The sequence below is a fragment of the Suncus etruscus genome, chromosome 18, assembly GCF_024139225.1.
Source record: "Suncus etruscus isolate mSunEtr1 chromosome 18, mSunEtr1.pri.cur, whole genome shotgun sequence".
Lineage (NCBI taxonomy): Eukaryota > Metazoa > Chordata > Mammalia > Eulipotyphla > Soricidae > Suncus > Suncus etruscus.
The window spans coordinates 60760789-60904967 of NC_064865.1; the positions used below are offsets into that span (position 1 = coordinate 60760789).

Here is a 144179-nt window from a genome sequence, read left to right on the forward strand (position 1 = left end):
GTGGAAACTTCTTTCTCCCACCAAAACTAAAAGTTATTGAAATTTAAACACATTTTTTGAGAAAGCTAGATAGTTTTTTGGAATTTGAGGGGTAAGTCTGCTTCATGAGTAACACTGGGCCAGTCACTCACATTTTAGTAAGTAAAGCCCATCCTGGACTTCCCTGAGACCTGAGAACTGCAGTAGGTGAGGCCAGTGCTAAGCTCCATTTCTCTGTTTCCTGGAAATGTTGCTGGGTGTGGACCATAGTCATAGGCCTACCTTGGGTGCTTGTCACAAGTATAAGAGCTGTAATATGCCAGACCCAGATGCCGACATCTTCTTGGCTCTCATTCCAATCATCAGGGCAGAAGCTGAGGCATGTCCTAGACACCCACATGCTGATTCAGGAAGCCACCAGGCATGACATTGAATACCTTTACCTCCCTCAAAATCCCTCTCTCAGCTGTTGCTTAACTTTTTCCCATATGGAGATTTTCAAGAAAACAGGGAGGGGAGTAAAGTGGGGAGAAGAATTAGTTCATACCCTCAACTACTGCAAACTCAGGGAAAATTTCACACACTGGTATTTTAACCAGTTCCACAAGAAAAATCCCCAAATATTTATGGCTTTGAGCCATAATACAGTGGGGAGGGCATTTGTCTTGTGAATGTGGCTGACCTGGGTTTGATCCCCCACATCCCATCTAGTCCCCTGAGTACCACCAAGAGTGATTCCTGAGCGCAGAGACAGGACTGATTCCTGAGTAGCAGTCATGGCCCCACATAAACAAACAGGACATTTTCTTTCTTTATAATTCCCCTATGGCCGTTCTGTTTTCTCATTCCATTGGGGGACAGAGGAGGCTGTGTTTTGGTGTGGAGGTGGAGGGTCACTAACCTTTTATTATCTATTGGTTCTAATCCAGGAGTTTGAGGGAGGGCTCAAGAGCAGTGATAAGGCCCGGGTTGATTTGAAAACAATTTTATTTGATCTAGTCCCCAAATTGCCCCTGTGCCCATGAGCACCCTGCCACCAACACAAACACTACACAAAGATTTATTGTTGAATGGTAGGTTGTGCATTCCAAATTCCCAGAGGGAAAGAGGGAATTCCATGCCCCCTATCCAAGTAGGACAAGAGACATTGGTCTGATAGCAATTCCCCAAAATAAATAATCCACACAGTTAGGAAGGTTTAGCAGGCAAGAAACTCACACTGCAAGCTTTTCACCCACAAGCCAGTTGCTCCACCAAGTGGAATCACAAGCCTAGATGGCAGCTCACAACTCAGGCCTTCTGACTACTAGCCTTTATTGAGATCAAATACAAAGCCCCAAAGGGGGAAAAGCCAGATGAAAAGGCAATGGGGAAACAAAACCAAAGGAAATCTATCGAGATGCATATAGGACTAATTCAAAGGTCTCTATCTACAACTACAATTTATATATCAGAACACAGTTAAGGACCAGAGCCATAGCTCAGTGGTGAGGACACTTGCTTGGCATGCTGCTAACCTAGGTTGGATCTCCAGCATCCCAGCTGGTGCCTTTATTACTGCCAGAAACAATTCCTGAGAGCAGAGCCAGGAGTAACACTCAAGCACCACAGGGTTTAGTTCCCAAACAAAATAAAATAAGAACGTACTTCTCAAGAAAAGCTGTTTGCCGCCTTAAGAAATATGGCAGGTGTGTGTCAGAGTCAAGAGAAGTTAATAGGAGAGGTAATCCCCAGCTCCAGAGAAGTGAGAGACACAAGCTGGAAGAGTGCCTTGAGCTGGGTGCCCTGAGAGCTCAGGGAAGGAGACATAAAGAGGTTGTGCAGGTTGCTGGGTGTGCCTGCAACTCCTCTCCCTATCTCCACACCCTGCCAGGGCATCAGCACTTTGCAGAAAGTCCTGGTAGGGGTGGCAGAGCCTTGGGCAGCCCTGGTTCCTCTCTGCAGCTAGAACAAGGGTGCAATGCTCTCAGACTTCACCATCCACGCTTCACTCCAGAGAGCAGGTAAAGAGAGACCTGGGGCTATGGCACTGGGGCGGGAGGGAAGGGGCATCCCCGAGTCTTTGCTACCCCTCTCCAGCCCCATGCCACCTCCCTGCTAAGCCTGAATGCAATGGAAACTCCACTGCAGGGCTCACAACTCCGTGACTTACTCCATCTATTGCTCACCAGGCAAGCTTGGACTCTGCATTAGAGCAGTGCTTCTCAAATAGTGAGGCCCCCCCCACCCGGGGGACGAAGCTCCGTAAAGGGGGGACACATTTGACCTCATAACAAGCTAAGCCCCGTGTTTATGTCTCTGTATGTCTCTGGAGCTGAGAGTTGCTGTGTCCTGCTTCAAACCCCGCTTCGAAAAACAATGCCTTGCAAAACATGCTTATTGTAGTCATTAATCCAGACATCACCTAGGATTTAAAAAAATCAGCTCAAATTATTTTATGTATTTTTGTTTTTAAGGTTAAAGCTTTTTTAAATAAAGATACTATTTACAGTCGTGCGGGGGGGGGGCGTGAAAAATATTTTCTTCTTCCTGGGAGGCATGACAGAAAATAATTGAGAAGCACTGCCTTAGGGCCATGGGAATCCCTGGTGGGGCCCACTCTGTGGCACAACTGCTGTTGGCGAGATTTGTTGTGCTGGCTGTGTTTCTTTCCAGGATTCTCCCTCCCAGGCTGGCAACATGGAGCCTGGCTCTGGCCTGTGTGTCACTCTGCAGGAGTGAAAGCAGTGGCACACAAGCTTTGGAGCCAGGACTAGACTCTTGGGGGCTGGCCTCTAGCACAGGGCCACCAACCCTGCTATCTGGGGGAAACTGGGGCTAAGGAAAGGACACAGGTTCTTGATAGGATGTTGTAAGGGCTGTCAGCATGAAGGCCAATTCAGCTATCCAGAATCCCCTGATCAGGGCTGATAGACCTTTCATCCGTGACACTGAAGTCTTCCTTCACCCTGATGAAACCAGTCTGGCTGGTTATGTTGGGTTTAGGCCAGAACAGGAAGCGAGGGCCCGGAGAAGACCCTGCACCCTCCTTGGCTGGGTGGGCAACTGAGTCTGTCTGTCTGTCTGTCCCCAGCCTGGTGACCATGGACCCCCTGACCAAAGCCAACACAACCTTTGCACTGGAGCTGTTCAGTGCCCTGAGCCATGAGGACCCCACGGCCAACCTGTTTTTCTTACCCTTCAGCGTGTCCTCAGCACTGGCCATGGTCCTCCTGGGCACATGTGGCAGCACCAAGACACAGCTGGCCAAGGTCAGAGGCCCAAAGCACAGGGCAACCTTCTTCTGCTCACAATGTCTGGAGATCTGGAGGTGCAAGGAATAGAGGATTTTTCCAGAAAGAGATTGGCCCTGAGTGCTAGCTGGTCACAGGTTTAGTCTCTGCAGGGGTGAGGCGGGAAATGAAGGTAGTGGCAGACCCCTGGACTATGTCTACACATAACAGGTCTGGGACAGCTTTGGAGAGTCTAGAACCTTCTTCAGGGACTAGGATTTCTGGGTTTTGTTTTCATGTGATGGTTGTACTTGCTCTCCGTGGTAGGAGGTGACAGAGAGACTGTCCCTGCAGGGAGGTCCCAGCCCAGTTTTTGGTCCTACTGACCTCTGTGCATTTCTTAGTCCAGTGCCTTCACCTGGTATCAGGGTCTAGGCAGTGATGGGCCACTCTGGATAACAGTTAAGCTGGACAGTCCCATAGTAGGAGGGAAAGGTGGGCCAGACTCAGCTTCCTTAGGTCCTGACTATGTTCACTATACAGTAACACTTTGCTAAGTGCTCAGGACTCATAACTCTGAGCACCGAGCTGGGAGTAAAGCCTGAGCACCACCAGGTCTGGCCCCCCAACAAACAAGCAAAAAAAAAATATGTTTTACTGGGAATCATCCTTACATTTATTTCAATGAAAGCCAAATGCAAGGCATCTTATCATTAAAAACAATTAATCCAGGAGCCAGAGCCATAGCAAAAGCAGGAAGTGCATTTGCCTTGCAGGCAGACAACCTGGGCTCAATCTCTGGCAGCAGGTAGGCTCCCCCAAGCCAACCAGGAGTAATTCCTCAGTGCAGTCAGGAATAATCCCTGAGCTCTCCTGGGTGTGGCCCCAATACTAATAATATATTTAAAATGGGTTCAGAAATAACATGTTCTTTTATCTAGACTCTTCACTTCGACACAGTGGAGGAGATTCATCCAAGATTCCAGACCCTGAACACCAATATCAATAAACGTGGCACTTCCTACATCCTGAAGGTCGCCAACAGGCTATATGGGGAGAAGACCTACAGGTTTCTCCCTGTGAGTACTTCAACATGTGTTCAAGAAATCACTAGAAAATACCAAGCTTGGCCCTGCACTCTGAAGCTGTAAATATCAATTGAAGTTCTTATACGTTTTCAGCACAATGATGTGGATTTTAGATGCTGCCCATAAGCCAGAGTCCCTGAAGGGCTTTTATTCCATGATCCTGGATGGGTGAAATGAACCTAGTTCATGCTCCAAAAGCAACAGTGGTTCCTTGCTCCCTCAATTCAGCCAGTATTTGGGTGTTGATGAAAACATTAGGTGGAGTTTAGGGACAAATTGGTCCATTTTATGCAACAGTGGAGCTGTGTGTGCTGAAAGCAGGCAGTGGGTATGTATGCTCGTGTGCTTGAATGTGTATATTTGACCCTAATAAATAAGTGCTAGAATATAATGGGTGACACTGAAATTTATGATTCTTACAGCAATTTCTGTTGTTTTTAAGAGGTTCCAGAAAACAGCTTCTGTTCATCTCATTTCATTTAGTCAGGGCATTTTTTTCTTTCTTTCTCTTTTGCTAAATAGGATTTCTTAGATTCAACTCAAAAAATGTACTGTGCTGAGCTGGCCCAAGTGGACATTCAGCATTCATCAGAAGAGGCCAGGCAGGTGATCAATGAGTGGGTCAGAGAGCAGACAGAAGGTAAGGCCTGAGCAGAATGTCACGCAGCAGATTTGCTCCTGCTCCTCCAGCCTTTCAACAGATTTCCCAGGAAGATGCTGCAGCTGCTGTGGCCAGAGTAGTCGTACACCAGTGAAGGTGTTTGTTTTGCAAGCAGATGATCCATGTTTGATACCCAGGATCCCATGGAATCCACAAACCTAATCAGGTTTTAATTCTTAGCACATACACAGGAATAACACCTGAGCTCCATTGAGTGTGACCCCAAAACCACACACAGACACACACAGACACACAGACACAGACACAGACACACACACACACACACAAAGAAACTGTTGTTGAAAATTCAACATGATGCCCTTGAAGACACTATTTCCAACATTATGTGTTCCTCAAAACTAGGTTTTAACATTTGTGCAAATATTGAGTGTAAAAGAAAAGATCACTGTGGACTTTTTGCATCTGAGTTGACAGTCTCTGGTAACAAGTTTTTCGTTCTGCAACACTATATTTCAAAAACTAGAACTGCTGTGTGTTGGGGCTCATTTTATTGGATATGAACTAGTTCAGGAATGACTCTTTGTCCACAATTTGTATCTTTCTGGTTTCAGGAAAAATCCCAGAATTGTTGGCCGAAGGGATTGTGGACAGCATGACTAAATTGGTGCTGGTGAATGCCATCTATTTCAAAGGAAAATGGCAGGAGGAATTCTCCAAAGAGGACACCCAGGAAGCTCAGTTCAGGATGAATAAGGTGAAAATCCACAACATGCACATGCTGCCTCACACTTGCTGTGCCTTGAAGCTGCACATCCTCTAATGGCAACTGGTTTCCTCCTGTTCAGAAAGACACCAAGAAGGTGATGATGATGTATCAGAAGAACAAATGGCCCCTGGGATACATCGAGGACCTCAAATGCCAAGTGCTGGAGCTTCCCTATCAGGACAAGGAGCTCAGCATGGTCATTCTGCTGCCTGACGACATCGAGGATGGGACCAGAGGACTCCAGAAGGTACTTGCGTCCTTGCAGGCCTCTTAATGCTCCAAATTTTGCTTCCTGTGAGCCTATGCTGCTGGCCCTGGTGGGTTTAATGATAGGACTATACTTTCCTATTCTCAGTCTTCCCAATTTGTTTTTTGGGGGGCCACACACCTGATGATACTCAGGGGTTACTCTTGGCTATGTGCTCAGAAATTGCTCCTGGCTTGGGGGACCATATGGGATGCCAGGTGATCGAATTGCAGTCCATTCTAGGCTAGTGAGCATAAGGCAGATGCCTTATGGCTCATGCAATCTCTCTGGTCCCAGTCTTCCCAATTCTAATCTTAAAAATAAAGTCTTTGGCTCAACTTTCAATGGCTTTCAGGGGACACTTTGGAAGGATGGTGGGATGAGCTGTGCAATATTTTATCTGGTTAGTAGCTGGTCGTGCCCATGCTCTTCCAAGGTCTTGATATGAAGGTTGGTAGGTAGCAAAAGCAGTTGTAGAATGTAGTATCATACTAGATAATTAGATGCTATTATTAAACATTTCTCATCCCAGTTCTTCAGGAGGTCGACTGTGACTTGCATTTTCCTTCTTTTTTCTTTTTGTTTTGTTTTGTTTTGGGGCCACTCCTATTGACGCTTAGGGGTTATTCCTGGCTATGTGCCCAGAAATCGCTCCTGGCTTGGGAAACCCAAATAGGACCTCAGGGGATCTAACTGAGGTCTGTCCTATTTTAGCTCATGCAAGGCAAATGCCCTACCACTTGCACCACTGCTCAGACCCCTGTGACTTGCATTTTTCAATATATACAGCCCAGAAATAGACCTATGAGCCAGAATACAATTTGTGAATGAGCAATAATTTTGTATATTTGAGGATATTCATTATTTAAAAAATTTTCAATTATTTTTACATAAAGAAATTCACTTAGTAAAGAGATACACATTATTTTTAAAATTACTTGAAAAATTATCCCTATTATTTAAAATAACAGGTTAGATCACCATTATTTAAAAAATGGCTAAGTGCCCACTAGGTTTGAGATTGAACCTTTTTTTCATAGTATTAAGCTTGCCCAACATGCCTTTTTCAAGTCATTTGAAAGCCGTGATGCCATTTCTTACCAGGTTGGTATCAGCCTGATATCAAACTGGAACATTGTTAGGGTCTCTTTCTCTATGTGGTTTTCCTATACCTCTCTTCTGCTGAAACACTCAGCTGAAAATGGGCTTCCATGAATCATTTGTGTGTAGAGAGAAGGAAATTGAATCTGCATGTTTCCTCTTACCAGTGTTTCCTTTCTCTTCTCTTTCCTGGTCACATTAAAAAGTCTCAAACAGGGGCCGGGCAGTGGCGCTGGAGGTAAGGTGCCTGCCTTGCCTGCGCTAGCCTAGGACGGACCGCGGTTCGATCCCCCGGCGTCCCATATGGTCCCCCAAGAAGCCTTGAGCAACTTCTGAGCGCATAGCCAGGAGTAACCCCTGAGCGTCACAGGGTGTGGCCCAAAAACCAAAAAAAAAAAAAAAGTCTCAAACAATAAAGAGCCAGGATCCATAAAGTGGGAAGCTGCTCTAAATAGCTGCACTCACAATGGTAAGGGACATAGTCCTTTAAATAGGCCCATGAGCCACCCCAATCCTCAGTAGCAATTACAATAAATATTTATTTTACAGTTCCCCCTTGTACACTGAGCTCATTACCCAATGTGCCAAAGTAGCCAGCTGGTAATGGTCAACTTCCATTCCCAATGCATTAAGGTATTGAAAACATTCTCCCACTTAATGACCAGGAAAGAGCAGGTCTCAATCTGATGACCAGAGACCCTTTCTTCTACTCCACCATGTTTATAGAGAAGAAGTGGAACAGGGATACAAGCAAAACATAACAGAAGGATAACCAGGAACAATTGAGACACCAGAGAGAAGCAAAGCATGAACACTGGGATTTAGAATTTTATGAGGCAATACAGTGTTGTAGGGATTAACTCTTCTTTAACCAGAGCAATCAATGAGGAAAGATAAATGAGCTGGAGTCAAGCCCTATAAGAAACAACTGATCATGAGGGAATAGTGCCCCTCTTTGTCTGTCCTTCCCAATCTCTGGAGCATCTCTAGAAGCTTTTATCTCAAGGAGAATTCTGGAACAGTTGCTCTATGAAGACTCCAGAAAAATATTTCTACAGGGGTTCTGTTTGCCAGGTGGCTAAATAATAGCATCAAAGAGGAGACTCCAGCAGCCCAATATGTGCTATAGTGATTCTGACCTTTCACTATGACCAGCAAACTTTAATGGGGTGGGTGAGTGTATTACTAAAGAAAAGGATAGATGGATGATTGGTGGTAGATTCTATGAATCAACCCTGGACTCGGACGCAGGAAACTTGGTGCACAGCTCTGTTTCATTATCAGTACTTGAAGGATTATATAGCCATGAGACATGAAGGAAACTAACTAGCAAGGAATTTCATGGGTCCATGCAATTAAGTAAGACTTAACCTCTTCCCCATCATCTTTAACTACAGAAACCATCTTCAACTCTTTTTCTTTTCCTGTTCAAATTGCAGATAGAGAAGAATATAAATTTGGAGACCCTGACCAAGTGGACAAAACTGGAGAACATGTCAATCATCAAGGTCAAAGTCTACCTGCCCAGATTCAAGCTGGAGGAGAATTACACCCTCAACTCCCCCCTCGCTCACTTGGGCCTAACCGAGCTCTTTGATCCCGGACAGGCTAACCTTTCTGGCATGTCAGGGGCCAAAGATCTTTTTATTTCCAAAATTGTGCACAAATCCTTCGTGGAGGTAAATGAGGAGGGCACAGAAGCAGCAGCTTCCACAGGGGGTACTTTAAGCACAACCAGTATGGAGCCAGAGGTAGAGTTCAAGTGTGACCGCCCCTTCCTCTTCTTCATCCGTCACAATGCCTCCAGCACCATCCTATTTCTAGGCAGGTTTACTTCCCCATGATTGACTCAGAAATTAAGGGCTCACCTGACTTGGCTCAATGTCCATTAAGGGTGGCTAGTTAATCATATCTTAAACAATAAACTATTTGAACCTTATTATTGGTTTTGACTGTACAGTGCCTTGTTTTGGTACAAGAACCAATTTCATCTTGGTTTTTATGGGAAATGAATTAGTGATGGAATTAAATGGCCTCAAGTTGATGAAAATGATGATGAGAGAAACCATATTCTTTTTTATTAGTTTATTTGTATGCCATGGACACAACGGTTGTTCATAGCAAAGTTGTTTTTTATTTCTACAGATACAATGATGTTCATGATTGTGTTTCAGTTATGCCATTTCCAACGCCGTTCACCATGGCATGTTTCCTGCCACCAAGACAACAGATTCTTGTCACTATAGGTTTTAGTGGAATGACTGTTTACTTTGAACACAAAATTGTAATATTATTTTAGAGAGATAAGTTGAGAAACCAGGAAAACCATGTTGAAGGGAGTCTGGAAAAGAACTGTTAGATTGAAAGACAACCCAATACCGCAAACCAGGCCAGGCAGCTTGGAAATGATTCCTAACCAATGTTCCCACATTCTATCATTCCCTCTCCCTTTCAATTATTTATTATTAATTATTATTATTATTATTATTATTAATTGCCACCGTTTTTGCCACTGTCAGTGCTATACAGGAGTTACCCTTAGCTCTGCACTAAGATGTTACATCTGGCAGTCCAAGGGACATAGGAATGCTGAAAATGGATGCCTAGTTGGCTGTATACAAGGCAAATGCCTTGTGATAGCAAATGCTATCACTCTGATCCTTACCTTTCAGTTATTATTCTCCCTTTATCATAAGATAGCTTAGAGGGGCTCCCATCTTGAAGCCTCCTGGAAAGCCTCACAGGAAGTCAGACTGAGAAGCAGAGCCAAGGTAAAGATCTCTCCCACCATTTCTCCCTCCTTTCCTGAAAAAGCTCTTGAATCATCATATACACCACATGAAATCAGTTGATTTGACATGAAAACAGTGATGAGAAAGGGACCAAGATTGATATAACCTAAAACATTTACATTCAAGTAAGCATAACTAACAAAGGGTTATTCTCAATGAGCTTGGCTAAATCACACAAGATCTCCCCTATTGGATCTTGAGATCTCATCAACACAGGAGCCAAGCAAGAGAGAAAATACAACTTAAAGATACCACCTCACATTATGTACTAGTGTGAGTCAGAAGGACAGTTCCCTGTTTCTGGGAATGTCTGTAAAGTCTACCACTGACTGTAGTACACTATGATTCCCAGAGTGGGTGAACCTTTCCTGCTAGTCAACAACTAGAAAATCCTTCACAAACTGGGCCCTTCTCAGCCATCTGAGTCTCAGCTAGGTCATAGTTTTCTGCCAGTACTGTACTTTGGCCTGCTTTGGAGTAGCAAAGGGCTTACCTGTGCCCCCATAATGACCTTGAAGACTCCCCAAGAAAAACAAATAAGAACCCAAATTATCAGTTCAAATCCAGCCTGCAAACAAATACTTTGAGTTTGTAAACAGAAGTTCTTTTTAAAGTTCTAACTTCAGGATTTTTTTGTTGATTTTTTTGTTTTGGTTGGTTTTTTGTTTGTTTGTTTGTTTGAATAGGCATAGGAAAACAGGAAGGAGAAACCTTTGGGCTAAAAACAGAGAGACCTTACCCATAAAGCATCCTGCCATAAGACCAACTACAAGATATAGGCATACTAAGTTGTCTAACCCCTAATTCTGTCTATGTGATCCCAGTAAAAGTTCACAATCACATTGTTGTGGTCAGGTTTCTGTAGTTTGAGATCCTGGTTTTTGTCCAGATCCTATCTCGAGGTCAGGGTAACAGGGAGAGCCTCTAGTTACACCTCACCATTAGGTTGCATTGCAGAGAATCCTGCCCTACAAGCAGGCTGTTGCTGTTACCAAGTCATCGGGGTGTTCTATGAACCCACTCTGGAGCAAGTTGATGCTAATACAGTATTAGGGCCTTCCCTGGAAGAAGTTTGATTCCTGGTGCTGTTGTAGAAAACCGTGTTGCTTCTATAGATAAGATTCAAGGTTAAGGGATGAATAACCAATGTCAAATCTTCTGGATCCTTAGCCAAGACACTATGACAAGTTTCAGGGTTTAAGTCTCTACTAAAATATATAATTTATGTGTACCTATCCCTATTAGATAAGAACTTATTTTTAGATATAAGATTTCCCCATTTTAATATGCCTATATGAAAGGAACAATGCCACACTTTATTTTAAATTTTATTTTATTTTTGTTTTTTAATAAATAAAGTATTTAATTGAATCATCATGAGATACACAGTTAAAAAGTTATTCATGAGCGAGCTTCAGTCATACAGTGTCCAACACCCTTCACCAGTGCACATTTCCTGCCACCAATGTCCCCAGTTTCCTTCCACCCTCCTCCCTGCTCTTGCTCCACCTGCCTCAGTGGCAGACATTTTTCTTCTTGTTCTCTCTCTTTTTATACTTTTAGAAACTGTGGTATGCAATAATGTTACTAAGGAGCTATCATGTATATTATTTTATTGCTTTTTAGTTCTGGTTCAGATTGATCATTTTCTTTTTTTTTGTTTTGTTTTGTTTTGGTTTTTGGTTTTTCGGGCCACACCCTTTTGAAGATCAGGGGTTACTCCTGGATAAGCGCTCAGAAATTGCCCCTGGCTTGGGGGGACCATATGGGACACCAGCAAATCCAACTGAGATCTTTCCCTGGCTAGCGCTTGCAAGGCAGACACCTTACCTCTAGCGTCACCTCGCCGGCCCCCAGATTGATAATTTTCAACTGTTATTGTCAGAGTATTCCCTTCTCTGTCCTAACTGTTTACTTTTGCTATTTGTAGCAAACTTCCTACTATGGATTTGTCCTCCTACTCCTCCCTTTTACTATCTTTGAATATTATTACCTTGCTATCTTCTCTTTTAATATCCCACAAATGACTGTGATCATTCTGTCTATTCCTCTTCCTCTAACTTATTTTGATCAGTGTAATACTCTCTATATCCATCCACGTATAAGCAAACTTCATGAATTTGCAGGAAGAAAGGGACTCTCACTGCTGGTGGTAAAGTTGACTGGCCCATTCTTTCTGGCAAACAATATATATATATATATATATATATATATATATATATATATATATATATATATATATACATACATATATATATTCCTTGAATAGAAATTTAGCTTCCATATGATCCAGCAACACCATTCATAGGAATATACACTACTAACTCAAAAACATGATGCAGAAAAGCCCTCTGCACTCCATTGTACATTCAAAATAGCCAGATTATGACCTGCAGAAATTATCTAGACCTTTGCTTTGTTTCTTTATACTCAACATGTGATCAACAGCATCTGACTCTTAACTTTTCCTTCTGACTTAGTATGATCACCATTCCATCCAGACTGCAGCAAAAAAGATTCCATCTGTGTTATAGCTGAATAGTATTCTATCATATATATGTTACACAATTTTTGGATTATCCATTTATTTTGCCCAATGGGATTAATTTTGGACCTGAAAGTTGTAAACAGTGCTGTGTTGAAGAGTAGATGTATATATTGCAAATGAATGGTTTAGAGTTCTTGAGGTTGATGCCCAGGATGTGAATCATTTCACAGTATAAAATTTCTGTTCTTAATTTAAATTTTATTTTATAGTATTTTTATCTCTTATCTTTTAAATCAGGCCTTCTGCCAAGTTTATAGAACCATGGGACATGGATTACTCTGTTATACAACATATTCTCTCATTTTTCTCTAAAGTTAAGAAGAAAGTAATAAGGAAAGTCTGGGGGCCAGGGGCCAAGTTGTCTCAGCTAAATTGGCAGCAAAATAAATAAGGTCAGAACTAAATATCCAAGTCAAAGTCAGTGATAATAGAATCAAGGGATCTAAATTTTAACAATATAAGCTTAAAGGAGCCTGCTATACTGGCAGTCAAGGGGCAAAGCATGGTGGTATAGGGTGAGCTCTGGGTCCATTGGGAATTGAGGTTGACAATACTGGTGGGAAGGAACTTAACACATAGTATGTCTGAAATTCATCTATGAAGAGCTCTGTAGATCACAATTGTTTCAATAAAATAAAATAAAGTTCAACATTAATATTTTGGTTTATAGGACACAAGATGTAGCCAGTTTGGGCTTCATAAGACTTATGACTTTTCATAAAATAATAAAATTATTTCATGGAATATAACTTATTAATCACCAGCAAGACACAGAAACACTTACATACACTACTATACAATCCCAAGTGTAGGACTTCTCATACAAAAACATAAAAGTACCATCTTCTCTGGTTGGAGAGTGGGTAAGATGCATACTTTTTATGGATGGGCTGATTCTATTTCAATATAGTCCCCCAGCACTTCCAGAAGTGATTTCTGAGCTTAAGGCAAGGAGTAATTCTCTATCATATCTAAGTGCGGCCCCCAAATTAAATCACCCCAGATGCTTTCAGCGTTATGACCATGGCATTGAACACATGACTTCTCTCTGGGGCTATGTCTTCCACAAATCCCAGTCATGGTGGCTGTGGACAATGTGTTGGTCAAAAACAAGTCCCTAAGATGTGTCAATTCTCCTGCAGGGGCTAAAATGTCAGACAAGCGACCCAGGACAAGCTCCGTTTCAGGAAAAGTTGTTGCTAGCAATCTGCTAATAGCATTGGCTTCAAGAAGGGGGACAGATGTCTAAGTAGAGTGCTTAGAAGAGTTCAACAGTTTTGGGGGGAACTTGACCCTGCTGTGCCTTTAGAGTAAGCAGACTTTGCCCAGTGGTTGACTGGTAGGTCCTGGGTCCCTCATGTTAAGTCTAATGCGGGAAAATGTGGTCTGATGCTAGTGACCCATGTGATCTGATACTAGTAACCCAGAAGTGATATACAGAATACATAGGTTAGAGGGCACATGAGAACCTGGAGCTTGGCTTTCTGGCTTTCTTCAAGTTTCTGCAAGTCCACTGGGCAAGCCTCGACTCATGCCTCTGTCTCCTCTTTTCCTCACCTGTCCACTAAGGCCCATATTCTGGGCATCAGGAGCCACTTGGGGTAAAGTCCTTGCCCTCACTTCAGTGTCTCAGGAGCATCAAAGCAACAAAGGCACTTTTCTCCCTTCTGGCTTTGTTCTTTCTTGCATATTTCTTTGATTTTTACTTTTACTATGGTGCCATACAAGGCAGTGCTCAGGAATCACTCCTGACAGGCATTGGCAGACCCTATGGGATAAGAGGGATCAAACCCAGGTTGGCTTCCTGCAAGGCAAATGCCTTCCCCATTGTGCTCTGGCTCTAGTTCCTTTGCATCTTTTCTTTTCTTTTTTTTTTAATAATAATTTTTATTTTGACCAAAGTGAATTTCATATCTTTCACAGTAATATTTTAGGTACATATTGACATTGAATTAGGGGAATTCCCACCACCAAAGTTGTCCTCCCTCCAGCCCTGTTCCCAGCTTGCATCCCAAATCTCTCTCCCTTACCCCCCGGGCTGCTAGTATAAGTGGTCCCCTCTGTGTATAACTTGTTGTAGACCGGGTATGGATTCTTTTGTCATTGGCTTTGGATTTGGTGTTAAAGTCAGATCATTTTTATTACTACTTAGTGATCATACAACTACTTGGTCTTGGTACCCTCCATTATTTCCCCCTCAGTTTGAGAGGTGGAGCAAGATGGTTCAAGTTATGTGATTCATCTGAAGAGAAGAAATGCTACAAAATGTGGTAACAATCAAGCAAGCCAAAAATGGGCGAAATCCTTAGAGGCTTTCAACATCAGTTTGAGAGAGGAAAGGGAGAAAGAAAGAGACACACCACAGCAATACAAAAAGAAAAATCAAACCAAAAATCCAATGAGCACTCCAGCAATAAAGGCAAGCACCACATAATAACCACAGTCCTAAAATAAAAACAAAACAAAGTGCAAAAGAAAAAATGAAAACGACAACAACAATAACAAAACCAAAGACCAAAAAACAAGTAAATAAAATGAATAAAATAAAAAAAAATGTATTTTGTGCTGCTGCTTTTTTTTTCTTCATAGACACAGTAAATAATGGGGAAATTAGAGGGGGGAGTTCCCTCGGCCTAAGAGATACAGAGTTTCTCTGCCCTTGAAGTATACTGTCATGGGAATAACTACAGACTCCTTGCATGTTCATTTAGTCTCCTCTAGGTCCTTTTGTGGTGTATGGAAGACATCTGCTACGTTATGTTTGATAAAATCAGACCTCTGTATTTAAAGATATTGGTATCTGCACAGGTCAAGGAATGGAGCTTATAAAGAAGCCTTTCTTTATGGTTCTAGAAGTTCTGGGTTTTTTTTCACTGTTGTTTTAATCAGTCTTCTGTAGTTGGTGGTCTTGGTCATTACGCTGATCCTAGGATGAAGCCTGGGGTGTTAGCATCTTTCATTATGTTTCCAGAAGACCCGTTCAGTTGCAGTTGTCTCAGTCTGACCTTTGAAATTAGAGATCTTGGTAGTTGTACAGATTTTAGGTCCAACCCTAGACTAGGGCTTTTTTTTATTGGACCCAGGATACGTTCTGCCCAGTCATGGTTGGCACAGTTAGTCATCTGTAGATAGTGATATTGGCTTTTGCACAGATAAAAGGATGACAAGTCTCCTGATTTTGTCTTATCATTAGATAGTGAGGTAAGACAACCTGCTCTTAGATCAAGTTGTTGCCATTTCCTCATTGTTAGGATATCATATGAAAACTGGCATATGTTGGTGCCAGAGCAGTATTATGGATGTCCTGGGAGAGGGGGGTGTTGGTTCCTGGAGCTGTTGTGGGGATCTGTGTCGTTTCTGTGTCTGGGATTCAGGGATCAAGGTTGGACGGTTGCTTTCTAATCACATAAAGTTTAAGTTGGGTCCACATGACATATGCTCAAGGTGGGAGGTGCCCCTGTATTGTAAAAAAGTGTGAGTTCTTATTCCTAGTACATAAGAGCTTGTTTTTATACATACAATTTCCCCCTTTTTTAGTATTCCTTTGCAGGAAAAAATGGTGCTACATTATATTTCTGGTGCATTTTGGGGTGAGAAGAGAAGAAACTGAAACAGGACAAATATTAAAATATATATACTCACATATATAAAGAAGAAAGAATTTTTAAAATGAATTTTAAAAAGTAATTAAAGGAACAAAGTGATGCAGGGGACTATCTTACATTTGGGGAAAAAACGGAATAAGAGATAGTATACTGCACAAGGATGGCACGCAAATTCGTGAAACATTCCGTATTTAAAAAAAAAGGGGGGGTAGCATTATATAAGCCTTCAGCTAATAGGGAAGTATAGGCTTCCTCATTGTCTTTTGAGACTTTCTTCTGGGGTGTGGTATCCAGGGCACATTTTCATCACACACCCTGATCTTCTTGAGATTGAAAAGAGATTTGTGGCAGAAAGGTCTTGGGATGAGCTCTTGCATTGGGGATCCTTTTGGAGCTGAGTCTGATATCAAACAACAGTCCACGTTAGGAAGAGGTGAGAAGGGGGCCACACAATATGAATCAGCAGGGGTGTTGTTTGTAGTTTCTTGCCATGGATGAGGTGTAGGTCTGAGTGAGTGTCCCCTCACTTGGGTGCTGGGCAATGGTTTATTGGCTAGGAGGTCGGTCTTGATGCCTAATAGATTAAGAACTGAGGGTAAAGAGTTTTAATATGTGAGAAATCAGGCTGGAATTGGGGGGTGAAGAAATAGTTGGATTTCTAAAGGGGGGGAGAGAGGAGAGTTTATGGAAGGGGCTATATACACTATAGACATGAATTAAAGTTTGACTCTCATGGAGAAGTTTTATCTCTATAGACTCTTGCCCACATAGAAACATACAGTAGTTAGCTTACATATAGCTTAAGAAAAAGTGCAGGGGAGAGTGAGAGATAAAATGAGAACAAAAAAATAGATAAATATAGTACAAGTAAGGTAAAGAATCAACTAAGAGAGAGATTGAGCCGGTGTGTCAAAGTTGAGAGATTTTCCCAATTTCTAGAGATTTTGTTAGTGATGGGGTTGGGCCTCTCTGAATGAGGGTTTTGGGATTAGATGATGACTGGAACAATTTTGGATACACAAAAGTTTCGCATCTCGAGTTCTAAACAATGTGTTAGTGAGGTCTATTAATGGTCCTCAAACTATGGCCCGTGGGCCGCATATTGTATTTGTATCTGTTTTGTTTCTTTATTGCAAAATAAAATATATGCAGTGTGCATAAGAATTCGTTCATAAGTTTTGTTTTTACTATAGTCAGATCCTCCAATGGTCTGAGGGCCAGTTCACTGTCCTTCAGACTGTTGGAGGGCCAGATTATAGTAAAAACAAAAATTATGAGCAAATTTCTATGCACACTGCATATATCTTATTTAGAAGTGAAGAAACAAAATGGTAATAAATACAATATGTGGCCCGTGGGCCGTAGTTTGAAGACCCCTGAGTGGTTACCCTATGTAGTATTGTCTGCAGCACCTTATGTATTGAATTTCCTTTCCTAAAGGGGAAGTAATGGTGTAGTTTTTATTTGAAATGGATTGAATTGACAATAATGAGGAATGAAAGGTAGAAGAAGAAAGGTGAGAAAGAAAGGAGTAGTGAGAAGAGAGAAGAAAAGAGAAAGGGAATGTTAGTTTGCTTAAATGAGTTTGATGAGTAGACCCTATACTGTAAGTCCATGGGTTCCAGTTTCCTGCTTTAGTGGTCTGGCTGGTCACATGCTTCAGGTCCTAATAGAGGGAATAACCTAGAGATATAGGGTATGTTAAAGTGTTTTATCAAGACATTTTCATAATGCAAACTGAGTATGGTAACTAGTGTGACTGGGCACCGAGGTGTCAACTTAGATTGTCCACCCTTTGTATCCAAGAACCCCTGTGAACAGAGAAGCTGAGGGGTTATTTGATATATAGTAAGATCAAGACATTAAAACATACTGTTGGGGTCGGCGAGGTGGTGCTAGAGGTAAGGTGTGTGCCTTGCAAGTGCTAGCCAAGGAAGGATTGTGGTTTAAACCCCCAGCGTCCCATATGGTCCCCCCAAGCCAGGGGCAATTTCTGAGCACTTAGCTTAGCTCAGAAATTAGGAGTAGCCCCTGAGCATCAAACAGGTGTGGCCCAAAAAAACAAAAAAATTATAAAGAAAAGAATATTGTTATGATTCGTTTCCACTGTAATCACTGACTTCCCATTGTAATCTTTACCTATAATCCTGTATAAGATCCCTAAGACATTATTATTTGTAGTAAAAGGCTGATTACATACCTGTTCTCTCTATGCTGTTGTTTCTGCTGCTGCTGCAGGTTTATTTATGGTATAATGTGTAGTCAAGGCTTTGTGTTGTTCCTCTTCCACTTGTTTTGGACCCTACTTACCCTCAGTAAATGTTGATAATTACAGTGTTTGAAGTTTCTACCCTGTTAAACCATTGTATTTGTTCATGGACTGTTACAAGTGTATGTGGTGTATATTCTAGGTACTTCAGAATAGTGCTATCATTCTGTATTTATCTTTCATCTTCTGGCTTACTTCATTTAATATAATATTTTGTAGATCCATCCACGTTGCTGCAAAGTCTGTGATTCTATCATTTCTAACTCCTATGTAGCACTCCATTGTGTATAAATACCACATTTTCATGACCCAATCGTCTATTGTTGGACATCGAGGTTGGTTTCAAATGTTGGCTATTGTACTGAGTGCTGCAATAAATAGTGGAGTGCACACATACTTTGGGATGAATGTCCTTCTGACTTGGGGATAGTTATCTAGGAGAGCAATTGGTGGGTCATATGGCAGCTCAATTCTGAATTTACTGAGCATTCTCCAAACTGTTTTTCATAGGGGTTGAACTAGGGGGCATTCCCCCCAGCAGTGGATGAGAGTTCCTTTCATACCGCATCCCTGCCAATGGAGGTTGTTCCCATTATTTGTTTGTTTGTTTGTTTGGTTTTGGTTTTTGGGTCACACTCAGCAGTGCTCAGGGGTTACTCCTGACTCTATGCTCAAAAATCGCTCCTGGCACACTAAGGGAACCATATGGGATGCCAGGATATGAACCACCATTCTTCTGCATGCAATGGAAACACCCTACCTTCATGCTATGTCTCCAGTCCCTGTTTCCTTAATTTTTTTATGTGAGCCATCCTCACTGGTGTAAGGTGGCACCTTATTGTTGTCTTGATTTAGATTTCCCTAATGATGAGTGAAGGTGAGTGTGTTTTCATGTGTCTGTTGGCCATCTTTCGGTCTTCCTAGGAGAAGTGTCTATTAATTTCTTCTCCCCATTTTTCTATGGCTTTATTAGATCTTTTGGGGCTCAGCTTTCTGAGTGCTTTGTATATTCTAGATATCAGCCCTTTATCTGATGTGTTGAGTGCAAAGATTTTTCCCATTCAGTTACCTGTCTTCTAGCATTAAGTAGGATTTCTTTCACCATGCAGAAACTTTTTAGTTTGATGTAGTCCCATTTGTTTAGGTTTGATGCTAAAGTTCTTGTCATTGGTGTTCTATCCTCAAAGACTTTTTTGATATATAGGTCTTTGAGTGTTCTGCCTATTTTTCTTCAATAAACGATATAGATTTGATTCTGATTTCAAGGTCTTTAATCCATTTTGAGTTGACTTTTGTGTAAGAATTGGGGTATGGGTCAATTTTCAGTTTCTTACAGGGGGTTCTCCAATTGTACCAACACCATTTGTTGAAGAGACTTTCTTTGTTACATTTCAAGTTCTTGGCTATTTTGTGAAATATTAGTTGACTTTATATCTGGGGGTTTATCTCTGGAAATTCTGTTCTAACCCACTTGTCTGAGGCTCTGTTCTAGTACCATGCTGTTTTGATCACTATTGCTTTATAGTATAGCTTCAGGTTATGTAAAGAGATGCCACACAGCTTCTTATTTTTCAGTATGTATTTAGCTATCCTGGGTCTTTTGTGGTTCCAGATGAATTTTATGATTGATTGTTCTAAGTCTTTAAAAAATGATTTCTGAATTTGGATAGGAATTGCATTAAATCTATATAGAAGTTTAGGTAAGATAGTCATTTTGACTATGTTGATTCTACCTACCCAAGAGCATAGAATGTTCTTCCATTTCCTTAGATCCTCTTCAATTTATTTCTGAATTGTTTTGAAATTTTCCTGATATAGGTCCTTTACTTCCCTTGTGTTGTGCCCCACTCAGGAAGGGCACACATCAGAAAAGTGTTGCACTCCTGAAAAAGAATTATTTGCCAAAAAGGCTCGCTTTGAGCTTTTAAAATCAGTTGACCCTTTGCGTGGAGTGTTTGGCCATAAATCTAAAGTGGCTGTAACTATCTCTCTCTTTATATTTTATTAAAAATCAGGCCTTAGTAATTCTTTCTAACAGAGGAGGACAGTACAAATACCGCCAAAAGTCTCCCACTAACCAGCTCCTGTGATCTTTGCTACTTTGGCACCAAGATCATATTTTTTCCCAAAACTTAGCTCATAGTAAAACAATTTTCAGTTTTCCCCAAAAACTCTAAAACATTTCTCTTTCTTCCCACTTCCCTGAAAATTACCTGTTTCTCCTGCTTACCCAAAACAAAGCTAACCCAAAATAAAACTTCTTTTCAACTTCAGTATCGGTTCTTTAATGTGCAAATTTTAGCCATGGTCTTTCATTTTGTTTCTCTAACTATCTGCCACTCTCTTTGATGTCAAAAATTACACCCTGCATTCCAAACCTCAACCTTAAAAGCTACCCAGCTTAAAAAATAAATTTGTCTTCATCTTTCTAGACGCAAGTCCCCATGCATTCTGTGTGGTCTCATTCATTTTATATTTCATAATTCATATTTCATATTCTCCTCTTTGTGCTTCCGCTTGACTTCCAGTGGGAAAATGGACTCACTAAGGTTTTGTTTAGGAACTTTTTATCTCATCAGGATAAAACAGTCCGCAGCACCTTGTAAAGTTGATTCCTAGGTACTTAATATTTTTTGATACTATTTTAAATTGGATTGCCTCCTGAATCTCTTTCTCCTCTACTTCGTTATTTGTATAGAGGAATGCTACTGTCTTTTGTGTATTGACTTTGTATCCAGCCACTTTGCTGTATTGGTTAATTGCTTCTAGGAGTTTTACTGTAGACTCTTTAGGGTTTTAGATGTATATCAATCATAATATCTGCAAAAGAGATAGTTTGAGTTTCTCTTTCCCTATTTGGATTTTTTTGATTCCCTTCTCTTGTCTGATTGCTATTGCTAGGACTTCTAATACTATATTGAATAAGAGTGGGGAGAGTGGGCAGATTTGCCTAGTTCCTGACCTTAGTGGAAATGTTTTTTATTTTTTGCCATTAAGGATAATGTTGGCTGTGAGCTTTTCATAGATAGCTGCAACTATCTTGAGGAAGGTTACTTCCAGTCCTATTTTTCTGAGTGTTTCCAACATGAATGGATGTTGGATTTTGTCATATGCCTTCTCTACGTTGATACAATCATATGGTTTTTGTATTTCTTATTGTTGATGTGTGTGGCATGAAATTGAGTCCACTGCTTATATATCCAAGGTCCCTAAATATCTCCCAAATTGAGAGACCAACTCCCATTGTCGGGGAGACCTTGGCAATAATCGTCTGCAATAAATTATCCAAACAAAGAGGTTTTGGGGGACAAAAGGTTTGGCCAAAAGAGGCTAATCCTCCCTGGTTCGATCTCTCTCCTCTTCTGTCTCTCCTCTTCATCCTTCTCTCTGTCTTTCTCTTTTTTGTCTCTCTGTCTCTCTCTGTGTGTCTCTCCTCCTGTCTTCTCTTCTCTCTCTCCTCTCTCTCTTGTCTGTCCCTCTCCTCTGTCTGTCCTTTCTCTTACTCTGTCTTTCTCTCTCTCTGTCTCTCTGTTTTTGTCTCTCTCTCTGTGTCTCTCCTTCTGTCTTCTCTTCTCTTTCTCCTCTCTCTATTCTCTGTCCCTCTCTTCTGTCTGTCCTCTCTCTTTGTCTTTCTGTCTCTCTCTGTGTCCCTCTCTCTGTGTCCCTCTCTCTATGTCTCTCCTCTTATTCCTTTCTCTCCTCCCTCTCCTCCCTCTCTACCCACAACCCCCTTTGTCTAACTGCCTCTGTCCAACTGCCTCTGTCCAACTGCCTCTGCCCAACCGTCTCCTTTGGCCTCCCTCCAAGCCCCTTTGTTTCTAAATATAAAATTAATATAATACATAAAATAAATACAAAAATACTCTACAGATGTGGTGTATGATGTTGATTGATTTGCGTATGTTGAACCATCCTTGCATTCCTGGTATGAAGCCCACTTGGTCATGGTGTATAATCTTTTTGATGTAGTGCTGAATTCAGTTTGCTAAGATTTTGTTGAGAATTTTTGCATTTATGTTCTTTTGCAATCTATTAGATTGGTCTGTAGTTTTCTTTCTTGGCAGTGTCTTTGCCATCTTTGGGAATGAGTGTGATTTTAGCCTCATAAAAGAAATTAGAAAGGATTCCTGACTTTTCAATGATTTGGAAGAGTCTGTGGATCAGTGGCAGTAATTCTTCTCGGAATGTTTGATAGAATTCCCCTGTAAAACCATCTGGACCTGTGCTTTTGTTCTTGGGGAGTTTCTTAATTACTTATTCAATTTCCTCATTTGTGATTGGCCTGTTTAGGCTTTCTACATTCTCCTTCTCCAGTATTGGAAGATGATATTTTTCCAGAAATCTGTCAATTTCTTCTGGGTTCTCTAGCCTAAATGAGTATAGTTGTTCATAATAAGAACTCATGATGTGTATTTCTTGGGGTTCTTTTGTAATCTTTCCGCTTTCATTTGTGATTCTACTTATTTGGGTGATTTCCCTCTTTTTTTTTTTTTTTGGGTGAGTCTTGCCAGTGTTTTGTCTATCTTGTTTATTCTTTCGAAAAACCAACTCCTGGTCTCATTGATTTTCTGTATTGTTTTCTTAGTTTCTATGTTGTTTATTTATGCTCTGGTTTTTATTATTTCTTGTCTTCTTTTGGGTTTCTTTGGTGCTGTTATTCCAGCTCTTTAAGGTGACCCTTTAAACCGCTGATTTCGTCATTTTCGTCTTTCCTGACATAGAATGGCCTGTATTGCTATGATTTTCCTCCTAATTACTGCTTTTGATGTGTTCCACAGATTTTGACAATTTGTTTCTTCATTATCATTTGTCTCAAGGAATTTTTTATTTCTTCCTTGAGTTCCTCTTTGATCTAGCTATTGTTGAGCAACAAGTTGTTTAATCTCCAGGTGTTGGATTTTCTCCATTGCTTCTTCTTATAGTCAATTTTGACCTCTGTTGCATAGTGATCTGATAGCATGCTTCTAATAATCCTTACATTTGTGTTCTTATACATGTTGGATTTATATCCTAAGGCATGGTCTATTCTGGAGAAGGTTTCATGTGAGCTTGATAAGAATGTGTATTCTGCTTTCTGGGGGTGGAGGGCCCTATATAAGTCTATTAGCCCTATATCTTCTAATTTTTCATTTAGTGCTCTTATTTTTTTGCTACTTTTCTGTCTGGTGGATCTGTCCAGTGGTGATAGTGGAGTGTTGAGATCTCCTACTACTATCATTTTTTCTTTCATGTGTTTCTCCAGGTTTGCAAGCAATTGCCTTACATATTTTGCTGGTTCTGCATTAGGTGCATACATATTAACCAGGGTTAGTACTTCTTGATCTAGTGTGTTCCCCTGATCAGTAAGAAGTGACCCTCTTTGTCCCTGATCACTTTCTTGAGGTTGAATGCAATTTGGTATGATATAAGAATGGCCATCCCTGCATTTTCTTGTTTTCCATTGGCCTAAATAATTGATTTCCATCCTTTTATTCTGAGCCTGTGCCTATCCTGTACTTGTAGGTGTGTTTCTTGCAGGCATCTGAAATCCGGTTTATGTTTTCTAATCCAGCTCTCTGTTAATGTCTTTTAATGGGAGAGTTTAGTCCATTAACATTTAGGGAGTTATTGATAGAGAAGGCTGTTGTGTAGTTGTGTTGTCTAGGGTGGTTCTTGTTACAATAGGAGGTTTGGATTGTGTAATTCATCTCTGAGTAGGTCATTTAGAATTGGTTTTGTTTGTGCAAATAATGAGTTTCTTTTTGTTTGAGAATGATTTTAGTCTTCCCTCTCATATGAATGAGAGTTTTGCTGGGTAATAAACTCTAGGTTGGAAATTTCTTTCATTTAGTCATTTAAATATGTCATTCCACTGTCTTCTTGCTTGAATTGTTTCAAATGGGATATCTGGTTGATTCTAATATTCCTTCCTTTGCACTTGAGGGTTTTTTCCTCCCTTGTTGCTTTAAGGAGTTCATCTCTCTCTCTCTCTTTTGCCATTTGGATTACTATATGTCTTGGTGTTGGTTTATTATGGTCAATTTTATTAGGGACTCTTTTCAATTCTTGGATTTGCATCAAAGCCTCTTTCCAAAGGGTGGGAATATTTTCCTCTATTATTTCCCTGATTATTTGTTCTTCCCCTTTCCCTATTTCCTCCCCTTCTGGTATACCTATGATTTTTAGATTATTTTTCTTTGCTCATTAAATACTGGACTTTTTCTTCCAGTACTTTACCTTTTAATTCTTTTTTGGTTCCATGTCATTTTTCGTTTGCAATTTTTGTTCGAGTTCTTCTATGTGGTTCTTCAGCTGTGTGATTCTGCTCTTATAGCCTTCTATGGTATTTTTATTTCCTTTAATTTCGTTTGTTGAAATCTCTCGTGTTCTTTAACAGGTCTTCTTTAACTTGGTTAATTTGTTCATCTATGGATTTCTTGTACTCATTGGCTAGTGATTCTTTTATTTCTTTTACTATGGCTTGCTTTTCTTTTCTCATGTCTGCTTTTAGGTCTTCATCTATAAGGTATGGGCATTTTGGTGGACTTGCAAACTTCTTAGGATTTCTCTCCATATCCCCAGATGTTAGAGTCTTACTTAGTTTACCCATATTTATTTGCATTTATTGGTTTGGCTTGGAGTGCAGTGCCTTCAGATTTCAGCTTGGCTTTGCCACCTGTGGCATGGAACTGGGTCCCATCACTGGACTGTGGCTCTAGATGGGAATGTTGGCTGAGATCGCTGAGGTATGGCCCCTCCCACGTCCTCCAGTCAAGCCTGGCCAATTGCCCCCCCCACTTCCTGCCAGCTAGTGCAATTCCACTCCTGGGCACAATGGTAGAGGGCACATTTGAGCCTAGATTACTTGCCCCTCCCCCTCCTGGGAGTCAGTGATGATCTGCCCTGGTACCACTCTGGAGCTCAGAGCCAGTTATTCCCTCCCCCACTTGTCAAGCAGCAGCCAAGGCCCTCCTGTCACCTTTCCCCTGCACAACTGGAAGACCATGCTGCTCTCTGGGGCTCCCCTTTGCATCTTTTCTTCACAAGTTCTCAGAGTCCAAACCATGGACATCCCTGTTTCTGGCTATTTATTTCCATGTTAAATATAAATGTGAAACTTCAGGGGCTTTGAGGTTGGGTAGAGAGACAGGAAAGTGGGTAAGTTAGTGGCCTTGCATGGGTTTACCTGGGTTTAATCCTTTGCACCATAGAGGGTCTCTTGGGGCCGGCAAGGAATGATCCTTGAGCAGAGCCAGGAGTAAAGTGCTAAACACAACAGGGATGGCCTAGAACAAACAAATTCCTTTCCACATGAAAATGTGCAAAGAAGCAGAGAAGAGGGGAGAGTTTGGGGAGCAGAATTCTCTGGTATGCTCAACTACTGCAAATTTACATTGCAAATTCAGGGCAAATTTCACCTACTGGTATATAAAAAAGCAAACTGCTCTACAAAAATTCAATAATGTCTTTGACCAGAGTCATATTACTGTGGGGAGAGCAATTACATGGCGAACTTGGATGATGGGGTTTTAATCCTCAGCATCCCATATAGTTCCCTGAGCCCCTCCAGGAGTTATTCCTGAGTGCAGAGACAGAAGTGACCCCTGAGTAAGCATGTGTAATCCCACATAATAAAAAAACGTTAAATTCACTTCTGCCTTTGTGATTCAGCTGTGGCCATTCCACATTCTCATTGCAGAGGGGAACTGAGCAGACTGTGTTTTGGTGAGGAGGGTCAGAAATTCCTGCTCAGCTGTAAGTTATGATCTAGAAGTGGGAAGGAGAGTTAAAAAGTTTCCTAGGAACAGTGACAAAGCCCTGGTTGGTTCGTAATTAATTCTCTTTGACCATGTCCTCAAATTGCCCCTGTGCCTATGAGTTATCTACTATCACCACAAACACTACATAAACATTTATAGCAGAGAACACATTTAGAGACCAAAGCATAGCACACAGGAGAGGGCAATTGCCACACTGTCAAGCCAGGTATAATCTCTAGTATTCCCTGGGTCCCCTAAGCACTGCCAGGAATGTTTCCCGAGGACAGAGCCAGGAGTGAGCCCTGAGCACTGCTGGGTTTTGCGCCAAACCAAAAATATAAATTTAAAATAAGAATACAATTGGTGGGGGCTGAAGAGATAGCATGAGGTAGGGCATTTGCCTTGAATGCAGAAGGACGGTTGTTCGAATCCCTGCATCCCATATGGTTTCCTGAGCCTTCCAGGAGCGATTTCTGAGCATAGAGCCAGGAGTAACCCCTGAGCGCTGCTGGGTTGACTCCCCCCAAAAAGAATACATTGGAAAAGATAAAAACCTGATTTCCCCACAAGAAGGTGAGTCAGTGACTGTCTGAGTCACCCCAAGGTAATAGAAGAGAGTTCCCAGATTGGAGATGTGGGAGATGCAGGTAGAATGCCTGGACTTGGGTCCCCCACAGGCTCAGAGAGGGAGAAAAGAAGAGGGTGTGCAGGAAGCTGGGTGTTCCTGCGGCTACCTCCCTTTCATCATAACCTGCTATGACACCAGGACAATGCAGGAAGTCCGGGAGGGTGGTGGCCCAGCCCTGGCCCTCCCTTGTTCCTGTCTGCACCTATAACAGGGGCTCAGAGCTCTCAGACTTCACCCAACACCAAAGATCTGGAGAGCAAGTAAGATAAGGCCCACGATTGGGGCAGTGGAAAGGGTGGGAGGGGATATACCACGGTCCCAGTGGTCCCCTTCTACCTCTGCATTGCCTTGTGCCCAGCCTGGAGGTTATGAATATTCCACTGTGGGGCACAAAGCACCAGAGCTCAGTTTTGGATCTACTCTGCGCCAAGTGCCCCTGCGCATTATTTTGGGGATCAGAATCCCCTGGGGTATCTAAGCCAAGATGAATGTGGCTGCCGCTAGCTAGCTGAATTATGCTGGTTGTTTTCATTAACAGGAATATCTCTCCAAGGGGCTCCTCTTGGTAGCCAGCTTGGAGTCTGGTCTCTGGCCTGTGTGTGACTGCAGAAGTTACAGCAGGTGCAAAGACACCTTGGATTCAGACTAGACCCTCAAATTTCAGCTTCCATCACACACTCTGCTGTCTGTGGGAAATTGAGGGTGAGGAAAGTGTACAGATACTTGAGGAAAGTGTACAGATACTTGATGTGATATCACAGGGCTGTGCATGGGAGGGTTGGTCCAGCTTTCAGCAGCCCATGGGCAGTGCTGGTTCACCTCTCCTCCATGGCATAGGAGCCCCTACTCTCCATATATACACCAGCATATCTGGCTATGTTAAACTCGGGCTGGAGAAGGGAGTTAGGATTCTTTGCCCTCCTTAGTGGTGTGGGCAGCTTGTCCTTCTGTCCCCAGCCTGGCGACCATGGAACCCCTGAACTCTATCAACACAGCCTTCGCACTGAAGCTGTACAGTGAATTGAGCCAAGAGAACCCAACTGCCAACCTGTTCTTCTCACCCGTCAGTTTGTTGTCAGCGCTGGCCATGGTCTTTCTGGGCACACGGGGCAGCACCGAGGCACAGATGGCCAAGGTCAGATACCAGACACCAGGAGGCCAAGCCTATTCTGCTCACAGAAGGTTTGAGGGTGCCAAATGGGGTTTTTCCATGCCAAGACTCGCCCTGGACACTGGCTGGCCTCATGAGAAATGAGGCAGGAAGTGAGGGCAGCACCAGCCCCTGGAACCATATCTGCACAGGACAAATCTGGGGCAGCTTCAGAATCCAGAACCTTCTCTAGGCTTGGATTTTCAGGTCTTTCTTTGCATGTGATGGTTGTACCTGCCCTTTGCAGTGGGAGGTGACAGAGAGACTGTACCTGGAGGGAGGCCCAGATACTATTTTGGGTCCCAAGGTATTTGGCCATTTCTTTGTCCAATGCCTTTACCCAGCATCCAGCTTTGGGCCTTGGTAGGCCACCCTGGGTCATGAAGCCAGACAGTCTCATAGGAAGAGGATAGCATGGATGGGACTTCCTTGGGTCCTGACTATTTTTGATTTCTTTCCTGGCTCTTGGCTCTGGGCTCAAACCCTCTTCTGTACTCAGAGAATCACTCCTGGCTCTATGCTCTGGGCTCCTGACTGACTGCTCAGGGCTCTCTCCCAAGTGTTTTCTAAGGGCTCATTCCTAGCTCTGTCCTGAGCTCCTGGTCATGAGCTTGTTCCGGTCACAAAACAGATACTACTTTTGTACCACATGGGAAATCTAGCCCTCCTTCACTCAGATAAAAAACAATACCATTTTTTCAATACCTCCCTTTTAATATAATTTTATGCCCATTATCACGTGCACAAAGTCACAGCTTTTGGTTTGTTTGTTTTTGGTTTTTGGGCCACACCAAGTAATACTCAGGAGTTACTCCTGGCTATGTGCTCACAAATTGCTCCTGGCTTGGGGGACCATATGGGATGCCTGGAATTGAACCCAGTTTTGTCCTGAGTCAGCTGCATGCAAGGCAAATGCCCTACTGCTGTGCTATCATTCCAACCCCCAAATGTCACAGCTTTTAGCCTGTTTCTCACATTGCAACAGCTCAATTCTAGGTAGTATGCAAACACTTAAGACACTGTAACATACTTTTCTTTCCCCTGTCTTAAGGAAGAAACAGGCAATGCCTGGTAACATCTGAATGAACTTCTTGGTTTGGAATTGATTCTCAGAAAATTTAAACTATTTCTACATGCTGAGATGAAAGGAGCTGTTTTCCCATAAGTGAGTTTCTATGCTAATCTGTGCTAAAAGTAAGCCCTCTGATTGTAAATTCTTGAACACCTGCACTAATCATGATTCTTATTTTGATGACTCACATCTGAGAAACTATAACCAAATTGTATTTGATAGCAAGAGGCACAGAATCTGCTCATTTATATTTCTCTTTTGGGGGGAAGAAATACAGACATGTATAAATATTTTGACTTCATTATTGTTAATTATTAAATATAAATAAAATATTTTGATAATTAATTCACATAATTGTAAACTACAATGATAACCAACATAGAGCAAAATTTTCCCTTCATGTCTAAATAATTTTTATAAAACTATATAATATATATTCTCTATCATATCTTTGCTTGAAAAATAATTCATTTGGGAATAGTAGAGTTCAGTGGGTAATGTGCTTGTCTTTAATGTGACTGAATCATGTTCAATTCCTGATAACCCATAGAGTTTGGGGTAAAAACTGAGTGCCACCATGTCTGTTCCTCAAACAAACAAACACAATTACTAAATTTTAACTGGAAATTATGCCTACATATATTTTAATGAAAGCCAGTACAGGGTATCATTTTTAGGTATCTTATCGTAATAAAAAATAAACAAGTTTAATGATCAGAGCCATAGCTCAAATAGCTAGGGCATTTAGCCTGCAAGTGGTTGATCCAGGTTCAATCCCTGGTATCCAGTAGGGTACATCAAGCCTGCCAGGAGTAATTCCTTAGTGCAGAGTCAGGAGTAACCCCTGAGCTCTGTTGGGTATGGCCCTAAACCCAAAATTAGATAAACAAAATAAAATAAATGGGTCCAGAAAAAAATATGTCCTTTCTCTTAGACTCTTCATTTTGACATGGTGAAAAATATTCATTCGAGATTCCAGAGCCTGAACTTTAAAATCAATAAGCATGGAGCTTCCCACATCTTGAAGATCGCCAACAGGCTATATGGGGAGAAGACCTACAAGTTTCTCCCCGTGAGTACTTAAAGCCATGTTTTATAACTCACTAGAAAGTGCAAAGCATGGCCTGCACACTCAAGCTATAGATAAAATGTTTATGTTTCCTGAAAACTCATTAGCCAGATTTCCAAATAATTAAAGGGGTTTCACTCCATAAATCTGGGTGGGGAGATCAACTGGAGTTCATGCTTCATAAGCAACAGTTAATCCCTTGCTCCCCACAAGTACAGCAACATTTGGGTGTTGATGAAAATATTATGTAAAGTTTAGGGAAGAATTGATCTGGAAATCTGGGAATGTATGTACTTAAGATAAACACTAGGTAGGAACATGTGTGGGAGTCAGTATGAGTGTATGCATGTGTGTGTTTGATCCAATAAATAAGAGCTAGATCATTTTGGTGACATTTAAATGTATGCCACTTAAAGCAATTTTCCTTGTTTTTAAAAGAATCTAGAAAGCAGCCTGTTAATGTTGTTTTATTTATTCAGGGCATTTCTTTTTCTCTTTTGTGAAACAGGAGTTTTTAGATTCGACTAAAAACTTGTATGGGGCTAAGCTGGCCCGAGTGAACTTCCAGCATGCATCAGAAGAGGCCAGGAAGGTGATCAACAAGTGGGTCAAAGGACAGACGAAAGGTAAGGCCTGGCCACAGTGTCACTCACCAGACAAGCTCCTGCTCCTTGAACCTTTTAACAGATTTCCCAGGTAGAAGTTGTGGCTTGTGTGGCCTGAGTCATAGCACACAGTGGAGAGCATTTGACTTGCATGTGGCTGTCCCAGATTCTATCCCCAGCATCCTATAGTAACCTTGAGCCTATCAGGATTGATTTCTTAGCACATATTCAAGAATAACAACTGAGCTCTTCCAAGTGTAATCTAAAAAACACACACAGACACACAAAGAAACTGCACCTGAAAATTCAACATGATGTCTTGTTGAATTAAATATTAATTATAGGGTTTTGGTGGGCATGGATGGATTGGGGAATCTTTCTCAGCCTTCCTGGCCCTTGCAGCTTCTTTTGCCTGGTGTGCCTGATGGTTCAGGATAATGGTGAGAAAATGATCCACAGCTGTCATGAAATTTTAGGGACAAGGTTTTATTACAAGGCCCTAGCCACCTTGTTTGGCTTCTAAGCTAAGCAGCCTCTTTCCTGCTCCTGCATCTATTCTGTCTCTATCATCTCTCCCCCTCCTGGATCCTTCTCCTGAGTCTTCTGCCTTACCCCTCTTCCAGACCCCTCTAATTAGTACTGGGTGGGCCTGGCCATCAGGTAAATTAGCATTTGGCCTGTGAAGGGGTAACATCTGCCTCTTCTTTAAAAAAAAAAAAAGGTTATCCTTTGTTTTTCCTGACTCCCACCAGCCAAAGGCAGGAACTCTAATATTCCCCAAAACTTAAAGTCCAAAATGTAAAACTAAAATATCAGCCTTTACCATAAACAGAACTTTTCTTCAAAATTCACTTGTAGTTTAAAATTTTTAATGCTATTTTACTATGCACTTTTATACTGGGACATCCTCAGTTCCTTTCATATACTTTCCCTAAACAAAATTACAATAAAATTTATACAGAAAATACAGTTTGAAAACAGGCTACTACATTAAAATATACAATATACATTATGCAATTGGGAGTATTAATTAGGAAAAAGTATAAAACACATTTTAAACCAGAAAGACAATTATACAATGGATGAAGAGATAATCTGAAACAGTGAAATGCAGGAGGTATAAAAACCAACTTTTTAGTTGGGCTTCACTGTTTTCTCCTCTTTATAATTTTTTCCTTCACCATCACCAAGTTTGTTCAGACGTCGTTAAGCTGTGGGTGATTAGGGTGCTCAGGCTCGTCAGGTGGACCCTACAGTCAGTACCAGGCTAGAGCCGCATGCACCTTTCCATTTGCCTGCCTATGCACTCACAGTCCTGTGGACCAGAGCCTCAGAGTGCCCCGCTTGCCTGTCCAAAGGGATGGTGCTTTCTGGTGCATCTCATTGAGAAAGTGGTTGGTTTAACGCACTTAAGGTCATCTTAGCCTGAAAGTCCATTGGTTCCAAAGACAGAAGCCATGTTTGGGGGCCAAAGGACATCATTGATATGTCAATTTGCTATTAATAAATTTTCTTTCTGGCTTTCCAAATGGTCCCTATAAGTCCCTGCAAATTTGAAAATCAAGGTCCTGGGAAAAAAGAGTTTTTGCAGAAAAGTCGCAGTCCTAGGCCTCTGAGGGGGCTGTTCCAAGATTTCAGCTCTCCTCCTTCATAGGGGACTCCACCATGTTTAGAAAAGGCACTACATGACCCATGCTTGTGGTCTCTCCAGTCTCATTTCAGCTGAAAAGAGCCAAAATTAAACACAAGACCAGGAATCTCACCATCTCGATGTCTTCTAGAGTCTAGATTTCAATTCCATGTAAGGTCACCATTTTGTTTAATTAAATATTAATTATAGAATCTTAGGTGTTTCATGGATGAGTGGGGGACCCTTTGTTGGCCTGCCAGGTGCCTCTAGCTTCTTTGGCCTGGCATGTCTGACAGTTCAGAATAAAGGCAAAGAAATGATCCACAGCAGTCATAAATTTTTAGGAGGCAAATTTTTTAATATCTTTATTTAAACACCTTGGTTACAATCATGATTGTGGTTTGGTTTCAGTCATGTAAAGAACACCCCCCTTCACCAGTGCAACTTTCTCATCATCAGTGTCCCAAAGCCACTATATTTGGTTTCTAAGCTAAACAGCCCCTTTTCTGCTCCTGACTCTATTCTGTCTATCATATCTACCCCTTCTCTTCCCCCTCCTGGGGCTCCTGCCTTACCTCTTCTCAAATCCCTCTAATTAACCTGCACAGACCCCTCCCAGTAATGGGTGGACCTGGCCATCATATAATATTAGCATTTGCCCTGGGGATATGTAACGATATCCTTGAAGACACTATTATATTTCACATTACATGTTCCTCCAAACTAGGTTTTACAAATTGTGCAAATATTGAGTGCAAAAGAAAGGTAAAAGGATCACTGTGGATTTGTGCATCTGAGTCAACAGTGTCTGTGGTAATGTCTTTCTCTTTCCCGAACATCATTTCTAATTTCTAAGATATGAGACATGGTATGTGTGTGTCAGGAGGGGGATCTGTCTTATTGGATGTGACCTAGTCTGGGATGACTCTTGATTCCTAATTTGTATCTTTTATGGTGGTCTCAAAGTCATGTTTAATGAACCAGTGATATGTGCTTGTGTAAGAGCCTTGTTTCCATGGATAATGTTCCTACTTGTGGATATTCCCCTTTCTCTTGAGAATATAGTCCTACTATGGGGATCAAAATTATTCACAGATATTGATAATCCAACATTTCATGGAGAAATACTTTTTGTTCCATAATAAATTATAGCTACTCACAACACAAGACTCATCACAGTCATTGAGGAGGCATTTATCTTTCTTGCCTGTAGCTCTAGTATTAACCTTGCTTACTTTAAAGAGGCATGTTGTCTTCCTAAGGTTTATTCCATGTAGAAATGCCTGACTTAATCCCTGGTGAGAAAAAAATGAAATGAATGAAAACATTTGTTATTGAAGACAACTTTGCTCATCAAAAGTCACTTTTGATTTTCAGCTCTAATCTGTCTTTTACACACACACACACACACTAACTTTCAAATTCACATAACCACGCACTAACACACACAAATTTTTCTGGTTCAGGGAAATTCCCAGAACTCTTGGCCAAAGGGATGGTGGACAGCATGACCAAACTGGTGCTGGTGAATGCCATCTACTTCAAAGGGAAGTGGAAGGAGGAATTTTCCAAACAAGTCACACAGGAAGCTACGTTCAGGCTGAATAAGGTGAGGCCCCACCACACGCATGCACACACTGCCTCATGCTCCCTATGACTCAAAGCTGTGCAGCCTCTAACAGCAACTGGCTTTGCTCCTCCTCAGAAAGACACAAAGAAGGTGATGATGATGTATCAGAAGAACAAATTCCCCTTGGGCTACATCAAGAAACTCAAGTGCCAAGTGCTGGAGCTTCCGTACCAGGGCGACGAGTTTAGCATGGTCATCCTGCTGCCCAATGACATTGAGGATGGAACCACTGGCCTCCAGAAGGTACTGCAGCCTTTCAGGTCTCCTAATAACCTGGTTTCTTATTTTCAGCCTAAGATGCTGGCCCCTGATGTGTTTAGTGATGAGACTTTCCTTTCCTATTCTTGGTCTTCCCATTTTCATATCCCACCAAAAATTTGTTTTCTGCATATTACAATTCCAACAGCTGCAGCCTAGAAATAAACCCATGAACCAGGTCACAGATAGTGGCTAAGAAGTTACTTTGAATGTGTGACTGTACTAATTTTAATGTAAAAAACTTAAATCCCCAGTTTTTCTAAAATCATTTAAATTATTTTTGTAAATTATTTTAAATAGTTATCCTCATTTATTAATATAAGTGGTTGGATTCCAATTATTTAAATAAATTGCTCAAGTGCCCTTTGGGCTGTGAGTGAACCTTCTTTCCTAGCATGAACTTTGCCCAACATTTCTTTTGCAAGTTATTTGAATTCCATGGTGGCATCATTTTTACCAGGTTGGACTGGTATATAAATAGAAATGGAATTTTTTTCAAGGCTTGTCCTTGAAATCCATCTCCTACTGAAACTCTTTGCCAAAAAGGGGATTTCATGAACCATTTGTGTGTAGAGAGGAGGAAGTTTAACTTGCTCATTTCTTCTGCTGTTGTGTTTCGTTTACCTTCTCTTTCCTGGTCACATGAAACGTCTCAAACAAGGAGGTGTCAGGATCTATAGAGTAAGTGGGAAGCTGCTGTAAACATTAACTGAACTCACAAAGGTAAGGGACATAGCCCTTCTAGCAGGATCACAGTACACCCCATATCAGTATATATCAAAATAAATAGATATTTACATTGTACTCTTGTCAATTGAGCTCATTACCCAATGTGCCGACTCTCAGCTGGTAGTGGTCAACTTCCATTCATTCCAGTGTAATCAGAATTTAATATGTTCCCCCAGTTGATGAATACAAAATACCAGGTCTGTTTGATGATTAGAGACCATTTATGGTAGTCAACAAGACTTGTGGAGGATAAGACGAACTGAGATACAAGCAGGACATAGCAAATAATAGGGGCTATTGAGGAGCCAGGGAGAAGATAAGCATTGAACATTTTGGGGGGTTTTTGGGCCGCACCCGGCGGTGCTCAGGGGTTACTCCTGGCTGTCTGCTCAGAAATAGCTCCTGGCCGGCACGGAAGACCATATAGGACACCGGGATTCGAACCAACCACCTTTGGTGTTGGATTGGCTACTTGCAAGGCAAATGGCATTGTGCTATCTCTCCGGGCAATGCATTGAACATTTGGGCCTAAGAATCCCTATGTAGCAGTACAGATTTGTAGGGATTAACTCTACCTTAACGAGATCACTCTGTACTGGAAAAGAGATGGCCTGGAATCAAGCCCTATATGGAACCACTGATCATGGGGTAATAGTGACCCTCTTTGTCCTTCCTCATCTCTAGAGCATGTCTTACAAACTTTCATCTCAAGCAGAATTCCTGGGAAAGTTACTCTACAGAGACTCCAGAATGATATCTCTACAGGGGTTCTATCAGTCAGGTGGTTGAAGAATAGCATCACAAAGGGGAATACAACAGCCCAATATGTTCTATATTGATTCTGATTCACTGTGATCCAACAAGTCTTAGATGGGTGGGTGAGTGAATGATTAGAATAATGGACAGCCAGATGGTGGATAATTGGTGGTGAACACTATGATCAGACTCTCTTGACTTAAACTTAAGTAGCTTGGCACACAATTCTGTTCCATTGGAAAGACCATGCAACAGAAAATAAACTAACAAGAAAAATATTGCATGAGTCCATACATTTAAGTAAGGCTTAACCACCTCAATCACCATCTCACAGTGGAAACCCGTCTTCAACTCTTTCTTTTTTCCATTCAAATTGCAGATTGAAAAGCAGTTGAATTTGGAGACCCTGAACAATTTGACGAACCCTAAAAAAATGTCTGTTACGATGATGGAAGTCTACCTGCCTAGGTTCAAGCTGGAGGCGAATTACATCCTCAATTCCCACCTCACCCACATGGGCCTGACCCAGCTCTTTGATCAGAGCGAGGCTGATTTGTCTGGCATGTCAGGGGACAGAGATCTTTTTATTTCCAAAGTCATACATAAGTCCTTTGTGGAAGTGAATGAGGAAGGCACAGAAGCTGCTGTAGCATCAAGCTTTGTTTTCAAACCCCGAAAGGCAGAGGTACAATTCATATGTGACCACCCCTTCCTCTTCTTCATCCGTCACAATCCCTCCAAAATCATCCTCTTTCTGGGCAGGTATACTTCCCCATAAGTGACTCCGAGCCCAAGGACCCAACCCCTTGGTTTAATGTTCATTAAAGATGACTGGTTAGCCATAGCTTGACCATTAAAGCTATCATCTAAACTTTGTCTTTGATGTGGACTGTTCCTTGCCTTTTTGGCTACAAGAGCCTAGTTTATCTTGGTTTCTATGGAAATTAAACTAGTAATGCATTTGGAAGGCTTCAAATTGATGAAAATGACCAATAAGAGACACTAGATTCTTTTAGTTATTAATTAGTTTATCTAAACACTATGAATATAAATGGTGTTCATAATACAGTTATTTTTCACTTCCACAGATACAATGCTATTCATGATTGTGTTATTGTCATGTGTTCTGTAATGACTTTGACAAGGGTACATTTCATGCCACCAAGATTCTTGACACTGTAGGCTTTTGTAGAATGATTGTTGTTGTTTTTTACCACAAACCTTTCATTTTATTTTATTGAAAGAATTTAGGAAGCCAGGAAAACCTTGTTTAAGGGAGGCTGGAAAAGAACAGTTCGATTGAAAGATAAGCCAATACCCAAACCAGGCCATGCAACTAGAAAATGTTTCCTGACCAATATTACCACATTCCATCATTACTTTCCCTTTCCTAATTATTTATTATTATTAATTATTATTATTATTATCATTATTGTTAGTAGTAGTAGTAGCAGCAGCAGCAGCATTAGTATTTTTGGCCACAATCAGTTGTGTGTGGGCATTATCCCTGGCTCTGCACTCAAATACAGAATGCTGTGCATGGAACTCTTGTAGGTTGTATGCTCAGAAGGGAGACATGAAGAGGGTAAAGAGGAAGATATGTGTGCCTGCAGGTCACCTCCCTTTCTCCATCTTATCCCAGGGCATCAAGACTTTGCAGGGTGTTCTGTTAGGGGTGGCAGAGCCTTTGGAAGACCTGATTTCTCTCTGCAGCAATAATAAAAGTGCAGTGCTCTCATACTTTGCCCTCTACCCTTCACTAAGGATACCAGATAGATTGAGACTCAGGGCTGAGGTGCTGGGGCAGGAGGGAAGGGACAGCCTGAGTCCCCGCTATTCCTGCCGAGGTCCGTGTCATCACACTGCCTATAGTAGAGGTCATGGAAACTCCACTTAGGGGCTCACAGCCCTAGTACTGAGTACACTTATTTTCCACCAATCATTTTTAGGTTTTGCATAAGGACATTGGGAACCCCTATTTGGGTCCAAACTGGCACAGCTGCTCCTAGTGAGCTTTGTTTTGTTGGTAGTTTTTCTTTCCAGGAATCTCTCTCCCAGGCTGGCAACATGGAGTTTGGCCTCTGGCCTGTGTGTCACTCTGCAGGAATTACAGCAGACACACACATCCTTTGGAACCAGGACTGGACTCTTAAGAACTGGCCTCCAGCACAGGGCCACCAACCCTGCTGTCTGGGGGAAACTGAGGCTGAGGAAAGGGCACAGTCACTTGAGATGTCACAAAGGCTGCCGGCAGGAAGGTTGGTCCAGCTGTTTAGTCCACGGGCAGTGCTAAAAATCTCTCCTCGTGACACTGAGGTCCCCCCTTTCTCCGATGAAACCATCCTGGCTGACTATGTTTGGTTCAGGGACAAGGGACCATATTGGGAGGCCACGCACCCTTCTTGGCTGGGTAGGCACCTGTGTGAATCTGTTCCCCGCCTGGAGCCCCTGACCACAACCAACATGGCCTTCACATTGCCCTGAGCCATGAGGAACTCAAGACCAAGTTTTTGTTTTCACCATTCAGCATGTCCTTGGCACTGGCCATGGTCTTCCTGGATATGCATGGCAACACCTAGACACAGCTGGTCAAGGTCAGATTCCCAAAGCCCAGGTGCTCTTGTTCTGCTCACAATGTCTGTAGATCTGGAGGTTCAGGGAAAAGAGAACCTTTCCAGAATGAGATTGGCCCTGAGTTTGAGCTGGCCATTGGTGTGGTCTGTGCAGAGGTGAGGTGGGAATTGAGGGCAGCTGCCATAGGCTACGTTTGGTTCAGATGGGTTAGAGAACTTCTCTGAATTATCTTAGGAAAGTGGATGCACAAATGACATATGAAGAAAATGACAGACCACACAATTCTATGTGGGAGAAAACAGTGTTTCTGAGTTTAATGTGAAGAATAAAGGGTATAAATGAGGGATTCGCCAGCCACAGTTTTCTCTATGTCAGGAAAAGAATGCTCTCCTACATTAAATTACAAAATGACTCTCTAGTAAACAGAAAAAAAACAATTCACATGGCTACTGATGAGTGGATACATTTCAAGTAAGAATCCAGAGTTAAGAAGAGAAGATAAATTTTAACATCTTAAAGCAGTTCCTGTCCAGTTAGTTCTAGATATCTATACTGATTAGGAGAATTTGCAAGGAGCCATTTTTTCCTAGTTTATGAGAGAACAGGTATTGTTTATTTTTTCATTTTGTTTTTCATTTTGTTTTGTTTTTGCAAGCAGGCCTGGGAATAGTTTTTGTCTTAAGGGCTAATAAAGATAACTAACTTCCTATGGTCTGACTAAGAAAGAGTTGGGATTTTTTGTTTTGTTTTGTTTTGTTTTGTTTTGTTTTGTTTTGTTTTTCAAAAAAAAAACTTACCTGATAGTTATGCAAATCTATCTGGTGAAGTTTTTCCTCAGTTTCCCAATACTATTTCTTGAACAAACTTTGGATGAAGTTCTTAGGCAAGTATTAGTTATCAAATGCTCAAACTCTTTTAGAACAATTCTTTATGTTTAAATCAGCAGGGCATATAGAAGATGAAGAGAAATAAAGTTTTGGGTGCTGAATTTTTACAGGTATATGCAAAGTAAATCAAGGCTATGTTTGCCTATGATAATTCTTATGTTAAGAAGTAAGAAGTTTTACTATATACACACAAAATGCAGCAGAAGGGATATTCTTCTTAAGGCCAAATAAATGTTTCTTATGAAGCAAGTAGAATGTCAGTACTATTAACATACATCTCATCAGCCATCCACACTGAGGGAAAGACTTCTGATTGGTTGGTCATTCTTGGAGAGATATTTTTCAGGAATTTTTGACCAGTTATCCACACTGGGGTAAAGCTCCTCAGTGGGCCTTCTGGTAAGATATTTCTCAGGAAGTTTTGAACAGCTTACCCATGCTAGGGTATGAACATCCTAGCGAGTCTTCTGACTGACTTCCTCTGAAAATATTAAAATTACTATTATGTTAATGCTATGACAGGCAGCTCCAGACCCCTTGGCCAAATCTGAATAGGACATGTCTGAGACAGCTTTGGAGAGTATAGAACCTTCTCTGGGGGCTGGGATTTATGGGTTCTGTTTTTATGTGATGGTTGTGAAAGGTCCGGATGTCCTAATCTAGCTGCCCGATGCAGAGAAATGAAGAGGATGAGGTCCCAGAAAAGCTTCAAAAAGTGCTTTATTACTGACCATTCGGAATGGCCAGGGTCAAAGTGCCCCCAGAATAGAATGGGGACAAAAGGACCTCGTGGTTTCTCAGTTACCCCCTTATATAGGATGGGAAGTGGGAGGGGAAGGAGAGTCCTTGAGGGCTGGACTTCCTCTATGGTAACATGAATTATTGGTGAGGTAGGGGTAAAGGTGGGGCCAAGGTAGTGATGAGTTCCTTAAGGGCAGGGCCAAGGTAGTGACAACTTCCTTAAGGGTGGGGCCAAGGTAGTGACGACTTCCCTTTTCAGTCTCCACTTCTTGTAGTGAGGCTTCTAATCCTAGAAGTCAATGTGATCAGGGGCCTACACTTCCTGATATTCCTGGTCAGAATTATTTGCATGAGCTAACCCTTGGTTGTTGGCGTAATACCATAAGTTTAACTTTCCCAACCTGGGCTCATATGAATGTAGTGAGGCGATTATGCATGGGCCAATGGCTACCAGAAGTAAAAGGCCCAGGAGGGGCCCCAGTAGGGGTATTAGATAGGGGAGAATACCACCCCATAAAGACCATAAGGGACCATTTAATAGCTCCTGTCTTATTTTGGCCAACTTCTCTTGATGGTGTTTGATTCTGTCTGGCACTATTTATGACTTGTTAGTATAAAAATATTTTTCTTGCAAGGCCACGCAAAGACCTTCTTGTTCTGCCAAGATCAAATTTAACCCTCGCCTGTTTTGTAATTCCACTTCAGCCACTGAGTTAAGCTGGTCCAGCACATTATTAATAGATTTATATACTGTCTCCACATTTGAAATTAACTTTTGTGAGAGTTTGTTTTGTCTGTTTAGCCCCGCTAGCCCTGCTTCCCCAGTTACCAATTTACCTGCTACTTCTGAGCCCTACCAGTAGAGTGCTCAGACCTAGGAGTGCCTTCTAAGAGATCTATGCTAGGCAGAGGGATAGGCTCTGTTCCCGGGATGATGTCAATGTTGGGGAGCACTAATGCTGGGACGCGTATAAGCCAAATTTTTACCACATATTCATACCCGTTCCTGAGGTAAATACCCTGGGCTAGAGGGAGCAGGCAGGACTTCTGAGCACTGAGTACCTTTTACCTGACCCAGGTCTACCGATTTGGTGCTGTTATGCGAATAGCAAACAGAGGATTCAAAGCTAGAAGGGACTACCTTACAACTAAAAGAAGCAAAGGTTAGATTACCTAGTTAGACAGGGACAGCCAGAGGCCAATTCCCCCCCCCCCCAAGAGGGAGGCAAAGGCTGAGGTTTTGCTTTACACACCCATTCCGACTCCCCCACACACACATGGAAAGAAGTAGGGGACTGAAGGTAAGCAGTTTTAGTTTCACAGAAGCCTACTGATGAGTTGATGCCCCCACCTTTCAGTCACAGGGGTTTCCATATAGTCTTTTTACCAGTTCATCTGGGTGTATGACCTGATCGAGCCCTTCCTTAGCAAGTGCCAGGGATAGCATTGCCAGAGTCAGTGAGTGCATTAGGGCTGAAGTGTGCCTGCAGGACCCGTATCTTGAGGGGATCCCCAGTGTGCTCCACTTTCCACTCATTATGGTTGAGATCAGCAGGGGCAGGTTTTAGATGGAAGGCGTGAACCCAGGAAGCATGCTGTCCACCTTAGCAGCAGTTGGGGTGATCAGAAGGACGACATAAGGTCCTTTCCACATAGGCTCTAGTGTCCGCAAGCTGTACCGTTTTACCAGGACCTGGTCTCTCGGCTTCTGGGGTTCATATGCCTGTCTGAGTCCCTTTCAGACTTGGCTTTGTAGGGCATCGATGGCGGCCAGCTGAGCTGCTAGGAGAGTGGAAGGGGGAGAGAAAAACATCATAAGACTTAGAAAACATTTGCACTGGGTGGGGCGCCATATGGTTGCTGCTATAGGAAGACTAGGACTTTTATTCTGGTCCTATGAGCTGACTCAGCTGGATCTTCAGGGTTTTCTTCTCATAGGCTATGAATTTCACAACGAAGATAAGGAGGTTTCTGCTTCCTTTTCTTTAATCCTGCAACTTAAACACCTGTTGGGGTGGAGCCCTAAACTCCAGTTGCCTTTCCTGCGCTGGGTCAGGCAGAGATGAAGAAATTTTATTTGTAGTAATAATTGTTTTACTTTTGACATTACCAAGAGAAGCATAATTTTTGCTACCTGATATAACCTCTGGGATAGATAGGCATAATGTTATCTTTAGTTGTTAACTTGGCTTATTAATTCCTGTGGCCTTTTTTCCCCCTTATTTCCCTCATAGCTTTTCCTGTTAACCATTTTGCTTTAGAGATTTCATCACCCTAGAAGTCATGAAAGGGAACGTGGTCGAAGAATAATTTTCTGTAGCTACTTCAGGCTGACAGGGGACTGCAGTTTCAATCTCTAGATAGGGTGAAATCTCATATTTCCCTAAAGGAGCAGTTAACTGGTTCACTTTTGAAGTCTTAACACCTGAAAAGGATCAGATCAATTAGACAGGGGAATATTACTTAACCCAATCAGGCCTTGGAGCAGTAAATAGCACAACTTGAATGGCACAGCTGTTCTTATTGTCTATAATGATAGCAAAAATTAAACAACAGAAAACAAAGCATTATAGCATTATGAATAAACACAGCTCTGAGTTACTTCAGTTAGACTAACATTTGCATTTACAGTTTATGATCTGGTTCAGTACAAATAGTAAGAGCATTTTCACATAAGTTACTTCAAGGAAGTGGGTTTTAAGTTAGGCCCACTAGAATTTTAATTAGCTACCAAAATGGTTTTTCTCTCCACCTTTACCTTGTACCTTACCAGGTATTTGAATAACTTGGCTTTTTCCTTTGCACATATACAGCACTGTTGGAGAAATCTCCATTTGGGGCACCCCCATTACTTACAGAGCTTTTCTGAGGGTAGGTTGCAGACACAGCAGATTTGTCACATCACAGTCACTCAGGTTTGCCTGATGAGTTGATTGGTTCAGCATGAGGATCTTGTGGCTGGCTGTGTGCTTCTCACTCTCTGTAGAAATTTTAGAGGTGATTTGTCTGTTCCACTCCTCTCCAGGTTTGGAAGAGACTGACCTCAAATTCTCTTCTCCTGAGATTGAGGGTGGAGGGTGAGAGCAGGGCCCACAGGCTGTGATGATCTTCTAGGAAATCTTCAATGTCCTTACTCAGGCCATTTATCTCAGTCTCTTTCCGGTCTTTACAGCCAAATGCTTAAGGGTGCCTGCTTGTCACACCACCTCAGCTCCAATTATTCCTCTGAAAGAGGGCTTTGGGGTCCCCTCACTAATTTTAGGATTTTCTGTCTGCATGGGGATCACTCCTCATGCAGAGAGGAAAGCCATCTGCTTGTATCTTGTGCAAAGCAACATGACGCCGTGACATAAAATGGTACTAAAAGGTCCTAGGAGAAGAGAAAAAGCAAATATTACTTAAATTACTCAGATAATTCTAGAATCTTTTTCTACAACGAAATCTTTCATATATTTTTTCTTAAAACCATGACCATTTTTACAAAGCCTCCTGTGATACAAATATTAATGTTCTTGGTAACAAATAATAAAAATTGTAAAATAATATTTTAATCATGCTTAACTCTTCATATAAAATTTACTTAGTCTTCTGACCTCGGTTTACAGACAGAAGACACCAGCAATTCACGTTACACAAATTAATTCTGAAAACCAGAAAGAATGAATGCTCACTACTTCTGGCAGAACATGCTCAAAAACATTTACACTTTTTTATGTTAACCTAAAGACATATCAATAATCATTTAGTTTGATTATACAGATTTTTCCTAGTACACATTTTTAATTTCTTTTGCACCAATTTCCTTTCTGCATGCAAGGCAAATGCCCCACCATCTGGCTCCTTCTCTTCTTCTTCTTCTTCTTCTTCTTCTTCTTCTTCTTCTTCTTCTTCTTCTTCTTCTTCTTCTTTTAAAACTTCTCCACTCATCCTTTGGGAGTGGTTTTGCTGCTAAAAACCTCCACGTGCACTGAACTCAGACTAGAACTTAGCATTAATTCCTTTTCCTTTAGGTGCTCACAACCTAGTACCATCAAGATTTTCACATTAAGCTTCCTTAAAATTCACCACTAAATTTGATGAAATAAATTTGACATGTAATTGAGATACTGTAACTATAACATGCATCCACAAAGTTAACAATATCATTAAAAAAAAACAAAAAAACAAAAACAACCACAATAATCTGCAACATCCTCTTTGTTTTTTAAGAAACCTTTAAGTTAGAAATTTCAATGCTCAAAATTTTTTCCTGACTTCCAAACCATTAGCTAAATTTTTCTTTGATAAGTAAATGACTCACTGGGATTATTTTGCTTACACCCACATTTCCCAGCCAGGTGAGTCTGGGAGGACAATTGTCTTTGCCCTGGGAGCTTAGTGAATTCTTTCAGGCTGGAGAGTTTTAAAAACACCTTTTTTTTTCCTTCAGTTAGAAAAAAAAAGCGGCCAGTTGCTTTCATTTCTTTTTGGCCTGAAAACATAACAGGAAAGTTGGGCAATCGCAAAGTCCAGTAATTCTCCAGAGAAAATTTATCCCCGATGGCCATTGAGAAATCTGGGGTTTGCGATTTCCGACACCCTCCGCCATGTCCCTAGAGTTTCTTTCCATGGTCAGACCAAAGAAAAACATAGAACACACAGACAAAAAACAAACAGACAGACAGTGGCGCCACACTGGAACAACCCCAACGAATGCGTTCAAATAATTTCTGCCAAATGTTCTAGTGTCAGAGTAAGTGGGGTGGATTGACTTTGCCTCATTTTAGCGAGTTTGAAGTTATCTATCACAGTGGCTAATACAGCAAGTTACTAGGAGAAAAAATATTCCAGAGCCTATGACAATATGAAGGGCAAGCGACCCAGAGAAGTGCAATTTGAAATACAACCTTTGGAAAAGAAAATGGGAAGGAATCAAAGTTGTAGAATCGCCAGGAAGGTGGACAGACAAAGGAGGCATTCAGAGGGGAGTCAAAGGAACAGCCAGAGGCACAACTGTAAAATTCACAGATTAATTCTCGACTGTAAATACCAACAATAAATCCAAGACAGACGGCAATGCCAATAACAACCAAGTTTTTTTTTTTTTTTTGAGCTCCACAAATCACAGGCAGACAACCTCTCCCAACAGCCTGGGAATGTCTTCCCACTGCTCTTTGTGATCCCCTGGGGCGCCTCCAGGGATGTGACCTATAGCACCAGAGCCCATCAGCTTGGTACTACTAGTTCAGTAGGGGAGTCGAACCCTCAGTCACAAAGTCTGCTACTACTCGGTTTCCACGTCGAGTAGGGAACTCATAACCTCAGCCACTAAGCCACCACAAAGTCTGCTTTCTACTGGTCACAGAATACAACATAATCTTAGACTAAGACAGACACGAAGCAAAGCACACTCACACACACACACATCAGAACTCACCAGGCCGCCTGTTCACAGCTCTGTTCCGGGCAGGATGAGGACTCCTGGCTGGCTCGCCAATGAAAGGTCTGGGCATCCTAATCTAGCTGCCCGACTCAGAGAAATGAAGAGGCTGAGGCCCCAGCAAATGCTCCAAAAAGTGCTTTATTACTGACCGGATCAGCCAGGGTCAATGTGTGCCCAGAATAGGACAGGGACAAAGACCCACTCTTTGTCTCTTAACTGGTGTAGTTAGTCCATTGACATTGAGGGAGATGATAGTCATGGGGTTCGGTGTCATCATTGTGTATAAGTTTGGTGTTTCTGTTGGTCTGTTATGTCTTAAAGTAAACCTTTCCGCTTCTCTGTTAAGGCTGGTCTTGCATCTGTTAAGTTTCTGAGATCTTGCTTATCCGTGAAGCTATGAATTCTTCCTTCAAACCTTCAAGCCAACATGAGTCGGCTGTGTAAAGTATTCTAGGTGAAGCATCCATTTCATTCAGTCTTGTCAGAATATCCCACCACTGTCTTCTGGCCTTGAGAGTTTCTTGTGACATGTCTGCTATAAATCTTAACGATGATCCTTTTTTTTAGATAATATTTTAAAAATTATTTTAATAAATACAAAGGAAGAAATGTATTTAAGGGTATTACTGTCAATTCATCTTTAAGGGTTGATTACGCCCCCCCCCCATAATCACAGTTGGATTGGGACACCCACTCACTCCCACCACCTTAACAGATAACTGTCCAGATATGAAAAGAAAAGCCCAGCAGTTAAAATGGGAGTGGGCCAAGGAGGACAGCCTGCAGTCCAGGCTTAATCCACAGCTCCCAGCCTCCCTGTCCTGACCTGGCTTAATACACAGATTAAGCAGCATGCTTGCTCCGCCTTTTCTCTTTCCCTCTGCATGAAATAAAACAGTTTGGACCTTCAGCTATTGGTTTCCTCCAGGCACTCACTCTTGATCCCCACCCACCCCAAACTTCAAGAGATGCATTGCCTTAAAAAAAGTTTTTTACTTCTCTCTGTGTATCTTTCCTTTTTTGGGGGGGGGTCTAGGGCCACACCCAGTGGTGCTCAGGGATTACGCCTGGCTCAGCACTCTGAGCTCAGAAATCTCTCCTTGGGGTCTGAGATAGCACAGCAGGGTAGGGTGCTTGCCTTGCAAGCAAGCATTCTATTCAGGATGGATGGTGGTTCGATTCCCAACATCTCCTATAGTCCCCAAGCCTGCCAGGAGTGATTTTTTTTTGTTTTTGGGCCACATCTGGCGTTGCTCAGGGGTTACTCTTGGCTGTCTGCTCAGAAATAACTCCTGGGACACCGGGATTTGAACCAACCACCTTTGGTCCTAGATCGGCTGCTTGCAAGGCAAATGCCGCTGTGCTATCTCTCTGGGCCCCACCAGGAGTGATATTTTTTAGTAAATATATTTTTTATTTAAGTAACATGATCATATTTGGGTTACAGTCATAACCAGACACCCCCCTTCACCAGTGCAACATTACCCCCTCCTCCCTTCCCATCCCCTACCTGCATTCGAGACAGGCACTCTACTACAGTAATTTGTTTTTAAGTTCAGTAAGTTGTATTTTTTTTCCTTAAAGGTTAAGAGTAAAAAAATATAGTAAAGCAATCGCCAATGTTTGCATAGGTCCAGAAAAATGGAGAAAATGAAAAAAAAAAGTCCTTGATCTGATTACAAAAAGGCCTCACCCCAGAAGTTTATTGGCATAAGACAGACTCTGGGTTTCAGGCATACCAGTCTATCCAACTCCAGTCATTCTCAAGGTCCCGGTGAAACTTTTGCACACTTTAGCTATAGTTGGTATCAGACTTTTATATTTAAAGACTCTGGATTCTGTGCATTTCTTTCGTCGATGTCAGGCTGATGTGGAGCATCCTCTAGTTTCAGCATATCATTAAATGCAGAGCGATCTGCCCTGCATGCAGACTGTTGCTGAGTCGCCTGGGTGTTGGGAGTACTCTTTGGAGTAAGTCAATGCCAAAGCAGTGGTAGGTCTTCTCTGGTAGAGGCTTGCATCCTGGGAATGTTAAAGATGATTCTGGTTGTTTTCATAGATCAGGTGTGTGTGGACAATGCCCATTCTTCTGAGACCTGAGCCAAATCATTATGCCAATGTTCAGGGTAAAAGGCCTAATTACATTACCAAATTTGTGTTCCCATCTCTATTAGATAAAAACTTGTTTTCATGTGTATCATTTTCCCATTTTAATGTGCCTATGCAAAAGAGAAGCAATGCCACAAGATATTGTTGGTGCATCTGGGGGCCAACGAATAAAATCCAACATTTCCCATAACTTGGTATAAACGTGAAATTTATACAGAGTTACTCTTCTACAAGTATTGCTTATAAAACATATCTCACAGGGGGAAATCAAACAATCAAATAACTAATCTAGTGGGCAAAATTGTCACTAATGAGGATATTTGAAAAGAATTATAGATGTAAGGGAATACATCTGACATATACAAAAGAGATGCATGTGACCCTTTTATGTTTTAAAAAGAAAAAAGAAAGAAAACAAGGGTATTTGAAGACAACAGTTTGAGACATGTTTTGCGGCATTGCAGAACCCTATATTGTCCTTGAACTAGGGGTTATGCTGAAGTTGATTCCGGTATCATGCAACAGTACATAGTTTGATGTGGGCATGAGGGGCCACCAAGCATGGGTCAACAGGCGTGTTGGTTGTAGTTGTTTGTATAGGCATGAGGTGAGGACCGAGAGGATGTCATTCAATGAGAAGCTGGATGGTGGTGTTGGAGCAGAAGGTCAGTCTTGGTGTCTACCCAATCAGGAACTGAGGATAAGGAGGGTTTGAATAAGGGAAAGATAATGGTTAAGGGTTTGAATATGAGGAGGTAGGAGAGACAAAGGGGTGAGGGGAGAGGCAATACATAAAAGACTATACAATAAAGGTCAATTTGAGTGTTTTATAAGAATCTTGGGCATTCTGATTCTATTCCTAGGAACAGTCTAGTAGCAGGGACGTTTTTGAATAATGCTTAAAAATACATTTGTCGCCCGCACAGGTTTGAAAAATAGTATTATTAGCAAACAAAACAGGGGGTCGAATATACATAAGGGAGGGGTTTCCCTCCTCTGCCTGCCCCCCAGGGCTGGAGTTGCTAGGGCCAGCCATGAAGACCCGCCTGGCGTGGGGGGGTCCCAGTCTCTTAAACCAAGTGTTCAGCCCAGGAGATCTGTGGCCTGCTGTCCGACCAGCGACCCTAACATACCAGAAAAACAGATGGCTTTCCTGGCATATGCGCCCTGCTGGGTTCAACCGCAAGCTCCCTCTCCAGTTTCAAGGATGATCCTTTGAATGCAATTTCTCTTTTTGATCTTGCAGCTCTCAGTATTTTATCTCTATCTGTGGGATTTGTCATTGTGATTAGGATGTGTCTTGGGGTGATTTTCCTGGGGTCTCTTCTAGCTGATACTCTTCGGGCATACAGGATATGGTTGCATGCCACATTTAGCTCTGGAAATTTCTCTGTAATGATGTCCTTGACTATTGATTCTTCATGGGGATTTTCTTCCTTGGTCTCTGGGACTCCAATGATTCTTAGGTTGTTTCTGTTGAGTTTGTCAAAGATTTTTATTTTCATCTGTAAACATTCCTTGAGTAGTTTTCAAGGGCTTGATCATTTGCTTTAAGGTTCTTTTCCAATTTCTTTTGCTGTATTGAGTTGTTCTGCATCTCATCTTCCAGCACACTGACTCTGTCCTCGGCATCAGTTACTCAGTTTGTGAGGCTTTGCATTGAGTTTTTTTTTTCATCTACTGAGTTTTTCAGTCCTATTATTTCTTTTTTTTTAGTCCTATTATTTCAACTTTGAATTTTCTGATTGTGTTCTCTTCAGCTTGATCAATTATTTCTTTGAGTTCTATGAACATCCCCCTTATTAGTACTCTAATCTCTTTGTCTGACATATTATCTAAGTGATTGGTATTCTTTGGGACATCAGAGCTGCCATCTCCATTCTCTATGCATGCTGTTGTCTGGCATTGTTTCCCATTGTCACAGTGGTAGCGCGACTTTTGCTAAGTGTTGTGGTGCGGTTCATGGGTTGGGAGATGTGTGCAACTGTGGAGCAAAGTGGAGCAGAGCAGCCATGCTCCTCCCTGATCGTGAAAAAATGATGGGATCAAGCTGATATAGTATCCTGGGGAGTCTATGAGCTGTCTCTCGCAGGGATCAATAAGCCAAAATGGAGTGTTTCAGGGCTTTATAAAGGCAGCAGCAGGAGATGGGACCTCCTTTGAGCTGGATCGCCTACCTGATTGGTGAAAAATTATGGGATCAAGTTGATATAGGATCGTGGAGAGTCTCTGAGCCATCTCCCACAGGGGTCAGAAAGCCCTGTAATTATGTTATTGACTGTTGATTATTCTTGGGGATTTTCTTCCTGAGTCTCTGAGACACCAATGATTCTTATGTTATTTCTGTTGAGCTTATCAAAGACTTCTATATTCATCTGTTTACATTCTTTGAGAATTTTCCAGTGTCTGATCATTTACTTTAAGGATCTATTCCTATCTCTTCTGCTGTGTGGAGTTGTTCTTCATCTCATCTTTTAGCTCATTTAGTATGCTGTTACTCTGTTGGAGAGGATTTCCATTGACGTTTGAATTCTATCTACTGAGTTTTTTAGTCCTGTTATTTCAGTTTGGAATTCTCTGTTTTCTATCTTTGTGGTCAATTAAGCTTGATCAAAGTTTTCTTTGAGCTCTATGAATACCCTCCATATTTCTTCTCTAAACTCCTTATCTGAGAGGCTAACTAGGTAGTTGGGACTTTTCAGGTCATCAGAGTTTCCGTCTTCATTCTCTATGCATGGTGCTGGTTTGAGTTGTTTCCCACTGTCAAGCTTGTAGTGTGGTTTTTTTCTATGTGTTGTTGTGGGGTTCATTAGCCAGAAAATGCTCATGGCCACAAAGCAATGTGGAATGGCCACACCTTTCTGGCTTCACTCTTTGTGGGCAGAACAGCTCACCTCTGAAGAAATGCCTCAGGGAATGATGGGCAGGGAGGACCAAATTCTAGGACATAGAAGTGTTGAGAAGGCAGTCCAAAATGGCTGTGCTGTGTGCTTCAGAGTCCATAGCAGCAACCAGCTCCACCCTTTGTGAGCAGGACAGCTTATCTCTGAGGAAGCAGCCCCCAGGGAATAAAAGGTCAGAAGGGCCAATGTCCAGGTCACAGGAAAATTGAAAATGTAGTCCAGAATGGCTGCCTGCTATGCTTCAGAGCCCAAAGCAGCAACCCTGCCTTGCAGATTTCTGGTCTAGGTTTGATCTCTGGCATCCCACAAGGTTCCCTAGGTCAGCCAGGAGTATTTCTTCAGTGCAGAGTCAGGAGTAACCCCTGAGTTCCACCAGCTGTGGCCCCAATCCCCAAAATATACAAACAAAATAATATAAATAGGTCCAGAAAGGCTCTTCATTTCAACACTGTGAAGGAGATTCATTCAAGATTCCAAAGTCTGAACACCGATATCTATAAACATGGCACTTCCCACATTTTGAACATTGCCAGCAGGCTATATGGTGAGAAAACCTACAAATTCCTCCCTGTGGGTATTTTGAGCTGCATTCTAGAACTTACTAGAATGTGTCAAGCTTGGTCTTTCAGAAAATGTAGATGTCAGTTGAAATTTTTATGTTTCCAGAAAAATGATATCAATTTTTGGATGCTGCCCATAAGCCAGAAGTCTGGTTCACAAAAAAAGATTTTATTTCTTGGTCCTGGATGGGGGAGATAAATCTGGACTCATGCTCTGAACACTACAGTGAATCCCTTGATTCCCCCAAGTGCAGTATACATTTGGATGTTGATGAAAATGTTTAGGGAACAATTGATTCATTTTATGCAACACTGAACTGTGTGTACTTAAGACAAACAGTAGATAGGTATGTGAATGTGTGTCAGTATGTGCGAGAGCATGTGTATACCCTTCATTCTAATAAATAAGATCTAAAATATTTTGGTGACAGTGAAATTTATTTCTCTTAGAACAATTTTTATTGTATTTTAAAGATTACAGAAAACAGCCTCTGTTGTTGTCATTTTATTTGTCCAGGGTAATTTTTTCTTTATCTCTTGCAAAATAGGAGTTCTTAACTTCAACTCAAAAATGGATGGTACTGAATTGACTACCATGGACTTCCAACATGCATCTGAAGAGACCAGACAGGTGATCATGAGTGGGTCAAGGGACCGATGGAAGATAAGGCCTGGGCAGAGGTTTTCTCAACAGATTTGTTCATGCTCCTCCAGCCTCCCAACAGATTTTCAAGGTAGAAGCTGCAGGTGGTGGGGCCAGAGCAATAGCACAGTGGCCAGTGAATTTGCCTTATATGCAGCTGACATAGGTTCAATCCCTGGCATCCCGTGAAACCCCGAGCCTATCAGGATTGATTTCTTTTCACAGAGACAAATAAACCCTGTCTACCACCAAATGTAGGCCACAAACACACACACACACACACACAGAGAAACTATGTGGCTGGAAATTTAACAAGAGGCCTTTGAAGAAACTATCTACTTCCCACTCTTCATGTTCCTCCAAACAAGATTTTACAAATTGTGCAAATATTAAGTGTAAAAGGAAGACAAAAGCAAGTATCACTGTGTAGTTGTGTACCTGAGTCAACAGTGTGGTCATACATTTTTCTTTCCGCAATATCACATCTAAAAATGAGACTAATGTGTGTGTCAGTCTTATTGGATGTGACCTTGGTCTCAATTTATTTCTTTTTTGTTGATTCCATGGCCACATGTGCAGCACACATGTTATGTGCTTCTCAACAGAGCCTTCTTTTTATGGATGACAGTCCTACTTTGTGGCAATTTCTCTTTCTTGTGAGAATAAAATCCTTCTTCGGTGATTATAAAAATGGACTGATACTGGTGATGACCAACATTTCCTGGAAAAATACTTTTTTTCTGACCAAATTATTGCTGTTTATGACAAAAGACTCATCACAATCATTGAGGAGAAATTTTTCTTGTATTTAATCCCTGTGAATAGCTGGGTTGCTTTAAAGAGAACACTTTGTCTTCCAAATATACTCACGAGTTGGCTTATTCCATGGAGAAATCCCCAACTTAATCCTCAATAAAAGAAATGGAAAATGTATAAACACATTTGTTACTGAGCATGATTTTTGAGCATGATTTATTATCTAAATATGAATTTACATTCTCAACTTTCATCTACACACACACTCAAAACACACACTCAAATTCTTCCTTGTTTGTTTCAGGGAAAATCCCAGAACTTTTGACAGAAGGGGTGGTGGACAGCATTACCAAACTGTTGCTGGTGAACGCAACCTATTTCAAGTGGAAGTGGAAGCAGAAATTCCCTATACAGGATACTCATGAGGGTCAGTTCAGGTTGAATAAGGTGAGACCCCATCACTTGCACACACTGCCTCATGCTCATTGCCCTAGACCCACATGGCCTCTAGTGAGTGACTGTTTTCCCTTCTGTTAAGAAAGAAACTGAGAAGGTGATGATGATGTATCAGAAGAACAAATTCTCCGTGGGCTACAATGAGGACCTCATGACCCACAGAATTCACCTTCCCTACAGAGTCGATAAATTTAGCATGGTCATCTTGCTGCCGGACAACATCGAGGGTGGGACCATAGGCCTCCAGAAGATAGTAAAATGCCTCATAATGCTCTGGATTCTGCTTCCTGTTGCATCAGCTGCTGGCCCATTATGGGTTTATCAATGACTTTACTTTTCTTTTCGGATCTTGGTCTTCCCATTTTTATCTCCTACAAAAAAAATATTATGGTTCATGCCTGGTAGCAGTTAGGAAGCACTTTGGGAGGACAGTGGTCTGTACTGAACAGAATATTACCTGGTCACTAACAGGCCATGCCTATAATCTCCCAATGCCATGATGTGGTGGTTGGTTTTACCAAAAGCAGTTTTAGTTATATCCTTAATTATTAAATCCTTTTTTTCAATAATCCTCAACTAGTTCTTCAGAACTTTATCTCTGAAATGCATTTTAAATAGCAAGAATCCAGAAATAGATTCATTAACTTGGATGCAGCTGCACAATTACTGTGTATGTTTGAGGATCCACATTTTAAAAATGTGGACTTAAAAACTCTTAAATTGTTTTTAAAAATTATCCCTATTAATTAAAATAAAATATTAGATACCTATTATTGAAAAGAAAGGCTTAGGACCATAGGGTTTGCATGTGATTCCTTTTTTCTAGTATGAACTTTGCTCAATGAAACTTTTACAAGTCATTTAAAGGCTGTTGTGGAAACTGTTACCAGGAATGCGGCCAGTTGGTAAAGATTCTCAGGGTCTCTCCTTGCTGTGTGGTTTTATTAGAACCCTCTCCTTCTCAAATTCTCAGCCAAAAAGGGGCTTCTGTGTACCATTTAGGCGTAATTAGAAAGAAGTCAAAATCGAAACTTTCTTCTCCTCAGTGTGTTTCCTTTCTATTTTCTTTCCTGGTCATATAAAATGTCTCAAGCAAGGAAGTGTGAGGGTCCATAGAGTTAGTTGGAAGCTTCTCTAACCATTAGCTGCAATCACAATGGTAAGGGACATAGTTGGCCATTCTAGCAGGTCCATGGTTCACCCCAGTCATCAGTAGAGATCAGAATAAATAGCTATTTCAAATTTCCCCTCTCAGGGGCTGGGCGGTGGCGCAAAAGGTAAGGTGCCTGCCTTACCTGCGCTAGCTTTGGACAGGACCACGGTTTGATCCCCCAGCGTCCCATATGGTCCCCCAAGCGAGGAGCGACTTCTGAGCACATAGCCAGGAGTAACCCCTGAGCGTCACCGGGTGTGGCCAAAAAAAATTTCCCCTGTCCACTCGGATTATTACTCAACGTGCCGACCCTGTCAGCTGGCAATAGTTAACTTTCATTCCCAGTGCCTTCAAGAATTAAAAATGTTTTCCCCAGTTGATGACCAGGAAAGATTGGGTCTCAATATGATTACCAGAGACACATTATTCGATTCTAATAATACTTATATAGAACAAGAGGAACTGGGATACAAGCAGAACATAATAGAAAAATATCCAGAGGCTAGTGAGGTAATTGGGAAAAGATAAGTATGAACATTGGGTCCTGAAAATGCCTACAGAAGCAACAGTGTGGTAATGATTAACTCTCCCTTAATCAGAACTCTCTATGAGGGAAGAGAGATGGCCTGGAGTCAAGCTCTATAAGGAATCACTAAAATGGGGGAATGGTACCCCCTCTTTGTCTGTTCTTCTTAATCTCTGGGGCCTATCGCTGAAACTTTCATCTAAGGAGAATCCCTGGAACAGTTGCCTTATTAGGACCCCCAGAACAATATCTCTAAAGGAGTTCTGTTTTCCAGGTGTTTGAAAACCCGTGTCACAAATGGGAATACAATAGCACAATTAAGTACTACAGTAGTTCTGACCCTTCATTGTGATCCAGCATGTTCTGGAATGGTGGGTGCATGGATGACTAGAGGAATGGTTGGGTGATAAAAGTGTGATTGATGATAAATTCTATAAACCAGATTCCTTGTACTCAACATAGTAAGCTACACTAATAGCACTACTCAATTATCAGCCCTTGCTGGATTGACAATTATGAGACATAAAGGAAACTCACTAATAAAAGATTGCATGCATCAATGCACTTAACTGAGGCTTAACTACTTCCCCAACATCTTCAACAATGGGAAACCATCTTGAACTCTTTCCATTTAAATTGTAGATTGAGAAGCAAATTAATCTGGAGAACCTTAATGAGTAGATGAAACCCGAGAACATGACAATCAAGTTTGTCAAATTTTACCTGCCCAGGTTCAAGCTGAAAAAGAAATACATCCTCATAGCCTACCTCACCCATCTGGGCCTGACCAAGCTCTTTGATCCTGATCAGGCAGATCTGTTTGGCATGTCAGTGGACAGAGATCTTTCCATTTCCAGAATTGTACACAAATCCTTTGTGGAGGTGAATGAGGAGGGCACAGAAGTGAATGTTGCCACAGCGATCAATGTTCATTTTTCAATGCTGAAGCCAGAAGTAGAGTTCAAAGTTAACAGCCCCTTCATCTTCTTTATCTTTGATAACTTGTCCCACAACATTCTCTTCCTAGGTAGGTTCGCTCACCCATAATGAATTCTGGAGCCAGAGGTAGAATTCAAGGTTGACAGCCCCTTCATCTTCTTCATCTTTGATAACTTGTCCCACAACATCCTCTCCCTAGGCAGGTTTGCTCATCCATAATGAACTCAGAGATCAAGTAGCCCAACCCTAGCTTGGTTCAATGTCCATTAAGTGTGGTTGGGTAGGGGCCAGAGCGATAGAATAGTGGGTAGGGTGCTTGCCTTGCATACACTTGACCTAAGTTCGGTCATCGGCATTCCATATGGCTCCCTGAGCATGCTAAGAAGGCATTCTGAGCAAATCTAGGAGTAGTCCTGAGCATCACCGGATGTGGTTAAAAAAAGAGACAAAATAAGTGGCAAGGCAGTAATAGCTTGAACAATAAAGCTACTATCTAAACCCCCGCTTTGTTTTGACTGTTCAGTGCTGTTTTTTTTTTGTCCAAGTTCATTTTGTTTTTTAAGGGAAATAAACTAGTTATGGATATAGAAGGCTTCAGTTTATGAAAATGACCAAGAAGAGACACCATATTCTTTTTTTATTAATTAGTTTACTTAAACACTAGAAATACGAAGCTGTTCAAAATACAGTTGTTTTTATATTTCCATAGATAAAATTATATTTCACGATTGTGTTTCAATCATGCTCTTTTGAACACCCTTCTCCAGGGCATGTTTCCTGCCAGCAAGACAACAGATTCTTGACACTATAGGCTTTTGTAGAATGACTCTTTTCTTTTGAACACAAAACTTTGATTTTTTTTACAGATAGAAGTTGAGAAACTAGGGAAACCATCCTGAAGGGAGACTGTAAAAAATGTTCAGTTGAAAGACAAGTCAATACCACAAACCAGACCAGGCAGAAACTAGGAAATGTTTCCTGACCAATGTTCCTCAATTCAATCATTACTTTCTTCCTTTCAACTATTATTATTATTATTATTATTATTATTATTATTATTATTATTATCATCATCATCATCATCATCATCATCATCATCATCATTTTGAACACTAACAGTAGTTTTCAGGCATTATGCCTGGCTCTGCACTTAGAAATGATCTCTGGTAGGCTCAGGGAATGCTGAGGATGGAACTCTGGTTGGCTGAAAATGACCTCCCACTGTGCTATTACTCTGGTCCTTCCCATTTAGTTATTATTCTCCTTTGTCACTAGACATAGAAAAGATACAACACTAAAGGTGTGTTGTCCTTGCTTACAATGGAAAGACAAACACAGTGGCCTACCTTACCAAGGAGAACACATGAGGTCATGATCCCACCTCCTAGAACCTCTCCATCATCCTGTAAACCAACTCCAGAATAGCCCTGTCTCTTGGACGCAATCTTGCCCAAAATGCAGCAAGTCACAGACTCTGGGGTCAGCAGATCCCATTGGGCTACAACCCAGTCAAGAACCTGTTGCAGTATCTGGATGAAACAGACTGATCTGAGTGCTGCTCCCAGGCTGAGGGTGGGATGCTGTGGCTAGCTTTTGGTCTGCCTGCATTAGAGAACTTCTTTGAGTTCCCTCGAGGAGAGTGGATGTATGTGAAAAGTTAAAATAATGTAACCCAGTGTGATTTAATGGTAAACGGAGTTGTTTTTCTTATTCTTTTAATGCTTTACTTAAGTTGTCTTTCTGATGAGTTACAGCCTAAGTTGTCTTTACTTAAGTTGTCTTTTTTGAAGAGTTAGGGCCCAGATGTAGTCTTTAACTTCCTGCGTTTTACAGCCCCTGCGCGGGCAATTCCCCTTATCTCGGTAGGAGCCCCCTTCGTGGGTAATTCCCTTTATCTAAATGTCACAGGTATGTTTAAATGATGCATTTCCCTTATCTTACAGCCCCTTACAGCCCCTTATGTGGTCTGTATTTCCCGCCCTTTACTGCCTGTTTCTCTTCAAAGCTTGTCTTGATCTTTAACAATTACTGACTAAGAGTGACTTTGCTTTTGCCTGAAGAGTATATAAACAGACTGGACAAAAGCTCAGGGTCTTTTGCCTCTGTCCTTTTATGGACACGCTTTAGACCCTGACCTGCCAGAAATAAAGAACTTGCTAGAGCATTTGCCTGGGCATCAGTCTCTTCATTTCTCTGCGTCGGGCAGCTAGATTAGGACGTCTGGACCTTTCATATGGATGGCAAAATATGAAGAAAGAGACAACACAAAGCTATGTGGGAGAACAGTATTCCAGTCTTTAATGAAGAATCAGGGATATAAATGGGAAATTTTTCCAGACAATTTTTCTATGGTATGAAAAGAATTCTCACATTTGCAAACAGACTTCCTATATTTGAGGGGAGAAGGTTTTTTGTATAAGGGGTAAATGAAGGAGACAGGATATATTTAAAAGAGATGCAGATTTTATACCTGGTAAAAGTTCAACAGCCCAAAGTTACATCTAGCCAAATTTTTTTTATGTTAATTGCCATGCTGTGACATAGACAACTCCATTTTAGGGGAACCAGGCCCACCAGAGTATCTATTATGATTTTTCTGAGCAGTGCCTACCCTGCCAAGAAGGGTGTGTGGCCTCCCAAAATGACCCCTTGTTCCTGAACCAAACATAGCCAGCCAGGCTGGTTTCATTGGGGGAAGGGGATACCTCAGTGCCACGAGGAGAGGTTTATTAGCACTGCCCATGGACTAAACAGCTGGACCAACCTTCCTGTTGGCAGCCTTTGTGACATCCCATTAACTGACTGTGCTCTCTCCTCAGCGTCAGTTTCCCCCAGACAGCAGGCCCATTGGTGGACGTTAATTATATCCCTTACATGGATAACTGGCAATATTTCTGAAATTCATGATATGATAGTGACATTACAATTTCTTTCTTCTTATTCTGCACATTCTCTCCCTTGTAAAAATTACAGGCCAAAATATGGCCAATGACTCAGGGAAATTTTCGGCACCAAAATCTACAAAGTGTTTCCCCTGGCCAAATAAATTTACAACTCAAAGGCAAGCAGGGCCAGCTATTTGCAAACGCACTATTCTAGTTTCAGCATCTATGTGGTAAACAAACAATTTCTATCTTCCTTGCTAGTTGCTTTCCGGCCAGCCTTCCAAATTATAGCAAAACAAGTTTTTCATGTTTTGTCACAAGATCCTACTTTCTAAACTAGCTACACTCCCTTCACCTTATGCTGCTTCCTCATTCAAAGCACAGAATTCTTTTCACTTATACTGGCTATCAGCTCTTTCAAGAAATTTAAAAAAAAAACACTTCCAAATAGTTTTAATGAAGCTACTGTAGCCCTGATACCAAAATCAGATGGAGATGCTGCAATAAAAAGAAAACTACAGACAAATATCCCTGATGAACACAGATGCAAAGATCCTCAAAAAAAAAAAAAAAACCTGGCAAGTAGGATTCAATGTCTTATCAAGAAGGTCATACACCATGAACAAGTAGGTTTTATTCCAGGAATGCAATGATGGTTTAACATACATAAATCAATCAACATAATATACCATATCAGCAAAAATAAAAATAAAAACCATATGATCATATCAATAGATGCAGAGAAAGTGTTCGATAAAATCCAACACCCATTCTTTATCAAAACTCTCAACAACCATCAAAAAGGTGAAGTAATGAAACTTTCCTATACATAGATGGACATGGAAACTATTATGCTCAGTGAAATAAGTTAGAGAGAGAAAGATAGACACAGAATACTCACACTCATCTATGCATTATAAGAAAAAAAATTAAAAGACATTATTGTAATAATACACAGAGACAATAGAGATGAGAGCTGGAAGATCTGGCTCACAATATGAAGCTTACCAAAAAGAGTGATGGGTTCAGCTAGAGAAATAACTATAATAAAAACTTCTATGACAATGGTATTATGTGAGAGAAATAGAATGCCTGTCTTGTATACAGGCGAGGGGCGGGAGAGGAGGGAGTTGGAGGGCATTGCTGGTGGAACATTACACTGGAGAAGGTGAGTATTCCTTTTTTATGACTAAAACCCAACTACAAACATGCTTGTAATAATAGTGCTTAAATAAAGATATTCATAAAAATAAATAAATTCACACACTACTAAAAGTAAACAAATCAACAGAACAAAGAAATATCCAGAGGGCAGTGAAAATCAAAATTCTGCCCGGCCCTCCCTGCAGGGACAGTCTTTCTGTCACTTTCACCACAAATGGCCGGTACAACCATCACATAAAAACAGAACCCATAAATCCCAGCCCCTAGAGAAGGTTCTATACTCTCCAAAGCTGTCTCAGACATGTCCTATTCAGATTTGGCCAAGGGGTCTGGAGCTGCCTGTCATAGCATTAACATAATAGTAATTTTAATATTTTCAGAGGAAGTCAGTCAGAAGACTCGCTAGGATGTTCATACCCTAGCATGGGTAAGCTGTTCAAAACTTCCTGAGAAATATCTTACCAGAAGGCCCAATGAGGAGCTTTACCCCAGTGTGGATAACTGGTCAAAAATTCCTGGAAAATATCTCTCCAAGAATGACCAACCAATCAGAAGTCTTTCCCTCATTGTGGATGGCTGATGAGATGTATGTTAATAGTATTGACATTCTACTTGCTTCATAACAAACATTTATTTGGCCTTAAGAAGAATATCCCTGCCAGGATTTCGTGGGCTTTTGACTGGTATGTTGGGGGCTCTGGGAAGGACAGCTAGCCATAGGACCCCTGGGCTGACCACTTAGTCCAGGCGAGCATGATTCCCCCCACACCAGGCGGGTCTTCAGGGCCACGCCTGGTTAATCGGGCCCTGGGAGGAGGGGGTGAGAAATTCCTTCCTAGGCATCCAAAAACTACAGAGGCTTGGCTGGGCTCAGAACACTCCGAATGCCAGGATTTCTTGGTGTGTTTGCCTGGTATGTTGGGGGCTCTGGGCAGGACAGCTAGCCATAGGACCCCTGGGCTGACCACTTAGTCCAGGGGAACAAGATTCCCCCACACCAGGCGGGTCTTCAGGGCCACGCCTGGTTAATCGGGCCCTGTGGGGAGGGGGTGAGAAATTCCTCCCTAGGCATCCAAAAACTACAGAGGCTCAGCTGGGTCCAGAACACTCCACATGCCAGGATTTCGTGGGCTTTTGACTGGTATGTTGGGGGCTCTGGGAAGGACAGCTAGCCATAGGACCCCTGGGCTGACCACTTAGTCCAGGCGAGCATGATTCCCCCCACACCAGGCGGGTCTTCAGGGCCACGCCTGGTTAATCGGGCCCTGGGAGGAGGGGGTGAGAAATTCCTTCCTAGGCATCCAAAAACTACAGAGGCTTGGCTGGGCTCAGAACACTCCGAATGCCAGGATTTCTTGGTGTGTTTGCCTGGTATGTTGGGGGCTCTGGGCAGGACAGCTAGCCATAGGACCCCTGGGCTGACCACTTAGTCCAGGGGAACAAGATTCCCCCACACCAGGCGGGTCTTCAGGGCCACGCCTGGTTAATCGGGCCCTGTGGGGAGGGGGTGAGAAATTCCTCCCTAGGCATCCAAAAACTACAGAGCCGCGCGGGGGCTCACGCCCCCGCTCGTACTTCATGTACTTCATGTATTCAGAATATTCCTTATTCTTATGTTATGTTTTCCGTATACAGAATGTTTATTTTGTATTCTCTCCTTTCCCACACCCCTACAAAGATCTTTTTTACTCCTTAACTCTCTAACCCCCCCTCAAACATCACTAACCTACTTTACTCTTTTTAACTTCAGTAGTGTACAATCCTAATCACAGTCCAAAGCTGTGCATTGTGTGTGACAACCCCAAACTGTTTCAAGATACATAAAATGGACACTTATTTCTGTAGACTATTTTGTTTTTTTTTCTTACAGCTATAATTCTTACTAAATGTTATCTTATACAGTGATGATTCTAACCACTTTTTATCTTCTCTTTTTGAGCTGTTTAACAAGGAATTTTGGTGGAAGAGTCCCCCAGTTTAATGCTTATGATTGAACCATGTCTTGGGAATCATTGTAATTGTTCTTATGGCCCCCATGTGCGCCAATAACACCATGTGGCATTGCTTCTTATTTGCATAGGCACATTAAAATGGGAAAATAGTATAAATACAAATAAGATCCTATCTAATAGAGATTGGAACACACAAATCTTGTAGTGCAAAGGGACCTTACACCCTGAACATTGACATAACGACCTGGCACAGACCTCAGAAGAAAGGGCATATTCCATTCTCCCCTGAACCAGGAAAGCCATCCACGAAACATCCAGGCTGGTCTATAACATCTCCTGGAAGCAATCCTCTACCACGGAAGACCTACACTGCTCAGACTTCGACCTGCTCAAAAGAGACTTCCCTTAACACTGAGAAGACTTAACAACAACAACGACCTGCTTACAGGACAGGGCTCCCTGCATTGCCCTTTGATTGTGAGGTGAAAGGAGAGGATGCTCCACATCCTGACTTCAATGTAAGATATGCAGATTCCAGGATCTTTAATACAGAAACATGATACCAACAACAGAGACTGTGTGAAAAATAAAAGTGTGTTGGCACTACAGACAATGTATTGGATTGGACGATCTAGCTTGCCTGGAGCCTAGACTTTGTCTTATGCCAGGAAACTTCAGGGGTCTGGTCTCTTTGTACTTAGGCCAACGTTATTTCTTTCCATGTCCCTCATATTTTGGTGGGCCTATGCAAACAACAATTGCCACTCTAACACCATTTTTACTGTGCTCCTTTGACTCTAATCCTTAAAAACAATTCACTTAAAATTTGAGGTTAACTTAAGCTAATATGCATGTATATGGAAATGTAAGAAAATACTATGCCTGTAATGTTTAAGGAGTTACATAAGTTTTATGGCTTTAGATTGCCTTGTGTACTGTTAAGAAATATTATAATGGGTTACAATCTGGGGACTTGAAGGACAAAGTAATTGTACATGGATTCTGTCTTATTTATCTTAATGTTCTTTGACTGAAATTTCAAAGTTAAGATATCAGCAAGGGGACTTCTGAGAATTATGTTATGGGTGATTGTCCTTCCACTGTAACTTTACCTTGTCCTCTTTCTTTGCACCCTTGTTCTCATAATTAAAAATAAAAATTAAAAAAAAAGAAGAATATCCCTTCTGCTGCATTTTGTGTGTATATAGTAAAACTTTTTACTTCTTAACATAAGGATTATTATAGGCAAACATAGCCTTGATTTAATTTGCCTATACCTGTAAAAATTCAGCACCCCAAACAACTTTATTTCTCTTCATCTTCTATATGCCCTGCTGATTTAAACATAAAGAATTGTTCTAAAAGATTTTGAGCATTTGATAACTAATACTTGCCTAAGAACTTACATCCAAAGTTTTGTTCAGGAAATAGTATTGGGAAACTGAGGAAAAACTTCACCAGGTAGATTTGCATCACTATCAGGTAAGTTTTTTTTGAAAAACAAAACAAAAAATCCCAACTTTTTCTCAGTCAGACCATAGGAAGTTAGCCCTTAAGACAAAACCTATTCCCAGGCCTGTTTGCAAAAACAAAACAAAATAAAAAACAAAACGAAAAAATAAACAATACCTGTTCTCTCATAAATTAGGAAAAAATGGCTCCTTGCAAATTCTCCTAATCAGTATAGATATCTAGAACTATCTGTACAGGAACTGCTTTAAGATGTTAAAATTTATCTTCTCTTCTTAACTCTGGATTTTTACTTGAAATGTATCCACTCATCAGTAGCCATGTGAAATTTTTTTTTCTGTTTACTAGAGAGTCATTTTGTAATTTAATGTAGGAGAGCATTCTTTTCATGACATAGAGAAAACTGTGGCTGGCAAATCCCTCATTTATACCCTTTATTCTTCACATTAAACTCAGAAACACTGTTTTCTCCCACATAGAATTGTGTGGTCTGTCATTTTCTTCATATGTCATTTGTGCATCCACTTTCCTAAGATAATTCAGAGAAGTTCTCTAACCCATCTGAACCAAACGTAGCCTGTGGCAGCTGCCCTCAATTCCCACCTCACCTCTGCACAGACCACAGCAATGGCCAGCTCGAACTCAGGACCAATCTCATTCTGGAAAGGTTCTCTTTTCCCTGCACCTCCAGATCTACAGACATTGAGTCTCAATCTATCTGGTATCCTTAGTGAAGGGTAGAGGGCAAAGTATGAGAGCACTGCACTTTTATTATAGCTGCAGAGAGAAATCAGGTCTTCCAAAGGCTCTGCCACCCCTAACAGGACACCCTGCAAAGTCTTGATGCCCTGGGATAAGATGGAAAAAGGGAGGTGACCTGCAGGCACACATATCTTCCTCTTTACCCTCTTCATGTCTCCCTTCCTGAGCATACAACCTACAAGAGTTCCATGCACAACATTCCGTATTTGAGTGCAGAGCTAGGGATAATGCCTACACACCACTGATTGTGGCCAAAAATACTAATGCTGCTGCTGCTGCTGCTGCTGCTGCTACTACTACTACTACTACTACTACTACTACTACTACTAATAATAATAATAATAATAATAATAATAATTAGGAAAGAGAAAGTAATGATGGAATGTGGTAATATTGGTCAGGAAACATTTTCTAGTTGCATGGCCTGGTTTGGGTATTGGCTTGTCTTTCAATCGAACTGTTCTTTTCCAGCCTCCCTTAAACAAGGTTTTCCTGGCTTCCTAAATTCTTTTAATAAAATAAAATGAAAGGTTTGTGGTAAGAAAACAACAACAATCATTCTACAAAAGCCTACAGTGTCAAGAATCTTGGTGGCATGAAAGGTACCCTTGTCAAAGGCATTACAGATCACATGACTCTAACACAATCATGAATAGCATTGTATCTGTGGAAGTGAAAAACAACTGTATTATGAACACCATTTATATTCATAGTGTTTAGATAAACTAATTAATAACTAAAAGAATCTAGTGTCTCTTATTGGTAATTTTCATCAATTTGAAGCCTTCCAAACGCATTATTAGTTTAATTTCCATAGAAACCAAGATAAACTAGGCTCTTGTAGCCAAAAAGGCAAGGAACAGTCCACATCAAAGACAGAGTTTAGATGATAGCTTTAATGGTCAAGCTATGGCTAACCAGTTATCTTTAATGAACTTTAAACCAAGCTGGGGTTGGGTCCTTGGGCTCGGAGTCACTTATGGGGAAGTATACCTGCCCAGAAAGAAGATGATTTTGGTGGGATTGTGACGGATGAAGAAGAGGAAGGGGTGGTCACACATGAATTGTATCACTGCCGTTCGGGGTTTGAAAACAGAGCTTGATGCTGCAGCAGCTTCTGTGCCTTCCTCATTAACTTCCACAAAGGACTTATGCATAACTTTGGAAATAAAAAGATCTCTGTCCCCTGACATGCCAGACAAATCAGCCTCACTCTGATCAAAGAGCTGGGTCAGGCCCATGTGGGTGAGGTGGGAATTGAGGATGTAATTCTCCTCCAGCTTGAACCTGGGCAGATAGACTTCCATCATCTTAACAGACATTTCTTTAGGGTTCGTCAAATTGTTCAGGGTCTCCAAATTCAACTGCTTTTCAATCTGCAATTTGAATGGAAAAAAGAAAGAGTTGAAGACGGGTTTCCATTGTGAGATGGTGATTGAGGTGGTTAAGCCTTACTTAAATGTATGGACTCATGCAATATTTTTCCTGTTAGTTTATTTTCTGTTGCATGGTCTTTCCAATGTTAATGATGGAACAGAATTGTGTGCCAAGCTACTTAAGTTTAAGTCAAGAGAGTCTGATCATAGTGCTCACCACCAATTATCCATCATCTGGCTGTCCATTATTCTTATCATTCACTCACCCACCCATCTAAGACTTGTTGGATCACAGTGATGAGTCAGGATCACTATAGAACATATTGGGCTGTTGGATTCCTCTCTGTGATGCTGTTCTTCAACCACCTGACTGATAGAACCCCTGTAGAGATATCATTCTGGAGTCTCTGTAGAGCAACTTTCCCAGGAATTCTTGAGATGAAAGTTTGTAAGACGTGCTCTAGAGATGAGGACGGACAAAGAGGGTCACTATTACCCCATGATCAGTAGTTCCATATAGGACTTGATTCCAGGCCATCTCTTTTCCTGTACAGAGTGATCTGGTTAAGGTATAGTTAATCCCTACAAATCTCTACTGCTGCATAGGGATTCTTAGGCCCAAATTTTCATGCTTATCTTCTCCCTGGCTCCTCAATAGCCCCTATTATTTGCTATGTCCTGCTTGTATCTCACTTCGTCTTATCCTCCACAAGTCTTGTTGACTACAATAAATGGTCTCTAATCAACAAACAGATCTGGTCTTTTGTATTCATCAACTGGGGGGAACATATTAAATCCTGAATACACTGGAATAAATGGAAGTTGACCACTACCAGCCGAGAGAGTCTTGGGTAATGAGCTCAGTTGAAAAGAGTGCAATGTAAATATCTATTTATTTTGATCTCTACTGATATGGGGTGTACTGTGATCCTGCTAGAAGGGCTATGTCCTTTACCTTTGTGACTTCACCTCCTTGTTTGAGACATTTAATGTGACCAGGACAGAGAAGGTAAACAAAACACAACAGCAGAAGAAATGAGCAGGTTAAACTTCCTCCGCTCTACACACAAATGGTTCAAGAAAACTCCTTTTTGGCAAAGAATTTGAGTAGGAGATGGGTCGAAGAAAACACATCAAGGAGAAGCCTTGAAAAAGATTCCATTTCTATTTATATACCAGTCCAATCTGGTAAAAGAAATGCCACCATGGAATTCAAATAACTTGCAAAAGACATGTTGGGCAAAGTTCATGCTAGGAAAGAAGGTCTCACTCACAGCTCAAAGGGCACTTGAGTCATTTATTTAAATAACTGGAATCCAACCACTTATATTAATAAATGAGGATAAATATTTAAAATAATTTACAAAATAATTTTAAATGATTTTAGAAAAAACTGGGGATTTAAGTTTTTTACATTAAAATTAGTACAGTCACACATTCAAAGTAACTTCTTAGCCACTATCTGTGACCTGATTCATGGGTTTATTTCTAGGCTGCAGCTATTGGAATTGTAATATGCAGAAAACAAATTTTTGTTGGGAGATGAAAATGGGAAGACCAAGAATAGGAAAGGAAAGGAAAGTCTCTTCACTAAACACATCAGGGGCCAGCATCTTAGGCTGAAAATAAGAAACCAGGTTATTAGGAGGCCTGAAAGGCTGCAGTACCTTCTGGAGGCCAGTGGTTCCATCCTCAATGTCATTGGGCAGCAGGATGACCATGCTAATCTCGTCGCCCTGGTATGGAAGCTCCAGCACTTTGCACTTGAGGTCCTTGATGTAGCCCAAGGGGAATTTGTTCTTCTGATACATCATCATCACCTTCTTAGTGTCTTTCTGAACAGGAGCAAAGCCAGTTGCTGTTAGAGGCTGCATAGCTTTGAGGCATAAGGAGCATGAGGCAGTGTGTGCATGCGTGTGGTGGGGCCTCACCTTATTCAGCCTGAACGTAGCTTCCTGTGTGACTTGTTTGGAAAATTCCTCCTTCCACTTCCCTTTGAAGTAGACGGCATTCACCAGCACCAGTTTGGTCATGCTGTCCACCATCCCTTTGGCCAAGACTTCTGGGATTTTCCCTGAAACCAAAAAAATTTGTGTGTGTTAGTATGTGTTTATGTAAATTTGAAAGTTAGTGTGTGTGTGTGTGTGTGTGTGTAAAAGAAATATTAGAGCTGAAAATCAAAAGTGACTTTTGATGAGCAAAGTTATCTTCAATAACAAACATGTTTTCATTCATTTCATTTTTTTTCTCACCAGAGATTAAGTCAGAGATTTCTACATGGAATAAGCCAATTCATGGGTTACCTTAGGAAGACAACATGCCTCTTTAAAGCAAGCAAGCAGAGTATGAGGGCTACAGGCAAGAAAGATAAATGCCTCCTCAATGTGATGAGTCTTGTGTTGTGAGTAGTTATAATTTGTTATGGAACAAAAAGTATTTCTCCATGAAATGTTGGATCATCAATATCTGTGAATAATTATGATCCCCATAGTAGGACTATTTTCTCAATAGAAAGGGGAATATCCACAAGTAAGAATATTATCCATGAAAACAAGGCTCTTACAAAAGCACATATGACTGGTTCATCAAACATGACTTTGTGACCACCATAAAAGATACAAATTAGGAATCAAGAGTCATCCCCAGACTAGGTCATATCCAATAAGACAGATCCCCTCCTGACACACACATACCATGTCTCATGTCTTAGAAATTAGAAATGATGTTGGGGAAAGAGAAATACATAAAAATTGACACTGTTGACTCGAATGCACAAATCCACAGTGATCCTTTTACCTTTCTTTTACACTCAATATTTGCACAATTTGTAAAACCTACTTTGGAGGAACATGTAATGTGAAATATAATAGTGTCTTCAAGGATATCGTTACATATCCCCAGGGCAAATGCTAATTTTATCTGATGGCTAGGCCCACCCTCTACTAGGAGGGGTCTGTTCAGGATAATTAGAGGGATTTGAGAAGAGGTAAGGCAGGAGCACCAGGAGGGGGAAGAGAAGGGGTAGAGATGATAGAATAGAATCAGGAGCAGAAAAAGGGCTGTTTAGCTTAGAAACCAAATATAGTGGCTTTGGGAGATTGATAAGAATGTTGCACTGGTGAAGGAGAGTGTTCTTTACATGACTGAAACCCAACCACAATGATGATTGTAATCAAGGTGTTTAAATAAAGATATTAATAAAACTTGCCTCCTAAAAATTCATGACTGCTATGAATCATTTCTTTGCCGTTATTCTGAACTGTCAGACCCGCCAGGCCAAAGAAGCTAGAGGCACCAGGCAGGCCAACAAAGGGTCCTCCACTCAACCATGAAACACCTAAGACTTTATAATTAATATTTGATTAAACAAAATGGTGCCCTTACATGGAATTGAAATCTAGACTCTAGAAGACATCGAGATGGTGAGATTCCTGGTCTTGTGTTTAATTTTGGCTCTTTTCAGCTGAAATGAGACTGGAGAGACCACAAGCGTGGGTCATGTAGTCCCTTTTCTAAACATGGTGGAGTCCCCTATGAAGGAGGGGAGCTGAAATCTTGGAACAGCCCCCTCAGAGGCCTAAGACTGCGACTTTTCTGCAAAAAGTCATTTTTTTCCCAGGACCTCGGTCTTCAAATTTGCAGAGACTTATAGAGACCATTTGGAAAGCCAGAAAGAAAATTTATTGATAGCAAATTGATATATCAATGATGTCCTTTGGCCCCCGAACATGGCTTCTGTCTTTGGAACCAATGGACTTTCAGGCTAAGATGACCTTAAGTGCGTTAAACTTCCAGAAGTCAGCAGCAACCAACCACTTTCTCAATGAGATGCACCAGAAAGCTCCATCCCTTTGGACAGGCAAGTGGGGCACTCTGAGGCTCTGATTCACAGGACTGGGGGTGCATAGGCAGGCAAATGGAAAGGTGCATGCTGCTCTAGCCTGATACTAACTGTAGGGTCCACCTGACGAGCCTGCGCACCCTAGTCACCCACAGCTTAACGACATCTGAACAAACTTCGTGAGAGTGAAGGAAAAAATTATAAATAGGAGAAAACAGTGAAGCCCAACTAAAAAGTTGGTTTTTATACCTCCTGCATTTGACTGTTTCAGGTTAACTCTTAATCCATTGTATCATTGTCTTGCTGGTTTAAATGTGTTTTATATTTTTTCCTAATTAATACTCCCAATTGCATAATGTATATTGTGTATTTTAATGTAGTAGCTTGTTTTCAAACTGTATTTTCTGTATAAATGTTCTTGTAATTTTGTTTAAGGAAGGTATATGAAAGAAACTGAGGATATCCCAGTATAAAAGTGCTTGGTAAAATAGCATTAAGAATTTTAAACTACAAGTGTATTTTGAAGAAAAGTTCTGTTTATGGAAAAGGCTGATATTTTAATTTTACATTTTGGACTTTAAGTTTTGGGAAATATTAGGGTTCCTGCCTTTGGCTGGTGGGAGTCAGGAAAAACAAAGGATAACCTTTTTTTTTTTAAGTAAGAGGCAGATGTCACCCCTTCAGAGGTCAAATGCTAATTTACCTGATGGCCAGGCCCACCCAGTACTAATTAGAGGGGTCTGGAAGAGGGGTAAGGCAGAAGACTCAGGAGAAGGATCCAGGAGGGGGAGAGATGATAGAGACAGAATAGATGCAGGAGCAGGAAAGAGGCTGCTTAGCTTAGAAGCCAAACATTGTGGCTAGGGCCTTGTAATAAAACCTTGTCCCTAAAACTTCATGACAGCTGTGGATCATTTTCTCACCATTATCCTGAACCATCAGGCATGCCAGGCAAAAAAAGCTGCAAGGGCCAGGAAGGCTGAGAAAGACTCCCCAATCCATCCATGCCCACCAAAACACTATAATTAATATTTAATTCAACAAGACATCATGTTGAATTTTTAGGTGCAGTTTCATTGTGTGTCTGTGTGTGTTTTTTAGATTACACTTGGAAGAGCTCAGTTGTTATTCTTGAATATGTGCTAAAAATCAATCCTGATAGGCTCAAGGCTACTATAGGATGCTGGGGATAGAATCTGGGCCAACCACATGCAAGTCAAATGCCCTCCACTGTGTGCTATGACTCAGGCCACACAAGCCACAACTTCTACCTTGGAAATCTACCTCGGAAAGGCCCAAGGAGCAGGAGCTTGTCTGGTGAGTGACACTGTGCCCAGGCCTTACCTTTCGTCTGTCCTTTGACCCACTCATTGATCACCTTCCTGGCCTCTTCTGATGCATGCTGGAAGTTCACGCGGGCCAGCTTAGCTCCATACAATTTTTTGGTCGAATCTAAGAACTCCTGTTTCACAAAAGAGAAAAAGAAATGCCCTGAATAAATGAAATAACATTAACAGGCTGCTTTCTAGATTCTTTTAAAAACAAGAAAAATTGCTTTAAGTGGCATAGCATACATTTAAATGTCAACAAAATGATCTAGCTCTTATTTATTGGATCAAACACACACATGCATACACTCATACTGACTCCCACACATGTTTCTACCTAGTGTTTATCTTAAGTACATACATTCCCAGATTTCCAGATCAATTCTTCCCTAAACTTTACATAATATTTTCATCAACACCCAAATGTTGCTGTACTTGTGGGGAGCAAGGGATTCACTGTTGCTTATGGAGCATGAACTCCAGTTGATCTTCTCACCCAGATTTGTGGAGTGAAACCCCTTTCATTATCTGGAAATCTGGCTAATGAGTTTTCGGGAAACATAAACAATTTATCTATAGTTTGAGTGTGCAGGCCATGCTTTGCACTTTCTAGTGAGTTATAAAACATGGCTTTAAGTACTCACGGGGAGGAACTTGTACGTCTTCTCTCCATATAGCCTGTTGGCGATCCTCAGGAAGTGGGAAGCTCCATGATTATTGATTTTAAAGTTCAGGCTCTGGAATCTCGGATGTATATCTTTCAGCATGTCAAAATGAAGAGTCTAAGAGAAAGGACATATTCTTTCTGGACCGATTTATTTTATTTTCTTTATCTAATTTTGAGTTTAGGGCCACACCCAACAGAGCTCAGGGGTTACTCCTGACTCTGCACTAAGGAATTACTCCTGGCAGGCTTGAGGTACACTACTAGATACCAGGGATTGAACCTGGATCAACCACTTGCAGGCTAAATGCCCTGCCTACTTGAGTTATGGCTCCGGCCATTAAAATTGTTTATTTTTAATATAAGATACCTGAAAATGATACCCTGTATTGGCTTTCATTAAAATATATGTCAGCGTAATTTCCAGTTAAAAATTAGTAATTGTGTTTGTTTTTGAGGAACAGACATGGTGGTGCTCAGTTTTTACCCCCAACTCTATGGGTTATCAGGAATTGAACATGATTCAGTCACATTAAAGACAAGCATTTTACCCACTGAACTCTACTATTCCCAAATGAATTTTTTTTCAAGAAAAGAAATGATAGAGAATATAAATTATATAGTTTTATAAAAATTATTATTTAGACATGAAGGGAAACTTTTGCTCTATATTGGTTATCATTGTAGATTACAGTTATGTGAATTAATTATCAAAATATTTTATTTATATTTAATAATTAACAATAATGAAGTCAAAATATTTATACATTTCTGTATTTCTTCCCCCCAAAAGAGAAATATAAATGAGCAGATTCTGTGCCTCTTGCTATCAAATACAATTTGGCTATATTATCTCAGATGTGAGTCATCAAAATAAGAATCATATTTAATGCAGGTGTTCAAGAATTTACAATCAGAGGGCTTACTTTGAGCACAGATTAGCATAGAAACTCACTTATGGGAAAACAGCTCCTTTCACCTCAGCATGTGGAAAAAGTTTAAATTTTCTGAGAATCAATTCCAAACCAAGAAGTTCATTTAGATGTTACCAGGCATTGCCAGTTTCTTGCTTAAGACAGGGGAAAGAAAAGTATGTTATAGTGTCTTAAGTGTTTGCATACTAGCTAGAATTGAGCTGTTGCAATGTGAGAAACAGGCTAAAAGCTGTGACATTTCGGGGTTGGAATGATAGCACAGCAGTAGGGCATTTGCCTTGTACACAGCTGACCCAGGACAAAACTGGGTTCAATTCCAGGCATCCCATATTGTCCCCCAAGCCAGGAGCAATTTGTGAGCACATAGCCAGGAATAACTCCGGAGCATTACTTGGTGTGGCCCCAAAAACAAAAACAAACAAAAATCTGTGACTTTGTGCACGTGATAATGGGCATAAACTTATATTAAAAGGGAGGTATTGAAAAAAATTGTATTGTTTTTTATCAGAGTGAAGGAGGGCTAGATTTCCCATGTGGCACAGAAGTAGTATCTGTTTTGTGGCAGGAACAAGCTCATGACCAGGAGCTCAGCACAGACCTAGGAAACACTTAGAAAGCCCTTAGAAAACACTTGGGAGAGAGCCCTGAGCAGTCAGTCAGGAGCCCAGAGCATAGAGCCAGGAGTGATTCTCTGAGTATAGAAGAGGGTTTGAGCCCAGAGCTCAGAGCCAGGAGAGAAACCAAGAATAGTCAGGACCCAAGGAAGCTAAGTCCCATCCATGCTATCCTCTTCCTATGAGACTGTCTGACTTCATGACTCAGGGTGGCCTACCAAGGCCCAAAGCTGGATGCTGGGTAAAAGCATTGGACAAAGAAATGGCCAAATACCTTGGGACCCAAAATAGTATCTGGGCCTCCCTCCAGGTACAGTCTCTCTGTCACCTCCCACTGCAAAGGGCAGGTACAACCATCACATGCAAAGAAAAACCTGAAAATCACAGCCCTAGAGAAGGTTCTGGATTCTGAAGCTGCCCCCAGATTTGTCCTGTGCAGATGTGGTCCCAGGGGCTGGTGCTGCCCTCACTTCCTGCCTCATTCCTCATGAGGCCAGCCAGTGTCCAGGGCCAGTCTTGGCATGGAAAAACCCCATCTGGCACCCTCAAACCTTCTGTGAGCAGAGTAGGCTTGGCCTCCTGGTGTCTGGTGTCTGACCTTGGCCATCTGTGCCTCGGTGCTGCCCCGTGTGCCCAGAAAGACCATGGCCAGCGCTGACAACAAACTGACGGGTGAGAAGAACAGGTTGGCAGTTGGGTCCTCTTGGCTCAATTCACTGTACAGCTTCAGTGCGAAGGCTGTGTTGATAGAGTTCAGGGGTTCCATGGTCGCCAGGCTGGGGACAGAAAGACAAGCTGCCCACCCCACTAAGGATAGCAAAGAATCCTAATTCCCTTCTCCAGCCCGAGTTTAACATAGCCAGATATACTGGTGTATATATGGAGAGTAGGTGCCCCTATGCCATAGAGGAGAGTTGAACCAGCACTGCCCAGGGGCTGCTGAACAGCTGGACCAACCCTCCCATGCACAGCTCTGTGATATACCATCAAGTATCTTTACACTTTCCTTAGCCTCAATTTCCCACAGATAGCAGGGTGGGGTGTCCCTGTGATGGAGGCTGAACTTTGAGGGTCTAATTCTGACTCCAAGGCCTCTTTGCACCTGCTTTAACTTCTGAAGTCACACACAGGCCAGAGACCAGACTCCAAGCTGTCCACTAAAAGGAGCCCCTTGGAGAGAGATTCCTGTTAAGGAAAACAATCAGCATAATCCAGCTAGCTAGCGGCAGCCACATTCAGCTTGGCTTAGATACCCCAGGAGATCCTGATCCCAAAAATAATGTGTAGGGGCACTTGGCACAGAGTAGACCCAGAACTGAGCTCTGGTGCTTTGTGCCCCACAGTGGCATATTCATAACCTCCAGGCTAGGCACAAGGCAATGCAGAGTTGGAAGGGGACCACTGGGACCTTGGTATATCCCCTCCCATCCTTTCCACTGCCCCAATTCTGGGCCTTATCTTACCTGCTCTCCAGATCTCTGGTGTTGGGTGAAGTCTGAGAGCTCTGAGCCCTTATTATAGGTGCAGACAGGAACAAGGGAGGGCCAGGACTGGGCCACCACCCTCCCGGACTTCCTGCATTGTCCTGGTGTCATAGCAGGTTATGGTGAAAGGGAGGTAGCCGCAGGAACATCCAGCTTCCTGCACACCCTCTTCTTTTCTCCCTCTCTGAGCCTGTGGGGGACCCAGGTTCAGGCATTCTACCTGCATCTCCCACATCTCCAATCTGGGAACTCTCTCTTCTATTACCTTGGGGTGACTCAGACAGTCACTGACTCACCTTCTTGGAGGCAATTAGGTTCTTATTTTTTTCCAATGTATTCTTTTTTGGGGGAGTCAACCCAGCAGCGCTCAGGGGTTACTTCTGGCTCTATGGTCTCTAAATGTGTTCTCTGCTATAAATGTTTATGCAGTGTTTGTTGTGTTAGTAGATAACTCATGGGCACAGGGGCAATTTGAGGACATGTCAAAGAGAATTAATTACGAACCAACCAGGACTTTGTCACTGTCCTTAGGGAACCTTTTAACTCTCCTTCCCACTTCCAGATCAGAACTCACAGCTGAGCGGGAATTTCTGACCCTCCTCACCAAAACACAGTCTGCTCAGTTCCCCTCTGCAATGAGAATGTGGAATGGCCACAGCTGAATCACAAAGGCAGAAGTGATTTTAACTTTTTTTGTTTATATGGGACTACACTGCTTACTCAGGAGTCACTTCTGCCTCTGCACTCAGGAATCACTCCTGGAGGGGCTCAGGGAATTATATAGGACCCCATCATCCAAGTTCACAAGATAATTGCTCTCCCCACAGTATTATGGCTCTGGTTAAGGACATTATTGAATTTTTGTGGAGTGGTTTGCTTTTTTATATACCAGCAGGTGAAATTTGCCCTGAATATGCAATGTAAATTTGAAGTAGTTGAGGATACCAGAGATTTCTGCTCCCCAAACTCTCCCCTCTTCTGTGCTTCTTTGCACATTTTCATATGGAAAGGAGTTTGTTTGTTTTAGGCCATCCTTGTTGTGCTTAGCACTTTACTCCTGACTCTGCTCAAGGATCATTCCTTGCCAGCCCCAAGAGACCGTCTATGGTGCAAAGGATTAAACCCAGGTCAACCCATGCAAGGCCACTGCCTTACCCACTTTCCTGTCTCTCTACCCATCCTCAAAGCCCCTGAAGTTTCACACTTATATTTAACATGGAAATAAATAGCCAGAAATGGGGATGTCCATGGTTTGAACTCTGAGAACTTGTGAAGAAAAGATGCAAAGGGGAGCCCCGGAGAGTAGCATGGTCTTCCAGTTGTGTAGGGGAAAGGCGCCCGAAGGGCCTTGGCTGCTGCTTGCCAAGTGGGGGAGGGAAGAACTGGCTCTGAGCTCCAGAGTGATATGGGGCGGATCACCACTGACTCCCAGGAGGGGGAGGGGTAAGTGATCTAGGCTCAAATGTGCCCTCTATTATTGTGCCCAGGAGTGAAATTGCACTAGCTAGCAGGAAGTAAGGGGGGGGGGCAATTGACCAGGCTTGACTGGAGGACGTGGGAGAGGCCATACCTCAGCGACCTCAGCCAACATTCCCATCTAGAATGGGAACCATTCTAGATCCACTCCAGTGATGGGACTCAGTCCCATGCCACAGGTGGCAAAACCAAGCTGAAATCTGAAGGCACTGCACTCCAAGCCAAACCAATAAATGCAAATAAATATGGGTAAACTAAGGAAGACTAACATCTGGAGATATGGAGAGAAATCCTAAGAAGTTTCCAAGTCCACAAAATGCCCAGACCTAATAGATGAAGACCCAAAAGCAGCCATGAGAAAAGAAAAGCAAGCCATAGTAAAAGAAATAAAAGAATCACTAGCCCATGAATACAAGAAATCCATAGATGAACAAATTAACCAACTTAAAGAAGACCTGTTAAAGAACATGAGAGATTTTATACAAACGAAATTAAAGTAAATAAAAAATATCGTAGAAGGCAATTAAAAGCAGAATCACACAGTTGGAGAACCACATAGAAGAACTTGAACAAAAATTGCAAACCAAAAATGACATGGAACCAAAAAGGAATTAAAAGGTAAAGCACTGGAAGAAAAAGTCCAGTATTTAATGAAAAAAGAAAAATAAATAATCTAAGAATTATAGGTATAGCAGAAGGGGAGGAAACAGGGAAAGGGGAAGAACATATAATCAGGGAAATAATAGAGGAAAATTTTCCACCCTTTGGAAAGAGGCTTCGATGCAAATCCAGGAATTAAAAAATGTTGTGTATGTAAATATTTTGGGGGATTACTATGTTGCTCACCCTAATCTGATTAGGTGATTGTGCCCTACCCTAGGGTGTGACCTGGCATTCTGCCCCCACCCTAGGGTAGGACCTGATTCTGCTTCCACCATTGGTTGGTATCTGATCCCACCATTGGGTGGGACCTGACTCTGGACTATAAGAGCAAGGGTCTGTGGAAGGCGAGGGGCTTTGGCTGGCTGGAACTGAATCGGAGTCTTTGGACTTCAGTTTTGTCCATCCGAATAAAGCAAATATTTCCACGAGCCTGATTGTCTGCGAGCTGTTTACCCGCCGTTTCACCTCAGAACCGTGGGCTAGACAGGGTGGCAGACACGTGCTACGAGCTGGAAGAAAAGGGCCTCATTCTCCATCCCTCCATCAGTCAACCTCTTCAGGGGCTGTCCTGCTACAAAAAAGAGTCCCTAATAAAATAGATCCTAATAAACCAACACCAAGACATATGGTAATCCAAATGACAAGAGAGAGAGAGAGAGAGAGATGAACTCCTTAAAGCAACAAGGAAGAAAAAACCCTCGGGGCTGGAGAGATAGCATGGAGGTAAGGCGTTTGCCTTTCATGCAGGAGGTCATCCGTTCGAATCCCAGCGTCCCATATGGTCCCCCGTGCCTGCCAGGAGCAATTTCTGAGCATGGAGCCAGGAATAACCCCTGAGCACTGCCGGGTGTGACCCAAAAACCACAAAAAAAAAAAAAAAAAAAAGAAAAAAGAAAAAACCCTCAAGTACAAAGGAAGTTATACTAGAATCAACCAGATCTCCCACTTGAAACAATTCAAGCAAGAAGACAGTGGAATGACATAAATAAATGACTGAATGAAAGAAATTTCCAACCTAGAGTTTATTACCCAGCAAAACTCTCATTCATATGGGAGGGAAGATTAAAAGCATTCTCAAACAAAAGAAACTCATTATTTGCACAAACAAAACCGATTCAAAATGACCTACTCAGAGATGAATTACACAACCCAAACCCCATATTGTAACAAGAACCATCCTACACAACACAACTACACAACAGCCTTCTCTGTCAATAACTTCCTAAATGTTAATGGACTAAACTCTCCCATTAAAAGACATTAACAGAGAGCTGGATTAGAAAACATAAACTGGATTTCAGATGCCTGCAAGAAACACACCTACAAGTACAGGATAGGCACAGGCTCAGAATAAAAGGATGGAAATCAATTATTTAGGCCAATGGAAAACAAGAAAACACAGGGATGGCCATTCTTATATCAGACCAAATTGCATTCAACCTCAAGAAAGTGATCAAGGACAAAGAGGGTCACTACTTACTGATCAGGGGAACACACTAGATCAAGGAGTACTAACCCTGGTTAATATGTATGTACCTAAAGCAGAACCAGCAAAATATGTAAGGCAATTGCTTGCAAACGTGGAGAAACACATGAAAGAAAAAATGATAGTAGTAGGAGATCTCAACACTCCACTATCACCACTGGACACGTCCACCAGACAGAAAAGTAGCAAAAAAATAAGAGCACTAAATAAAAAATTAGAAGATCTAGGGCTAATAGACTTATATATGGCCCTCCACCCCCAGAAAGCAGAATATACATTCTTATCAAGCTCACATAGAACCTTCTCCAGAATAGACCATGCCTTAGGATATAAATTCAACATGTATAAGATCACAAATGAAAGGATTATTAGAAGCATGCTATCAGATCACTATGCAACAGAGGTCAAAATTGACTATAAGAAGCAATGGAAAAAATCCAATACCTGGAGATTAAACAATTTGCTGCTCAACAATACCTGGATTAAAGAGGAACTCAAGGAAGAAATAAAAATATTCCTTGAGACAAATGATAATGAAGAGATGACTTGTCAAAATCTGTGGAACACATCAAAAGCAGTAATTAGGAGGAAAATCATAGCAATACAGGCCTATGTCAGGAAAGAAGAAAAATGACTAAATCAGCAGTTTAAAGGGTCACCTTAAAGAGCTGGAATAACAGCACCAAAGAAACCCTAACACATCAAGAAGACAAGCAATAATAAAAGCCAGAGCATAAATAAACAACATAGAAACTAAGAAAACAATACAGACAATCAATGAGACCAGGAGTTGGTTTTTCGAAAGAATAAACAAGATAGACAAAACACTGGCAAGACTCACCAAAAACAAACAAACAAACAAACAAACAGGGAAATCACCCAAATAAGTAGGATCACAAATGAAAGCGGAAAGATTACAACAGAGCCCCAAGAAATACAACACATCATAAGTTCTTATTATGAACAACTATACTCATTTAGACTAGAGAACCCAGAAGAAATTGACATATTCCTGAAAAAATATCATCATCTGAGACTGGATAAGGAGGATGTAGAAAGCCTAAACAGGCCAATCACAAATGAGGATATTGAATCAGTAATTAAGAAACTCCCCAAGAACAAAAGCCCAGGTCCAGATGGTTTTACAGGGGAATTCTATCAAACATTCCGAGAAGAATTACTACCACTGATCCACAGACTCTTCCAAACCAAAGTCAAGAATCCTTTCTAATTCCTTTTATGAGGCTAATATCACACTCATTCCCAAAGATGGCAAAGACACTGTCAAGAAAGAAAACTACAGACCAACCTCATAAATTCCAAAGAACATAGATGCAAAAATCCTCAACAAAATCTTAGCAAACTGAATTCAACACTACACCAAAAAGATTATACACCATGACCAAGTGGGATTCATACCAGGAATGCAAGGATGGTTCAACATATGTATATCAATCAACATCACACACCACATCTGTAGAGTATATTTATATTGATTTTTATGTATTATATTTATTTTGTATTTAGAAGTAAAGGAGCTTGGAGGGGAGGCCAAAGGATACGGTTGGGCAGAGGCAGTTGGAGAGAGGGAGTTGGACAAAGGAGGTTGTGGGTAGAGAGAGAGGAGAGGGAGGAGAGAAAGGAAGAAGAGGAGAGACGAAGAAAGAGGGACACAGAGAGACAGAAAGACAGAGAAAAAGAGAGAGGACAGACAGAAGAGAGGGACAGAGAAGAGAGAGAGGAGAAAGAGAAGAGAAGACAGAAGGAGAGACAGAGACAGACAGAGAGACAAAAACAGAGAGACAGAAAGAGAAAGACAGAGTAAGAGAGAGGACAGATGGAGGAGAGGGACAGAGAAGAGAGAGAGTAGAGAGAGAAGAGAAGACAGAAGGAGAGACACGCAGAGAAAGACAGAGAGACAAAAAGAGAGAGACAGAGAGAAGGACGAAGAGAAGAGACAGGAGAGGAGAAAGATTGAAAAAGGGAGGATTAGGCTCTTTTGGCCAAACCTTTGTCCCCCAAAACCTCTTTGTTTGGATCATTTATTGCGGACGATTATTGTCAAGGTCTCCCCGAGAATGGGAGTTGGTCTCTCAATTTGGGAGATATTTAGGGACCCTGGGTTTTTCAGAAGTAGACTCAATTTCATGCCACACACATCAACAATAAGAAATGCAAAACCATATGATTATATCAATCAATGCAGAGAAGGCATTTGACAAAATCCAACATCCATTCATGTTGAAAACACTCAGAAAAATAGGACTGGAAGTAACCTTCCTCAAGATAGTTGCAGCTATCTATGAAAAGCTCACAGCCAACATTATCCTTAATGGCGAAAAACAAAAAACATTTCCACTAAGGTCAGGAACTAGGCAAATCTGCCCACTCTCCCCACTCTTATTCAATATAGTATTAGAAGTCCTAGCAATAGCAATCAGACAAGAGAAGGGAATCAAAAGAATCCAAATAGGGAAAGAGAAACTCAAACTATATCTTTTTGCAGATGATATGATTGATATACATCTAAAACCCTAAAGAGTCTACAGTAAAACTCCTAGAAGAAATTAACCATTACAGCAAAGTGGCTGGATACAAAGTCAATACATTCCTCTATACAAATAACGAAGTAGAGGAGAAAGAGATTCAGGAGACAATCCAATTTAAAATAGTATCAAAAATATTAAGTACCTAGGAATCAACTTTACAAGGGAAGTGAAGGACCTATATCAAGAAAACTTCAAAACAATTCAGAAAGAAATTGAAGAGGATCTAAGGAAATGGAAGAACATTCCATGCTCATGGGTAGGTAGAATCAACATAGTCAAAATGACTATCTTACCTAAACTTTTATATAGATTTAATGCAATTCCTATCCAAATTCACACATCATTTTTTAAATACTTAGAACAGTCTATCTTAAAATTCATCTGGAACCACAGAAGACCCAGGATAGCTAAATACATACTGAACTGAAGCTGGGTGGCATCTCTTTACCTAACCTGAAGCTATACTATAAAGCCATAGTGATCAAAACAGCATGGTACTGGATCAGAGCCTCAGACAAGTAGAGGATCTAAGGAAATTGAAGAACATTCTATGCTCATGGGTAGGTAGAATCAACGTAGTCAAAATGACTATCTTACCTAAACTTCTATATAGAATGCTTCACGAATTTGCATGCCATCCTTGCGCAGTATACTATCTCTTATCCCGTTTTTCCCCAAATGTAAGAGTGTCCCCTGCATCACTTTGTTCATTTAATTACTTTTTTAAATTTATTTTAAAAATTCTTTATTTTTTATATATGTGAGTATATATATTTTAATATTTGTCCTGTTTCTGTCTTCTTCTCTTCTCACCCGAAAATGCACCAGAAATATAATGTAGCACCATTTTTTCCTGCAAAGGAATACTAAAAAAGGGGGAAATTGTATGTATAAAAACAAGTTCTTATGTACTAGGGATAAGAACTCACACTTTTTTACAATACAGAGGCACCTCGCACCTTGAGCATATGTCAGGTGGACCCAACTTAGACTTTATGTGATTAGAAAGCGACCGTCCAGCCTTGAACCCTGGATCCCAGACATAGAAACGACGCAGCTCCCCACAACAGCTCCAGGAACCAACGCCCCCCTCTCCTAGGACATCCATAATACTGCTCTGGCACCAACATATGCCAGTTTTCATATGATATACTAACAATGAGGAAATGGCAACAACTTGATCTAAGAGCAGGTTGTCTTACCTCACTATCTAATGATAAGACAAAATCAGGAGACTTGTCATCCTTTTATCTGTGTAAAAGCCAATATCACTATCTACAGATGACTAACTGTGCCAACCATGACTGGGCAGAACGTATCCTGGATCCAATAAAAAAGCCCTAGTCTAGGGTTGGACCTAAAATCTGTACAACTACCAAGATCTCTAATTCCAAAGGTCAGTCTGAGACAACTGCAACTGAATGGGTCTTCTGGAAACACAATGAAAGACGCTACCACCCCAGGCTTTATCCTAGGATCAGCGTAATGACCAAGACCACCAACTACAGAAGACTGATGGAATGGTGATTATACTAAGTCAGAAGGAAAAGTTAAGAGTCAGATGCTGTTGATCACATGTTGAGTATAAAGAAACAAAGCAAAGGTCTAGATAATCTCTGTGAGTCATAATCTAGCTATTTTGAATGTACATTGGAGTGCAGAGGGCTTTTCTGCATCATGTCTTTGAATTAGTAGTGTTGCTGTATCATATGGAAGCTAAATTTCTATTCAAGGAATATATATGTATATATATATGTATATATATATATTGTTTGCCAGAAAGAATGGACCAGTCAACTTTACCACCAGCAGTGAGAGTTCCTTTCTTCCTGCAAATTTTTGAAGTTTGCTTATACATGGATGGATATAGAGATTATTACACTGATCAAAATAAGTTAGAGGAAGAGGAATAGATAGAATGATCACAGTCATTTGTGGGATATTAAAAGAGAAGATAGCATGGTAATAGTATTCAAAGATAGTAAAAAGGAGGACTAGGAGGACAAATCCATAGTAGGAATTTTGCTACAAATAGCAAAAGAAAACAGGTAGAACAGAGAAGGAAATACTCTGACAATAACAGTTGAAAATTATCAATCTAGGGGCCGGCGAGGTGACGCTAGAGGTAAGGTGTCAGCCTTGCAAGAGCTAGCCAAAAAAAGACTTTGGTTGGATTTGCTGGCGTCCCATATGGTCCCCTCAAGACAGGGGAAATTTCTGAGCGCTTAGCCAGGAGTAACCCCTGATCTTCAAATGGGTGTGGCATGAAAAACCAAAAAACAACAAAAACAACAACAAAAAAAGAAAATGATCAATCTGAACCAGAACTGAAAGGCAGTAAAATAATATACATGATAGATCTTTGGTAACATTATTGCAAACCACAGTTTCTAAAAGTATAAAAAGAGAGAGAACAAGAAGAAAAATGTCTGCTACTGAGGCAGGTGAAGCAAGAGCAGGGAGGAGGGTGGAGGGAAACTGGGGACATTGGTGGCAGGAAATGTGCACTGGTGAAGTGTGTTGGACACTGTATGACTGAAGCTCACTCATGAACAACTTTTTAACTGTGTATTTCATGATGATTCAATTAAATACGTTATTTATTAAAAATAAAATTTAAAATAAGGTGTGGCATTGTTCCTTTCATATAGGCATATTAAAATGGGGAAATCTTATATGTAAAATAAGTTCTTATCTAATAGGGATAGGGACACATAAATTATATATTTTAGTAGAGTCTTACACCCTGAAACTTGTCATAGTGTCTTGGCTAAGGATCCAGAAGATTTGACATTGGTTATTCATCCCTTAACCTTGAATCTTATCTATAGAAGCAACACAGTTTTCTACAACAGCACTAGGAATCAAACTTCTTCCAGGGAAGACCCTAATACTGTATTAGCATCAACTTGCTCCAGAGTGGGTTCATAGAACACCCCGATGACTTGGTAACAGCAGCAACCTGCTTGTAGGGCAGGATTCTCTGAAATGCAACCTAATGGTGAGGTGTAACTAGAGGCTCTCCCTGTTACCCTGACCTCGAGATAGGATCTGGACAAAAACCAGGATCTCGAACTACAGAAACCTGACCACAACAATGTGATTGTGAACTTTTACTGGGATCACATAGACAGAAAAAGAGGTTAGACAACTTAGTATGCCTATATCCTGTAGTTGGTCTTATGGCAGGATGCTTTATGGGTAAGGTCTCTCTGTTTTTAGCCCAAAGGTTTCTCCTTCCTGTTTTCCTATGCCTATTCAAACAAACAAACAAACAAAAAACCAACCAAAACAAAAAAATCAACAAAAAAATCCTGAAGTTAGAACTTTAAAAAGAACTTCTGTTTACAAACTCAAAGTATTTGGTTGCAGGCTGGATTTGAACTGATAATTTGGGTTCTTATTTGTTTTTATTGGGGAGTCTCCAGGGTCATTATGGGGGCACAGGTAAGCCCTGTGCTACTCCAAAGCAGGCCAAAGGACAGTACTGGCAGAAAATTATGACCTAGCTGAGACTCAGATGGCTGAGAAGGGCCCAGATTGTGAAGTATTTTCTAGTTGTTGACTAGCAGGAAAGGTTCACCCACTCTGGGAATCATAGTGTACTACAGTCAGTGGTAGTCTTTGCAGAGACATTCCCAGAAACAGGGAACTGTCCTTCTGACTCACACTAGCACATAATGTGAGGTGGTATCTTTAAGTTGTATTTTCTCTCTTGCTTGGCTCCTGTGTTGATGAGATCTCAAGATCCAATAGGGGAGATCTTGTGTGATTTAGCCAAGCTCATTGAGAATAACCCTTTGTTAGTTATGCTTACTTGAATGTTAATGTTTTAGGTTATATCAATCTTGGTCCCTTTCTCATCACTGTATTCATGTCAAATCAACTGATTTCATGTGGTGTATATGATGATTCAAGAGCTTTTTCAGGAAAGGAGGGAGAAATGGTGGGAGAGATCTTTACCTTGGCTCTGCTTCTCAGTCTGACTTCCTGTGAGGCTTTCCAGGAGGCTTCAAGATGGGAGCCCCTCTAAGCTATCTTATGATAAAGGGAGAATAATAACTGAAAGGTAAGGATTAGAGTGATAGCATTTGCTATCACAAGGCATTTGCCTTGTATACAGCCAAGTAGGCATCCATTATCAGCATTCCTGTGGTCCCTTGGACTGCCAGATGTAATATCTTAGTGCAGAACTAAGGGTAACTCCTGCATAGCACTGACAGTGGCAAAAACGGTGGCAATTAATAAAAATAATAATAATAATAATAAATAATTGAAATGGAGAGGGAATGATAGAATGGGGGAACATTGGTTAGGAATCATTTCCAAGCTGCTTGGCCTGGTTTGCGGTATTGGGTTGTCTTTCAATCTAACAGTTCTTTTCCAGACTCCCTTCAACATGGTTTTCCTGGTTTCTCAACTTATCTCTCTAAAATAATATTACAATTTTGTGTTCAAAGTAAACAGTTATTCCACTAAAACCTATAGTGACAAGAATCTGTTGTCTTGGTGGCAGGAAACATGCCATGGTGAACAGCGTTGGAAATGGCATAACTGAAACACAATCATGAACATCATTGTATCTGTAGAAATAAAAAAACAACTTTGCTATGAACAACCGTTGTGTCCATTGCATACAAATAAACTAATAAAAAAGAATCTGGTTTCTCTTGTCATCATTTTCATCAACTTGAGGCCTTTTAATTCCATCACTAATTCATTTTCCATAAAAACCAAGATGAAATTGGTTCTTGTACCAAAACAAGGCACTGTACAGTCAAAACCAATAATAAGGTTCAAATAGTAGTTTATTGTTTAAGATATGATTAACTAGCCACCCTCAATGGACATTGAGCCAAGTCAAGTGAGCCCTTAATTTCTGAGTCAATCATGTGGAAGTAAACCTGCCTCGAAATAGGATGGTGCTGGAGGCATTGTGACAGATGAAGAAGAGGAAGGGGCGGTCACACTTGAACTCTACCTCTGGCTCTATACTGGTTGTGCTTAAAGTACCCCCTGTGGAAGCTGCTGATTCTGTGCCCTCCTCATTTACCTTCACGAACAATTTGTGCACAATTTTGGAAATAAAAAGATCTTTGGCCCCTGACATGCCAGAAAGGTTACCCTGTCCAGGATCAAAGAGCTCGGTTAGGCCCAAGTGAGTAAGGGGGAAGTTGAGAGTGTAATTCTCCTCCAGCTTGAATCTGGGCAGGTAGACTTTGACCTTGATGACTGATATGTTCTCCAGTTTTGTCCACTTGGTCAGGGTCTCCAAATTTATATTCTTCTCTATCTGCAATTTGAATGGGAAGAGAAAAAGTTGAAGATGGTTTTCTGTAGTTAAAGATGGTGGGGAAGAGGTTAAGTCTTACTTAATTGCATGGACCCATGAAATTTCTTGCTAGTTAGTTTTCTTCATGTCTCATGACTATATAATCCTTCAAGTGCTGATAATGGAACAGAGCTGTGCACCAAGTACCCTCCGTCCGAGTCCAGGGTTGATTCATAGAGTCTACCACCAATCATCTATCTATCCTTTTCTTTAGTAATACACTCACCCACCCCATCAAAGTTTGCCCGTCACAGCGAAAGGTCAGAATCACTATAGCATGTATTGGGCTGTTGGAGTCTCCACTTTGATGCTATTATTTAAACACCTGGCAAACAGAACCCCTGTAGAAATATTTTTCTGGAGTCTCCATAGAGAAACTGTTCCAGGAATTCTCCTTGAGATAAAAGCTTCTGAGAGATGCTCCAGAGATTGGGAAGGACAAAGAGGGGCACTATTCCCACATGATCAGTGGTTTCTTATAGGGCTTGACTCCAGGTCATTTATCTTTCCTCATTGATTGCTCTGGTTAAAGAAAAGTTAATCCCTACAACACCGTATTGCCTCATAAAATTCTAAATCCCAGTGTTCATGCTTAGCTTCTCTCTGGTGTCTCAATTGTTCCTGGTTATCCTTCTGTTATGTTTTGCTTGTATCCCTGTTCCACTTCTACCTCTCTACAAACATGGTAGAGTAGAAGAAAGGGTCTCTGGTCATCAAAATTAGACTTGATCTTTCCTGGTCATGAAGTGGGGGAATGTTTTCAATCCCTGAATGCACTGGGACTGGAAGTTGACCATTACCAGCTGACCAGTTTGGCACATTGGGTAATGTGGTCAGGGGGCACTGTAAAATATATATTTATTGTAATTGCTACTGAGGAGTGGGGTGGCTCGTGGGCCTATTTAAAGGACTAGTTCCCTTACCATTTTGAGTGCAGCTATTTAGAGCAGCTTCCCACTTTATGGATCCTGGCTCTTTATTGTTTGAGACTTTTTAATGTGACCAGGAAAGAGAAGAGAAAGGAAACACTGGTAAGAGGAAACATGCAGATTCAACTTCCTTCTCTCTACAACCAAATGATTTATGTAAGCCCCTTTTCAGCTGAGTGTTTCAGTAGAAGAGAGGTATAGGAAAACCACATAAAGAAAGAAACCCTAAAAGTGTTCCAGTTTGATATCAGGCTGATACCAATCTGATAAGAGATGGCATCGCGGCCTTCAAATAACTTGAAATAGGCATGTTGGGCAAACTTAATACTATGAAAAAAGGTTCAATCTCAAACCCAGTTGGCACTTAGCCATTTTTTAAATAATGGTGATCTAACCTGTTATTTTAAATAATAGGGATAATTTTTAAAGTATTTTTTAAAAATAATGTGTATCTCTTTACTAAGTGAATTTCTTTACTTCAAAATAATTAAAAATTTTTAAATAATGAATATCCTCAAATATACAAACTTATTGCTCATTCACGAATTGTATTCTGGCTCATAGGTCTATTTCTGGGCTGTATATATTGAAAATGCAAGTCACAGGGTCTGAGCAGTGGTGCATGTAGTAGGGCATTTGCCTTGCATGAGCTAAAATAGGACAGACCTCAGTTAGATCCCCTGGGGTCCTATTTGGGTTTCCCAAGCCAGGAGCGATTTCTGGGCACATAAACAGGAATAACCCCTAAGCATCAATAGGAGTGGACCCAAAACAAAACAAAACAAAACAAAAAGAAAAAGAAGGAAAATGCAAGTCACAGTCGACCTCCTGAAGAACTGTGATGAGAAATGTTTAATAATAGCATCTAATTATTTAGTATGATACTACATTCTACAACTGCTTTTGCTACCTACCAACCTTCATATCAAGACCTTGGAAGAGCATGGGCACGACCAGCTACTGACCAGGTAAAATATTGCACAGCTCATCCCACCATCCTTCCAAAGTGTTCCCTGAAATCCATTGAAAGTTGAGCCAAAGACTTTATTTTTAAGATTAGAATTGGGAAGCTGGGGACAGAGAGATTGCATGAGCCATAAGGCATCTGCCTTATGCTCACTAGCCTAGAATGGACTGCAATTGCATCACCTGGCATCCCATATGGTACCCGAAGCCAGGAGCAATTTCTGAGCACATAGCCAAGAGTAACCCCTGAGTATCATCAGGTGTGTGGCCCCCAAAAAAACAAATTGGAAGACTGAGAATAGGAAAGTATAGTCCTATCATTAAACCCACCAGGGCCAGCAGCATAGGCTCACAGGAAGCAAAATTTGGAGCATTAAGAGGCCTGCAAAGACGCAAGTACCTTCTGCAGTCCTGTGGTCCCATTCTCGATGTCGTCAGGCAGCAGAATGACCATGCTGAGCTCCTTGTCCTGGTAGGGAAGCTCCAGAACTTGGCACTTGAGGTCCTCGATGTAGCTCAGGGGCCATTTGTTCTTCTGATACATCATCATCACCTTCTTGGTGTCTTTCTGAACAGCAGGAAACCAGTTGCCATTAGAGGATGTGCAGCTTCAAGGCACAGCAAGTGTGAGGCAGCGTGTGCATGTTGTGGATTTTCATCCTGAACTGAACTTCCTGGGTGTCCTCTTTGGAGAATTCCTTCTGCCATTTTCCTTTGAAATAGATGGCATTCACCAGCACCAATTTAGTCATGCTGTCCACAATCCCTTCGGCCAACAATTCTGGGATTTTTCTTGAAACCAGAAAGATACAAATTGTGGACGAAGAGTCATCCCGGAACTAATTCATATCCAATAAAATGAGCCCCAACACACAGCAGTTCTAGTTTTTGAAATATAGTGTTGCGGAAGAAAAAAACTTGTTACCAGAGACTGTCAACTCAGATGCAAAAAGTCCACAGTGATCCTTTCTTTTACACTCAATATTTGCACAAATTTTAAAACCTAGTTTTGAGGAACACATAATGTTGGAAATAGTGTCTTCAAGGGCATCATGTTGAATTTTCAACAACAGTTTCTTTGTGTGTCTGTGTGTGTCTGTGTGTGGTTTTGGGGTCACACTCAATGGAGCTCAGGTGTTATTCCTGTGTATGTGCTAAGAAATAAAACCTGATTAGGTTTGTGGATTCATGGGATCCTGGGTATCAAACATGGATCATCTGCTTGCAAAACAAACACCTTCACTGGTGTACTACTTCTCTGGCCACAGCAGCTGCAGCTTCTTCCTGGGAAATCTTTTGAAAGGCTGGAGGAGCAGGAGCAAATCTGCTGCGTGACATTCTGCTCAGGCCTTACATTCTGTCTGCTCTCTGACCCACTCATTGATCACCTGCCTGGCCTCTTCTGATGAATGGCCCAAGTCCACTTGGGCCAGCTCAGCACAGTACATTTTTTGAGTTGAATCTAAGAAATCCTATTTAGCAAAAGAGAAAGAAAGAAATGCCCTGAATAAATGAAACGAGATGAACAGAAGCTGTTTTCTGAAATCTCTTAAAAACAACAGAAATTGATGTAAGAATCATAAATTTCAATGTCACCCATAATATTCTAGCACTTATTTATTAGGGTCAAATATACATATTCAAGCATACAAGCATACATACCCACTACCTGCTTTCAGCACACACAGCTCCACTGTTGCATAAAATGGACCAATTTGTCTCTAAACTCCACCTAACGTTTTTATCAACACCCAAATACTGGCTGAACTGAGGGAGCAAGGAACCAGTGTTGCTTTTGGAACCTGGTTCATTTCACCCATCCAGGATCATGGAATAAAACCCCTTCAGTGAACGGGAACTCTGGCATATGGGCAGCATCTAAAATCCACATCATTGTGCTGAAAACGTATAAAAACTTCAATTGACATTTACAGCTTCAGAGTGCTTGGCTAAGCTTGGTACTTTCTAGTGATTTCTTGAACCCACGTTGAAGTACTCACAGGGAGAAACTTGTAGGTCTTCTCCCCATATAGCCTGTTGGCAACTTTCAGGATGTAGGAAGTGCCACATTTATTGATATTGGTGTTCAGGGTCTGGAATCTTGGATGAATCTCCTCCACTGTGTCGAAGTGAAGAGTCTACATAAAAGAACATGTTATTTCTGAATCCATTTTAAATATATTATTAGTATGGGGCCACACTCAGCAGAACTCAGGGATTATTCCTGACTGCACTGAGGAATTACTCCTGGTTGGCTTGGGGAAGCCTACCTGCTGCCAGAGATTGAGCCCAGGTTGGCTGCCTGCAAGGCAAATGCACTTCCTGCTTTTGTTATGGCTCTGGCTCCTGGATTAATTGTCTTTAATGATAAGGTGGCTTGCATTTGGCTTTCATTGAAATAAATGTAAGGATGATTCCCAGTTAAACATATTTTTTTGCTTGTTTGTTGGGGGGTCAGACCTGGTGGTGCTCAGGCTTTACTCCCAGCTCGGTGCTCAGAGTTATGAGGCCTGAGCACTTAGCAAAGTGTTACTGTATAGTGAACATAGTCAGGACCTAAGGAAGCTGAGTCTGGCCCACCTTTCCATCCTACTATGGGACTGTCCAGCTTAACTATTATCCAGAGTGGCCCATCACTGCCTAGACCCTGATGCCAGGTGAAGGCCCTGGACTAAGAAATTAACAGAGGCCAGTAGGATCAAAAACTGGGCTGGGACCTCCCTGCAGGGACAGTCTCTCTGTCACCTCCTACCACGGAGAGCAAGTACAACCATCACATGAAAAAAAAAAAAAAAAAACCAGAAATCCTAGTCCCTGAAGAAGGTTCTAGACTCTCCAAAGCTGTCCCAGACCTGTTATGTGTAGACATAGTCCAGGGGTCTGGCACTACCCTCATTTCCTGCCTCACCCCTGCAGAGACTAAACCTGTGACCAGCTAGCACTCAGGGCCAATCTCTTTCTGGAAAGGTCCTCTATTCCCTTAACCTTCAGATCTCCAGACACTGTGAGCAGAAGAAGGTTGTCCTGTGCTTTGGGCATCTCACCTTGGCCAGCTGTGTCTTGGTGCTGCCACATGTGCCCAGGAGGACCATGGCCAGTGCTGAGGACACGCTGAATGGTGAGAAAAACAGGTTGGCCGTGGGGTCCTCATGTCTCAGGGCTTTGAACAGCTCCAGTGCAAAGGTTGTGTTGGCTTTGGTCAGGGGGTCCATGGTCACCAGGCTGGGGACAGACAGACAGATAGACACAGTTGCCGACTCAGCCAAGGAGGATGCAGGGTCTTCTCCTCGCTTCCTGTTCTGGCCTAAACCCAACATAACCAGCCAGACTGGTTTCATCAGGGTGAAGGAAGACTTCAGTGTCACGGATGAAAGGTCTATCAGCCCTGATCAGGGGATTCTGGATAGCTGAATTGGCCTTCATGCTGACAGCCCTTACAACATCCTATCAAGAACCTGTGTCCTTTCCTTAGCCACAGTTTCCCCCAGATAGCAGGGTTGGTGGCCCTGTGCTAGAGACCAGCTCCCAAGAGTCTAGTCCTGGCTCCAAAGCCTGTGTGCCACTGCTTTCACTCCTGCAGAGTGACACACAGGCCAGAGCCAGGCTTCATGTTGCCAGCCTGGGAGGGAGAATCCTGGAAAGAAACACAGCCAGCACAACAATTCTCGCCAAAAGCAGTTGTGCCACAGAGTAGGCCCCACCAGGGATTCCCATGGCCCTAAGACAGTGCTTCTCAATTATTTTCTGTCATGCCCCCCAGGAAGAAGAAAACATTTTTTTCACGCCCCCCCGCACGACTGTAAATAGTATCTTTATTTAAAAAAGCTTTAACATTAAAAACAAAAATACATAAAATAATTTGAGCTGATTTTTTTAAATCCTAGGTGATATCTGGATTAATGGCTACAATGAGCATGTTTTGCAAGGCATTGTTTTTCGAAGCGGGGTTTGAAGCAGGACACAGCAACTCTCAGCTCCAGAGACATACAGAGACATTAACATGGGGCTTAGCTTGTTATGAGGTCAAATGCGCCCCCCTTTATGGAGCTTCGCCCCCCGGGGGGCGCACCTCACTATTTGAGAAGCACCGCCCTAATGCAAAGCCCAAGCTTGCCTGGTGAGCAATAGAGTAAGTTACAGAGTTGTGAGCCCTGCAGTGGAGTTTCCAAGACATTGGATTCCCCTTCCCTCCCGCCCCAGTGCCATAGCCCCAGGTCTCTCTTTACCTGCTCTCCAGAGTGAAGGGTGGATGGTGAAGTCTAAGAGCACTGCACCCTTGTTCTAGCTGCAGAGAGGAACCAGGGCTGCCCAAGGCTCTGCCACCCCTACCAGGACTTTCTGCAAAGTGCTGATACCCTGGCAGGGTGTGGAGAAAGGGAGAGGAGTTGCAGGCACACCCAGCAACCTGCACAACCTCTTTATGTCTCCTTCCCTGAGCTCTCAGGGCACCCAGCTCCAGGCACTCTTCCAGCTTGTGTCTCTCACTTCTCTGGAGCTGGGGATTACCTCTCCTATTAACTTCTCTTGACTCTGACACACACCTGCCATATTTCATAAGGCGGCAAACAGCTTTTCTTGAGAAGTACGTTCTTATTTTATTTTGTTTGAGAGCTAAACCCTGTGGTGCTTGAGTGTTACTCCTGGCTCTGCTCTCAGGAATTATTTCTGGCAGTAAAAAGGCACCAGCTGGGATGCTGGAGATCCAAACTAGGTTAGCAGCATGCCAAGCAAGTGTCCTCACCACTGAGCTATGGCTCTGGTCCTTAACTGTGTTCTGATATATAAATTGTAGTTGTAGATAGAGACCTTTGAATTAGTCCTATATGCATCTCGATAGATTTCCTTTGGTTTTGTTTCCCCATTGCCTTTTCATCTGGCTTTTCCCCCTTTGGGGCTTTGTATTTGATCTCAATAAAGGCTAGTAGTCAGAAGGCCTGAGTTGTGAGCTGCCATCTAGGCTTGTGATTCCACTTGGTGGAGCAACTGGCTTGTGGGTAAAAAGCTTGCAGTGTGAGTTTCTTGCCTGCTAAACCTTCCTAACTGTGTGGATTATTTATTTTGGAGAATTGCTATCAGACCAATGTCTCTTGTCCTACTTGGATAGGGGGCATGGAATTCCCTCTTTCCCTCTGGGAATTGTGGAATGCACAACCTACCATTCAACAGTAAATCTTCGTGTAGTGTTTGTCTTGGTGGCAGGGTGCTCATGGGCACAGGGGCAATTTGGGGACTAGATCAAATAAAATTGTTATCAAATCAACCAGGGCCTTATCACTGCTCTTGAGCCCTCCCTCAAAATGCTGGATTAAAACCAACAGATAATAAAAGGTTAGTGACCCTCCACCTCCACACCAACACACAGCCTCCTCTGTCCCCCAGTGGAATGAGAAAACAGAACGGCCATAGGGGAATGATAAAGAAAGAAAATGTCCTGTTTGTTTATGTGGGGCCATGACTGCTACTCAGGGATCAGTCCTGTCTCTGCGCTCAGGAATCACTCTTGGTGGTACTCAGGGGACTAGATGGGATGTGGGGGATCAAACCCAGGTCAGCCACATTCACAAGACAAATGCCCTCCCCACTGTATTATGGCTCAAAGCCATAAATATTTGGGGATTATTTTTGTGGAACTGGTTAAAATACCAGTGTGTGAAATTTTCCCTGAGTTTGCAGTAGTTGAGGGTATGAACTAATTCTTCTCCCCACTTTACTCCCCTCCCTGTTTTCTTGAAAATCTCCATTTGGGAAAAAGTTAAGCAACAGCTGAGAGAGGGATTTTGAGAGAGGTAAAGGTATTCAATGTCATGCTTGGTGGCTTCCTGAATCAGCATGTGGGTGTCTAGGACATGTCTCAGGTAGGGCTATGACTATGGTCCACACCCAGCACATTTCCAGGAAATAGAAAAGTGGAGCTTAGCACTGGCCTCACCCACTGGAGTTCTCAGGTCTCCGTGAAGGCCAGGATGGGCTTTACTTACTAAAATGTGAGTGACTGTCCCAGTGTTACTCATGAAGCAGACTTACCCCTCAAATTCCAAAAAAACTATCTAGCTTTATCAAAAATGTGTTTAAATTTCAATAACGTTTAGTTTTGGTGGGAGAAAGAAGTTTCCATAGGGCCTAGAAGGGAACTTAGCACCCTTATCTGTGATCGGTAGAATATTGGGGTGAGGAAAGATCTAATAACAAAGAGAGATAGACCTACTGTATCTTGGACTTAGATTTTAGATATGAGAAGGAGAGAAGGAAGACATGGGGGTAGAGTTGGAATGGGAAGGAAATGGCGCAGGTCAGGTAAGGGCACAGGTCAGGTAAAGGCGAGGGGAACATGTGTGTCTACTACACAGAACCAAAAGCACAAAAATCACAGGGCCAAGAGGACAAGAACCAAACTTGAAAATGTGCCCAGGAAGGAGGTGCTGGAGGTAGGAGCCTGGGGAGCCAGGGGATTCAGAAGGGGGGAGTTTGCCTGGGGTAGGTCAGGGTAGGGCTGGGACATTGTTGGCTGAGACTCAACTATGGGTAACTTTGCAAATCATGGTCTTTTATTAAAAAATTACTATATTTTAAAAAATGCAGGGACTCCAGGGATAATTAGAAGAGAATCAATTTCAAGCCACAGCACCATGTCATTATCTTTCAGGGTCCGAAGGCCTTCACTCCTGGTCTGTTTTTATCCAGGCAAGGTCATCAAGCACACACAAACTCACACAAATTCACATTCATACACATAGGCACACATGTGTCTACAAGGCTATGACATTTCTGCTTTTTCACCGACACCCACGGTTAGGCTGATTGATGCCTTCCAAGCCAACTGACCCAATGACTCCCTACCAAGGCTCTGAAGCAGGGTCACCTGCCTCTTGCCCAGGGTACCTCCATAGGGAGGTTGTATGGGGCGCAGAGCAATGGCTGTGGGTGCTATGAGTTGCCCAGGATAAGGAGCAAGGAGAGCCCCCATTTCTTAGATTCTCCATCTGCTCTACTATCTCTGAAGGAAAGAATTCCCACAACAAGGCTGCTTTGAGCCTGGCCCTCAGTGTCCCTCCTTCAGCCTGAGTGACCCCAGACCACGCATGAATGAAGAAAGCCCTTGGATCTCAAAGTGGAAAGTTCTAGAACATGGTGATTGGCCTGTCTTGGATTCTTTTGTTGCTGTTGCTGTTTTGTTTTGTGGGCCACACCTGAAGGTGCTTAGAGGCTACTCCTGACACTGTGCTCACACTCAGGAGTCAATCCTTCCAGATAGCTCCCAAAGGATCATATGGGCTCTCAGGATTTGAACCCTGGTTAATTCGTGCCAAGAAGTGCCTTACACACTGGACTATCTCTTGGACTCTGTGTTTTTTAATTCTTTAGCACAGACATCCTGAAATATTTATGGCAAAGGGAAGGAAGCCCAGTAGCCAAGATGAGATTTCTGAGGTTCCAGTTCCCTCTGGGAATTTCTCTGAACATCTCCGATGGAACAGTCTGTGCCTTTTTATGGAGTCCTGGTGCTCTGAGTTAGGCAGAGGCAGGAAAGGCCTAGGCTCCCTCTGGCTACAGAAAGAGGAAACTTTCATTCAGTATCTGTTAGAACTCCAAATTTGGGGGGGGTGGGGTTTCACACCCAGTGGTTACTTTTGGTTCTAATAACTGAGGAGTTAGTCTTAACAGTTCTCAGGGGACCGTATGGGATGCCAGGGATAGGACCTGGGTTGGCTGCTTGCAAGGTAAATGCCCTCCAGCTGTGCTCGTGCTCTACCTTCTCCCAAAATTCTTGCTCTACGATGAATTGCTGTGTTTTGGTATTTCACCCAAGCTCTAGGGAGAGTATCCAATTAGACAAATGATACATTTTAAGACTGTATGGAGAGGGGAGTGTCTTTCATGGAAGTGGACAGGAAGGAAGACCCAGGGAGGTTGGGAAGAAAACTGGTACAATGGTGGCAGGAATTGTGCCATAACAATCCAACCCGCCCACCTCATGTGAAGCAGAATGACCATGCTGAGGTCTTCATCCTGGAATAAAACTCCAGCGTGGGGCCCTTGAAATCTTCAATGGAGCCCATGTGAGAACAAGTTGGCTTGGGGTGTCACAAAACAGCTCCAGCACTAAGGGTATGTTGACTGTGCTCACAGATGGACAAAGATGCCCACCCTACCAAGTAGGCATAAGCAGGAGGCCCATGGTCCCACCTCCTAGGAACCCTTCTCCTCCTTTCTGCACTCAACTCCAGAACTGTCTTGTCCTTGGGGCACAAATGGACCCAGGATTCAGCAAGACACAGAGTCTAGAGTCAAGTGGGCAGTGACCCAGTCAGAGGACTGGGTGTAAGTGACCAGAAGGAACAGGCTGCTTTGAGTGATGCTTCCAGGGAGAGGACAGGTGTTTCTCAGTCTCTGGATTCTTCTAATAATGCCCCTACTGTCCACTCCAGCAGGACCCCTTTAGCCTCTCACTCTCCCTTCTGCAGTGAAGCCAAGTGCTAGAACCATGGAGAGGCAGGTATGACACCAAGTTGCTTTTTCTGCAGGGGGTTGACCATAACTCTGGGGTTCTACAGGGCTGATGCCTGGGTAGTGAATTGTGTCCCTACTTATCCCTATTGACAATTGCCTTTAAGTCTGATGAAGTCAATGGCTCCTATAATATGCCTCATTTCAGCTTCAGTTTTTCCATAACAGCAAAGACAGAGAGGCCACAGGGCCATATTAGCACTAGGCAGATTCTTGCTGCTAGTGATCGTGGTCTCTGGGCCACCTATATCACCTTTTTTTCACTTTTTCCAGATCCTAAACACTTAGCAGCATCTTGGGAAGGTGAGAGAGTTCTGGGGGGGGGGGGCAGCTAGAAACATCCCAATCAAGGGCTGTAGCCCCTAGACCACTCAGCTGTCCTTCCTGGTTGGCCTTGTGTTCAGAGACTGTGTTGGGATCCCTTTTGCACCTAGAATGACTGGATAGAAATGACCCCTGGACCAAGCACAGAGCTCTGGGAAAGTGGGGGCTACACTGTGTCTGAACCCCAGCATGGTCTCTTCCTCCCACCTAGCTCTCTGCATTCCCAGGCTGGGCCTTACCTATCACTCCGAAGGGTCGGGAGGACTCTCAGTGCCTCCTTTCTTCTATCTTGAAGAGAGGGCCAGGGTGGTCCAGGGCAGGGCTCCTCCCTCCCTCTCAAGTGACTGCAAGGTTGCCATTGACAAGCCTAGGTCAGTTGGGTCACACCTGTCCTCGAATACCTTCTGAACTGCCACATCCCAAGACAGCCCCAGGAGCTCTTGTCATCATGGTTTATGATTGATAGAGCCTGGATCACCCGTGTGAACCCACAGACTCTCCAAATAAGGGCTCTGATGTTTTGACCTCAATCATATTTTTGGCCTGGAGCATGCCAGCTGCTTTGCACAGGGAAATAGAGAAAACGCCAGAACCTGTTACAACAGAATCAGTGTCCAATTATACCATTACACCAGTACCCTTCGGGTATCAGGTGCCTGAGCCCTGATTCCTTCCCCAGACTTATTACCAAATCCTGGTCTGGATGTTCTGCATTGAAAGGACTTCACAAGGCAAGAGTCTGGTTTGGATTATTTTATGCACAACCCTGATTCAGACTCGTGCACCTGGACTTGGAGATATGGCATGTGGGGTGATTTTTACAACTAGCACCTGAACAGCAACATATGATCCAAGGCCTCGAGAATACCACAACTTGAGTGGCTTGATACTCTGGCGGATTGCCATCATGATGGCCCCACTAGCTTGATTGAATGTGCTGTGCATTTTAAGGGAGCAGTGGTTGATATGGCCCTTGTTCTGACTGGCATCATAGAACTCTGGTATATGTTTACCTGCACTTCTCACTCTGGACTGCATGTGGCACATTCCCTAGAGATTCTCCCACTCACATGCCACATAAGGGAAAGGGTGCCTTTCTGATAATGACAAGTCCTCATTCTAATAGCTTTCCCAGAACTGACACTTTATTGTTTTGTATAGGCACTAAGTTTGATATATCCCCAACGCCCAAGAATGATGAGCCAGCTACCATCTCTGCAGACTCAGAGTCTGAAAACAGTTCAGAAATACCATCGAGCCTCAAACACTGAGTCAGGTGTACAATCCTTTGCTGGAAATCCAAGTCCTGAGCACTATCAAATGGTCCAATGTCTGGAATAGGAATGGATTTATCAACAGAAATCACACCGAAAAAGATGTCTTTGTTCACCGGACAGCTTATAAGAGAAACAATGTGTGTAGTTGGCAATGGGGATACTTGAGTTTGATGTCATGAAAGGAAAGAGGAGACCAAAAGCTGCTACTGTATCCGGACCTGAAAAAATGCCAGTGAGAGATAGCATATATGCTCCCAATTGGCATAGGTTCTGCCGAGTCATATCCTGGCCTCACTCAGCTGCTTGTCACCTATGGTGGCAGAGTCCTCTTTAGGCAGGACAGAAACAGACAATGAAGTGGAGAGAGTTGAAGACATTGGGCAGCATCCCAGATGCTGACATCTGCCATCTATCCCATACCAGAGGCACCGTTTGAGAGGACTCGAGTCTATAAACTGCACTGGCTTATTGAGGATACCCCAGCAGCCTAACAAAGAAGGTGAGAATGGAGAAGATAGAAGATCCAAGATCAGCTGAGAAGAAGATGCTTTCATAACTTCCCTCACCTGGGTTACCTAAAAAATTTAACTTTATTCTAAATTAATCTCTTGACCCTATTTGCACCCATCACTATATTGCTGGTTAAGTTGTGTTTTATCTGTGTAGATATTAAAGCACACTAGTTATTTTTCTATTCCTCACAGTAAACAGAAAACTTTGTATCCAACTTTAGTGGTTTTATATTAGCTTGCACAATTCTGAGGAAATGCCTGATTTTGTTAGAATTTTAAATGTTCTCAGCTATCCTAGTGAATGTTTCCCAATTGCTATGATGTTTGATTGTGAATATTATTAGCAACTTATCCTCAAATTATGTCTGCAAACATGTTTTAATGTCTTTGTCCACAAAAGTTGATGGAAAAGGAACGTGAATGCTATAGACTCTTATTACAGTGCTCAGTATAAAAATGTTTTAGCAAACTTACTTTCAAATGTATGTATAATGTATATATATCTGCTAAAATGTTCTTGTGATTTTTTAATAAAGTTTATGAAAAAGAACTTGGATGCGTTAGGCTTGTATTACAGTGCTTAATGTAAGAATGTTTAACAATGTTCAAATTAAGTGCATCTGCAAAAAGATTCTAATGTCTATGGTCAGATAAGTCTATGAAAATATTTTGTGATATGTATAAGTTATGGATAAAGTTGATTGTTTTGAAAATGATGTATACAATTGAAAATTTGATGCTATTACAGCCAACTTTTACTGTGGCTATGCAAAATAGCAAGTACTACTTTTATAAGTTTTGATCTGGGGTTCCCACCTCTTACAGAAAACAATAGATGACAACTTATGTACTCCTCTCAGTTTTTAGAAAGAAAATTGGGTAGTTGTTGGTTACACCTTATTTTACCTAAAACAAAGATTATCCTTAGATACTCCGTATGTTTATATCCTACTTGGATTTACACCCAAACAGAGACTATTTTATTTGTAAACCGGAGTGGCACTGGCACAGGATAGCTTAATCTATCTGTCCTTACACTGTCCTTAGTGCCCTATCCAGGGGTGGTCTCTGTACTCAATAAAAATGGCAGTTATGGCAGGCAACTGGCTGGAGTTAGTAGGTAGAAGACTGCCAGGCTATGTATGTTTGACTCTCAACCTAGTTTGGATTATATCATGTGTAATGCTGATTCAGAATTGCTCACCTGGGCTTGGAGACACAGCATGTATGGTGATTTTACAATCATTTTATCTGATTGGACACTTTCTTTAAAGCTTGGATGAAATACCAACACACTGCAACTTATTGTAGAACAGGAATTTGGGAGGGACTGGAGTAGTAGCACAGCAGGATATCGTTTACTTTGCATGAATTTGACCCCGTCAAATCACTGGCATTTCATAGTATAAGTGAAGCCACAGACTTCAAAACTAGGATCTGGTGAGATGTGGGTCTGAAAGCAAATGTTGACTCAGAAATAATCCACAGTGCAAAGGTACAAGAAAAGTTTCAGAAATTCCAATACTCAGGCCAGGCATCACAGCACAAAAGCCTGCTCCTAAGAAGAAAAGCAGTTTATGGAGGAAGACCGAAGATTGATTATCCTCCTTTCAGAAACCCAGGCTTTTATTCGCAAGAACCAGGCGACACCCTAGGTTTGAGAAGGAATACAAGTAGGGAGTAATCCATTAATCCCATCATCATATCGTACCCTAGGGTGATGCATGCTATAAGTGTAGGACCTCAGAATCCAACAACTCCCCCTAATTGAGTTTTATATACAAATAAAGTAATTTACAACTCATGGTTCTAAGAAAAGAGTGGATGTTTCTCAAGATGAAGATAAAGGTTGGAATTATTTTGCATAGGCACAGCAAAAGTTGAAAAAATATAAAGAAAAATACTTTGACTTAAAAACTGGGTATCCCTACCCATGAAGCATTCTGCTCTAAGACCATTTACAGGGTCCAGGCACACTAATATTTCTAACCCCAACGTCTTTCTTCAATGTCCCAGAAAATTTTCTCCTCAATCACAGTTATTACTGTCAGGTTAGCGTGTTAGCCCACCTGTGGGTAAGACATATTTTTGACATATTGGGTAAAACATATTGGGTAAGACAGCTGTATTCATTCCTCAACCATCTTCAATTTCTCTAGGCCATCTGTGTTTACGGTATCCCAGTCACATCAGTGTTACACAGGTTTGGTCAAAGTAAAGATGTAATGGTCAAGTCAAAATAATGACCCAGACGGTGGTCTTGGGAACTCTCTCTTGTGTAGGAGTATTCTGGTAGGGAGGAGTCTGTCCCATCCCACTTCAGGGTTGGAAGAGATTCTAATATCCAGAGCTTTTCTTGATGTTGAGAGAAATGCCCAGACTGTGGCCAGTTGGTGTAGATCCACGGTCTGTACAGGTTAAGGGTCAATTCCTGGTGTAGGTGCAAAGAACAGTGCAAGACCCAAGGTTCATGGGTAATCGGCCAATGTCCAAGTAAATAAAGTTTAGCAAGTCAGTAAGGCAAATGTTCAGGGTTTAGGCCTCGTATAGAAAGAAATGACTGAGTTCTCATCCCAAATGGATAATAACACTTCTTAGGATCTACTATTTTCGAATTTCAATGCACCCATGAATTCAGGACCAGTGCCTAAGGATATTATTAGGACCTAAGGGGAATATAATGAACCAAACAATCTCTGATCTGGTTCTATTAAAAGCAAAAAGTGTAAGGGCGCCATCTATAATATTTTCTAAGAATTTCTACTAGCAAATCTAAAGTGAAGGGAGAAAGTTGTAATTAAGTAAGAAATACACCATAGAGAACATACATGTTAAAAAGAAACACTTAAGTATACAAAGAAGGTACACTTATTTCCTAAGTTTTTTAAAATAGTCTGAGAACTAGTAGTCTGAAACTAAAATTTCAGGCCTTTACAGCAGGATAATAGAAGGAAACTTCAGAAAAATCAGTTCGGCTCATTGAAGGAGCTGAGTGGGAGTTCACATTGTATTTCCTTTTTTGGATTTGGCAGCACTTTTTTTTGTTTTGTTTCTGGGCCACACCCGGCAATGCTCAGGGGTTACTCCTGGCTGTCTGCTCAGAAATAGCAGGCACGGGGGACCATATGGGACACCGGGATTCAAACCTTTGGTCTTAGATCGGCTGCTTGCAAGGCAAACACCTCTGTGCTATCTCTCCGTGGGCCCTTGGCAGCACTTTTATTTTAGGATCAAAAGCTAACACGGAAATTGCTCTTAGCCTTGCTTATAGGATAAGAGCTGTGATCAATTCCAACTAGGGCACGAATCTTCAAGAAAGAAATAACACTCTCCAAACAAGTAGAAGCAGAGGTACACAAATGGTATTATATTAAACTGAGAAGCTTCTGCACCGCAAAGGAAATAATTCCTATGATACAAAAGTCACACACAGAATGAGAAAGTTATTCTCCCATCAGATAAGGGAATAATATCTATATACAAGGTATTGACAGAATTTAACAAGGAAAATACATCTAACCCCACCAAAAAATGGGGAGAAGAAATGAACAGGCACTTTGTCAAAGAAATACAAATGGACAAAAGGCACATAAAAATGCTTCATATCACTAATCATCAGGGAGACTCAAATCAAAACAACAGTGAAGTTCCATCTCACACCATAGAGACTGGCACAAATATAACAAGAACAATTAGTTCTGGCAGGGATGTGGGGAGAAAGGGACTCACATTCACTCTGGTGTAAATGATATCTAGTCCAGCCCTTATGAAAAGCAATATGGAGATTCCTCAAAAAACTTGAAATTGAGCTCCCATTTGATCTAGCTATAACACTCCAAGGGATATACCTTAGGAACACAAAAATCCAATACGAAAATACCTTTACACCTATGTTCATCGCAGCACTTTTTTTAATAGCCAGACTCTGAAAACAACCAAGATGCCCTTCAACAGATGAATGACTAAAGAAACTATAGTACATATACACAATTGAATATTATGCAGCCGTCAGGAGAGATGAAGTCATGAAATTTTCCTATACATGAATGTACATGGAATCTATTATGCTGAGTGAAATTAGTGAGAGAGACACACACACAGAATAGACTCACTCATCTATGGGTTTTAAGAAAAATTAAAGATATTGAAATAATTCCCAGATGGGCCCAGAGAGATAGCACAGCAGTGTTTTCCTTGCAAGCAGCCGATCCAGGACCAATGGTGGTTGGTTTTAATCCCAGTGTCCCATATGGTCCCCCGTGCCTGCCAGGAGCTATTTCTGAGCAGACAGCCAGGAGTAACCCCTGAGCAATGCCAGGTGTGCCCCCCCCAAAAAAAAAGAAAAAAGAAAAGAAATAATTCTCAAAGATGAGAGCCAGAAGGACTGGCTCAAGATATAAAGCTCATCACAAAGAGTGGTGAATGCAGTTAGATAAAAAACTACACTGAGAACTATCATAACAATGTCATTGAGTGAGGATGTAAATAGACTGTCTCAAATACAGGTGAGGATGGGGAAGGGAAGAACTGGGGCAGTGGTGATGGGAAGGTTGCACAGTGAAGGGATGCGTTCTTGTTATGACTGAAACCCAACTACAATTATGTTTGTAATCACGATGTTTAAACGAAGAAATTATTTAATAAAAAAATAGGACACGAACTTGTGAGGTTGCTTGTTTTGTAAGTAAACTTATCCATTCTAGAGGCCCAGATAGCTGAGCAATAGCATCTAAAGGGGAATGAAGGGTTGCAAAAATTAAAAGCCACTTCTTCTCTCCAGGTATGAGCCTGGAAAGATAGGACTTTTGGAGCCTGTCCAAAAAAAAAATCTAATTCCTGTTGAGCCTTTTGTGTTAAACACCAGGGGCTATTTAAATAAAGATTTCCTTCTAAAGTAGTAAATAAGTTGCTGAGTTCTGAGTTTAGAATTCCAAGGGAGGGACAAATCCAATATATCACCTAAGAGTTTTTGAAAGTCATTAGGAGTCATTAAAATTTTCTTATAAATAGCAATCTTTTGGGGATGCACTGAAATATGCTCTAGTACAAATTTCAAGTATTAGAAGGGAGGCAAAGTCTTGATTTTTTTCTGTGGATAGTGTTAACCAGTACTCTACAAACAGCTAAAGACAAATCCATAAACACAAATCAACTCTTTGTGAGTCTGAGATGACAGTAAAATGTCATCCATGTAATGTATCAAATATACCTGGGGAAACTTTGTACAAGCCGGGCATAAAACCTAATCAACAAAATATTAGCACATGGTAGGTGAATTAGACATACTGTGAGGCAAAATTATCCATAGTAGACTCTGGATAGGGGCCCTGTTATTAAGAGAATGAACAGAAATGGCCAAGTCTTAGACCCTACCACCACTATGGCACTGGCTTACTCCAAAAACAGTTCTTATATCACCCTGACAACCACACAACAGCAATAGTCTCCTTTTAGTTCAGGATTTTCTGCAATGGTTAACTGATGGAGAGATGGAACCAGAAGACACACGACCTGGTCTTCGACACAGAACCTGTACAGAAACCAGGATTTATAATTCCCAAAACCTTTTCTCTATTTTTTAATTCTCTATTCTCTCTTTTTTTTTAAATTTTTTTATTTTTGGTTTTTAGGTCCCATCTGGCAGCGCTCAGGGGTTACTCCTGGCTCTACACTCTGAAATCACTCCTGGCAGGCTCAGGGGGCCATATGGAATGCCGGGATTCAAACTACCGACTTTCTGCATGCAAGACAAATGCCTTATCTCCATGCTATCTCTCTAGCCCCTCTATTCTTTTTTATTTATTAATAACTTTGCTTTCTGTCATCCTGAAACTAATGTATTGTCATCAGTTATACCAACAATGTGATACATTTTCTTTACATAAATAATTAAAAAAATAAATGGCTGGGGGACGGAGGGATAGCATGGAGATAGGGCATTTTCCTTGCAAATGAAGGACTGTGGTTTGAATCCTGGCATCCCATATGGTCCCCCAAGCCTGCTAGGAGTGATTTTTGAGTGTAAATCCTGGAGTAACCCCTGAGCACTGCCGGGTGTGACCCCCCCAAACATGGCCAAACGTTTTCTGTCTTTTGGGTATATAGAAATATTATAAAACCATCCTTTAAGTCAATTAGTATCAAAGGCCAGTCTCTTGGAATGGCTACTGGTGAAGGTAAGTCACTCTGCATCTTTCCCATCAGAACCATCTGATAATGACTACAGACCTTAAGTCAGTTAAAAGTCTCCAGCTAAATGATGGCATCTTAATAACAAATAATGGTGAACCCAATTAGAAAAAAGAGGTTTCAAAGTGTCCCACGTTCAACTATTCATCATCTAAGTTTCTAAGTGCCTCAAGTTTTGAGCACTGGATGGTCTCTGAGGAATCTAGATTGCAACATAAAATTTCTCTTCAATGAAAATTGATTCTGGCCCCAATTGTTAAGGTAAAACCTTTGAATTAACATACTGGGAGGTTTTTTGGCTAGGGCTGTGATATTTTTCCCATTGCTGATGCAAGTAACATTCCTATAGGTTCAAAGAAGCCAGAGCAACTTGTGGTATGAATATTACCTATTGATTTTTCTGGTTCTATGCACTTCAAATTTTGACGAATGGACTTTAGAGGCAAGATCCCACCTATCCCTTCTAAACTGATTTGAATTTCTAATAGGACCCAATTTAAGTGCCAATCTCTTAAAGGATTCACAGATACTTCCATGTCTTTGAGTTAGTTCTCATATGTATCTCAATTGGTTTCTTTGAATTCGTCTTATCATGTATCTCAAATGATTTCCTTTTATTTTGTTTCCCCATTGCCTTTTTATATTTTATACGATTTTTCCCCTTCCTTGGTGTGGGATTTTGTTTTTATCTCAATAAATGTTAGTCAGGAGGCCTGAGGTGGGAGTTGCAATCTAGGCTTGTGGTTCCACATGGTGGACTGACTGACTGGTGGGTGAACGATTTACAATGTGAGTTTCTTACCTGATAAGACCTTCATATCTGTGTGTATTTTTTATTGCAGGAAATTGTTACTGGACCTGCTTCTCCTATCCTACCTGGACAGGTGGCATGAGATTCTCCTTTCTCCTCGGAACTGTGGAATGTTCAACCTACCATTCCACACTTCCATGCCACATTCAAACATTATCTCAAACTTTCTTCCCTAATTTCAAGAGTTAACATTGAATTTTTCTCTTTAAGCTTAGCAGTAAAATCTAAAAATGTAATAGGATATTCAGGGTTAGTACTTCCAAAGCCTTCTTCCCAGAAGCATTCTGATATTCCAGGCATAAGAGAAGGTAGTAATAAAACATGAGCCATGGTTTCCCCTTTCTTAAGGTCCAGATCGTGGGTACTGAAACAAGTCTATTATTTGCCCCAATGTGGTCAGAATTTATACTTCCCTGGTGAATTATTTATTACTCCTTTGAGAATTAACTGCTTCTTCCTAAAATCATCCCTATAGTTCCTGGAGGGATGGCCCTGATATGCCAGACTTAATCATATAAAGGCATTGAGACCATGCTTAAGCAACTTGTAGTGCTAGGTTAGAGACTTCAGTCCATATTGACTGATTCTCACTAAAGATTTCAGGATACATATGAAATGAAAAAAAAAAAGGAATGCCACCAGTATTGCACTTCACATGAAGAGAAACCAGGGTCAAGCCACTGACATCACTTTGAATCCAAAAGTTAGAAGCCTAAAATCCATAATGGTAAAATCCACATGAGAAGCAACAAAATGAAAATCTCTTGAGGGGGGCCATCAGAGTAATTATCTACCAGAGGGTCAGGTAATTCACCGTCTTTGAGGTCTGCTCAGGTCTTTGGGTCCTGTGTCACTGTCCAGGGCCAGTTGTAAAATAAAAATCCACTGGTAGTGAGACTTCCCAAGGCACCCTGTTTCTAACACCTTAGGTTGACAGGCGTGAAAAATAAGGGTGAAGAAATAAAAAAATAAGCAGTGAAGATATAATATCTAAACAGCCAGGAGAGTCACTGGAGTCAGTTTGCTTTTTGCGTCATGGCCTCTCTGCCTCATGTTGCCTCTGCCTGAGCCAAATGCCAGAACTCTTTTCTTTATTCAGACCAATTTCCCATACCAGGAGAGGGAAGGTCAAGTACTTCAGGTGGGCTTTTACATACCAAAAGAAGAGGTTTAGGGGAAAAGAAAGTTGAGGGACTTCTTTGTTTAGGGCTATTAGCTAGTCTCACCATACACCTGGGATTCTATATAGTCTTCTGAGCGCATACAGGAAGAAGTGACACCTGAATATGAGCACAGAGCTAGTAGTAACCTCTGAGCACCACTGGATGTGGCCCTCCAAAATAAAAGAGCAACAATAACAAAAGAATCCAAAACAGGACAATCACCATATCCTAGCACTCTCCACTTTGGGCTGCATGAGATTTCATCCATGTGTAGTTTGGGGTAAGTTAGGCTGAGGGGAGAGTCACGGAGGGCCAAACTTGATATGTACCTCCTATGAAAATTCTTCCCTTAAGAAACAGTAGACAGGCAGAGGATCTTGGAAATAGGGACTGCCTTAGGGTGCCACCTCCAGAGCAACATGCAGCACCCACAATCATTGCTCTGCGTCCCGTACTGCCACCCTTTGGAGGAACCAGGAACAAAGCCAGAGACAGCTGAGATCTTTCCTGTGTGTGAGTGATTGAATGTGTGTATGTTTGTGTGAGTGTAAATGGACATGTAAAGTTTCGTTGAGCAAAGTTCATACTAGAAAAAAGGAATCACATGCCAACCCAGTGGTCCTAAGACTTTCTTTTCAATAACAGGTATCTAATACTTTATTTTAATTAATAGGGATAATTTTTAAAATAATTTAAGATTTTTTAAGTCCACATTTTTAAAATGTGGATCCTCAAATATACACAGTAATTGTGCAGCTGCGTCCAAGTAAATGAATCTATTTCTGGATTCTAGCTATTTAAAATGCATTTCAGAGATAAAGTTCTGAAGAACTAGCTGAGGATTATTGGAAAAAAAAGAATTTAATAATTAAGGATATAACTAAAACTGCTTTTGGTAAAACCAACCACCACATCATGGAGTTGGGAGATTATAGGCATGGCCTGTTAGTGACCAGGTAATATTCTGTACAGTACAGACCACTGTCCTCCCAAAGTGCTTCCTAACTGCTACCAGGCATTAATCAAAATAATTTTGTGTAGGAGATAAAAAAGGGAAAACAAAGATCCGAAAAGAAAAGTAAAGTCATTGATAAACCCATAAGGGGACAGCAGCTGATGCAACAGGAAGCAGAATCCAGAGCATTATGAGGCATTTTACTATCTTCTGGAGGAATATGGTCCCACCTTCGATGTTGTCCGGCAGCAAGATGATCATGCTAAATTTATCGACCCTATAGGGAAGGTGAATTCTGTGGGTCATGAGGTCCTCATTATAGCCCACGGAGAATTTGTTCTTCTGATACATCATCATCACCTTCTCAGTTTCTTTCTTAACAGGAGGAAAAACAGTCACTCATTAGAGGCCATGTGGCTCCAAGGCAGTGAGCATGAGGCAGTGTGTGCAAGTGATGGGGTCTCACCTTATTCAACCTGAACTGACCCTCATGAGTCTCCTGTATAGGGAATTTCTGCTTCCACTTCCACTTGAAATAGGTTGCATTCACCAGCAACAGTTTGGTCATGCTCTCCACCACCCCTTCTGTCAAAAGTTCTGGGATTTTCCCTGAAACAAACAAGGAAGAATTTGAGTGTGAGTTTTGAGTGTGTGTAGATGAAAGTTGAGAATGTAAATTCATATTTAGATAATAAAATCATGCTCAAAAATCATGTTCAATAACAAATGTGTTTAAACATTTTCCATTTCTTTCATTGAGGATTAAGTTGGGGATTTCTCCATGGAATAAGCCAACTCGTAAGTATATTTGGAAGACAAAGTGTTCTCTTTAAAGCAACCCAGCTATGCATAGGGAATAAATACAAAAAAAATTTCTCCTCAATGATTGTGATGAGTCTTTTGCCATAAACAGCAATAATTTGGTCAGAAAAAAAAGTATTTTTCCAGGAAATGTTGGTCATCACCAGTATCAGTCCATTTTTATAATCACTGAAGAAGGATTTTATTCTCACAAGAAAGAGAAATTGCCACAAAGTAGGACTGTCATCCATAAAAACAAGACTCTGTTGAGAAGCACATAACACGTGTGCTGCACATGTGGCCATGGAATTAACAAAAAAGATATAAATTGAGACCAAGGGTCATCTTCGGACTAGGTCACATCCAATAAGACTGACACACACATTAGTTTCATTTTTAGATATGATATTGCGGAAAGAAAAGTGTATGACCACACTGTTGACTCAGATACACCACTCCACAGTGACACTTGCTTTTGCCTTCCTTTTACACTTAATATTTGTACAATTTGTAAAATCTTGTTTGGAGGAACATGAAGAGTGGGAAGTAGATAGTTTCTTCAAAGGCCTCTTATTAAATTTCCAGCCACATACTTTCTGTGTGTGTGTGTGTGTGTGTGTGTGTGTGTGTGGTTTGTGGCTTACATTTGGTGGTAGACAGGGTTTATTTGTCTCTGTGAAAAGAAATCAATCCTGATAGGCTCGGGGTTTCACGGGATGCCAGGGATTGAACCTATGTCAGCTGCATATAAAGCAAATTTACTGGCCACTGTGCTATTGCTCTGGCCCCACCACCTGCAGATTCTACCTTGGAAGTCTGTTGGGAGGCTGGAGGAGCATGAACAAATCTGTTGAGAGACCCTCTGCCCAGGCCTTATCTTCCATCTGTCCCTTGACCCACTCATGATCACCTGCCTGGTCTCTTCAGATGCATGTTGGAAGTCCATGGTAGTCAATTCAGTACCATCCATTTTTGAGTTGAAGTTAAGAAATCCCATTTTGCAAGAGATAAAGAAAAAATTACCCTGGACAAATAAAATGACAATAACAGAGGCTGTTTTCTGGAATCTTTAAAATACAATAAAAATTGTTCTAAGAGAAATAAATTTAACTTCACCAAAATATTTTAAATCTTATTTATTAGAATGAAATATATACACATGCTCTCGCACATACTGACACAGATTCACAGTACCTATCTACTGTTTGTCTTAAGTACACACAGTTCAGTGTTGCATAAAATGAATCAATTGTTCCCTAAACATTTTCATCAACATCCAAATGTTTACTGTATGTTTACTATATGTTCTGGAAAAATAAAAATTTCAACTGACATCTATATCTTGTGAAGGATCAAGCTTGACACATTCTAGTAAGTTCTAGAATGCAGCTCAAAATACCCACAGGGAGGAATTTGTAGGTTTTCTCACCATATCGCCTGTTGGCAATGTTCAGAATGTGGGAAGTGCCATGTTTATAGATATCGGTGTTCAGACTTTGGAATCTTGAATGAATCTCCTTCACAGTGTTGAAATGAAGAGCCTTTCTGGACCTATTTATATTATTTTGTTTGTATATTTTGGGGATTGGGGCCACAGCTGGTGGAACTCAGGGGTTACTCCTGACTCTGCACTGAAGAAATACTCCTGGCTGACCTAGGGAACCTTGTGGGATGCCAGAGATCAAACCTAGACCAGAAATCTGCAAGGCAGGGTTGCTTCTTTGGGCTCTGAAGCATAGCAGTCAGCCATTCTGGACTACATTTTCAATTTTCCTGTGACCTGGACATTGGCCCTTCTGACCTTTTATTCCCTGGGGGCTGCTTCCTCAGAGATAAGCTGTCCTGCTCACAAAGGGTGGAGATGGTTGCTGCTATGGACTCAGAAGCACACAGCACAGCCATTTTAGACTGCCTTCTCAACTCTCCTATGTCCTAGAATTTGGTCCTCCCTGCACACCATTCCCTGAGGCATTTCTTCAGAGGTGAGCTGTTCTGCCCAAAAAGAGTGAAGCCATAAAGGTGTGGCCATTCAACATTGCTTTGTGGCCATGAGCATTTTCTAGCTAATGAACCCCACACAACACATAGAAAAGAACCACACTACAAGCTTGACAGTGGGAAACAACTCAAACCAGCACCATGCATAGAGAATGAAGATGGAAACTCTGATGACCTGAAAAGTCCCAACCACCTAGTTAGCCTCTCAGATAAGAAGTTTAGAGAAGAAATATGGAGGGTATTCATAGAGCTCAAAGAAAACATTGATCAAGCTTAACTGACCACAAAGTTAGAAAACAGAAAATTCCAAACTGAAATAACAGGACTAAAAAACTCAGTAGATAGAATTCAAACGTCAATGGAAATCCTCTCCAACAGAGTAACAGCATAATAAATGAGCTAAAAGATGAGATGAAGAACAACTCCACAAAGCAGAAGAGATAGGAATATAACCTTAAAGGAAATGATCAGACAATGGAAAATTCTCAAAGAATGTAAACAGATGAAAATAAGTCTTTGATAAGCTCAACAGAAATAACATAAGAATCATTGGTGTCTCAGAGACTCAGGAAGAAAATCCCCAAGAATACTCAACAGTCAATAACATAATTACAGTGCTTTCTGACCCCTGCAGGAGATGACTCAGAAATCTCCACAATCCTATATCAACTTGATCCCATAATATTTCACCAATCAGGTAGGCGATCCAGCCCAAAGGAGGTCCCATTTTCTGCTGCTGCCTTTCTGAAGCCCTGAAACACTCCATTTTGGCTTTTTGACCCCTGCGAGAGACGGCTCATAGACTCCCCAGGACACTATATCAGCTTGATCCCATCATTTTTTCACAATCAGGGAGGAGCATGGCTGCTCTGCTCCACTTTGCTCCACAGTTGCACACATCTCCCAACCCATGAACCCCACCACAACACTTAGCAAAAGTCGCGCTACAACTGTGTCAATGGGAAATAATGCCAGACAACAGCATGCATAGAGAATGGAGATGGCAGCTCTGATAACCCAGAGAATACCAATCACTTAGATAATATGTCAGACAAAGATTTTAGAGTACTAATATGGAGGATGTTCATAGATCTCAAAGAAAGAATTGATCAAGCTGAAAAGAACACAATAAGAAAATTCCAAGTTGAAATAATAGGACTGAAAAAAAAGAAATAATAGGACTGAAAAACTCAGTAGATGAAATAAAAAACTCAATGCAAAGCCTCACAAACCGAGTAACTGATGCCAAGGACAGAATCAGCGTGCTGGAAGATGAGATGCAGAACAACTCAATACAGCAAAAGAAATTGGAAAAGAACCTTAAAGCAAATGATCAAGCCCTTGAAAAACACTCAAGGAATGTTTACAGATGAAAATAAAAAACTTTGACAAACTCAACAGAAACAACATAAGAATCATTGGAGTCCCAGAGACCAAGGAAGAAAATCCCCATGAAGAATCAATAGTCAAGGACATCATTACAGAGAAATTTCCAGAGCTAAATGTGGCATGCAACCATATCCTGTATGCCGAAGTGTACCAGCTAGAAGAGACCCCAGGAAAATCACCCCAAGACACATCCTAATCACAATGACAAATCCCACAGATAGAGATAAAATACTGAGAGCTGCAAGATCAAAAAGAGAAATTGCATTCAAAGGATCATCCTTGAAACTGGAGAGGGAGCTTGCAGTTGGACCCAGCAGAGCGCATATGCCAGGAAAGCCGTCCCTCTGTTTTTCTGGTATGTTAGGGTCGCTGGTCGGACAGCAGGCCACAGATCTCCTGGGCTGAACGCTTGGTTTAGGAGAATGAGACCCCCCCCACGCCAGGCGGGTCTTCATGGCTGGCCCTGGCAACTCAGGCCCTGGGGGGCAGGCAGAGGAGGGAAACCCCTCCCATTCAATTTTCAAACTGGAAAGGGAGCTTGCAGTTGGACCCAGCAGAGCGCACATGACAGGAAAGCCATCCCTCTGTTTTTCTGGTATGTTAGGGTCGCTGGTCAGACAGCGGGCCACAGATCTCCTGGGCTGAACACTTGGTCCAGGAGACTGGGACCCCCCTCACCAGGCGGGTCTTCATGGCTGGTCCTGGCAACTCAGGCCCTGGGGTCAGGCAGAGGAGGGAAACCCCTCCCTTATGTATATTCGACCCCCTGTTTTGTTTGCTAATAATACTATTTTTCAAACCCGTGCGGGCGACAAATGTACTTTTTAAGCATTATTCAAAAACGTCCCTGCTACTAGACTGTTCCTAGGAATAGAATCAGGATGCCCAAGATTCTTATAAAACACTCAAATTGACCTTTATTGTATAGTCTTTTATGTATTGCCTCTCCCCTCACACTTTTCTCTCTCCTACCTCCTCATACCCAAACCCTTAACCATTATCTTTCCCTTATTCAACCCTCCTTATCCTCAGTTCCTGATTGGGTAGACACCAAGACTGACCTTCTGCTCCAACACCACCATCCAGCTACTCATTGAATGACATCCTGTTGGTCCTCAGCTCATGCCTATACAAACAACTACAACCAACACGCCTGTTGACACATGCTTGGTGGCCCTTCATGCCCACATCAAACTATGGACTGTTGCATGATACCGGAATCAGCTTCAGCATAACCCCTAGTTCAAGGACAATATAGGGTTCTGCAATGCCGCAAAACATGTCTCAAACTCATCTATCACCTATTGTCTTCAAATACCCTTTTTTTACTTTTTTTCTTTTTAAAGCATAAAAGGGTCACATGCATCTCTTTTGTATATGTCAGATGTATTCCCTTACATCTATAACTCTTTTCAAATATCCTCATATAGTGACAATTTTGCCCACTAGATTAGTTATTTGATTGTTTGATTTCCCCCTGTGAGATATGTTTTATAAGCAATACTGGTAGAAGAGTAACTCTGTATAGATTTCACGTTTATACCAAGTTATGGGAAATGTTGGACTTTATTCGTTGGCCCCCAGATGCACCAACAATATCTTGTGGCATTGCTTCTCTGTGGGCGACCGAGTACCCACATGTTTAAAGGAACTTTGTATGGATTTTTCACCGCTGCCTGATTCAAGCCAAAAGTTTGCATAGCCCTGAGCCAAAAGAACCCTGCAAATAAACTTAGCTCACCACAGAGAACCTGGCTTAACTAGGTTCCTTAATCTTTCCATGGAATCTGTTTTTGTAACTGCTCTCAAGCATAGTCATAAATAGATTTTTGTAAGGTTTAAACTGTTAGAATCTATTAAGGATTTGCTTCCCCTCCCCCCATCCTGCCAGGTTTCTCCTTATCCTTCCCGCCATCAAAATGTGTCTGCTCCCATTGGTTAAAAATCGTTGTACCTGTACAAATCTGATTGGTTTAAGTTTCAATCCTGTGTTTTTGCTCCTCCCACTGAAACAGGCTATAAAAGCTTTGCTTATTCTCTCAATAAACCTCTTGACAGGAATTCAGCTTGAGCTTTTATTATTAACTTCTACGGATTAATTTTCTAGGTGTTCACAAAAGAGCTTAACACTCGCGAATTATTTGTAGCTGCTTTTGCCTTCTGTTCCGGTTAAGAGAAAGCGGCTGGCCGGAATTCTCTCCCAGCAAAGGACAGGAGCAAAGGCTGATACAAAATGGCGCCCCACGTGTGTGTTTTGAATCCTATGTGATCATCCCGTCGGCTGGAGGCAGGCGAATCCAGGAGCTAACGTGGTAAGACGTCGGGTAAACTCCCATCCGGAGTGACGCTGCGTAAGTCAGCCTTTCTTATGTGTGCACACATTTATTTTTGTGCCGACCTATCGTCCCGCAATTGGCTTTGGGACTCCTGTGCTTTTTTATGGGCAGCCCCCCTCAAGCACAGAAGCCAAATTCAGTGCTTAATATTCAGTCTGCATTAAAACGCAGGCACATAGAAGTTACCAAAAAATATATTTGTAATTTCTTAATGTTTTGTTTATGATGTTTACCAAAAATCTAGTTTTCAGGTTCCTGTCGCTTTAAATCTCTCAGTTCCCTCCCTCCTTTAACCCTTTATCTTCACTTCTGCTGCTTCAACCTCTGTGCTAATCCTGTTAAAACCGCCGCCTTTTTCCCTGAACAGCTCTAGCCGGCGGGCGGGCCAAAATTTCGCCGCTTTTTTTTTTTCCCCCCGCGCTGTTAATCTCTAGCCAGCCGGCGGGCGGGCAAATATCCCAGTCTCTAAACTCTTATAAAAACAACACACATTTTCCAAATCCCAGCTTGTCAGCAACTCTGTGCCTGAGTCACTCTCCAGGTCTGTGTCACAGCAACCAACTTCTACTAACTCCCGCTGCCACTCCCTTCTCTATGCCTGCACCCCCCACAGCCCCCCGCGGGGCAGAATGCCGGCGAGCTAGAAGCTGTGGCCGGTTCTAGCCCGCCCCCATTCCTGAACGCCTAAAATTAGGCTATTCACACGCTTTTCCGGCTTTTTAACCTACCCCCAAGCAAAATAAATTACCTGGTGTTCAAACACACCTGTCTGGGTTAGCCAGTGGCCGTTGCCTACAAAAACTTCAGGCTGCTTCAAAGATTTAAGCGAGCAGAACGGTCCTCCCCCCTCCTCCTTCCATCCCTTACAAGCTTTCCTTTCTCCTAAGTCGAAATGCCTAAGTTAAAATGTTTTTCTAAAGATAAAGGCCACAGTTGGTGAAATTAAAAAGTCTTATATGTGTTAAAAAATGTCATAATAAGTTATTTAACCTATGCAAAGGTGGCGTATATGTGGTATACTTTGTACCTGTTTTAAAAACTGTAGGTTTCTGTGTAGCTAAGGTGCAAAACATAAAAAAAAAAAAAAAAAAAAAAAAAAAAAAAAAAAAAAAATTATATAGAAAAAAAAAAAGAAACTAACAGCAATAAACACCCTTTGTTCATGCCTCTCAAAAATTTTAAAGCAAGGTCATAATTCAGTTACTTGTAATAACAAATTATCAGTAAATAAAAAACCTTTTCGTGTTTTAAAACTTAAACAAACACACAAGTATTAAAGTTTAAATCTTATATTTCTATTAAAAATTATTTTTAATCTTAAAAGTATATAAAGTTTGTAAAATAGTTCATGTCATGGGCATTTTTTAGTAGCTTAGGCTCCTTAATCTGCATTTAAATATTTCTTATATTTTGTCTTTTTAATTGCTCTTTCCTCTCCATGTCTGCTATTCAAATCTAATAGTCAAATAACATTTTGTAACATTTTTAACTTTGTTTTTAAGGAATAATTTGTAAATATAACACAGGTGTCTTTCTTACCTCTGCATTGAAAAAAGAGCAAAACTCCTTTGTTAAAATTACTGCACATGTTTATAAAGTTAATTTTTTAACAACTAAAATAATACAAGTAAGCAAAATAAGTTGGTCAGCTTTCCTTAACAATAGTGTGTAAACATTCCAAAACTCTAAACTAAGCCTAAGTTCTTTTAAATGCATAATAAATATAGCAAAATAGCATTGCCATTTAAAAAACTTAAACCTTAAGTAGCCTTATCCCTTTTCTCAATTTCAAGCTTAAATTTAAACTCAAAGGTAAGTACAAATAATTTTGCATTCTCCAAGTTTAATCTTAAATTGTCTCTGTTCATGTTCTGGTTAGCCTTTTTTAAAATAATATTGTTAATTAGCATTATAAAGGTACCTAAATTTTATAAGCAAATTCACAAGTACTAAAAATAATTTTGGTCTTCAGTTCTAGGTGTAAAAATGCATCAAATGTCTTTAACTATATTTTATAATGTCTACACATCTTGTTAATTTGGTATATAATTTTTACAAATTATTCACTTAAAATCTTCAAAGTACAAACAGTTGTTTTTTAAAGTCAGTTTTTTATACCTTTAATAATCATAGTTCATGCTCTCGTCTTTAATCATAAAAATTTTAACACTTTATTACAGCTGTCTTACTATTCTACTGTGAAACCAATTTATAACAAACCTGTTCATTTTCAGCAAATAATATACTTCAGCGTGGAAACTCCTTCTTCAGCGCTCCCCTAACCATGTCACTTAACAAAAAAAAAAAAAAAAAAAAAAATTTTTTTTAACTGCTAACATTTTACTTCATGTTTTAAACTTCAAATTTAAATTGTTTTAAAAAATGTTTTGTGTTAAAGCCAACCTTAAAATTTATTTTCAGCAGTTCCATTCCAGCTACATTAAAATAATTTTTTTTCCTTCTTCTTTTCTCTCACAAATATGCCGGCTAAATACTTTAAAAGCGCTTGTCCATTTTTCTAATGCAAGTTTTCATTCAATCCTTTTGTTCAGGTGTGCGTGTTATCAGTGAAAGTGGCCACAATGTTGTGTTTCTTGTTTGTTCTGTCTGTCTATTTGTTGTTTTTGCATTTCTATAAATACAATTTTTATAGTCTTATCCATTTTTAAAATTTCAATTAATTTTTTACCTAGCTTAGTCTAGTCATCTATAAACTGTGAAATCATGCTAAAAATCCTGTGCTAAGCTAGCTTTGTTCTATCAGCATGGCAAAAAAGATAGGGGATGGTAAACCTCAAAAATTTCTCAAATGGCCATCAGGAATAACTTTTTCCTGGAGAATTTTTGAACTTTGCAATCCCCAGTTTTTCTGCTATGTATAGTTAAGGCCAATACAATAAGGCCAAATGTGGCTACAAAAAGAAGCATCTAGCTTTAAAATAATAACTAAAAAGTTTAAAAGAAATCATTTAAGTTCAGTTTAAAGGTTTTTAAACAATTGGCTATCATTAATTATAAAATTTTTTTTTGTGTGCTAAAGTCCAACAGTAGTCATAAGGCATTCCAGTGGCATTCAAAAATAACCATTTTTGCCTCCTGCCAAGCAGTTTCCTTAGCCTCCTGCAGTCCTCTCTTCATTCACTTCAAAACAGCCTGCCACCTCTCCTGCTGGCTACCATCCCTGCAAACCTGTTGCTGACTGACTCCACCTTTCACAATGCTGAATGGTACTCTGCCTGGCTGCCACCAACCACCCCCTTCAAACCAAGGCTTCATTAATTTGTTTGCTTCACTTCACTCTTCCTTGCAAGACAATGACAACACCTCTAGTTCCTTCCCTTCTCCTTCTACAATGGTGCCGAAAACATAGCCAACTCCCTTGGCAATGTCAGCTCAACCTCTCCCATACCCTCGGCTCTTCAAAACTCTGCCGGCTTCCCCACCCTTCCAGCCCATGCTGTCCTCGGGACCCCCTCCTCTTCTCAGCTCATCCTTGTCATAATCAACGCTTCCGCCCTCCGTCCAAACGCAGACGCCTTCGGTACCTGCTATTCACCTCGAACCTCATCCTACAAATGGTCAACGCCTCCACCATCACTGACCCAGCCTATCTGCTATTCATCTCAACCGCCCTTCTGCTTTGGTAACCCCCTGCCTGTCTCTAACCCCTTCGCTCTGCGATCCAGCCCCAAGCCTCACTTCAGCATCACCTTGTAACAGGTGGTAAAACTTGGACTTTGCCTTTTGGTACCCAATATTGAAAATTGTAATCAAATTCTTGTCATTAATTCCTCCTTTCAGTTCATGATTGCCCCCAATTTAACGTTTCTTGCCTGTTCTACTGGTTTATCTCCCCACATTGTTTCACATTTGTTTTTTCAGTCCTAAAACTACTGTGTTTTAGTTGTTTTAATGCCTAAATTAACTGTTACACCTGAAACTAATTTATTACCCCTTAAAAATAACTCTGTCTCTCTCCCTCCGCAGGAAACAGCCAGCTACTGCTCTTACCCTTGCCTTATTAATGGGCCTGGGTATTATTGGTGCTGGCACAATAATTTATTCATTAATTCATACTCTAAAATCTGTCAATGCCTTAAGTATAACTGTTGTTAATAATGTTTCCAAACTTAAACTAAGTTTACAACACTTAAAGCACATTGTTAAATCCCTAGCAAAAATAGTGCAGCAAAACCACCATGGTTTAATTTGGTTTCCTTTTTTTTGAAGAAAGGGGGAATCTGTGTAGCTCCTAAAGAAGAATGTTGTGTTTTTAAGGATGAAACAGGTTTACTTAGAGACAGCATTCAACGTATAGAGGATGATTTAGTAAATAAACAAAAAGATTTAGAGCAGAGTGAGAGCTGGTACAAAAATTGGTTTTCTACCACTCCATGGATAACTACAGTGCTCCCAGCTTTTTTGGGACCCTTCATTGGCTTCATGTTGCTAGTTTCTTTTGGTCCTTGGGCTTTTCGCAAACTCACCACCTTCGTGAAAAATCAAGTGGGTGAAGCAACCAGAAAGGACTCAAAAGTTTTTTACCAACAGCTATGCACCTCAGAAGACCAGCTGACGCCTGACATCTCCCCTCCTGCCAACTCTCCACCACTTAAGTTTGAAGTAATCGAGGAGCTGGCGCATAGACCTCAATCTGTGCGCTCGCGCCTTGCCAAGCTTTGGAAACGACTGACTCAAGGGTAGCAGATGCGGTGACTGGAAGCCCCACACCTCTTCACCCAGTGTGGCCAGTCCACCGAGGCACATCTGTCCCTTCCATATTGTATACTAAACAGGGGGAGATGTGGGCGACCGAGTACCCACATGTTTAAAGGAACTTTGTATGGATTTTTCACCGCTGCCTGATTCAAGCCAAAAGTTTGCATAGCCCTGAGCCAAAAGAACCCTGCAAATAAACTTAGCTCACCACAGAGAACCTGGCTTAACTAGGTTCCTTAATCTTTCCATGGAATCTGTTTTTGTAACTGCTCTCAAGCATAGTCATAAATAGATTTTTGTAAGGTTTAAACTGTTAGAATCTATTAAGGATTTGCTTCCCCTCCCCCCATCCTGCCAGGTTTCTCCTTATCCTTCCCGCCATCAAAATGTGTCTGCTCCCATTGGTTAAAAATCGTTGTACCTGTACAAATCTGATTGGTTTAAGTTTCAATCCTGTGTTTTTGCTCCTCCCACTGAAACAGGCTATAAAAGCTTTGCTTATTCTCTCAATAAACCTCTTGACAGGAATTCAGCTTGAGCTTTTATTATTAACTTCTACGGATTAATTTTCTAGGTGTTCACAAAAGAGCTTAACACTCGCGAATTATTTGTAGCTGCTTTTGCCTTCTGTTCCGGTTAAGAGAAAGCGGCTGGCCGGAATTCTCTCCCAGCAAAGGACAGGAGCAAAGGCTGATACACTTCTCTTTTGCATAGGCACATTAAAATGGGAAAATAATTCATATGCAAACAAGTTTTTATCTAATAGAGATGGGAACACAAATTTGGTAATGTAATTAGGCCTTTTACCCTGAACATTGGCATAATGATTTGGCTCAGGTCTCAGAAGAATGGGCATTGCCCACACACACCTAATCTATGGAAACAACCACAATTGTCTTTAACATTCCCAGGATCCAAGCCTCTACCAGAGAAGACCTACCACTGCTTTGGCATTGACTTACTCCAAAGAGTACTCCCAACACCCAGGCGACTCAGCAACAGTCTGCATGCAGGGCAGATCGCTCTGCATTTAATGATGTGCTGAAACTAGAGGATGCTCCACATCAGCCTGACATCGACAAAAGAAATGCACAGAATCCAGAGTTTTTAAATATAAAAGTTTGATACCAACTATAGCTAAAGTGTGCAAAAGTTTCACCGGGACCTTGAGAATGACTGGAGTTGGATAGACTTGTATGCCTGAAACCCAGAGTCTGTCTTATGCCAATAAACTTTTCGGGTGAGGCCTTTTTGTAATCAGATCAAGGACTTTTTTTTTTTCATTTTCTCCATTTTTCTGGACCTATGCAAACATTGGCGATTGCTTTACTATATTTTTTACTCTTAACCTTTAAGGAAAAAAATACAACTTACTGAACTTAAAAACAAATTACTGTAGTAGAGTGCCTGTCTCGAATGCAGGTAGGGGATGGGAAGGGAGGAGGGGGTAATGTTGCATTGATGAATGGGGGTGTACTGGTTATGACTGTAACCCAAATATGATCATGTTACTTAAATAAAAATATATATTTAATAAAAAATATCACTCCTGGTGGGGCCTGGAGAGATAGCACAGCGGCGTTTGCCTTGCAAGCAGCCTATCTAGGGCCAAAGGTGGTTGGTTCGAATCCCGGTGTCCCAGGAGCTATTTCTGAGCAGACAGCTAGGAGTAACCACTGAGCAACGCCGGATGTGGCCCAAAAACCAAAAAAAAAAAAATCACTCCTGGCAGGCTCGGGGACTAAAGGATATGCTGGGAATCGAACCACCATCCATCCTGAATAGAATGCTTGCTTGCAAGGCAAACACACTACCCTGCTGTGCTATCTCAGACCCCAAGGAGAGATTTCTGAGCTCAGAGTGCTGAGCCAGGCGTAATCCCTGAGCACCACTAGGTGTGGCCCTAAACTCCCTCCAAAAGGAAAGATACGCAGAGTGAAGTAAAAAAAGTTGCTTTTTAAAGCAATGCATCTCTTGAAGTTTGGGGTGGGTGGGGATCAAGAGTGAGTGCCTGGAGGAGGCCAACAGCTGAAAGTCCAAACTGTTTTATTTCATGCAGAGGAAAAGAGAAAAGGCGGAGCAAGCATGCTGCTTAATCTGTGTATTAAGCCAGGTCAGGACAGGGAGGCTGGGAGCTGTGGATTAAGCCTGGACTGCAGGCTGTCCTCCTTGGCCCACTCCCATTTTAACTGCTGGGCTTTTCTTTTCATATCTGGACAGTTATCTGTTAAGGTGGTGGGAGTGAGTGGGTGTCCCAATCCAACTGTGATTATGGGGGGGGCGTAATCAACCCATAAAGATGAATTGACAGTAATCCCCTTAAATACATAACATTTCTTCCTTTTGTATTTATTAAAATAATTTTTAAAATATTATCTAATAAAAAGGATCATCCTTAAGATTTATAGCAGACATGTCACAAGAAACTCTCAAGGCCAGAAGACAGTGGTGGAATATTGTGACAAGACTGAATGAAATGGATGCTTCACCTAGAATACTATACACAGCAGACTCATGTTGGCTTGAAGGTTTGAAGGAAGAATTTATAGCTTCACGGATAAGCAAGAGCTCAGAAACTTCACAGATGCAAGACCAGCCTTAACAGAGAAGCGGAAAGGTTTACTTTAAGACATAACAGACTAACAGAAACACCAAACTTATACACAATGATGACAACAAACCCCATGACTATCATCTCCCTCAATGTCAATGGACTAACTACACCAGTTAAGAGACAAAGAGTGGGTCTTTGTCCCTGTCCTATTCTGGGCACACATTGACCCTGGCTGATCCGGTCAGTAATAAAGCAATTTTTGGAGCATTTTCTGGGGCCTCAGCCTCTTCATTTCTCTGCGTCGGGCAACTAGATTAGGATGCCCGGACCTTTCATTTGCGAGCCAGCCAGGAGTCCTCATCCTGCCCGGAACAGAGCTGTGAACAGGCGGCCTGGTGAGTTCTGATGTGTGTGTGAGTGTGCTTTGCTTCGTGTCTGTCTTAGTCTAAGATTATGTTGTATTCTGTGACCAGTAGGAAGCAGACTTTGTGGTGGCTTAGTGGCTTAGGTTATGAGTTCCCTATTCGACGTGGAAACCGAGTAGTAGCAGACTTTGTGACTGAGGGTTCGAGTCCCCTACTAAACGAGTAGTAGCGAGCTGATGGGCTCTGGTGCTATAGGTCACAACCCTGGAGGCACCCCAGGGGATCACTAAGAGCAGCGGAAAGGGCTGCTGGGAGAGGTATTCTGCCTGTGATTTGTGGAGCTCAAAAAAAAAAAAAAAACTTGGCTGTTATTGGCATTGCTGTCTGTCTTGGATTTATTGTTGGTATTTACAGTCGAGAATTAATCTGTGAATTTTACAGTTGTGCCTCTGGATGCTCCTTTGACTCCCCTCTGACTGCCTCCTTTGTCCACCTTCCTGGCGATTCTACAAGTTTGATTCCTTCCCATTTTCTTTTTCTATGGTTGTATTTCAAATTGCACTCCTCTGAGTTGCTTGCCCTTCATATTGTCTTAGGCTCTGGAATATTTTTCCTCCTAGTAATTTGCTGTATTAGCCACTGTGATAGATAACTTCAAACTCGCTAAAATGAGGCAAAGTCAATCCACTCCACTTACTCTGACACTAGAACATTGGGCAGAAATTACTTGAACGCATTCGTTGTGGTTGTTCCAGTGTGGCGCCACTGTCTGTTTGTTTTTTGTCTGTGTGTTCTATGGTTTTCTTTGGTCTGACCATGGAAAGAAACTCTAGGGACATGGTGGAGGGTGTCGGATATTGCAAACCCCAGATTTCTCAATGGCCATTGGGGATAAATTTTCCCTGGAGAATTTCTGGACTTTGCGATTGCCCAAAATTCCTGCCATGATTTCAGGCCAAAAAGAAATGAAAGCAACTGGCCACTTTTTTTTTTCTAAATGAAGAATAAAAAAGGTGCTTTTTAAACTCTCCAGCCTGAAAAAATTTACTAAGCCCCAGGGCAAAGACAATTGTCCTCCCAGACTCACCTGGCTGGGAAATGTGGGTGTAGGCAAAATAATCCCAGTGGGTCATTTACATATCAAAGAAAAATTTAGCTAATGGTTTGGAAGTCAGGAAAAAATTTTGAGCATTGAAATTTCTAACTTAAAGGTTTCTTTAAAAAAAGAGGATGTTGCAGATTATTGTGGTTGTTTTTGTTTTTTTGTTTTTTTTAATGATATTGTTAACTTTGTGGATGCCTGTTATAGTTACAGTATCTCAATTACATGTCGAATTTATTTCACCAAATTTAGTGGTGAATTTTAAGGGAGCTTAATATGAAAATCTTGATGGTACTAGGTTGTGAACACCTAAAGAAAAAGGAATTAATGCTAAGATCTAGTCTGAGTTCGGTGCACCTGTAGGTTTTTAGCAGCAAAACCACTCCCAGCTTCTTCAAGGCTGTCTCGGCTGAGGCGTGTGTTTTCTGTTGGAGTTGTAGACTTGTACTGGTTTCCTTAGCTTGGCAGACATTTGGGGGCTTCCCCTGGCATCCCCTGACGGCTTGCCTCGGCTGAGCATTAATCCCTTCAAGGCATGTCTCGGCTGAGGCGTGTGTTTTCTGTTGGAGTTGTGGACTTGTGCTGGTTTCCTTAGCTTGGCAGACATTTGGGGGCTTCCCCTGGCATCCCCTGACGGCTTGCCTCGGCTGAGCATTAATCCCTTCAAGGCGTGTCTCGGCTGAGGCGTGTGTTTTCTGTTGGAGTTGTGGACTTGTGCTGGTTTCCTTAGCTTGGCAGACATTTGGGGGCTTCCCCTGGCATCCCCTGACGGCTTGCCTCGGCTGAGGTGAGTGTTTGGGGGCCGGAGTTGCGGATCAGGCTGACTGCTAGACCCCTAGTCCCGGCAGACATTTTGGGACCTCCCCCAGCCTGAATCAACCTGGGAACTTTGATCTCCTCCAGCATTAATCTCTTCAAGGCGTGTCTCGGCTGAGGCATGTGTTTTCCACTGCGCTTCGCGGCCGCGCACTCCACCTAGCCAATGAGTACCACCAAAACACGTAGAAAAACCCACAGAGTAAGCCTGACAATGGGGAGACTACGCAGACCAACTTCAACCATAGAGAATGAAGATGGAAACTCTGATGACTCAACAATGGCCAACTACCAAACAGTCTTTCAGAAATGGAGTTTAGAGAAGAAATATGGAGGTTGCTAACAGAAATCAAAGAAAGTATAAATCAGAATACTAATAAAAATCAAGAGAATATGAAGATAGAAATCAGAAAACTCCAAACTGAAATAGCAGATCAGATAACAGGTCTGAAAAACTCAGTAGACGAATTGAAGAACATAATGGATGAGCTTTCCAACAGGTTAAAAGCAGCTGAGGATAGAATTATTGCTTTAGAAGATGAGATGCATAACAACTTTACACAGCAGAAGAGATTGGAAAAAAGCCTTAAATCAAATGATCAGACAATGGAAAATTTACTCAAAGAATATGAGCAGATGAAAATAGAAGTCTTAGATAAGCTCAACAGAAACAACTTTAGAATCATTGGAGTCCCAGAGACCCAAGAAGAAAATCTTCAGGAAGAATCAATGGTTAAGAACATCATCACAGAGAAACTACGAGAGCTAAAGAAAACATGTGACCAAATCCTGAATGCCCGAAGAGTACCAGCTAAAAAAGACCCCAGTAGAAACACCCCAAGACACATCCTAGTCACTATGATGATACCCACCGATAGAGATAGAATACTGCAAGCAGCAAGATCGAAAAGGGAAATTACATTCCAGGGAGCATCCTTGAAATTTACAGCAGACCTGTCACCAGAAGCACTCAAGGCCAGAAGGCAGTGGTGGGACATAGTGGCAAAACTCAATGAAATAAATGCTTTGCCAAGAATACTGCACCCAGCAAAACTCAGTTTCAGGTTTGAAGGATGTATACACGGCTTCACAGATAAACAACAGCTCAAAAACTTTGCAGACTCAAAACCAGCCTTAAAAGAAAACTGAAAGATCTACTCTAAAAACAAGACAGAACAAAAAGCACACCAAACTTCTACACAAAGATGGCAATAAATCCCATGACAATTATTTCTCTCAATGTCAATGGACTAAATGCGCCAGTTAAGAGGCACAGAGTGGCGAAATGGATCAAAAAACTGAAGCCAACCTTCTGCTGTCTACAAGAAACACACCTGAATAGTCAGAATAAACAGACTCAAAATCAAAGGCTGGAGGAAAATCATTCAAGCAAACAACACCCTTAAAAAAGTGGGGGTGGCCATACTAATATCAGATGACACAAACTTTATACTCAGAAAAGTTGTAAGGGACAAAGATGGATATTATGTACTAATCAAGGGATTTGTACAGCAAGAAGAAATCACTCTCCTAAACATATACGCACCGAATGAGGGTCCAGCAAAGTATTTAATACAATTGTTGACAAATCTGAAGGATATCAATAATAACACAATAATTGTGGGAGACCTCAACACAGGCTTGTCAACACTTGATAGGTCAACCAAATGGAAAGCCAACAAAAATATACTAGACCTGAAAAGAGAAATGGATGAAAGAGGCCTAGTAGATATATATAGGGCACTCCATCCTCAGAAACCTGGATACACATTCTTTTCCAATGTACATGGATCATTCTCCAGGATAGATCACTTGCTGGCACATAAAACATACCTCCATAAAATAAAAAAGATAGACATTTTGCAGGCTGCCTTTGCTGACCACAAGGCTCTGAAGTTAGATGTGAAATGCAAAGGGACACAGAAGAAAAAATTTAACACCTGGAAGTTAAACAGCCTCATACTGAATAACCAGTGGGTCTGAGATGAAATCAAGGAGGAAATCAAAAGGTTCCTGGAAACAAATGACAATAAAGACACAAACTATCAGAACTTATGGGACACAGCAAAAGCAGTACTGAGAGGAAAATTTATAGCTTTGCAAGCACACATCAGGAAGGAAGAAGGAGCTTACCTGAGTAGCTTAATGACACAACTAATAGAACTAGAAAGTGCTCAACAAAAGGACCCAAAAATAGGAGACAGAAAGAAATAACAAAGCTGAGAGCAGAAATCAATGAAGTGGAAACCCAAAAACCAATCCGAAAGATCAACGAAAGCAGAAGTTGGTTCTTTGAAAAAATAAACAAGATTGATAGACCATTGGCAAAACTCACAAAGCAAATGAAAGAGAGAAACTTGATAACACGTATTAGAAATGAAAAGGGAGGGGCCGGGAAGGTGGCGCTAGAGGTAAGGTGTCTACCTTGCAAGCGCTAGCGTAGGACGGACAGCGGTTCGATCCCTGGGCATCCCATATTGTCCCCCCAAGCCAGGGGCGATTTCTGAGCACATAGCCAGGAGTAACCCCTGAGCGTCAAATGGGTGTGGCCCCAAAACCAAAACCAAAACAAAACAAAACAGAAATGAAAAGGGAGAGATCACTACAGATACTGCAGAGATTCAAAGGGTATTCAGAGAATACTTTGAGAAACTCTATGCCACTAAATATGAGAACCTGGAAGAAATGGATAAATTTCTGAACTCATATAACCTTCCACGGTTGAATAAAGAAGAGGTAGCATATCTAAACACCCCCATCACTATTGAGGAAATTAAAACTGTAATCAAAAATTTACCCAAAAACAAAAGCCCAGGCCCTGATGGATTCAGAAATGAATTCTTTCAAACCTTTCAAGAGGAACTACTACCAATTCTGGCCAGGCTCTTTTATGAAATCGAAAAAACAGGAATAATTCCAAATAGCTTTTATGAAGCCAACATCACCTTAATACCAAAACCTGATAGAGATGTTGCCAAAAAAGAAAACTACAGACCAATATCCCTGATGAACACAGATGCAAAGATCCTCAACAAAATCCTGGCGAACAGGATCCAGTGCCTCATCAAGAAGATCATTCACTTTGATCAAGTAGGTTTCATCCCAGGAATGCAAGGATGGTTTAACATCCGTAAATCTATCAATATAATACACAACATAAACAACAAAAAAAAATAAAAAATCACATGGTCATATCAATAGATGCAGAAAAAGCATTTGATAAGGTTCAACACCCATTCTTGATGAAAACTCTCAGCAAGATAGGAATAAAAGGAACCTTTCTCAATATAGTCAAAGCCATCTACCAGAAGCCAGTGGCAAATATTATCCTCAATGGAGAAAAACTAAAATCCTTTCTTCTAAATTCTGGTACAAGACAAGGCTGTCCTCTCTCACCACTCCTATTCAACATAGCACTGGAAGTAATTGCTATAGTGATTAGGCAAGAAAAAGATATCAAGGGAATCCAGATAGGAAAGGAAGAAGTCAAGCTCTCACTGTTTGCAGATGACATGATACTCTACTTAGAAAACCCCAAAGACTCTACCAAAAAGCTTCTAGAAATAATAGATTCATATAGCAAAGTGGCAGGCTACAAAATTAACACACAAAAATCAATGGCCTTTTTATACACTAATAATGATAGGGAAGAAATGGACATTAAGAGAACAATCCCATTCACATTAGTTCCACACAAGCTCAAATATCTTGGAGTCAACCTGACTAAAGATGTGAAGGATCTATACAAAGAAAACTACAAAACACTGCTCCAAGAAATAAGAGAGGACACGCGGAAATGGAAACACATACCATGCTCATGGATTGGCAGGATCAACATCATTAAAATGGCAATACTTCCAAAAGCATTGTACAGATTTAACGCGATTCCTCTGAAGATACCCATGACATTCTTCAAAGAAGTGGATCAAATACTTCTGAAATTCATCGGAACAACAAACAACCTCGAATAGCTAAAGCACTCCTTGGGAAAAGGAATATGGGAGGCATTACTTTCCCCAATTTTAAGTTGTATTACAAAGCAACAGTTATAAAAACAGCATGATATTGGAATAAAGACAGACCCTCAGATCAGTGGAATAGGCTTGAGTACTCAGAGAAGGTTCCTCAGACATATAACCACCTTGTTTTTGATAAAGAAGCAAGAAATCCTAAATGGAGCAGGGAAAGCCTATTCAACAAGTGGCACAACTAGTTAGCCACTTGCAAAAAAGCGAACTCAGACCCACAGCTAACACCATGTACAAAGGTAAAATCCAAATGGATTAAAGACCTTGATATCAGAACTGAAACTATAAGGTATATAGAACAACATGTAGGTGAAACACTCCAGGACATTGAGACTAAAGGCATCTTTAAGGAGGAGACAGCACTTTCCAAGCAAGTGGAAGCAGAGATAAACAGATGGGACTATATTAAGCTGAGAAGCTTCTGCATCTCAAAGGAAATAGTGCTCAGAATACAAAGGCCACCCACTGAGTGGGAGAAATTATTCACCCAATACTCATCAGATAAAGGGCTAATATCCAAAATTTACAAGATACTGACAGAACTATACAAGAAAAAAACAACTAACCCCATCAAAAAATGGGGAGAAGAAATGAACAGACACTTTGAAAAAGAAGAAAGGCAAATGGCCAAAAGCACATGAAAAGATGTTCAACATCACTAATCGTCAGGGAGATGAAAATCAAAACTACTATGAGGTACCACCTCACACCACTGAGATTGGCACACATCACAAAAAAGGAAAACAAGCAGTGGTGGCGGGGATGTGGAGAGAAAGGAACTCTTTTTCACTGCTGGTGGGAATGCCGTCTAGTACAACCTTTATGGAAAGCGATATGGAGATTCCTGCACAAACTGGAAATTGAGCTTCCATACGATCCAGCTATACCACTCCTAGGAATATACCCAAGAAACATAAAAATACAATACAAAAATCCATTCCTTACTCCTATATTCATTGCAACGCTATTTACAATAGCCAGACTCTGGAAACAACCAAGATGCCCTTCAACAGATGAGTGGCTGAAGAAACTGTGGTACATATACACAATGGAATACTATGCAGCCATCAGGAGAGATGAAGTCATGAAATTTTCCTATACATGGATGTGCATGGAATCTATTATGCTGAGTGAAGTAAGTCAGAGGGAGAGAGAAAGACGCAGAATGGTTTCACTCATCTATGGGCTTTAAGAAAAATGAAGGACATTTTTAACAGTATCTCAGAGACAAGAGAGATGAGGGCTGATAGGTGCAGCTCATGACATGCAGCTCATCACATAGAGTGATGAGTGCAGTTGCAGAGATGACTACACTGAAAACTATCATAACAATGTGAATGAATGAGGGAAGTTGAAAGCCTGTCTCGAGTACAGGTGTAGGGGGGTGGGGAGGAGGGAGATCTGGGAAATTGGTGATGGGAATGTTGCACCGGTGAAGGGGGGTGCTCTTTACATGACTGTAATCATACAACTATAATCATGTTTGTAATCACGGTGTTTAAATAAAGATAAAAAAACCACTCCCAAAGGATGAGTGGAGAAGTTTTTTAAAAAAAAAAGAAGAAGAGAAGGAGCCAGATGGTAGGGCATTTGCCTTGCATGCAGAAAGGAAAGTGGTGCAAAAGAAATTAAAAATGTGTACTAGGAAAAATCTGTATAATCAAACTAAATGATTATTGATATATCTTTAGGTTAACATAAAAAAAGTGTAAATGTTTTTGAGCATGTTCTGCCAGAAGTTGTGAGCATTCATTCTTTCTGGTTTTCAGAATTAATTTGTGTAACGTGAATTGCTGGTGTCTTCTGCCTGTAAACAGAGGTCAGAAGACTAAGAAAATTTCTATATGTAGAGTTAAGAATGATTAAAATATTATTTTACAATTTTTCATTATTTGTTACCAAGAACATTAATATTTGTATCACAGGAGGCTTTGTAAAAATGGTCATGGTTTTAAGAAAAAATATATGAAAGATTTCATTGTAGAAAAAGATTCTAGAATTATCTGAGTAATTTAAGTAATATTTGCTTTTTCTCTTCTCCTAGGACGTTTTAGTACCAATTTATGTCACGGCATCATGTTGCTTTGCACAAGATACAAGGAGATGGCTTTCCTCTCTGCATGAGGAGTGATCCCCATGCAGACAGAAAATCCTAAAATTAGTGAGGGGATCCCAAAGCCCTCTTTCAGAGGAATAATTGGAGTTGAGGTGGTGTGACAAGCAGGCACCCTTAAGCATTTGGCTGTAAAGACCGGAAAGAGACTGATATAAATGGTCTGAGTAAGGAAATTGAAGATTTCCTAGAAGATTCTGGAGCAGCACTATCTGACCACAGCCTGTGGGCCCTGCACTCACCCTCCACCCTCAATCTCAAGAGAAAGAGAATTCGAAGTCAGTCTCTTCCAAACCTGGAGAGGAGTGGAACAGACAAATCACCTCTAAAAATTCCTACAGAGGGTGAGATGCCCACGGCCAGCCACAAGATCCTCATGCTGAACTGACCAACTCATCAGCCAAACCTGAGTGTCTGTGACATGACAAACCTGCTGTGTCTACAACCTATCCTCAGAAAAGCTCTGTAAGTAATGGGGGTGCCCCAGATGGAGATTTCTCCAACAGTGCTGTATATGTGCAAAGGAAAAAGCCAAGTTATTCAAATACCTGGTAAGGTACAAGGTAAAGGTGGAGAGAAAAACTATTTTTGGTAGCTAATTAAAATTCGAGTGGGCCTAACTTAAAACCCACTTCTTTGAAGTAACTTATGTGAAAATGCTCTTACTATTTGTACTGAACCAGATCATAAACTGTAAATGCAAATGTTAGTCTAACTAAAGTAACTCAGAGCTGTGTTTATTCATAATGCTATACTGCTTTGTTTTCTGTTGTTTAATTTGTGCTATCATTACAGACAATAAGAACAGCTGTGCCATTCAAGTTGTACTATTTACTGCTCCAAGGCCTGATTGGGTTAAGCAATATTCCCCTGTATAATTGATCTTATCCTTTTCAGGTGTTAAGACTGCAAAAGTGAACCAGTTAACTGCTCCTTTAGGGAAATATGAGATTTCACCCTATCTAGAGATTGAGACTGCAGTCCCCTGTCAGCCTGAAGTACATACACAAAATTGATCTTCGACCATGTTCACTCTAATGACTTCAAGGGTGATGAAATCTCTCGGAAAAACACGAAGCAAAATGGTCATCAGGAAAGCTATGAGGGAAATAAGGGAAAAGAAAGGCCACAGGAATTAATAAGCCAAGTTAACAACGAAAGATAACATTATGCCTATCTATCCCAGAGGTTAAAGCAGGTAGCAAAAATAAATCAACCCTAACCTTTAATAAACATGGGTGGTAAAAGGAAAGGAGCAAAAATTATGCTTCCCTTGGTAATGTTAAAAGTAAGACAATTATTACTAGATATAAAATTTCTTCATCTCTGTCTGACCCAGTGCAGGAAAGGCAACTGGAGTTTAGGGCTCTATTGTTCTCTCCACCCCAACAGATGTTTAAGTTGCAGGATTGAAGAAAAGAAAGCAGAAATCTCCTTATCTTTGTGGTGAAAATCACAGCCTGTAAGAAGAAAACCCTGAAGATCCAGCTGAGTCAGCTCATAGGACCAGAACAAAAGTCCTAGTCTTCCTACAGCAGCAACCATATGCCCCCCCCCCCAGTGCAAATGCTTTCTGAGCCTTATGATATTTTTCTCTCCCCCTTCCACTCTCCTAGCAGCTCAGCCGGCCACCATCGATGCCGTACAAAGCCAAGTCTGAAAGGGACTCAGACAGGCATATGAACCCCAAAAGCCGGGAGACCAGGTCCCGGTAAGACGGCACCGCTCGCAGACACTAGAGCCTACGTGGAAAGGACCTTATGTCATTCTTCTGATCACCCCGACTACTGTTAAGGTGGAGGGCATGCTTCCTGGGTTCACGCCTTCCATCTAAAACCTGCCCCTGCTGATCTAAACTATGATGAGTGGAAAGTGGAGCACCCTGAGGATCCCCTCAAGATTCCGGTCCGGTGGGCACACTTCAGCCCCGATGAGCTCACTGACTCTGGAAATGCTCTCCCTGGCACTTGCTGAGGGAGGACTCGATCAGGTCGTACACCCAGATGAACTGGTAAAAACTATATGGAAACCCCTGTGACTGCAGGGGGGGGCATCAATTCTACAGTAGGCTTCTGTACACTTGATCAGCAGACTGAAACTAGAACTGTTTACCTCCGGTCCCCTACTTCTTCCCATGTGTGTGGGGGGGAAGCTGGAATGGGTGTGTAAAGCAAAGCCTCAGCCTTTGCCTCCCTCTTCGGGGGAGAATTGGCCTCTGGCTGTCCTTGTCTGATTAGGTAATCTAACCTTTGCTTCTTCTAGCTGTACTTATGTCAAAAGGTAGTCCCTTTTAGCTTTGAATCGTCTGTTTGCTATTTGCATAACAGCACCGAATTTATAGACCTGGGTCAGGTAGGAGGTACTCAGTGCTCAGAATTCCTACTGCTCCCTCTAGCCCAGGGTATTTACCTCCGGGACGGGTATGGATATGTGGTGAAAATTTAGCTTACTCTCTTTTACCCCAAAACTGGACTGGAATTTGTGCACCAGCATTAGTACTTCCCAACATTGACATCATTCCAGGGACAGTGCCCATCCCTCTGCCTAGCATAGTTCTCTTAGGAGGCACTCCTAGGTCTTTTAAGTGAGCACTCTCTACTGGTAGGGCTAAGCAGTAGCAGGTAAATTGGTGACCGGGGGAGCAGGGCTAGCAGGGCTAGACAGGAATAACAAAATCTCACAAAAGTTAATTTCAGATGTGTGGGACAGAATCAAACACCATCAAGAGGAGCTGGCCAAAATAAGACAGGAGCTATTAGGTGGTCCCTTATGGTCCTTAAGGGGTGGAATTCTCCCCTAGCTAATACACCTACTGGGATCCCCTAGCACATTGGCTTATAAGATTAGAAGCCTTTCTACAAGAAGTGGGGATTGAAAAGGGAAGTCAACCCCGCCTCCACCAACCTTGGCTGATGTCCCGCCCTTAAGGAAGTCATCACTACCTCGGCCCCACCAATAACTCGTTTTATTTTTGTAGATATATTTTATTTCTATTTTTTTATTTTTTTCTTTAAACACCTTGATTACATACATGATTGTGTTTGGGTTTCAGTCATGTAAAGGACACCACCCATCACCAGTGCAAAATTCCCATCATCAATGTCCCAAGTCTCCCTCCTCCCCACCCGACCCCCGCCTGTACTCTAAACAGGCTCTCCATTTCCCTCATACATTCTCATTATTAGGACAGTTCAAAATGTAGTTATTTCTCTGACTAAACTCATCATTCTTTGTGGTGAGCTTACTGAGGTGAGCTGGAACTTCCAGCTCTTTTCTCTTTTGTGGCTGAAAATATTTATTGCAAGAATGTCTTTCATTTCTCTTAAAACCCATAGATGAGTGAGACCATTCTGTGTTTTTCTCTCTCTCTCTCTGACTTATTTCACTCAGCATAATAGATTCCATGTACATCCATGTATAGGATAATTTCATGACTTCATCTCTCCTGACAGCTGCATAATATTCTATTGTGTATATGTACCACAGTTTCTTTAGCCATTCGTCTGTTGAAGGGCATCTGGGTTGTTTCCAGAGTCTTGCTATGGTAAATAGTGCTGCAATAAATATAGGTGTAAGGAATGGGTTTTTGTATTGTATTTTTGTGTTCCTAGGGTATATTCCTAGGAGTGGTATAGCTGGATCGTATGGGAGCTCTATTTCCAGTTTTTGGAGGAATCTCCATATCACTTTCCATAAAAGTTGAACTAGATGGCATTCCCACCAACAGTGAATAAGAGTTCCTTTCTCTCCACATCCCCGTCAACATTGTTTATCATCATTCTTTGTGATGTGTGCCATTCTCTGTGATGTGAGGTGGTATCTCATCGTTGTTTTCATTTGCATCTCCCTGATGATTAGTGATGTGGAGCAGTTTTTCATGTATCTTTTGGCCATTTGTATTTCTTCTTTGTCAAAGTGTCTGTTCATTACTTCTCCCCATTTTTTGATGGGGTTAGATGTTTTTTTTGTAAAGTTTTGTCAGTGGCTTGTATATTTTGGAGATTAGCACCTTATCTCATGGGTATTGGGTGAATAGTTTCTCCCACTCAGTGGGTGGCTCTTGTATTCTGGGCACTATTTCCTTTGAGGTGCAGAAGCTTCTCAGTTTAATATATTCCCATCTGTTAATCTCTGCTTTCATTTGCTTGGAGAGTGCCATTTCCTCCTTGAAGATGCCTGTAGTCTCAGTGTCCTGGAGTGTTTTGCCTATGTGTTGTTCTATATATCTTATGGTTGATATCGAGGTCTTTAATCCATTTGGATTTTACCTTCGTACAGGATATTAGCTGGGGGTCTAAGTTCAATTATTTGCAAGTGGCTAGTCAGTTGTGCCAATACCACTTGTTGAAGAGGCTTTCCCTGCTCCATTTAGGATTTCCTGATTCTTTATTGATTGTATTTCTGGTGAACATTTTCTGAGTATTCAAATCTATTCCACTAATCTGAGGGCCTGTCCTTATTCCAATGCCATGCTGTTAGGTAACTATTGATTTGTAGTAAAGTTTAAAGTTGGGGAAAGTAATTCCTCCCATATTCTTTTTCCCAATGATTTCGTTAGCTATTCTAGGGTGTTTATTGTTCCAAACGAATTTCAAAAGTGCCTGATCCACTTCTTTGAAGAATGTCATGGGTATCTTTAGAAGAATAGCATTAAATCTGTATAATGCCTTGGGGAGTATTGCCATTTTGATGATGTTAATCCTGCCAATCCAAGAGCAGGGCATGTGTTTCCATTTCTGCGTGTCCTCTATTATTTCTTGGAGCAGAGTTTTATAGTTTTCTTTGTATAGGTCCTTCATATTTTTAGTCAAGTTGATTTCAAGATAGTTGAGTTTGTGTGACACTATTGTGTATGGGGTTGTTTTCTTAATGTCCATTTCTTCCTTATTACTATTGGTGTATAGAAAGGGTATTGATTTTTGTGTGTTAATTTTGTAGCCTGCCACCTTGCTATATGAGTCTAGAAGCGTTTTGGTAGAGTCTTTAGGGTTTTCTAAGTAGAGTATCATGTCATCTGCAAACAGTGAGAGCTTGATTTCTTCCTTTCCTATCTGAATTCCCTTGATATCTTTTCTTGCCTAATCACTATAGCAAGTACTTCCAGTGCTATGTTGAATAGGAGTGGTGAGAGAGGACAGCCTTGTCTTGTGCCAGAATTTAGAGGGAAGGCTTTTAGTTTTTCTCCAGTGAGGATAATATTTCCCATTGGCTTGTGGTAGATGGCCTTAACTATATTGAGAAAGGTTCCTTCCATTCCCATATTGCTGAGAGTTTTATCAAGAATGGGTGTTGGACCTTATCAAATGCTTTCTCTGCGTCTATTGATATGATCATGTGGTTTTTATTTTTCTTGTTGTTGATGTTGTGTATTATGTTGATAGATTTACAGATGTTATACCATCCTTGCATTACTGGGATGAAACCTACTTGATCATAGTGGATAATCTTCTTAATGAGGCATTGAATTCTATTTGCCAGGATTTTGTTGAGGATCTTTGCATTTGCATTCATCAGCAATATTGGTCTGTAATTTTCTTTTTTCGTAGCATCTGTGTCTGGTTTAGGTATCAAGGTGATGTTGGCTTCATAAAGGCTATTTGGAAGTGTTTCCGTTTGTTCAATTTCATGAGAGAGTCTTGCTAGTATTTTTAGTAGTTCCTCTTGGAAAGTTTGAAAGAATTCATTAGTGAATCCATCTGGGCCTGGGCTTTTGTTTTTGGGCAGACACTTGATTACCGTTTTAATTTTATCAATGGTGATGGGGGTGTTTAGATATGCTACATCCTCTTCCTTCAACCGTGGAAGATTATGAGTCCAAGAATTTATCCATTTCTTCCAGGTTCTCATTTTTAGTGGCGTTGAGTTTCTCAAAGTAGTTTCTGATTACCCTTTGAATCTCTGTCATATCAGTAGTGATCTCTCCTTTTTCATTACTAATACGAGTTATCAAGTTTCTCTCTCTCTTTCTTTGTTAGGTTTGCCAGTGGTCTATCAATCTTGTTTATTTTTTCAAGGAACCAACTTCTGCTTTCGTTGATCTCTCGGATTGTTTTTTTGGGTTTCCACTTCATTGATTTCTGCTCTCAGCTTTGTTATTTCCTTCTGTCTCCCTATTTTTGGGTCCTTTTGTTGAGCACTTTCTAGTTCTATTAGCTGTGTCATTAAGCTACTCAGGTAAGCTCCTTCTTCCTTCCTGATGTGTGCTTGCAAAGCTATAAATTTTCCTCTCAGTACTGCTTTTGCTGTGTCCCATAAGTTCTGATAGTTTGTGTCTTTATTGTCATTTGTTTCCAGGAACCTTTTGATTTCCTCCTTGATTTCATCTCAGACCCACTGGTTATTCAGTATGAGGCTGTTTAACTTCCAGGTGTTAAAGTTTTTCTTATGAGTCCCTTTGGAATTCACAAATAATTTCAGAGCCTTGTGTTCAGTGAAGGTAGTCTGCAAAATTTCTATCCTTTTGATATTATGGAGGTATGTTTTATGTCCCAGCATGTAGTTTATCCTAGAGAATGTCCCATGTACATTGGAGAAGAATGTGTATTCAGGTTTCTGGGGATGAAGTGTCCTATATATATCCACTAGACCACTTTCTTACATTTCTCTCCTCAGGTCTAGTATATTTTTGTTGGGTTTCAGTCTGGTTGACCTATCCAGTGTTGAAAAGTCATGTTGAGGTCCCCCACAATTATTGTATTGTTATTGATATTATTTTTCAGATTTGTCAACAGTTGTATTATATATTTTACTGCCCCCTCATTTGGTGCATATATGTTTAGGAGAGTTATTTCTTCCTGCTCTACATACCCCTTGTTTAATATAAAATGTCCATATTGTCCCTTACAACCTTCCTGAGTATAAAATTTCCATTATCTGATATTAGTATGGCCACTCCAGCTTTTTTATGGGTGTTGTTTGCTTGGATAATTTTTCTCCATCCTTTTATTTTGAGTCTATATTTGTTCTGACTATTCAGGTGCGTTTCTTGTAGGCAGCAGAAGGTTGGATTGAGTTTTTTGCTCCATTTAGCCACTCTGTGTCTCTTAACTGGTGTATTTAGTCCATTGACATTGAGAGAAAGAATTGTCCTGGGATTTAATGCCATCTTTATATCGAAATTTGGTGTGTCTTTTGGGTAGTCTTGTCTTAGATTAGGTCTTTCAGTTTTTCTCTTAAGACTGGTTTTGTGTCTGTGAAGTTTCTGAGCTGCTTTTTGTCTGTGAAACCATGTATTCTTCCATCAAACCAGAAAGTTAGTTTTCTTGGTACAGTATTCAAGGTGAAGCATTCATTTCATTCAGTCTTCTCACAATATCCCACCACTGTTTTCTGGCATTGAGTGTTTCTGGTGACAGGTCTGCTGTAAATCTCAAGGATGCTTGCATGAATGTAATTTCCCCCTTTTGATCTTGCTGTTTTCAGAATTCTGTCTCTATCTGTGGGATTCATCATTTTGACTAGGATGTGTCTTGGGGTGGTTATTCTGGGGTCTCTTTTGGTTGGTACTCTGAGCATGCAGGATTTGATCACATATATTCTTTAGCATCGGATATTTCTCTTTCATGATGTTCTTGATGGTTGATTCTTCCTGGAAATTTTCTTCCTGGGTCTCTGGGACTCCAATGATTCTTAAGTTTTTTCTGTTGAGCTTATCATAGACTTCTATTTTCATATGTTCCCATTCTTTGACTAATTTTTCCATTGTCTGCTCATTTGCTTTAAGTTTTTTTTTTCCAATCTCTCCTGCAGTATGGAATTGTTATGTACCTCAACTTTCACAGTACCAAGTCTATTCTCAGCTTCTGATACCCTGTCCCAGAGCTTATCCATTTTGTCATTCACTTCGTTTATTGACTTTTTCAGGCCTGTTAGTTGACATGTTATTACAGTTTGGAGTTTTGTGATTTCTGTCTTCATATTTTCTTGGTTCTTATTAGTGTTCTCTTTCAACTCGAGCCATGGTTTCTTTGAGTTCATTGAGGATCTTCCATATTGGTAGTCTAAATTTCTTATCTGAGAGGTTGATTAGTTGGTTGGTCATTATCTGGTCATCATAATTGTCATCTTCATTCTCTATGTCTGATGCTCGCCTGTGTTGTTTCCCCATTGTCACACCTGTATTGTGGGTTTTTCTATGTGTTGTGGTGGTATTCATTGGCTCTATGATGCAGGCAGCACACTCCTCTGGCTCCTCCCTTTCTGGATGGGCTGACTTGCCTCTAAGGGAGGGAGTCCTCCGTGGATGAAGCCTCACACAGGATCAAATCTTAGGCCCGAGCACGCAACAGAGAAGACAGTCCAGAGAGAAATGCTTGCTTCTGTGATCCAGCACAGTTCTTAATGTGATTTTCCTTCTTGTTGTGATGGTGTGCTTTTCTTAGAAAGAGCGCATGGCCGCGTAGCGAAGCGGAGCCGAAGTGCTCTGCTGGAGCCTCTTTTTGGCCCACTCCCAAGAGGTTCACACAAGAGGACAGTAGACAGACACACAGAGGCAGCAGTCACAGTTTTTCATGTTGGGCCCCACTGTGCAAGTGTAGTTTCGTGTATTTTCCCAGTCTGACATCACAAACAGGGGACCCGGCTTCTGCAAAGTATAGCCGGTTTTCATTTTCTGGAGTCCTGCCCTGGAATTAGCCTCTGGGAGAGCGAGTTTTCTGGAGCTTCTTATCAGCCCACTCCCAAGAGGTTCACTCAAGAGGACAGTAGACAGACACACACAGGCAGCACTCACAGTTTTTCACAGTTGGGCCCCACTGGGCAGGCATAGTTTCGTGGATTTTCCCAGTCACAAATAGGGGACCTGGCTTCTGCAAAGCCTAAGTGGTTTTCATGTTCTACCAATAACTCATTTTATCTTGGCGGATGTCCCGTCCTTAAGGAAGTCCCACCTTTACCCCTACCTCACCAATGATTCGTGTTCCTATAGCGGAAGTCCTGCCCTCAAGGAAATGGTGTCACTCTCCTTTCTCTCCCACTTCCCATCTTATATAAGGAGGGACCAATGGGACCACGAGGCTTTGTCCCTGTCCTATTCTGGGCACACATTGACCCTGGTCAATCTGGTCAGTAATAAAACAATTTTTGGAGAAAAAAAAAGAGACAAAGAGTGGCAAAATGGATCAAAAAAATGAATCCAACCTTCTGCTGCCTACAAGAAATACACCTAATTAGTCAGAACAAACATAAACTCTAAATCAAAGACTTGAGGAAAATCACCTGAGCAAACAACAGCCTTAAAAAAAACTGGAGTGGCTATAGTAATATCAGACAACGCAAAGTTTAGGCTCAGAAAAGTTGTAAGGGAAAAAGATGAATACTTTTTTACTAATCAGTGGATGTGTTCAACAGGAAGAAATCACACTACTAAACATGTATGCACCCAATGAGAGACAAGTGAAATATCTCATATAATTATTGACAAATTAGAAAGAGGATATCAATTAAAAACACAATAATTGTGGAAGACTTCAACACGGCCCTTTCAACATGATAGGTCAACCAGACTGAAACCTAACAAAAATATACTAGCCTTGAAAAGAGAAATGGGGGGCCATCGAAGTGGTGCTAGAGATAAGGTGTCTGCCTTGTAAGCGCTAGCCAAGGAAGGACCGCAGTTCGATCCCCCAGTGTCCCATATGTTCCCCTCAAGCCAGGGGCAATTTCTGAGCCTGTAGCCAGGAGTAACTCCTGAGCATCAAATGGGTGTGGCCTGAAAATCCAAAAAAATATAATAATAAGGAAAATAAAAAGAAAAGAGAAATGGAAGAAAGAGGCCTAGTAGATACATGTAGGACAGTCAAACACCAGAAACATGGATACACATTCTTCTCCAATGTACATGGATCATTCTCCAGGATAGACCACATGCTGGCACATAAAACATACCTACATAAAAAAATATCTACATACAATTAAGAGGATATAAATTTTGCAGACTACCTTCGCTGACCACAAGGCTCTGAAATTAGATGTGAACTACAAAGGGATACAGAAGAAAAACTTTAGCACCTGGAAATTAAACAACCTGCTACTGAACAACCAGTGAGTCCGAGATAAAACAAAAAAGAAAATCAAAACTTTCCTGGAAACAAATGACAATAAAGACACATATATCAGAATATATGGAACACAGCAAAAGAGGTACTGAGAGGAAAATTTATAGCTTTGCAAGCATACACCAGGAAGGAAGAAGGGGCATACCTTAATAGCCTAATAACGCAGCTCATAAAATTAGAAAATGATCAACAAATGGAACCAAAAACAAGGAGACAGAAGAAAATAACAAAGCTAAGAGCAGAAATTATTGAAATGGAAACACACACACACAAACAAATTTGAAAGATAAACAAAAGCAGAAGTTGGTTCATTGAAAAATAAATAAGATTGATAGACCATTGGCAAAACTTAGAAAGAAAGAGAAAGTTGATAATCCATATCAGAATGAAAAGGGGGAGATTGCTACAGATATTGCAGAGCTTCGAAGGGTAATAAGAGACTACTTTGAGAAACTCTATGTCACCAAATATGAGAATTTGGAAGAAATAGATAAATTCTTGGACTCTTATAACCTTCCACTGTTGAATAAGGAGGGCATAGCATATCAAAACACCCTACCATTATTGAGGAAATTAAAACAGTATTCAAATGTCTGCCTAAAAACAAAAGCCCAGACCCAGATGGTTTCAATAATGAATTCTTTAAAACCTTTCAAGAGGAATTACTTCCAATCCTGGCCAGGCTCTTTCATGAAATTGAAAAAAACGGGAAACTTCCAAATAGCTTTTATGAAGCCAACAAAACCTTGATACCAAAACCAGACAGAGATATTGCCAAAAAAGAAAATTATAGACCAATATTCCTGATGAACAAAAATGCAAATATCCTCAATAAAATCCTGGCAAACAGAATCCAATGCCTCATCAAATCATTCACTATGATCAAGGAATGCAATGGTGGTTTAGCGCCCGAAAATCTATCAATATAATACAGAACATCAATAACAAGAAAAATAAAAATCACATGAGCATATCTATAGAATCAGAGAAAGAATTTGATAAGGTACAACACCCATTCTTGATAAAACTCTCAGCAAGATGGGAATGAAAGGAACCTTTCTCAATATGGTTAAGGCCATCTACCACAAGTTAATGGCAAATATTATTCTCAATGGAGAAAAACTTAAAGCCTTTCCTCTAAATTCTGGTACAAGACAAGGTGTCTGCTCTCACCATTCCTATTCAACATAGTACTGGAATTACTTGCAATAGTGATTAGGCAAGAAAAAGATATCAAGGGCATCCGGATAGGAAAGGAAGAAGTCAAGCTCTCACTGTTTGCAGATGACATGATTCTCTACTTAGAAAACCCTAAAGACTCTACCAAAAAGCTTCTAGAAACAATAGATGCATAAAGAAATGTGGCAGGCTACAAAATTATCACACAAAAATCAATGGCTTTTTATGTACCAATAATGATAGGGAAGAAATGGACATTAAGAAAACAACCCAAATCATATTAATGCCACACAAACTCAAATATCTTAGAGTCAACTTGACTAAAGACGTGATGGATCTATACAAAGAAAACTATAAAACACATGGAAATGGAAACACATACCCTGCTCATGGATTGACAGGATCAACATCATTAAAATAGCAATACTCCCCAAAGCATAGTACAGATTTAATGCGATCCCTCTAAAGATACCCATGACATTCTTCAAAGAAGTGGATCAAACACTTCTAAAATTTATTTGGAACAATAAACACCCTCGAATAGCTAAAGCAATTTGGGAAAAGGAATATGGGAGGAATTACTTTTCCCAATTTTAAACTGTATTACAAAGTAATAGTCATCAAAACAGCATGGTATTGGAATAAAGACAGACCTTCAGATCAGTGAAATAGGCTTGAGTAGAGAATGCTCCCCAGACATATAATCAGTTAATTTTTGATAAAGGAGCAAGAAATCCTAAATGGAGCAAGGAAAGCCTATTCAACAAGTGGTGTTGGCACAACTGGTTAGACCCTTGCAAAAAAGCAAACTCAGACTCCCAGCTAACACCATGTACAAAGGTAATATCCAAATGTATTAAAGACCTCGATATCAGACCTGAAACCATATGGTATATAGAAAAACACATAAGTAAAACACTCCATGACATTGAGTCTAAGGGCAACTTTAAGGAGGAAACTCTCCAAACAAGTGGAAGCAGAGATAAAGAGATGGGACTATATTAATCTGAGAAGCTTCTGCACTTCAAAGGAAATAGTGCCCAGGATTCAAGAGCCACCCACTGAGTGGAGAAACTATTCACCCAATACCCATCAAATAAGGGACTAATATCCAAAACATACAAGGCACTGACAGAACTTTACAAGAAAAAAAATCTAACCCCATCAAAAAATGGGGAGAAGAAATGAACAGACACTTTGTCAAAGAAGGAATACAAATGTCAAAAGGCACATTAAAAATGTTCCACATTACTAATCATCAGGGAGATGCAAATCAAAACAAGTATGAGGTACCATCTCACACTACAGAGATTCACACACATCACAAACAATGAGAACAAGCAGTGCTGGTGGAGATGTGGAGAGAAAGTGACTCTTTTCCTCTGCTGGTGGGGATGCCGTCTAGTCCAACCTTTATGGAATGTGATATGGGGATTCCTCCAAGAACTGGAAATTCTTTTAAAATGATCCAGCTATACAACTATACAGCTACCCTAGGAACACAAAAATACAATACAAAAATCCCTTCCTCACACCTATATTCATTGCAGCACTATTTACAATAGTCAGACTCTGGAAACAACCAAGATGCCCGACAACAGTAGAATGGCTAAAAAAAACTATGGTACATATATACAGTGGAATATTATACAGCTGTCAGGAGAGATGAATTCATGAAATTTTCCTATACATGCATGTACATGTAATCTATTATGCTGAATGAAATAAGTAAAAGGAGAGAGATAGACACAGAATAGTCTCACTCATAAGGATTTTAATAAAAATATAAGACATTCTTCCAATAAATTTCAGAGAGAAAAGTGAAGAGGGTTGGAAGTTTCATCTCACTACATGAAGCTCACCACAAAGAGTGATGAGTGCAGTTAGAGAAATAACTACATTTTTATAAACTATCATAACAATGTGAATGAATGAGTAAAGTAGAAATCCTGTCTAGAGTATAGGCAAGGATGGGGTGGGGAGGAGGTATATTTGGGACATTGGTGATGGGAATGTTGCACTGGTGAAGGGGGGTTGTTCTTTAAGTGACTAAAACCCAACGACAATCATGTTTGTAATCAAGGTGTTTAAATTACAATATTAATTTTAAAAGAAAGCTCCAGCCACTATATAAAAATATATTGATACATGGTGAATGAGTTTACCAGGACCTGAGATAAGAACAGTCCATTAAAACTACTACATGGGGCCTCTAATATTAAGAGAGAGAACTGAAAAGACTAATCACTTTCTGTCTTTTGGGTGAATGGTAATACTATGAAAACCATCCTTTAAGTCAATTATTATCAAGAGCCAGTTGTTTGAATGGCTATTGGTGAAGGTAAGTCATTTTGTACTTTCCCCATAGGAACCATGGATGCATTGCTATTTCTTAAATCAGATAAACTTTCCTGTTCCCTAAATTTTTTGTATTACAAACATAGGGAAATTACATTCAGAAAAGGAAGTTTTAATGTGTCCCAGTCTTAGCTACTCATCAACTAACTTTCTGAATATCTCCAGTTTTGTGCTATTCATGGTCCACTGGGGAATCCAGATTGGAACTTTAAATGTTCAGATTGGAACATTTAATTGGAATAAGAGCTGGGCACTTTAACCCAGTTTCCCAAACAAAATGGTGAAACCTTTGAGCCTTTTAAGAAAGGGGTTGTACCACAAAGTGAAATATCTGAGGTGGTGGAATTAGAGTGGCTTGGGTAATGGATATGATATTCTGCCTTACATTGCCTATGCAAGTCTCACCCCAGAGGTTCATGAAGAATGAGGCTTGTCTAGGGTTCAGACACTGTGCCCCCCCCCACCTTTCCAGGTTGCTGTGATTGGCCTAAGGGTCACCTTATCCAGTTACTTCCCAGGGGCTGTTCTGAGCTCCCAGTGCAAACCTGGGTTCCAGCATAGTTTACAGACAGGAGACCAGGCCAGGCCAGTCAAGGCAGCTGAGTGGTATGGGGGGCTGTGGGCCCAAATTAGGATGTTTTTGCAGCCCTGAAAGTCCTAAGGTGCTACCACATGTTCAGATATGGGAGGAAGTTAAAAAAAAGTGATATGGGTTGCTCAAGAGTTCACTGACCACCAGCTGGAAGCAACTGTTTAGTGATACACTGGTCAGAAGCCTCTTCTGTTCTCAATTTTGTGGGGAAACAGAAGCTGAGATGAGGCATCATTGCAAGTTCTAGAGATTTCATCAGATTCATGGGAAACTGTTGAAAGGGGTGACGAGCGACACTAGTCACTGGTCACTGCCCCAGTCCCTGGGGAGTTCTGGTCACACCATCCATATACACTATTGACTGCAGGCAACTGCTTCACAACAGGGGGAACAGCTGGATTCAAGGGGGGACTTCCTGGTGTGGACAGAGGAGGCACTGCTGGAAAAATAAAGACTCAGAAATACCTGCCCTCACACTAGGAGCATCACCCAAAGCAGTCTGTTCTATCCAGACACTCCATCAAGTCCCTTGACTGTATCACATCCCACTTGGTCCTCCTGACCCCAGGTTCTGTGTCTTGCTGCATAGTAGGCAAGTTTGTGTCCTAGGGGCAGGGTTATACTGAAGCTAGTGCTTCTCAAATAGGGGTGTGTGCCCCCAGGGGGAGCATGAGGCTCCATAAAGAGGGGCGCATTTGACCTCGGTAAATACTGTCATAACAAGCTAAGATACTATTTACAGTCACATAGGGGGTGTGAAAAATGTTTTCTTCTTTCTAGGGGGGCATGACAAAATAATTGAGAACCACTGGTTTATTGGAAGATGAAGGGAGGTTCTATGACGTGGAGCCACAGCCACATGTGCCCTCCTTGGTGAGGTGGGCAACAGTGTCCATCTGTCAGTTGTGAGCAAAGACAACACACACTTAGTGTTTTTATTCTGTGCACCAAAACAAAGGAGAATAATAACTTGAAGGGAAGGACCAGAGTGATAGCAC

General features: G+C 41.3%; 4 protein-coding genes and 1 pseudogene across 4 annotated transcripts; 3 read left to right on the plus strand and 2 right to left on the minus strand.

Annotated features, from left to right (window-relative positions):
* Nucleotides 1-3060: 3060 nt before the first annotated feature.
* LOC125996056 (leukocyte elastase inhibitor-like) lies at nucleotides 3061-8859 on the plus strand. The gene is made up of 6 exons (XM_049765019.1): nucleotides 3061-3230; nucleotides 4133-4270; nucleotides 4802-4919; nucleotides 5513-5655; nucleotides 5747-5914; nucleotides 8455-8859. Exons 1-6 carry the CDS (start codon nucleotides 3063-3065, stop codon nucleotides 8857-8859), a joined length of 1140 nt encoding a protein of 379 aa, XP_049620976.1. The 5' UTR covers nucleotides 3061-3062.
* Nucleotides 8860-27563: 18704 nt separating this feature from the next.
* On the plus strand, nucleotides 27564-36273 carry LOC125996058 (leukocyte elastase inhibitor-like). Its single transcript, XM_049765021.1, has 6 exons — nucleotides 27564-27731; nucleotides 29753-29890; nucleotides 30396-30513; nucleotides 33589-33731; nucleotides 33828-33995; nucleotides 35875-36273. Exons 1-6 carry the CDS (start codon nucleotides 27564-27566, stop codon nucleotides 36271-36273), a joined length of 1134 nt encoding a protein of 377 aa, XP_049620978.1.
* A 13929-nt stretch (nucleotides 36274-50202) lies between these two features.
* On the plus strand, nucleotides 50203-55272 carry LOC125995949 (leukocyte elastase inhibitor-like; annotated as a pseudogene).
* A 9102-nt stretch (nucleotides 55273-64374) lies between these two features.
* On the minus strand, nucleotides 64375-72928 carry LOC125996052 (leukocyte elastase inhibitor A-like). Its single transcript, XM_049765015.1, has 6 exons — nucleotides 72754-72928; nucleotides 70587-70724; nucleotides 69959-70076; nucleotides 66705-66847; nucleotides 66441-66608; nucleotides 64375-64773 (listed from the first exon to the last, which is right to left on the minus strand). The coding sequence occupies exons 1-6, from the start codon at nucleotides 72919-72921 to the stop codon at nucleotides 64375-64377; spliced, it is 1134 nt and encodes a 377-aa protein (XP_049620972.1). The 5' UTR covers nucleotides 72922-72928.
* An 11773-nt stretch (nucleotides 72929-84701) lies between these two features.
* On the minus strand, nucleotides 84702-90259 carry LOC125995951 (leukocyte elastase inhibitor-like). Its single transcript, XM_049764896.1, has 6 exons — nucleotides 90085-90259; nucleotides 89041-89178; nucleotides 88400-88512; nucleotides 87695-87838; nucleotides 87441-87612; nucleotides 84702-85106 (listed from the first exon to the last, which is right to left on the minus strand). The coding sequence occupies exons 1-6, from the start codon at nucleotides 90250-90252 to the stop codon at nucleotides 84702-84704; spliced, it is 1140 nt and encodes a 379-aa protein (XP_049620853.1). The 5' UTR covers nucleotides 90253-90259.
* Between the last annotated feature and the right edge of the window lie 53920 nt (nucleotides 90260-144179).

Bases quoted from the DNA above. Each gene is read 5' to 3' on its own strand.
- LOC125996058 (XM_049765021.1), top strand. From the start codon at position 27,564: ATGGAACCCCTGAACTCTATCAACACAGCCTTCGCACTGAAGCTGTAC. The intron at 29,891-30,395 runs GTGAGTACTTAA...TTTGTGAAACAG, and splicing joins AGACCTACAAGTTTCTCCCC to GAGTTTTTAGATTCGACTAA. The intron at 33,996-35,874 runs GTACTGCAGCCT...TTCAAATTGCAG, and splicing joins GAACCACTGGCCTCCAGAAG to ATTGAAAAGCAGTTGAATTT.
- LOC125995951 (XM_049764896.1), bottom strand. From the start codon at position 90,252: ATGGACCCCCTGACCAAAGCCAACACAACCTTTGCACTGGAGCTGTTC. The intron at 89,179-90,084 runs GTGAGATGCCCA...TCTTTTATGTAG, and splicing joins CCAAGACACAGCTGGCCAAG to ACTCTTCACTTCGACACAGT. The intron at 85,107-87,440 runs GTACTTGCGTCT...TTCAAATTGCAG, and splicing joins GGACCACAGGACTGCAGAAG to ATAGAGAAGAATATAAATTT.
- LOC125996052 (XM_049765015.1), bottom strand. From the start codon at position 72,921: ATGGAACCCCTGAACTCTATCAACACAGCCTTCGCACTGAAGCTGTAC. The intron at 70,725-72,753 runs GTCAGACACCAG...CCTTTCTCTTAG, and splicing joins CCGAGGCACAGATGGCCAAG to ACTCTTCATTTTGACATGCT. The intron at 64,774-66,440 runs GTACTGCAGCCT...TTCAAATTGCAG, and splicing joins GAACCACTGGCCTCCAGAAG to ATTGAAAAGCAGTTGAATTT.
- LOC125996056 (XM_049765019.1), top strand. From the start codon at position 3,063: ATGGACCCCCTGACCAAAGCCAACACAACCTTTGCACTGGAGCTGTTC. The intron at 4,271-4,801 runs GTGAGTACTTCA...TTTGCTAAATAG, and splicing joins AGACCTACAGGTTTCTCCCT to GATTTCTTAGATTCAACTCA. The intron at 5,915-8,454 runs GTACTTGCGTCC...TTCAAATTGCAG, and splicing joins GGACCAGAGGACTCCAGAAG to ATAGAGAAGAATATAAATTT.